We start from the raw sequence: 142246 nt of genomic DNA on the forward strand, positions 1-142246 counted from the left end.
TAATCCCTAGTTACATTATAAGGTGAAGTCATGAAAATATCCTGAAACTAAAGTGTGGTGGCCGACTGAAATACTTCAAAGTGCCTGTGAACCGTGAGTTTTAAAACAACCCATTTACTGCCCTGTGCATGATATCTTAAAAAAAAAAAAAAAAAAAAACTCAACGATCCAACGTGCTTTCTAAGGTGCAGAATTGCCACCAGATAGTCTTTACTGTGCTCCCAACGTGCAGCTTCTAGATTTTTAGAACATAACTCTGGGGTGGTTAAAATCAAACTGATAAAGGCGCTTGCAGCCAACCCTGACCCTCTGAGTTTGAAACCCCCGGATGGTGGAGAGACCCGACTCCTGTAAATTGTGCTATGACCGCTACATGCTCGCGCTCGCACGCATGCACACAGAGACCCGACTCCGACTAAGGAATTCCATGGCACCTGACATACCACAGCCGACTCTAAGCATTGAACTCTCGAACGTTGGTAAAGATGTCTCACGAAGTTTGGAAGTTCAATCGTTTCCAACACTCCGGGAGTAACACCTACGTTCTGTCGCGCCACACAAGCTGCCCTGACCACATACTCAAGCCTCCGCCTACACCTGAAGCTACACTAAAGCCCTCGAAAGCTGAAGGCTCGCCCTAGAGCTACCAGCCCTTTTCGAAACATCCGGCTACCGCCCCGCCTCCAACTCCGCCCACGGTCCCCGCCCCTAGTCCGCCAATCAGAAGAGCGGCTGCCGGAACTCGCTGTTGGAGGTTTGTAGGTGAGCGTTGTGTCCGGGCCTTGCATCGCCTCAAGACCCGCCCTCTCCACTAGCAACTCGCCAATCGGAAGCGCAGCCGCCGGAAGTGGCGGTTGGAGTTGTGGGTGGGCATTACAGCAGGCCCGAGGTGAGCTCTGAGGCTGGAGGTGGTGTGCGGCGTAAGTGGGTGGGTGGGCCGGCTGATGGGTGGAGGTCACGTGTGAGGGAGCGGCGGGGATCCGAGGTGACCCGACAGTGGTCGCTCTGTGCCCCTGAGAGCCTGGTTTTGGGGGCGGGCACGGCGGCGGCCATTCTGCGTGAACGCCCCTCTGCACTTCGCGGGCCCTGTCCGCCGGCGATTTAGTAATAGCTTGTCCTTTGGGCTCCGCTAAGGTATTTCTGAAATGTCGCTGCGGGGGTTGGCAGAACACCTCTACCAGGCGGGGTCGTGGGTGACAATTGCATAAAGGCGGTTGCTTCTCTGTGGAGTTAGCGTTCTGAGGTTAAAGTGTGAATTACAAAAAAAAAAAAAAAAAAAAAAAAAAAAATCTGCAGTTGAGACCCAGGTTCACCAGGGAAAGAAACCTGCATAGCTGTGTCTACCCTGCAAGCCATCTTTTATCGCCACCAGAGTCCCTAGTTAGGACTCCCAAGTGCGAGAGTGATGAGCAGAGACTTGTTAAATTGAGTACAGGGTCCTACGATTGGTATAAACTTAACCTCAAAATTAAGAAAACATATGGGAGTGTTCTCATCAAGTCAGTTCGTAATACTTTTCTTTAAAAAAAAAGAAAAAAGAAAAGAAGCCATGGAGGCAGGTGTGCGTGGGCCGAAGTGTGGAATAGTAGAACTTCAGATTTACAAATTGAGAAGGGACAGAAAGCCTGCGTAGGTCTGTGATATTGAGAGAGTCGCCTGCATTGAGTTCACTGTACAGAGACATTGATTATGTTTATAATAGTTGTCGGTTCTCCCGTGTGTGTGTGTGTGTGTGTGTGTGTGTGTGTGTGTGTGCGCGTGCACAGAATGTAAGAGATAACACGAAGTTATATATTCGTTTTTCTGTACAATTAAATAGTTTAAAAAATTTAGTAATTTTCTAATTTAGTAAAAAGTAATTGAAGTTTCCGTTGCTACATTGTATTTGTAAGTCCATAGTATAGTTTCATATTTAGAGTTAGTGGTCAAAATTTTTTCACCTAAATTCAGTTTATACTTCTCTAGGTTCGAACACAAGATTAATGTCACTTAAAAAAAAAAAAAGATACATTTAGGCTTTTAAATTTTTCTTTAGCCTGTACTTGCTTAAGCTTTGGGATCCTTCTCTCTGAAAAGGAGTTTTGCATAGGAAATCTTGTTTTCTGTCGCTAGAATTTGCACATTCATGGTGTACAGTCTATGTGGCAGCAAGTGCAAATCGATAGGTGAGGAATTGTAGTAAAACAGCTTTCATTGTCTTGAGAGCACAGTCGTGGTCTGGTAGGCAGGAAGGGTTAGAGCAGTGAGCTTCCTCTGTGGTCTCTCCTTTCTGGACCCCTACCTTATGCCAGACTCTCTTCAGAGTCCAGAGAATGGGTTGTGGGCATCTGTCGTAAGTGAGTAGGCTACTTGGTGTTGCTTTGTTTTGTTTTTTCCTCGAGGCAGGGTTTCTCTCCATAGTCCTGCTTAGGCTCCTTGGTTTTTAAGTTAGAATGAGAACCCATATATTAAAGGAACGGTTTTTCACTGTTGTTTCTCCTTAAAGAAAAGGGTTAGAGCTGTGTGGGAATTGTAGCCTTGGGGCATTTGAGGGAATAGGTTTTCTTTGTTTTGTTTTGCCATTGGGTGTGATTGAAAAACTGCATTTTAAAGTGACCCACAAGCTGTCAAAGCCAGCGGGCAGGTGGTAGGATCTGCTGGGAAGGAGAGTGGTGTAGTGATGGTTGAAGACACGTTTTAGAAGATAGTATTTTCTTTTCAGTGTGTTACTTTTGGGTGGTGGGAGGTAAAGACTTGAATTCTCAGACTCTTTTTTGCCTTGCTTGGTAGGAGCTGCTTTTCATCAGTGTGTGGGTAGGTTTAATACATTCTCCTGTAGAAGTTTGTTTTAAAGATGTGCTGGAAATATATGTACCTTGAATAACTTTCCTGATAATGACCATCTTTCTTTTGCAGCTTTTTGCTCGCGGTTCGGATTTGGTTTTGTTTTCTGAAGTATCTAAGAAGACATGGTTTCCACCCCACTTCCACAGCACGTCTAAATTTTATCTTCCTTTTGGATTTGTATTTTATGTCACAATGGTAAGTTGTGACATAGCATGCTAAAATTTGTATTCTATGGTATTCTCTTCCTTTAGCTCAGTAGAATGTAATAGTGTATAGAAACACTCAAATAACTTAGTCATGTCAAAAATTTTCTCTGTAAAAAAAACACCTGGCTGGTGTGTTGCCAGTTCAGTGGTAGGGTTACCACATCTAAATTACACAGATAATCCATGTGTTGAAACTTAGTTCTGCTTTGCCGGTTTTCTGAATCTTTGGCAAGGAGGTTGATATAAATGCAAAGTATTTTTGGGGGGAAGGTTGGGCTCCTCATGTTTTAAGTTTCCGCTTCCACCTTTATGTGTTCACATGTTCTGTGGATGTGGGTATATATGTTCGGTAAAGAAATAATAACAATTTCACTGCTCCTCCTCCACTTCTGTCCACCTTTTATTTTGCTTGCTTCTGTGGGTTCTGGAGGTTGAGCTCAGTTCATGATTGTGTGGCAGGCACTTTGAACTATTTCAGCAAACTCCTTCAGTTGAATGCTTTAAAATTAATAAATGCAGGCAGAGTTTGTCACACCTGTAACTGCAGTACTTAGGACACTCAGGTCACAGGATCCCTGTGAGTTGAAGGCCAATCAGGGCTAGAAAGAAAGCTCCAGTCAGCATAAGCTCCAGGGGTACAGCCCTGCTGGTCTCCTCCCACCCTCGCAAATAACTTCAGTGATGGGCAGGGTCTTCCTGCCTGCTTATTTCTGCCTCATTAGAAATCACGGGAGGTGTCACTATGGGATCCTTACCTTTTATGTGTACATACAAAATGATACACCCAAGTACTTGACAGGCATAGCGAGTACATGGTATAAGCAGTCACTCTCCGAGATACTGACTGCACATGCCATTTTAGCATTAAAAAAAAAGATTGATTGATTGATTTCATATACAGTATTCTGTCTACATGTATGCCTGCACACCAGAAGAGGGCACCAGATCTCATTATAGATGGTTGTGAGCCATCATGTGGTTGCTGGGAATTGAACTCAGGACCTCTGGAAGAGCAGACAGTGCTCTTAACCGCTGAGCCATCTCTCCAGCCTTTTTTTTTTTTTTTTTTTTTTTTTTTTTAGCATTTTTATGTATTTATGATCAACAGTCCTTAAAAAAAATCTTAGTGATGCATTGGAGCAGAGGCAGGTGAATTGCTGTGAGTTCGAGGCTAGCCTGGTCTACAAAGTGAGTACAGGACAGCTAAGGATACACAGAGAAACCCTGTCTTGAAAAACCAAAAAAAAAAAAAAAAAGAAAAAGAAAAAGAAAAAAAAGAAAGAAACAAGCACTTAATGAAGGATGTCAAATATTAAAAAACAAAACAAAACCCAAAAAACTAATAATGACAAATATGCTATTTGCTTTTTACAGCAGCAAGCTCTAGAACAAGCTTTGGATCGTGCAGAGGTGAGACCTGGCTGATTAAATGTGGAATTAGTGATGTTTGTAACTGATGGAAATCCCATAATAGGACATTTTGATAATTTTTAAGAGAATATAGTATTTTAGGCTAAGTGTGCTAATAATTTTCCTATGTGTGTATAAAACTGGATGACCTATAGGTATTAGTCATGTGAAATTTTATTAGGCTATGGAATAAAAATTATTTAAACAAGACCATAGAATTTCTAGTTTTTTTCTATCCTGACAAGTTTCTCTAAAATACCTTAATATGATCATTGTACTCAGATGTGCAATTTAAAAATAAATTTAGCTATAAAAATAAAACTTAGAATATATTTGTCCTGTAGAATTGTAATTTATTATACTGAAATGCTGAGTTGACTTTTACTGGAATTTAAACTTCATTTGTTTATGGCATATGTACAGGATGTAAGTTCAGGCGTGTCAAAGCCAAGCTGACAAAATGAGCTTTTTAACCTGTCCTGCTGCGGATGTGCAGCCCACCTACAGTTGCTTATATAAAAGCTGAATACAAGCTGTTTGACTAACTTTTCTGTTTCAGTATATTGTTGAAAGTGCTCGGCAGAGACCTCCTAAAAGGAAATATCTGTCTAGTGGAAGGTATGACTGTTTAATCGGTAATTTTTAATCTTTGAGTCTGTGAAATAAGATAACTGCCATTTGCTGTAGGCATTTCAAATGCTGTCGGTTCTTTGTATGGACAGGCTGAGCATCCCTGATCTGGAAATGTGAGAAATTCCACAATCACAATATGGAACTTACAAATCTTGATGGAATGGCACAAATGGATGTTTTCACACCCAACTTACTTGACAGGTTACAGTTAAAATGCTGGCATAGTAACAAGTGTATAAGTTGTCTTCCATGTCTTTCTGTAAATGTGCATGACCCTACACTTCAGCTTCATAATTCAGAAGCTAAAGAAGTCCAAAACACTACAGATATCAAGCATTTTAAAATAGTCCAGAGATGCTCAGCCTTCATTATGAGTTCGTAATGTGAGCTGGGGAATGTAATACCATGTTGAATTGGCACTGTACAGAAATTGGCAGACGTATTAATGTAGAGACATTGAAGTTAATGTCTTGTTATGTGCACAGGGGCAATGTACTGTATCGATTAAAGTCTTACATAGAAGATCTGGTTAGAGAAAAAAAAGATTTGGTTACAGAATTGAAACAATTAAAATAGTGAAAAGCAAACAAAATCATTTCATGATGAATATTTGTTAATTTTTTTCTAGAAAGTCAATATTCCAAAAACTTTATGACTTATATGTTGAAGAATGTGAAAAAGAACCCGAAGTTAAGGTAAATATAAATTCTTTATAGTATTAGGCTTTGGAGTTGTGGTGGAATGGGGACGTTAGAACGTTAGGTTTGAAGCAGCTTGCGATTTATATCTTCATGGCTGAGCATCCTTTCAGCCAGACTCCAGGCAGTTCTTTGGCTGACCATTGCATTCCCTGGGTAATCTGAGTTAGTGGTGAAGAACACTGTACACTGACTGAGTCCTGGGACATCATAAACAAAGCCAGTGTCTTCTGTTGACTTCCTTTGAGACCTGGCTCAGCCGACTTGAACTGATATCTCAGTAACCCACTTCTTAAGATTTAGCTGCACATTTGGGAGGGATTCAAGTATGCTAATAAAACATAAATTTGATCAAAGAATAAACTCAGGACCAGTTTAATTCATTTTTATTCAGCATAACAGTGTATTAAAATTATAATCAGTAGAAATTGACATTTTTAAAGCAAAGTTGTAGTTTATTAAGAAGTTTTCTTGTGCCAGGTGTGGTAGCACAAGCCTTTAATCCCAGCACTCGGGAGGCAGAGGCAGGTGGATCGCTATGAGTTTGAGGCTAGCCTGGTCTACAAAGTGAGTCCAGGACAGCCAAGGCTACACAGAGAAACCCTGGAGGGCCGAGAGGGAGTGAAAAGAAATTTTCTTGTGTGTGGTTTGTTTGAGATGCAGGTTTTACTACGCTGGCATGGAGAGTCCCCTGCCTCTAAGAGTGATGGAGAGTGATGGGATTGTGTGTACCATCACACACAGCTTTAAGAAAACAAAAATTAATACAGATTTAAACACAGGCATTGAGCAAGTCACAATTCACCCCAAAACTTAGCTTCATGAAATGTTTTAAACTCTCAGGATGAAAGTGTCTTAAGGGCTTTGTGAGCTTCTGTTTTATTTTTTAATTTAAACATAAATGACATCTGAACATTTAGCCATAAATAAATAAATTAATTAATTAATTAATTAATTCCAATAATGTCTGATGTTTAAAGTCTCTACCTTAGGGGAACAAACCCTTAAACTCATAAATATTGTAGCATACTTTCCATATGTTTCATTCAAATATGACCTAACAAATTACATGTTTAAAGCATGTATTTTTTTAAATTTTGAATAAACTATGTACTCAGCATAACAATTTACATAATTCCTATATTCATCATTTTAGAAACTAGAGCTAAGATAAGAGAGACATCATAAAGAATCTAGTGGAGTCAACAAGCTCAGCTTGATGAATATATTGGCTGCCTGCTTTTATGACACAGGCAGAACTGAGCGGTCGCTGTACCCTGGAGCCTAAGATGCTATCTAGCCATTTAAGAAAGGCATTCCCAGCCAGTAGTTTGTTTTTGCTCTTGCTGCTAATTGTTTCTGGGTTTTTTGTTGTTGTTTTGTTTTGTTTTTCAGGTTGCATAGTGTTTTCATTCTGTTTTGATGTTAGATAAAAGTTTATGACTTCTGGGACCAGTTCACCAGATAAAAGTACTTGCTATGGAGCCTATGAGAGGATTCTGGGGATCTAGATGGTGGAAGGAGAGAACTGACTTCCACAGATTGTTCTCTGACCTCCACAAGAAGCCTTTGGCATGTGTATGCCCCATCTCACACACAATTATAATTATATGTTTATAATATTTTATATACTATAATTATATACTTAATATATGGTACTCAAAACAGGTTTGTGTTTTTAAATACTGAAAAGATAAATATTTTCACTCTGTCTTTCCTAAGATAGAATGAAATGCATTTAGTCTTTAAGTTGGTTTCATGTAAAGCCATATATGTATAAACTTGTAGATTTTAATATGTATGCATGTTTCCAGATATATGTTAAAAAGCAGTTAAGGTGCTTCTTAAGCTTGTGTTGAATTGATAGAAAGCTGTTTAAACTATTTCCTTTGACCAGCTAGCTCTTTTTAGGCTCAACATTTCAGCTAATTAGACTTGCTGAAGACTTCTTCACATCTGAGTAGATTATAAGTTTTGAAGAATTAGGCATTATCACTGTGCAATCAGTAAGGTCCCCAGCTTTTCATGCATACACTTGTATTAAGTGTTTCTATTATAGAGGTTCCATCCTCCTCCTCCCCGCCACCTCACTAGACCTCAGCTGGCCATGAAGTACGATGATAATTCTTTTGCCTCAGCCTGCCATGTGCTGGGCCTATCGACATAAGCTATCTTGCTTTTGTTGTTGTTGTTTGTTTAAACAGTGGTTCTCATCCTTCCTGATGCTGCAACTTCCTAATACAGTTCCTTATGGTACAGTGATCTCCAACCATAAAATTATTTTTTGTTTCTACTTCATAACTGAATCATAACATAATTTACTTTATAACTGAATCATAATGTAACTATCTGTTTTCTGCTGGTCTTAGGTGACCTCTGTGAAAGGGTCATGTGACCCCCCCAAAGGCGTTGTGACCCACAGATTGAGAACTACTGGTTTAAAAGCTAGTATTGTTGGGGGCTGGAGAGATGGCTCAGCGGTTAAGAGCACTGTCTGCTCTTCCAGAGGTCATGAGTTCAATTCCCAGCAACCACATGGTGGCTCACAGCCATCTATAATGCAATCTGATGCATATTGTTTACATAATAAATAAATCTTTAAAAAAAAAAAAAAAGCTAGTATTGTTATATAATACAGTCCAGGCTGGCCTGGAACTCAGTCTTTTTGTTTTGTCCTCTTTTAAGTGCTGAGATTACAGGTGCATATCCATGCAAAGCCAGTTTATGGTTTGAGTTAACTTGCATAAAGCATGCTAGTGGGTAACAATTTAATTGACTGTACTGTCCTGTGAATTGTGATGTTCCCAGGTATTTGGCATTGTAGTGTGGAAGGGTCACCAATAGATACATACTGTTTTCATGAACCTTTCCTCTTTTTAAAGCAGAAATTAAGAAGAAATGTGAACTTATTAGAGAAGCTTGTTATGCAAGAGACTTTGTCGTGTTTAGTAGTCAATCTGTACCCTGGAAATGAGGGGTATTCGCTGATGCTCAGGGGAAAAAATGGATCAGGTAAGGCCTTCCAAAGGATGCCTGCCACAAAATACCTCGGCTTTAAAAAAAAGTTAGCTGTTACACCTTTAATTAGAGATTGTCCTGATTAAAAGACAAATTTTTTTATTTTTTTTTAAAGACAGGGCTTCTCTGTGTAGCCCTGGCTATCCTAGAACTCACTCAGTAGATCAGGCTGGCCTTGAACTCAGAGATTGGCCTGCATGTACCTCCCAGGTGATGGGATTAAAAGAGTACACTACCACTGCCTGGCTTAAAAGACAAAATTCTTTTGGTTTTGGTTTGTTTGTTTGTTTGTTTGTTTGTTTTTCCAGACAGAGTTTCTCTGTATAGCCTTAGCTCACTCTGGACTCACTCTGTAGACCAGGCTGGCATTGAACTCACAGAAATCTGCCTGCTTCTACCTCCCCAAATGCTGGTATTGCAGGTGTATGCCACTAAAAGACCAATTCTTATTCTATATTTTTTCTCCTCTTGACTTTTGCTAGAATGTTTGGCATTGTTGTAGTGTGTAGATTATCTTTTCTGAACTTGCATTTGAAAATTATTATAATTGATTATATCTTTAAATTTTTTTAGATTTTTTTATGTGTATGAATATTTTGTATGTCTATATATATCTGTACCACATGCATGCCTGGTACCTTCAGAGTCTAGAGGAAGAGGTTGGGTACCCTGAAGTGGAGTTGCAGATGGTTCTGAGCCACCATGTGGGTGCAGAAAATCGAACCCCGATTCTCTAGAAGAGCAGCCTGAGCTTTAACTCCGCACCACCTCTCTAGTCCCTATCCCTTCTTCTTATAATTTATTTTATTTAGTTGGGGGATGGGGGGAGAACCATGGCACTTAGGTCGTGGTTCTAGTGATAGAGCTCAGGTTTTCAAGCTTAGCTCCAAGTGCTTTAACCACTGAACCATCCTGCCAGCCTGATTATGGTTTATAATTAATAGAACAGGTGATTTTTAATAATTATGTATTTTTATTACCATATATTTTAATACCGTATATTTTACGGTAACAAGGTATCATAACTGCATTTTATATACTGAGTATAAAAGTTTGGAAATTAAGCATTCATTGCCTTTTGACTAATTTTTATTGAGACATCAGAAAATAGGAAACACTCAAAATATTTCTAAGAAGATATCTAGTGTTGTGGATGTGAAGAACATTAAAACATATTCTTAGATTTCATTTAAAGAGGCATCTTAGACTTTAATAATATGAGCACCACAAGGAACTTAGCTAGTGAAGAATTCCATTTATGGGGATAGGAATATAGCTTTGGTAGAATACTTGCCTAGCATGCACAGAGCTTAGAGTTCAGTCCAGGGCACCACATAACCCTGATGTGGTGTCCCTGGCCTGTAATCCTCTCAGCATACAGAGGCAGAAGGAGGTTCAGTTGTAGTGAAATTTTTCAGTAATGTAATGTGATTGGCTTCTAAGACTTAGCCTTTGAGCTTTATTTTTAAGATTTATTTTTATTATTTTTAATTATGTATATGTGTTTATGTGTTTGTATAGGTATGGACATTGAGTACAGGCGCCCACAGAGGTGACAGTACTAGTTAGTTTTGAGCTGCCATGTGGGTGCTAGGTACAAAAGGGCAAGTGGTCTTAACCATTGAGCTAATTCTTTAGCCCTGTGTATCTTATTATTTAAAAGTCATTTAAATTACAATTCTAAGCCGGGCGTGGTGGCGCACACCTTTAATCCCAGCACTCGGGAGGCAGAGGCGGGCGGATCGCTGTGAGTTCGAGGCCAGCCTGGTCTACAAAGTGAGTCCAGGACAGCCAAGGCTAACACAGAGAGACCCTGTCTCGAAAAACCAAAAAAAAAAAAAAAAAAAAAAAAAAAAAAAAATTAAAAAAAAAAAAAAATTACAATTCTAACTTTTTTCCGAATCTGTTTCGTAAATTTTGTGTTAAAATTAAGATTCTGAGACCATCCGATTGCCTTATGAAGAAGGGGAACTGCTTGAATACTTAGATGCAGAAGAATTACCTCCAATTTTGGTTGATCTCCTTGAAAAATCACAGGTAATAAAAACAAGACAAAATATGTTTTTAAAAATAACCTGTATATAGTAGCATGTGCCACCCTATCTACTTAGAAGGCTGAAACAGAAACATCCCAAACTTTGAGGCCAGCCTGGGCAACACTGCAGTGCTCCATTCCTAAAGTGTGTGTGTATTCACACGCACACACACGCACATATATATACACGTACAAATGAATACACATACACCTATGAACACACACACACAAAAGAAATGTCTTTTTTATCCCTTCTTTGTGGCAGTAGATAGTGAACTAAGGTCTCATACATGTTAGGCTGCCAGCTTACAACAAACTATACTCGGTCCCCAGAAAAAATGTTTTGTGTAGTGTATATCATGTGCATGCATGTAACATATCCTTTGTGTTGTGGTTTTGTTTTGTTTTTTGAGACATGAGCTTACTTGTAGCCTGGCTGGCTCAGTTAGAACTGGTGGTTTTATCACCTCAGACCCTTGAATGCTACAGGGGTAGGCATGCGCTGCCACACACACCAATGTTATGAGTAGTGTTTAAGGCAGAAAGTGAGACACTGCAGCAGTGCTGTTTAAAAATGGCTTATTGTGGCTTACTTGTTTGCTACACTGTTTTGTGCAGATTGAGTACTTCTAAAATTGCTATAATTCATTCTGGAAATTTCCCAAGGTTACAATGAATAAATTATGAAAGAATCTATTTTCACTATTTACGAAGCTTACTTGCCGATCACAGGGTACTGTAGAGAGTAGCCTGGAGGTAGCTCCTTGTCTTGCTCTTCTTGCTCCCTGAACTGGCTCCATCCCTTCCTGTGTTAGTGGCACCAGTCGACCAGCTACCAGGATTCCTGCATTTTTCTCCACACTTTTTCTTTAGTTTCCTTTTAGCATGGGTAAATTCCATTCCTAAGGTGTGATCCCCATTTTTCTTTCTAAATCTTACCCTTTTCTGTGGCTTACAAACCATAATTTTCCACTAGATACAGAATACAAACGTGCTGTGTTCTCAACTTGAAAACCTCTCCTGACCTCATTGTTTTTTCAGCTGTTGCTTTAAGAGTTCTCTTTATCACTTTAAAAACAGTTACATAGGTGTGGTTGCTAACGGAATATTTATTGGATGGATGAAGATACTTCCAGTAGCCAGATGTTTAATTGAATTGATTAAAAAGGGGTTGCTTTCATTAATCCCAACTAGAGACTCCTTAGGTTGCAAATCGTGTGGTATGCAGCTGTAAGGGCAGTAGTGATTAGTATAATTAGGAGGCTATAGGTATTGGTATACTAAACTCTCAATTGTTAACAACAAAGTGATAGAAGGTACAGCTTTGGCTAAACATAACATTTGAAATATTTATTGTCAAGGTTGTGATTAATAGATCCTGAGCATAAATAGTAGTGTTAAGAAAAGTATGAACTTAGGGAAGGAAGCTAAGTTGGGTTCATAATTCCTAGATTAACTATTAGTATTGGGCCTGGTTGACTTAAGATAATGACTACTATGGTGTGTGTGTGTGTGTGTGTGTATTGATTTATATTTGAGCATAAATAGTTGTAATGGTGTAAAGTGCCCAAACATACTGTGAGAGATGGATAGCAGGTGAGTTGTAAATTGAGTGCTAAGTTTTCTTAAGCTTGTAATACAACATAATTATGAGTTAAATTTATAATTAGCTCCCTCTTGTTAATATAGTCTAAAAGTCTAGACATTTTAGGAAAGCAATTTATGTGGTTATATCTAGACATTTTAGGAAAGCAGTTTATGTGGCTATATCTAGAAGCTGGAACTCTGGCTCAGCTGATTGATTGTGTATAGCAATGACAAACTGCACAACAGCCATGAAGCTAGTGAAGTGAACTAATGAGCCCGGGCTTCAGAAGAGCTACAGCCCCGAGAAACTCCTGCCACGCCCCTCCTGCATGAGTGCCAAAGTCATCCTGGCACTCTGTTAACAGTTTTTGTTTTTGTTTTCAAGACAAGGGTTCCTCTGTGTAGTCCTGGCTGTCCTGGAACTCTCTTTGTAGATCAGACTGGCCTCGAACTCAAAGAGATCCACCTGTCTCTGCCTCTTGAGTACTGGGACTAAAGGCATGTGCCACCATACCCGGCTTGTTAACAGTTTTACATTGCTTTTTATAAAAATGAACATGAAAATACATGTCATCCTCTTTAGTAGTTTATAGAGTAGTGTATCCACTTAATATATTTAATGGGGGTATAAAATTTAAAGAATGTGAAACATTCAGTATAAGCTCACTTATGTTGGCTTTTGAAAAGTTACATTTAGCTGCATGTGTGGCACATGCCTTTAATCTCAGCACTTGGAAGGCAGAGGCAGGTGGATCTCTGTGAGTTTAAGGCCAGCCTGGTGTACAGAGTGAGTTCCAGGTCAGCCAGGGCTACACTGAGAAGCCCTGTGTTGAAAAACCAAAATAATAATGATGATAATGATGATGATGATGATGAAAAGTTTTATTTACCTGAGCCTTTTTAAAAAAATTATTTTACTTAAAACAGGTTAATATTTTTCACTGTGGATGTGTGATAGCAGAAATACGTGACTATAGGCAGTCCAGTAATATGAAGTCTCCTGGTTACCAAAGTAGGCACATTCTCTTACGTCCAACAATGCAGGTATGGAATGTTTAATTAGAAAAGTACTGTTTTTTGTTTTAGTTGGATTTATTTATTAAATGTCCATATATTTCTATGAACATGTTTTTAAAAATATTTTGTTTCTTCTAGACTTTAGTCTGTGATGTCCATTCTATAACAAGTGAGAACCATAAATGGACCCAGGTTAGTTTCCTCTCTAATCCCAAGTAGGCCACACACACTGACATTAGATTGGCATGTTAGGTTGGACACTTGAACAAAACCAAAATTGCCTTATGAGCTTTAAGATTGTAAAATCTCCCTACATTTAGAAATCCCTCAAGGAACTTTATATAATCTAGTCCCAATTGCTTCCAATCTTGCAGATAAACTAGAGTAAAGTTAACCGATGAAGCCTAATGTGAAAATTGTTTGTTTTTTTACCCTCTAAAACAAAAGCTTTATTCTTACTATTGAATACAAATAGATTGTGGTTTTCCTTTCACCTAGGGTTCTATAATTCTGCAGGAAGCTTAGTTTTTCTCCTCTTTCTCTCCCTCTCTTTCTCCCTTCCTTTTCTTTTTCTTCTTGAGGTAAGATCTCTAGCCCAGGCTGGCTTGAGATCCTGCTGCCTTAGCCTTCTGAGCTCTGAGAGTTGAAGACTTCCATCCCCACACCTGGCCGAACAGGCTTCTTAGCAATGACAACAGCTACTGGTCCTCTAGTTCTAGCTCTTGTTTACGTGTTGCTGTGGGGAGAAAGTGTCGGTGATGAAGTCACCCTCTATGAGATGTGCTTGTGACCTAAGATTCAGTTTATCCATAACTAGTAAGTAGTGAGGTTTAATCTGGGCTGTTCCTTTCCTATCTATAGAATGTTGAATGGACAAGCTTGCAGTCAGTACTGGAGAGAGTAAGGCATTGCTTTCTTAAATTGGCTGGTAACCAAAGGAGAGAATATAACTATTCCTAATTCTTCCAGCGTTCCTGAATAGATGATATTTTAAGTAACCAAACAAATATCCACTGTTTGAATTTGACTGTTTTTTACAACATGCAAATAACTCAGTTTCCATTAGAAGTTTCCTTATCTTGTCAGGTTTACACATTAATGTTTAAACCTCAGTTACTACATTTACTTTAGTCTTTAGCAAACTTCCTGGCAATATTTCTGAGTTAAATGATGTATGTTTATCAAAAATGTATCTGAGGCTGACATACGCTCTTGTGTATTTCAGGAAGACAAACTTTTGCTTGAGAGCCAGCTGATTCTAGCTACGGCAGAACCACTGTGTCTTGACCCATCTGTGGCAGTAGCATGTACTGCAAATAGGCTGCTCTATAACCGGCAAAAGATGAACACTCGCCCCATGAAACGGTAATCACCAGCACTTGTGTGACGCAGGCTCTTAAGTGTTGCTAGCCCAAGTGCCCTTTCCCGCAGCATGTGAGTGCTGGATTTTTACATTTGAAAATAGGATTTTTAATGGCCTTGTGTTATGGTTTTGTGTGATATTTTTCTTTAGTATTCTCTGCATTATTGTACAGGGATTTTTTTTTCCCCTGCAGGCTTTTAAAGAAGGAACTTATATAAGATTATGGTCTGTTTACCAAAAAGGCGGTGAGGCTGAGAAAAGGCCAGATAGGAGCAGGAGGATAGTTGCTTCATTACTTCTCCACACCACTTGGAAGCAGTTAACAAGGAAACAGAGTGTAACTTAGAGTTTTGAGAAAAAGAATCACAGTTTTAGAGATTAATTTATAATGGTTATTTCTGGATTTGAATCAGGATGGCCACATGGTCATGAGTATTTTGCTTGGTTTTTTCTGTTGTTGTTGTTTGTTTGTTTGTTTTCCACCTGTGCCTAAAGCTTGCAGGCATGAAAGTATTATTTACATGTACAACACTTTTGTGTATGTATATAATATATAGAGATTGTAGATAGGTGCTTGTGATTTAATTTGTAATCAATGCATGCTACTTCTTTTCCATGTATGAGTTGTCCCTTTATTGAATTCCAATATATTTTAGGTGTTTGAAGAGGTACTCCAGGTCTTCCCTGAACCGGCAGCAGGACCTGTCTCATTGCCCTCCTCCTCCTCAGCTGAGGTTACTTGATTTCTTACAAAAACGGAAGGAAAGGAAAGCAGGTCAACATTATGACCTCAAAATTTCTAAAGCAGGAAATGTAAGTATTGTTAAGGAGCTCACTGTACTGATAGGCTAGCCTTGCTCTAAGTTGTCTGTGTAATTGTTCTGCTTTTAACTTTGCAGTGTGTAGACATGTGGAAGCGGAGCCCCTGTAACTTGGCTGTGCCTTCTGAAGTAGATGTAAGTTCATGCATGCTGCTCTCTAGCACAGGGCCAGAGTCATCATTAGGAAGCTAGTTCCGTGACAGAATGAGGAAAACAACAACAACTTGTTTTTTAAGAAAACAAGTTCTCATTTTAAGAAGCCGTGTGTTTATATCAGTCATGTAGTTTGTTGTTTTGTCCTTTGAGTCTGGCTTTGGTTGTATAGCCGAGGATGTCCTCAAACATGGGGTAATCCTCCTATCTCAGTCAGTCTCCCAAGTCCAGAGATTATGGACTCGGTTACACAGGGGCATGATGTTTGAGTAGAGTTTTGTGTTAGGAGCAGGGATAATGGTAAGGTTTCAGAATATGCAAAAAGTGTGGCATATTTTACATAATGACAGGAAATGTCCTTGTGTCTTTCTCTAGTGTTTCTTCATAATTAACTCACAGTGTTATGTACTCAAACTGGTGAAATGTAAAGATATTAGTAATATTAGAGCTATGGCCCAAATTAGGAACTCCCAGCAGTATTCTTTACTATTAATCTCTATGACACATGAACTCTAAGTGATCATAAGGGTGTTATGAAACATTATTTTGTATTTCATTTCCTATTTCTTTTAGAGCCCATTTTTGTTATTTTTTCAGTTATTTATATACATGTTTGTTTTTATATTGTATACGCATGTGCATGCCGTAACACATGTGGAAGATCAAAGGACAACTTTTGGGAGTTGATTCTTTGCTTCTGCCACATTGCTCCTGGGCAGCAAACTCATATGTTCAAGCTAAGCCATCTTGCCAGTTCTTACTCATTTCTTTATGATTGTCATTCCAAAATTATTCATTATTTCAATAATGCTTTTTGTATTATTGTTATAACAGTTAAAACACAAAGCCAAAGGCATCTATAGACTATGCATATATATGTGGCCTCCAGGCAGCCAGTGCTCTTAACCACTAAACCATCTGCAGCCTCACATGCCAAACTTCTCATTAAATGCATCAGAAGGGTTTTCAACTCCTAAATACAAGTGCTTGTTGACACTGCTGGTTGAAACCCTTGTTCCCAGTTGTTTCTGTTGAATTGTCTTTGTTCCAATACGATTCCATTTGATTCAATGTCTTCATTGTTTAGGTGGAGAAATATGCTAAAGTAGAAAAATCCATCAAATCTGATGACTCACAACCAACAGTCTGGCCAGCTCATGTAAGTAATTAGTACCAGTCTCTTTCATTGATGATGCATTTTGCCTATGTATGGTTTGTCTTGAGATAGTGTCTCTTGTAGCCCAAACTGGCCTCAGACTTGCAATGTAGTTAAGGCTGACCCTGGAACATCGATCATCTTGCTTTTACTGTCCTAATTCCAGATGTGCCCCTACCATATTTGGCTTAAAATGCTTATAAATTGGGCTCTGAATTTATTAAACAGAAAATTACTTTTTTGGGTTTTTTGTTTTTGTTTTTCGAGACAGGGATTCTCTGTATAATAGCCCTGGCTGACCTAGACTCACTTTGTAGACTAGGCTGGCCTCGAACTCACAGAGATCCACCTGCCTCTGTCTCCTGAGTGCTAGGATTACAGGCGTGCACCACCATTCCCGGCTTAGAAAATTACTTTTAATATATAACTTTTTAAAAGTGTAATTTGAGCTCTTGTGGGCATCAAGGAAAAATAATTAGCCCTGAGTATGTTTTTCATTTTACAGAGCAGTTTTAATGTAACATTTTTATGTAGGGTATGGTAGCCTATGCCTATAATATCAGCTCTTGGAGGCAGAGGCTGGAGGCTCCCAAATTGAAAGCCAGTCTGGACTATATAGGGAGCTACTCAAAACACCAAAATAAGAGTCAAGTCTAACGGTACATTACTGCAAGCCCAGACTAGGGAAACTGCTGCTAGGAAAGGGTGTTTTGACAATATCCTGAGCTACTATATATATCATATAGTATATACGTATACTACATAGTATAATTTCTATACTCTTATAGAAAACAAACACATTTTTATTGTTGTTTTGGCTGTATATTGGTGGTTCTCACTTGCCTTTGTTTAAAATTAGCATATTCTTTTAAAGATGTCTTTGAGACATGATTTTCTGTGTGACCTCGGCTTGCCTGGAATTTTGCTGTATTTACCAGCTGGTCTTGGACTTGTTATCATTCTGCTGCCTCTGCCTTCTGAATGCTGATGTAACAGGCATATACCACATGCCTGGCTTAAAGCTAGCTCTGAATGGAACAGATCTGATTTTCTCATTGTAATAATTTCTTATTATTTTTGATGGCCTCTAGGGGCAAATTAATAAGATTTATGAACATCTTAAAGGTGTTTTATATGGATGGCTGATGACAAAAACATTCTGCTTTCAAACTTTATTTTCAGACTGTTAAATATTGCAGTGTATGTATAGTTTATGAAGCTCTGTGCATGTCTCTCCGGCTTGCTGAGGTGCAGCATTGGAACACTTAGTATAAAGGACTGTGAAGAGAGAGTCCTAAGCAATAGTTCTCCATGGGAGTTTGGGCTGTTAAATCCCTTTACATGTAGTTGTTTGTTTCTGTTTGTGAGATGGGGTCTTACTGTATAGTCCTAGCTGGCCTGGAACTCACTGTCTAGACCAAGCTGGTCTTGAGCTCAAAGAAATCTGCCTCCCAAGTACTAGAGTTAGGACACTTGCCACCACCTTGACCAGTTCATTTACTTGTAATGTGGAAATAGCTATGCCAGTGATGGCAATATTCAGTAAATGTTTGTTATAATTTTCATTATATGTGTAGAAATATATATCAATTTCTTAATGTACGACTCAGTATCATATATAATCATCCTGAGCTTTATGGTTTTATGCTGCCTTAAACATTTCTTTAGTCCCCTGTATATACCAGACATAAGTCAGTTTTTATTGTTATTTTGTTGTTGATGATTTTTGCTGCTTGAGAAGAAATTATTTGGGATTCTCTGTCCTTTCAGGATGTAAAAGACGATTATGTATTTGAATGTGAAGGTGGTAATCAGTATCAGAAAACAAAGCTGACCATCTTACAGTCTCTCGGTGATCCACTTTACTATGGTAAAATACAGCCCTGGAAAGCAGATGAAGACAACGACAGCCAAATGTCTCCATCTCAGTGAGTTCTGATGAGTAGATATAGTAGACAGAGGCCATCCAGAACCTATTTACAACTACCAAGGAGCTGCCAACTACGGAATACAGTTTTCCTCTAGGGATTTGGTATTTAATATATACCAATGTATATATTATATATACACATATATATATTTTGACAAAGGATGTGAGTATAGTTGAAATTGAGTTATTTATAATCATCTATTTTTAAAGTACAGATAATTATTTTTGTGGTAGCTTTGGGATTTTGCTTTTATTATGTTTATATTGTTGGCACTTTATGTAGTTGATTTTCTGAATGATACATTATTAGTACAGGATACTAATACTTAGTTTTGATTTTGGGGGTTGGGGAGCTTGGCCAAGGTCCGTGTAGCCCTAGCTGGCGTGGAACATGCTATGGAGACTAGGCTGGTCTCAAACTCACTGAGATTGGCCTGCTTTTGCCTCTGCCTCCTTAGTGCTGGGATAAATTTTGATTATATGGCATGTAAATTTGATATATGTATTATTACTTTGTTTTTTAAAATCACATTCATACTGTTTTAAAAGATGGGAAAGAGCTCATGAAAATGAAAAAAAAAAAAGAGTAGAGTTCAGTTGTATCTCAGATTATCATTAAAACCTTTACTAAAATTGATTTGAAATTTATGAAGAATGATGGATTTTAGAGTTCCTTTACTCATACCTAGGCAAAAACAAGAAGAACTGGCAGGAATGCCTCAGTTTACAGCTATCAACTGTTTTGAATATGCATATTTCTGAAATTCTTCTCCCAAAGACACATTCACCATTGTAAATGGACCTGCTTCTGTATAGCGTAGGACACAGGACCTATTCGTTTGTGAAAGTTCAGTCCCTGTGGCCATGGGGCAGCGTCTGCCATTCTTCTGCAGCATCTGTGCTCTTCCACACCCTTCCATCTTCAGAGCCTAGGAGCTGGGAGGTTTAAGTTTGGCCTTCCTTAACTGTTTTTCTTCTACATTTTATATTTCAGCTCCTCCGCAGAGGACCATTCAAATTGGTAATTAAAAAATAAGACTCACTTGTTTTAATATGTTAAGTTACAATGTCAAACTTGAACAAAAACCTTAGAAAAGATTTTTGTTTGAGTTGGCAGTAAGCTTTCATTCTTGTCTACAATAATTTTAAGACTTCCAGAATCAAATGAATGGAAAGCCACAGCAGTTCAGTAGTCACTGTAGCTCAGTGGTTTTACTTAAGGGACAATGTTTATAAACTGTATAGTGGTAATTGGTAGTTTTATTCAAGATTGTGCAAGTTATAAATATTAAATAAAATTTTCCTAAGGCAAATCAGTCAAATTGATTATTTCATTGATGAGTGTAAAACTTGAGCATTATTTCTCAAGTTTAATTAATTTTTTAATGTAATGATACATTGGTAGATTTAAAATGAATTTATAATATATTGCTCTGACTAAAAGAAATACTTTAAGAATTAACCCAAGATGTCTTAAGACCCTCTTACCTAACACTTCTCTTTCTTGGTAACATTTTAGGTTCATTATTGGCTCAAAGACTGATGCGGAGAGGTAAACTGCATTTGTTTCTTTATTTTTGATCAGACTGGATATGAGTCTGCATTTTTGTAGGGTAGAGTGTTTTCTGAGTCACAGATGTTGATTTTATTTCACATTTAACTAGACAGTACATAATTTACTGTCTTGAATTAAATCACTTAATAATAAAATCTCTGAGATGTATTTTCTTGATATTTTAATGAATATTTAAAAAATTAAAGATTTTATTTAATATACACTTTATTTTAGTTAAGAAAACTTAGGTATCTGAGAAAGACGATTTTTAAGGTAGAAGTTTATAATCTAAGGGAAAGGAAATGAGAAATTGTGTTGTTTACTCATTGGTTTAATTGTATTATAATGAAGGATGACCTTATAATTTCTATATTAGAAATAAGATTTTAAAAATACACCTTTAGATAAATTTATCATGATTAGCAGAAAAGATTTGAACATTACTTTGTCATTGGAAAGATTAGAGTATGCCTCTTTTTGTTACGTTTATTTGGTGTGTGTGCGTGTGTTGTCACCCCAAAGTCCGGTGGCGTGTGGGAGTTGGCTCTCCTTCCACCATGTGGGTTGTTAGGCTTGAAGGCAAACACCTTTATTCATCTCCACAGCCCAGGATACCCTTTTTTTAGACAGGTTTTTCTTGTGAAGGTCAGTCTAGCCTTGGACTCTTGATCAATCTCTCTGCCTTTCTGCTATGGAACATTATGAGCCTAATGAGAATTCACTTTGAGGCCCTAATTGCTTGTGGTTGGCACTTAGAGGGCACTTGTAACATTTTGATTATTTTGTTAAATCTGATGGGACTTAGTGCTTTTGCATTATTTATTTCCTATATGATTTGTCTTTAAGACAATTTGATCAATTCTTTCCTATTTTTTTCCTGAAATTTCAGAGTAATTAATCAGTACCAGGAGTTGGTCCAGAATGAAGCCAAATGCCCAGTGAAGATGTCACACAGCTCTAGTGGTTCAGCCAATCTCAATCCAGGGGAGGAGACAGAAGTATGTTCACACTGTTGCTGCTTTATACATCGTTGTTTCTCAGGAAGTCTCAGAAATATGAAAGGCACAGCAGTTTTAGCTTTGCTTTTACTTTTAACTTTGTAAGCTTTTTTATTCACCTTTATGGTAGAAAGTTTCAAAAGTACTCAATGATAGGTACAAGTTGCTATTCCTGTTAAAGGTTGCTTGTGAAAGGTGCCAGGTTTTCCTTTACTTTCTGCCCTTCCCTGGGACCCACCTCACCTCATCACGTATGTCATAGTCTATGGGTATCATGGAAATTTTGTTCCTTTGTGAGAGCTCTGATGTTGAGAACTTTTCAGTTAGAAATTTCATGTAGGAATTGTAACGATACTAATTTTAATTTTAACAGCTGTGTTTATTGTCCCTCCTCAGCAGTCCGATACTGTGTCCATTCAGTCCTCAGTTTTGGGAAAAGGAGTAAAACATCGGCCCCCACCCATTAAGCTCCCCTCAAGCTCAGGAAACAGCTCCTCAGGTATTGGAGAAATCAACTTACTCATTTTTACCATGATAAGTCACAGAATTTTAAATTACAAATACAGGGAAAAGACTTTTATGTATTTGTATGCGTGTGTGCCCGTGTGCATACCTGGGGGGGTGGCTACCTCCTAGAGGTAGCTAGTTTGGGTGGGTGGTGGGACCTGAACTCTGGTCTTTATGATTGCTCAGCAAGTGCTCTTGTAACTGTCGAACTGTCTCTCCAGCCCAGGAAATAACTTGTGTTCTCCCAGGTAACTACTTTACAGCACAACAGGCCAGCAGCTTCTTGAAATCGCCAACTCCTCCTCCATCATCTAAGCCAAGTCTTTCTCGGAAATCATCTGTGGATCTCAGTCAAGTCAGCATGCTTTCTCCTGCCGCCCTGTCACCTGCCAGCTCATCACAGAGTGAGTCATGATTTAAACTCTTATTCAAATTTCCATACGTCTTTGCATTGATGTTTCTTGAGGCAGCTTTCATTCAATCTATGAACAGTGAAATTTGAATGTACTGTGTACCCAAAATGTGTGAATTGCATGAAACTCCAGGTAGAGTTCTTGGTTTTTGTTGGCTCTATGTACTTTGTGTTTACTGAAATTGTATTTGCCTCTTTATATCTATGTATGCACTTCGTGTATACCTTTCTTTTAGGGTTGTTGCCTATACATCTTCTTTAAAAATTGCCTGGCAATAAGATTGCAAACAGTGCACCTTAGGATCTTTTTTCTTACTATGTAAACTGTGGCTGATACTAAAAAGAAAATGTGAGAATGAATTATTATAGGTACTATCTTTGTATGCACTACGATACCAGCTGGTTCCAAGGTTACATGCAATAAACTGAAAAGTGGTGTTTGAGAACACATCTACACTGTCACATTTAAGCTGTCACTAAAATGTGATAAACTGAACATAAGAAAACAGCATTCTCTCTTCTGGTTACCCTTTTTAATAGCAAGTAGAGGCAATATAGGAATGCGAGTTTTAATTTGAGAGGATTTCTTCAAATGACTATCTGACTGTGTTAGGTACTAATTTGGGGGAGGGTTCCAGTTTTTTAGCTTTTTTTTTCTTGGTAGCTAGTGTGTGCTGTCAGTGTACTGCACAGTGCTAGGGTGGTCCTAGATATTAACGTCTGCATCCCGATAGCTCAAAAGGTGTCATTTTTCTGCCTTCTTGTTTTGCACAAAGAAAAATAAATAAATTTTCGAAAGTCTTGTTGACACTTGTCATGTTGTGGGTGTGGACTGTGGTGATGTGCTGCACACAGCTGCTGTGTTGAGTCAGGGTGGAGTGACGGCCTCTGGACATTCACATCTCTCTCCTTTCTTTCTGCAGGACATGAAAGCTAAAAAGGAAACACCTCGAGAGCTTTTGCTTTATTTTTTGGTTTCATTTTTGTTTTTATTTTTTTAAGTTGATAAAACTGTGCATACTTCATTCACAACAGATTTTCTATACATTCTACATTTACAGAAGTACACAGTTACTGTTAAAGATGCAGTATTATCTACAAAGTACTTGCTTTATTCTTTGTAAATGTTTTTGTCAGGGTAAACTTAATATGTTGAGACTTAACATGTATATCTTGGTGCCAAAATATAATGAGAGCCTTGTGTAGCTTACTAAATATTGTCAATTTACCTCAGACAGTTAAGCCAACGAAGCAGTATTTTTCTTTAAAGAAGTCTTGAATTAGTGAAATCACAAATAACAAAAATTAACTTAAGTTCATTTTCAACTTGGTAGGCAAAAGACAGCATGTAGGAGACTAACTTTTCAGTGGGTGTTGTGGTAGAGTGTAAGTTGTATTTCTACTGTTTCTGTGATAGCATCTGGAGTGGGGCTTTTAGGTGATATACTGCATCCTTAATTGTAATTGAGTGTAGCAACACTCATGGATTGTGTAAGGAGTTGACACTTGCAGTTAACTGCTTTTTAAAACTTGGAACAAATTTGTCAGTGCTAAGTAAGATTCCATTAACCTTATTTTAAAAGGACCGGCCATTTATAACAAACTAGCAATTTTTATTTTTCTCAATGAGCAGGATCTGGAACTCCTAAGCCATCTTCTCCTACACCAACCCCTTCATCGGCCCCACACCCTCCTGATGCTCAGAACTCAACTCCTAGTACCCCTTCAGCCACCCCATCTCCCCAAGATTCAGGCTTCACCCCTCAGCCCACTTTGTTAACTCAGTTTGCTCAGCAGCAAAGGGCTCTGAGCCAGGCAATGCCTGTGACAACCATTCCTCTTTCTACCATGGTAACATCTATAACAGCAGGAAGCACGGTCTCCCCGGTCATGGCAGACTCTGCTGGGCTTAACTCCATCAGTGTAGTGAGCTCTGTTGGGTAAGTTAACAATGTTAAAGACATTTTTATTTGTGAGATTGAGGCAAATTGCATGTTATACTGAAAGATGGTGTTTTGATATAGTCAGGAGTTGCTTTGGGTGGGTGATAGAATTTTAGTAACAAGTCTTAGCACCGATACAAAGATGTATTCATAGTTGCCCAGATTTTGTCATTTGCCTGTTACTGTCTTTGAATCAGTTGGGCAGGACTTTGCTTCTCTGTATTCTGAAGTATTTAGGGATGTGCTCGATACCTGAGCCAGCCTTGTGACACTTAAGCACTAAAGTGAAACCTGGCCTAGAAAGTGCTATTTAAAAAAATTATTACACTTATTTGGGGATGTATGTGCCAAGTGCACATGTAGAGGTGAGAGGGTAACTTGCATGTTTTGGTTTTTTTCCTTCCACCATCTACATTTTCAGGCTCAGTGGCAAGTGCCTGCTGAGCCATCTCACCTGCGCTAGAGGAATTAATTTTTAAAACAGAAATGATAGAACTTGTCTTACAGTTTTTTACCCTGAAGAATTATGAGGCTGGTGTTTGCTTTCACAGTGTGTAATGCTCTGTCCCTTATCCTGCAGTGGAGCCCAGGCTCTGAAGAGTGGCTCAAACTCCATACTGGGCTGTGACACTGGTGCTATAACTCCTGCAGGGAAAAACCTGTGCAGCGGCCTTCTCCCATCAGGAGGTCTCTTAACAAGTGCACTGCCCAGTGCCATGCAGGCAACTCCTCAAGCAGGTTAGAATAAAGTACACGTGCAAGTCTTTTATTTATCCAGTTGTTCTGTTTTGTTTTGATGTATTTTTAAAGACAGGATCTCATGTAGCTGGTGTCACCTTTGTGCTGAAGGTGACCCTCAGCTGCTCCTCCTGTTTCCACCTTGCAGAGCTGGGATGGCTGCTGTCTTCCGCCATACCCAGCCATACAAAGCATTATTTTAAGCACATTGCTAAAAGCACTAAATGTATTTTCCACAAAGTTTTATGTCTTAGATACTTGAAAATGCCTTGTTTTAGTTCTAATATCAAATAACTACCTAGCAAACAGCTACTGTTAAATCTGTAACTCTGTGCATGTTATGTCCTTCTGCTTTGGAAAAGTAAATAGTGAAAAGCTTTCTTAGTTGTGGAAAAAAACCCAGAAGTATAATATAAAAATATTGTTATTTTCCAATTCTAGTTGTGCTTATTTTAATAAGAAGGAGCCGTGGAAATTAAAGTCACAAATTGAATTTTAGATGCTTAGAGTTACATGTAAGAAACTTCCAGGGAGCCAGGTTTACATGGCTTCAGTGCTGTTCTTAGAGAAGCCACTTAATTCTGCCCCAGTCTCAATCTCATCGGCATGGCTTTACCTGGTGCTTAGAGGAAAGAGGCAGTCTCCTAGTGCCTTTGATAAGCTGGGAAGCCACATGCAGAAGACATGCTCCTTTGTAAGCTCTGCCACAGTGAGATACTAAGTGGATGCCAGGACCTGGTACACATTTCCACAGCAGTGACTATCTCAGAAGTCTCCCCCAGGGTGAATGGGACGCACCTGAGACTTTCTCAGTTTCTCGTACAAGCCTTTGATGACATCACATACAAATTCTCTACATCTTTTTCTGAAATAACATTTGATAGAGGACTACATATGTATTTTGGTTATGAAATCTTACCACTTCTCCCATCTTGGGATTATAGGCACAAACAACTGTACCTGGACTAGATAATTTTTAAAATCTGTATTCAGATTGATATGAACAATGAACAAAATCTGCACTTTTTTTTTAGGAAGCTGGGTAGGGGGTTTTGAGACAAGGTCTCACTTTTAGTTCTCGCTGTCTTAGAACTCACTATGTAGATCAGGCTGGACTTGAGCTCCTCTGCCTTCTGAGTGCTGGGATGAAAGGCATACACCAGCATGCTGGTTAATTTGCATATACTTTTAGACCAAGGTCAACGAACCGTAGCTACACAGCCTGCCAATAATGATTTTTGTATCTGTATGTGTGAGTACATGTTGGCTTAAGTCTGGAGTCAGGTCAGCCTGGAAGCATCTCTTCTGTCCTTCACCATATGGGCTCTGGGGTTGGACTTAGGTCACCAGGACTTGGTGGCAAGTGCTGTTACCTGCTGAGCCATCTTGCTAGTATTTTATTTTGCTTTTATTTAAATTCAGAATTAATAAGCCATTATATCCTAACTTTAGTTCTTATCTTTACAGTGGTTTTTTTTTTTTTTTAACATTTTGGTGATTGGTACTTTGTATACAAAATTTAGTATTTAATATATGTAACTAAGGAATGTGAACAAATGGCAGTTAAAATGTGCTTACACAATGGTGGTAGTTTTGTTATCTTCATGGTGTATACATAATTCTAGATGACTTTCTTCAACAGTAAGAGAAATGAAGAAAAATGCAGAAGTAAAATGCCAATATTGACAAATAATAAAATGGTTCTTTTTGTTGTTAAAGTGTTTGAAAATTATGTGTAAATTAGTCATTTGGAGAAAGGACAATAATGTATTTTCACGTGTTGAAGTATAAATTTTCATCTGTAGTACTATCAGTTCCATTATAACCATGAGTTTTATTTTATAGGTGTCCCATTTGGTTTAAAAAGTACTTCAAGTCTCAGGCCTTTAAATCTTCTCCAGGTAAACATGAAACAGTGCTTTTTTACTTAAATTTTTATATTTGTATGTCAGTATCTGAAATTTTGAAGTTTATCCAGAATTTTCTAAGGATATGTATAGTGCTGCCTTTGTGTAGTTAAGTATAAAAATGAATGAATGAGTAAGATAAATGGATATTCTGTAGATGTGCTTTCATTGGCTTTGCTTCCTTCCCAGTCAAGAGCTTGCTGCCCCAATGGGGAGTTTCTGAAAAGGCACATGCCTACAACAATGGCAGTTGGAATACTTGCAGACATATGTGTGCTATAGGCTCACCATGGGGTTTGTTCTTGGAGGTTTCAAAGCTTGGGATGCATTATTTTCCCCAAGGAAGATTATGCTTTCTACTCATTTTGTAACTGTTTGTTAGGCCTAATGTGTACCTAATGATGAGGCCTTAACTTTTTTACATTACTATGTCACCGTACCCATAAAGTGATAGAAAATTGAGTATTAGAGCACCTGTTTTGTATGGGCAAGGCCTTGGGTTGAAAACCTAGCAATGCATGAGAGAGAAGAGAGCTAAGGAATAGAACACTCAGGGTCGCATGTTAGCCCCTTTACTTGCTGGTCTATCCTTCTGCTCCTAATTACTTACCCTATTCCATCTCTTGTTCCACTTGCCATTTTTTATGTGAAATTCCTTTTAGTTATTAAAATAATGGGTCTCAATACAGTGTTTTAACCCGTGTCCTTTTCCTTACTCACCATCGTCCTAACCTGCTTCTTCAATACTGGTTCACTTTCTTCCTCCACGTAGTGCCCTCTTTACTTTATGAGTGTGTGCTCGCCTGTTTAAAATTTGGACTCTACATGCTATTAGATGTTGCTATTTCTTTTGAATTTTTCTGCCATTACCCTCAACTTGGTTTACCCTCTTCCCCAAAGTCCTTTAAGAATCAGATATTAAGCTAGTAGTTTGGAAACTGGATAGTTGTCTACAGAGATCATAAAGGTAGACCTGAAGATAAAGACCTGATGATAATGCAGTGCTGTGGATTATTGGAGAATAGCAATGCCCAAGAGATCAGCTAACCTCATATGCAGTCATAACTGACTGGGAAGTCTGCTACAAACTCAAACTCTGTACATGGTTGAAATATGCCGTCAATATATGCAGACCAGTTGCAGAGCCACACACTGGTAATGTGGGCGCAACTAGAGAGCACGTTGCTTTAATTAGAATTACGTTCTTTCATAATGTGTTAACTTGTACCTTAAGTATTTTATGACAGAGACAAAAAGGAATGAGGACACAGCCACCTTGTCTATTAGTGAAGAAGGAATACTGCTGCACCCACACTATGTCAGATTTAGTGGATTTAGTTTTCTTAGCGAAAGGATTGCCATTTTTAAGTTGAATTTGGATTCAGGATAAGAGCAGCTTACAGTCTCCACAGTAAAGGCACTTTATCAGCCTTAGAATTCCTTGCCCTGTTGTATTAAAATGGTAATTTTTAGGGATATTGGCAAGACTAGAACAAATTTGGGGCATGGGTTGTCTTACATTTCTGAATCATAACTTTGATTTTTGAGGTAGCGACAGCTTGTAAAGCTCAGCTTGGCTTTGAACCTTCCCTTCTGCCTCAGCCCGCCCAGTACTAGGAGTATAGGCACTCAGGGTGTCCCTGTGCTCAGTCAGTCAGCGCATAATGCGTGCAGTGGTCTTTTGTGCTGATCCATAAGAAATGATAAATGTTTAATAAACAGTAACCTTGGATAGCTAACTATTAACTTGAAGGTGGAAGATTTATATTTGAAAACATTAATATTTGGGAGGGCTATAAAAGCAGTAGGACTTAAAAAGTTTCTGGGTATACTCTGATTAAGGGCAGGCAATTCATGAAGTGTGTGTGGAGGGGCTGGAGCTGACCCAGCAGCTGCTGAGTTCCACCTCGGCTCCTTCTCTTGCTCTGTCTCCATGTTTTCTCAGAGCCTAGAAGAGTGCCTGACTCTTAGTAAATTATCCATGAATATTTATTTGTAAGGACATTTAAATACTTCACAGAAAACAATGAAAAGGTAGCTAATTCTTATTTAAATTCTAAATAGCTTCCCGGTGGCTCACTCATTTTTAACACTCAGCAGCAACAGCAGCAGCCACAGCTTTCTCACTTCGTACAACCTCAGCAGCCTACCACTTCAAGTCCCCAACAGCCAGAGGAGCAGGTATGGGATAGTGTGTGTGTGTGTGTGTGTGTGTGTGTGTGTGTGTGTGTGTGTGTGTGTGTGTGTGTGTGTGTGTGTGTGTGTGTGTGTGTGTTTTTACTGTAGAATTTGAGGACATGTTTTTTATATTTCCATGGTTTGATTTTGTTGGAAGAAATAGTCCCTGTGTTGTTCTCTGTCAAAAAGAGCAGGTGATGCTACCTCACAATGTCTTTTCTGACGAGACTCTTGTTTGTAGAAATGTATCACTTTTGTTGGGAAGTATTGGGCAGTGGGAACACAGATTAAAAACAGACACTGCACACTGTAGTTAAATAAGAACAGCAGTAAATTGAAGTCTGAAGAGAAAGGGGAAAGTGTGCCAGGACTTTGGCTAGTCTGTAGAATCACTTGTGAAACTAAACATAGTTATTCCTGGATTCCACCTTGAGTGCCTCAGCTGATGCTGAGAATACCCCATCCCCCTGTTGCCCAGCACTCACTCCTTTAGGTCTCTGGATGAAACACATCCTCTGGTAGGTTTCTCGGAGAGGACACACTGAAAACTTTTCTGTATTCGTAGCACATTAAGGGTTTGCTTCACTGATGTCTAATTTTCGGGTTTTTTTTACTTCTTAAAAACAAATTTTATTTTCTTTGTGTGCGTGTGCGTGGGCAATGGTGCCCCTGAGGTTAGAGGACTGGTGAGAACAGGGTCTGTGCTTCTCCTGCTCTTGAGCTCTGAGATCCGCCTTGGAGACAGTGTCTTCACTGGGTTTACTTTTGGAGCTTTCTGTTAATATTGCTTTTTCTTACTCTGTATTACAGCTAGCTAGGAACTCAGCAGCCATTCTGCTGGGGTAATAATAGCATAGAGCTAATTCACACTATTTCACAAAGAATTTTTCATCTTGCAAAACTGAAACTTTTTTTTTTTTTCTGGTCTTTTTGAGACAGGTCACTCTGCAGACCAGGCTGGCCTCGAACTCCCAGAGATCCACTTGCATCTGCTTCCTAAGTGCTGGGATTAAAGGCGTGTGCCACCGCTGCCCAGCTAAATTGAAACTTTATAAACAGCTAATAACTTCCTCAGCCCAAACATTGGCAGCCACCATTGTGCTGTGTTCCTGATCTTAACCATCCTGAGTGCCTCCTGCAGGGAGGTGGGATCATAGTCCACGTGGCCTTCCGTGTTTCTTACTGTCACACCAGACAGATCATTCCTTTGATATGTGACCAGAACACAGTGGGTGTTACAGAAATTCTTACTTTCCTGAGGCAGTACACTGTTTTCCACTGTACTGCTTTCTTGTTTTACATTCCCACCAGCAGTGTGGGTCACTGTCCAAATCCTCACTGATGGCTTGCTAACTTCTGCTCTTGGGGCTTGGTTTGTTTGTTTTGTTGTTTTAGGTTTTGTTGTTTGTATTGCTCAGTTTCTTGTAATACAGATCAAACTCAGGGCCTCTTACAGGCTAGGCTGTGCAATCTAACGCTGCACTTCCTGCTTGAGCCACTTTTGTTTTGCGTAGCAGCAATCCATGTGAGTATGAGGTGAGAGTCTCCCTGTCTGGTGATGTGGGACAGCTTTTCTGAATTTCTTTGTTTCTATATCTCTGAAGAACAGTCTATCCAGATCCTTGGCCTATTTTTTGATGAGATTGTTTATTTCACTGTTGAGTTGAAGACATTGTATATACATTTTTCATAAAAAAAAAAAAAAAAAATACATCTGAGAAATCCCCAGTAACTCCTACTGAGTTGGGTTGCCTTCTGGCTCTAGTCATGGCCTGTGTGGTCCTGATACTGTGCTGTCCATGTTTACTTTCTCTGCTGTACTTTTGGCTTCATGTTGAAGGGATGTTTGGCAAGTGAAAGTGACACAAAGCCTTTCTCCTATATGCTTCCCTTCAGAGTTCTGTGGTTTTGTCTTTCTTACAGTTTATTAAGATGCTCTCTCTCTCTTTGACTATATATGATTTGAGAGGCCTGACAGGAATCTGTCTTATTAAGATGTTATTTTTAAGAGTATGGGTGTTTTGCTTGCATGTATGTCTATGGTACATGTGGAGGCCAGAAGAGGATGTTGGATCCCCTGGAACTGGATGACAAACAGTTGGGAGTCTCCATGTGGGTGCTGGGAATCAAACACTGGTCCTATGGAAGAGCAGCCAGTGCTCTTAACCACTGAACCATCTCACCAACCTGAATTGTTTTAACTTTTATAATTGTATGTTTTTAGTTCCTTTGCCTAAGGCCCTGAAGTTTTAACACCTATTTTTATAGTGTGTGTATGCCTGTGTGTGTGTAGTGTGTTTTGCAAAAGATCCTTACTCTGTAGCCTAGGGTAGCTTTGTACTGCATTAGCTCCAAGCACTGGGATTGTAGTATGAGCCAGAGGCACAATAATTTCTAGATTATTAAATTGAGTAATCCCAATTCATTTTTTTGCATTTTTAGTTTGTTTTACAGTAGCACTGTTCAGGAAGTGATATGAGGTTTTTTTATTTTAACATTTTTTGTGTATTGTTCATTCCAAGGACTGTGTTCCATATTCAATACTACTAAGTGTGTTTAGTTTATATGCATATGAATTGTTTGTTAATGCTGTTTATTCTTTCTCATACATGAAAGAAAAGTTGTTTTTTCATGGGATCATAAAAAGTTTTGCCCTTTTTGCACAAGTCACTTGCTATTTATTTTTCTTTTTACTCAGGGTTCTGAACAAGGTTTAACTGCTCAAGAGCAGGCCTTAACTGCTCAGCAGGCTGCTGTTATTAACCTTACTGGAGTAGGCGGCTTTACCCAGTCGCAGGCAGCCAGTAAGTATCACCTTGACTTCCTATTGGGATCTCATTGAGTAAATTGTTTCCCTTTCCTCTTTGCAAGCAGTAATCAGAAAAAACTGAAGTAATCTGTGAACTGTTAGATTAACCAACTGGCCAAGAACTTTTTCTTTAAGACTTACTTTGACAGTTGATTACAAAAACTCTTAACTCACATACATGTATGTTCTCTTTACAATGGTTAACTGGCAAACTTCTACATATTTTTCTGAGTTTCTAGAAAACTGTCAAACCAGTTTTCAGTGCTTGTACTGCATGTAGATAATTCTGTTTTCTTAATTACCCAAGACCACGTTTTCCTAGATCGCATACATTTTCTGTTTGTAGTTGCATGACTTAAATCTTCTAATTAGCAAAACTTCTGTGAGCTACTTGTTTATGAAAATGATTCTTGGGCTGGAGAGATGGCTCAGTGGTTAAGAGTGCCACCTGCTCTTCCAAAGGTCTTGAGTTCAATTCCCACAACCACATGGTGGTTTACAACCATCTGTAATGTGATCTGATGCCCTCTTCTGGCCTACAGGTGTAAATGCAGGCAGAGCACTGTATACATAATAAATAAATCTTTAAAAAAAAGAAAAAAAGAAAGAAAATGACTCTTAACTTGAATGTTCCCATTTCCAGTAAGAAATAGTAAACCAAAAATAGTATTGTATTGAAATCTGACTTCATATTTGAATAAGCCCTGATAGACTTTTAAAAATTTCAACAAAGCTATAATGGAATTTGAAATTTAGTCAGTGAATTGTTCCTATGTGCTGACTTTGCCTTTAGATTTTTGTAGGTTTGTTTCCAAATTTATATGTCCCTTAGTAGGAGTTATCAACATCTGTTTTAAAAGTATTCCTTACATAGAGTTGTAATTTTAAGCTAGTAAACTTCAAAATGCAGACTTGCAAGTAATGTACCTTTGCCATGCAAGTTACGATTTTTCTAAATAGCAATAGTATAATTTGTGAAAATAATTGTAGAGAGATCATGAGAATTTGTGTGGTTTCAGACAGACTGCAGTCACTGAGGCCAGGTCTTCATCCTTCCACCTACATCTGAGGATGTGGACTGACTGGGATGGCCACAGCAGCTACTTCTGGACCAAGTCCAGTATCAACTTCTATGGGAATGAAGGAAGACACCGTGGAGGAAGGCAGGGTATAGCTGAGGTGCTAGAGTGCTTCAGCATGGGATACAAGGAAGAAAGAACATCACAACTTCATGGTTAACTTTTTCTACAGACTGAGTTTGAGACCAGCCTGGGATAAGACTGTGTTAACAACAACAACAAAAAAGAGGGAATTCGTTACTTAAGCCTGTGAACTCCCTTCTCTTTGTATGTCTAGCGTGTTCTAGAATCAATGATTCCCTTAACTAGGAGGAAACTAAATGTATTCAGAAATATTTGTGATTTGATACTGAAGGTTAATTAGAATGCTTTTATTTTTTTTCATTTTCTATGTTGTCCTTTTCTAGCTCTGCTCATCTTCACACTTTTTGACTGGCCTGCTTTCCCTTTCTCCCTCTGTAGTGTTGTCTCAGCCTGGCTCTGCCGAGAACAGACCTGAGCAAAGCCTTCCTCAGCAGAGACTCCAGCTCTCCTCTGCCTTGCAGCAGCAGCAGCAGCAGCAGCTACAAGTAATCTAGCAGCTTCACTCTGGTTAATTAAGCCCTGAGCTCCAAAAGTACTGTATACTCCTTTCTGTAGGGCTACTTTCTGTCTGTTAAAGCTGAAGCAATTGGTCAGTAGCTGAGTCAGGTTTATTGAGAAGTCTGACATTTTATAAGCCAGTAGGTTTGGAGCACTGAGTATATATTTTATAACAATCCATACTTTAAATCTATAAGTCTTGGTGGCACATTCTACACATCTCTCTAATGTGCCTTGTATTTTGAAATTTTTAAGTGCCCACCGTTAACTTTATACTTCTGCACTGTGGAAGTACCATTTAGTGTCATACATGTTTAGACAAATGTTCCAATCATTTTGCTATGAATTTATAAATTATCATTGTATAACAAGATGAAAACAGAAGTTGCTGCATTACTACTGCAGTACGGACTGCCAGGGCTAAGTAACAGACAATTATGCCTTCAAGCCCTCAGCAGGCTCCTACACTGTCCTGGTTTGGGGCAGTTGCCTGTTACCCTGTGTTTTCTCCTTCTCGGACTTGTTTTCATCACTCTTGGGGAAGCACCTTGCCACCTTTGTGTTTACTATAATGATCTCTTTTTTTCCCCTCCCTTTTGCAGCAGTTGCGATTCTTGCAGCATCAAATGGCTATGGCAGCAGCAGCCGCACAAACAGCCCAGCTACATCGTCACCGCCATGCAGGCGGCCAGTCAAAGAGTAAAATGAAGAGAGGCATGCCAACCACTCCAAAATTCTGAGCTATTTTTTTTCTTTTTTACAAACACAAGACCATTGAATGAAAAGAATTGTATTTTTACTCATTTTTCCTCCTGTCAGTATTTTGCACTGATAGATGTGCACACTTTATACAGAAGCACATGGAGACACAGTTAACCATCTACAGAAATAATGTAAGAAGTACTACAAATGTCTTTCAAAAGAATGTAATTTGGTATTTATTTAGTATAAAAAGCCTGTGCACTATGTAACAAATACAAATTTTTACAGCTGTTTTGCAATTGTGGTGGCTGTTCATTTGTGTTTCATGCTCTGAATTACTTCATCCAATAGCTTGTTTACTTCTTTGTGTCTTGTAAGTGCTCGACTCATGCAGTCCTGAAGCTTAGCTCCGGTCAGTCCACTCCCACCTAAAAATTACACCAGTGTTCAGTGTTTCCATTATTTCTTGAAAACTGAAAATCATGTCAAATGGTTGTTTTTAAAATCAGAGCTTCTAAATCAAGTGTTGTGGTCTCAAGATCTGCAGGTTAGTTTTATGAAGATCTACAGAAAACAGTTATGTCCTCAGTTTAAGAATAACACACAACACTGAAGTAACAAGCCCGTAACTTTAGATTAGCTACAGTCAAATACCATACATTACACCTGACACCCGCCTACCTATTCCCCACTACAAATTTAAAGCTGCAGTAGAAAGCGCATACCTGGCTTGTGAAGACAACACAGCTTGCCTGCCTCGTCCGTTACTATCGTGATGGTTCCTGTTGACAGGTGTTCCTCTTCTCCAGTAGGGTCAACTATCAGCAAAGTGCTACGTGGAAAAAAAAAACAGTGTATGTGTGTGTGGGGGGGGGGGGTTGATGTGAATTTGATGAACAGACTAATTTCAAAGACCTGCCTGCTTCAGCCTGGGTATGGAAGAGCTACTCCAGGACTGGAGCAGCAGCACCCTGCAGTCCAGGACTTATAAACACCTTGCTCCTCAGCTTGGGAACATCAGCAGATACTGAAGATGGTTTCAGAAGATTATACAGTAGTGAGGCTCGGAGCATAGCTCAGCAATGGAGTTCTTGCCTAGTATGGACAGGCCCCATAGATTCTTCCTTATCAGCCAGGAAAAGGGCACAACCCTAGGGGCAAGTGACGTGAGCACAGAACTGGTCCTGTGCGAGTGGAAGGTCTGAAAAGGAACTGCAGGGCAGGGCTCAAATGCCCCTGCAGATTAGGGTTGTAGCTGCCTGCTGGACATTTCTTACAAAGCAGGTAAGTAACAAGCTATTGACTTAGAACCTAGAATGTTATATGTAGTTAACTTACTCATCAAACACGGCAAAGGAAGTTGCAACTGGGTTTGTTCTGACATTCAAGTAACTTTTCTTCTTTAAATTAACTTCTGCTAAAGCAGTTTCTTCATTTATAGTAACTTCGGGCAACTGCACTAGAAAAAGGCAAGTAAACATGTAAAGTGAGTAGGGTATGCAGCTTGGTTTCTATGCTTTCTTAACTTTTACCCCCACTTAACTTCTCCATAACCGTTATTGGTTGATTTGACAGGATCTCACTATGCAGCCCATCTGGCTTGGAATTCACTCTGGGATAGGAGTTGTGTGCTACTCACTTAATGTCAGCATAATTTTATTTAAGTATCTCATAACAATTGAGGTTAATATGGGAGAGGAAAACTGCTTCTCAGAACATCTGGTGTTCTGCGCAAGATGATTTTTGTTGTTTTGTTTTCCCCTTTCCCCGAGACAGTGTTTCTCTGTGTAGCCCAGGCTGTCCTGGAATTTGCTCTGTAGACCAAGCTGGTTTGTAACCCAAGATTCACCTGCCTTTGCCCCCTGAGTGCTGGGATTAAAGATGTGCACCACCACCACAAGCTTGAAGCTTCTATTTTACATCCACACTCCTACAGTAAGTGCTGTTTCTTGGCACCATTGACTGCAAAGGAAGCAAGCAGGCTGGATTGCTATTTTAACTAAGACTACACTAATATCAGTATTAACCCGGTTTTATAGTCTAACTGGTCTCAAACTGCCATCCTCCTCACCTGTGTGTTGATTACAGGCATGCACAACCATGCCTGGCTTAGTTTTACTATGTTTAGCAATGTAGAATGACCTGGAATACACACAAGTGAAATTTTAAGACATTATCAAGCTAAACTGGGCCCTTTTTAGAAAGCATCACTATCAGAGGTGATATTTATGGTCTGTCTGCATGAGCCACCTACATTACACGTGAGAATCCTCTATCCACGTCAGTGGATTCTAGGAAGGACTGCTGCCCTAATGACTACAAGTGGAGAGAATCCAGGCAGTTCTAAAGGCTACTGAGCTAAAGAATAGAAAACTAGGAAGTATATTTTAGAAAACTCTGTAAAGTTGACTAATTCTAGGAGCACAGCCTGGGCAAGGTAGTTCATACTTACAGTATTACCAGCATTTGGGAGGGTGAGGCAGAAGGGTCAGTCAGGAGTTCAAGGCCAGCCTGGGCTATGGGATACTTTGTCTCACAAAACAAAAATTATGTGAATGATATATCCAGAAAGCTTTTAATTTAAAAGGTTTTGACCAGCTGGATTATGATCATATTAACAGGAAAATTATCTTTATTAAGGTTGCTTACCATTCTTTAAAGCTGCTAACAAAGCAAACGTGCAGGCATCCAAAATGTTTCCATCGTAGTCTAGGCAAATAAGGTCACAGTATAGAACCCAAGCAAGCTAAAATAGTAAAGAAATTAGGCCTGATGAAGCATATTGCTGTTCCCTTGGGCCTACGTATTATACAACCATTGGTTAGACAAAGCAAGATAGACTTGAAAGCCTAAAATCTTTTTTTTTTTTTTTAAACCTTTATACAGTAGAAAGTCGAAGTGGGAAAGTTAGGAAAGCTGGGCTGACTAGCAAACTGACAAGTGATAAACTTGTCTATTTCCCTAAATAAAGCTATAAGTGCAAAGGGAAGTTTTATTCTTGCTGTTAGGTTTGCAAATGAAAGGACCAGCTGCAACCTGTGTCCTCATAATGTGCAATGTAGATTTCACTGTGCTAGTTGGCACTATAAATTAGCAAGGGAAGCTAGTGTAGGAAAACACTATGCTCACAATAAACAACAGCCCAAGCAAAACCTGATCAGCTATAAGGGATAAAAGCTTTTTCTTTTTTCTTTTTTTAATTGAAAAGGGGTGTGTGTGTAACATTAGCTTAAAAGTTAAGCTTTAGCTGGGGTTGGTGGCACATACTCAGAGAGGCAGAGGCAGACGAATCTTTGAGTTCGAAGCCAGCCTGGTCTACAAAGTGAGTCCAGGACAACCAAGGCTACACAGAGAAACCCTGTCTGGGGTGGGGTTGTGGTGTTAGGCTCTAAAAGTTAAGTGTGATGTGTATAACTTTAGCTTAAAAATTAGCCAGACAGGTAGTGTAGTGCGTTATTTGTTAACTGGGCATGATGGCACACACCTATAATCCCGGCATTTTGGAAGCTGGGGAAGGAGGATCATCAGGCAAAGACCAGCCTAAACTAAACACAACCCAGTCAGAAAGGATTTATGAAGCAGTCATTTCTACAAATATGGGATAAAATTAACCTTTACAGAAGTCCTTCTGAATTCTAGCCTCAGGGCTCAGGGTTGTTGATTAACCACCACTCCCACATTAGACCACACAGCATGCAAGCTCAGTCTGCTCTTACCTTGCCTGGAGAGATGCATAAGTCCTCTTTCTTAATTATCTGTGAGCTTGATTTAATGATAAAGAATACAATTAATGTGAAGGCAAAACACCTGACAATGAATGATGGTAAAACTTTATCTTAATAGTCTTACTTTTCAATGACATCTGCAATGAACTGGCTGGTGACTTGAGCCTCTTCCCCAGGAGGTCCAGTCCGAAACCTCGATGAACACAGCGGTGGTAGATCCACATTAGGGACTGAAAGAAACACTGCAGCTGTGAACCAAAGTGCACCCTGGCTGCTGGGGCCATTAGTAAAGGGACTGTCCACACTACATACGCCTGGCCATGGGGGAACTCTTCAGGGGGATTCTTCTCGGATTGCCAGGCTCAGAGAAAAATTTACACTTTTCTAATGTTTTTCCACAGTGCTTAAGAAGTCTATTATGCTTCAACCACAGTTCATTACTGTTTTTCTGGATTCTTCTCCCAAGTACCTCAGTCTGTAGCAGGACAGTCCTCTGCTCAAACCCAGCCATTAAAGTTTTAAATGTTGGTTTCTACCATAAAGATGATACAAAACCAAAAATAATGCCCAGTATTTTCAATAGAGTGCAAACAGGATTTCAATCTGCAATGATTGCCTCTACCCACAATGACCCAGTGGACAAGGACAACTGAGTATGTAAACAAAGACTGTCAAGTTAAGCTCATGTCATGTACCTCGCCTTGCTGTAACCTTCTGATAAGCAGAAAGCTTTTTGTGTGGTGCGGCGGCAGCGGTGGTGCTGGTTCTATTCCTCAACACTGGGAATTACTATCTCCCTCAATTACCAGGACTTCCCTACAATAGTTAACTTTAAACTTACTCAAGTATTCATTAAAATTATAAGACCATTTAACTCACCAACATATCCTCTATCGGGGGCATCGACTTGTGGTGCTGCAAATTCCTACAAAGGCAAATAAATGTATTCCAGTAAAAGAAGCCACTCAAACACTACGAAGACATTCTAGCCATTCACAGAGGCCATACAAAAGACCACGCCAGCCACTTAGCCTATGTTTAGCATCTACAGTGCTTGGGGAATTATGGCAGGGGCCCTAAGGATTGCGGCACTGCCTTACCAGTGGCTCCCAAGGAGGTTAAAGGGCAGTGTAATCAGACTACGCTACTCATCAGCAAGCATCAGTGGCATTCTGCCTACCCTCTGTGCACTTGTGTGGTAGCCAAGAAGCTGAATTTAATCCCCAAGTGACACTGACACAGCCAGACTTGGGAGCTATTAGTGGTCAAAAGTATGTTAACTAGCAATAACCAGCCCAACCCAGCTGTAGCCCCACACCTACTAGAGATTTGGGGCAAGCTAATTGATCTTTCCAGATAAACAGAACCTGCCTACTCCCCGGGGGCTATTCCCAAGGCCCTAATGAGACAGTACCATTAAGGTCCCAGCATAAACTTGGCAAGGAGTGTGTGTTCTGACAGGTACCACTCCAGCCTGACCACAGACCTAAACAAGGAAAGCTGCTCAGTGTAGCATCAGGAAGCACAAGCTTATCATCACGCCTGCCTGCCTTCTGCTCAGAGGCGGAAACTGGTGATCCTGCAAAGTACCTTTTTAAAAAGGTGCTCCAAGTGCAACCGGTCAGCAGATGGCTACTATTCCCATGTGACTGGCATAAGCTATCAATGGCTAAAAGAAATCACAGTTCAAAGACCACATTGCCAAAACCTTGGAAGTGCAACTCTCAGTTTGCCTTATAAAACATTAGTGACATGTTTCAAAACAGAGAGCACGCACACATACACGCAGAACTTGGGGAATTATAATTCTAAATACTGACCCCTGGTTAATTACAACCTCACAAGCATGAAACTAATTTGGAATTCAGCCATCAAAAGACATACAGTAAACTTACCGCTTTAACCCCACAAACGACTGTGGTGTTGCCCAGCTTCACTAGAGCTGACCCGTCTGCCGTACTGATTGAACCTGATAAACACAGTATTTATGAAAAATAAGAAAAGTTTCCTACAAAGTAGTTTAAATGCTTTAGTTTGTATGGTTATCTTCCTAGACTTTTCTTCAGTTGCCTCTGGTTTAGGTCAGTGACTTGAAAATGGTATTACTACTTAATGTCTTTTTTTTTTTTTTTTTTTCCTTCTGTCTCCCAATTTGAACAAATTATGTTTAGATCAACTACAAGGTTGGTGTAATGATAAAAATCTCTTTAATGTCAGCAAATGCCTTAGATATAGTACAGTTAACTGGAAATTGACTTTAGGTTGCACAAAAGATAAAGGGGGGGGGGGGAGTACTGTCCCACCCAGCCATTTCACCTATGTTGACAGTTGTAGTTCTGAATTCACCAAGTTCTCTTCCATCAGGGCGGCAGTTTTCTTTCTAAATGTTTATAAGGAAATAAGATTATATACGTAGTATTTCGCTTATGCAGTAGTAAACACATTAAGCCCCATTAATGTAAATGAACTAAAGCATGACATTTTTACTCACAGATCTAAGGTACAAAATCACCTTTACTCACCAAAAACCTCCTGTAATACTCTAGCGGTTCCACAGTTCTGAAACATGTTTAAAATGTAAGTTAGTGCACCTCAGAGGATAAACTCAGAAATTAATAAGTGTTGAGGCATCAAGCTCCACTCGCTTAGGCTTCTGAAACGGCGTTAACCGTATTTATAAAAGCCTTACAGTAGCCACCGGTTTTCATCAGTGATCTTGGCTGCGCCCTAGTCATCCAAGGCCCTTGGCACATGGATGTCAAATAACATCAGAAGCAGGAGACTTAGCGTCTAACTTAACGCAGTAAGCCGCAGTTGCGGTACCTGTAACTTTAACGGCCACGGAAGAGTGTATTTTTACCGTTTGGGGAGGTACGTTGGGCCTCATCAACTAACCAAAAGTTACGACACCAGTTTGCAAGTTACACGCGTGGGCGGCTTTGGGTTTAACCAGAGCGCCCTTAAAGGTTTCATGGTCCCTTCCGGAGGCACCACTGCCTGGAAAGCGGCGTGACTCTCAGTCGGAACCGTCCTGGGTGCTCTGTCCCTCAGCGCCTGCACGGGTAGAGCCCTCTGCGGCTCCAGGAGGACTCGGGGCGCCCCTGCCCGCCGCCATGCGCCACACCCGCACCGGGCCTTCTTTTGCGCGCGCTACCACTCACTTGAAACCGGCCGCCATCTTCCTGCCCGCACTGCGCCTGCGCAGCCCTCCGCGCCTGCGCCCTTCCCTCACCAGGCGTGCGTCCTGCCCGGGAGACTTTAAGGCATCCTGGGTTAGAGAAGCGCCTCCTTTCGCAGGGGGGGGGGGGGGGGGGGGAGTGCTGTGTTCCCGGACACGACGGAGGATGAACACCAGCTCTGGCTGGCCCGAGCGTCCCGCGAGCACCTGGTTAGGACCAGGCCAATGGGGGAAGCGCCGGGGTCCGTACTGCTCACAACGGGCCGCTACGCCAGCCCCCGAGGTCCCACGCCCCGGTCCCCACGGGCCGGCGCGCACGTGCACATTCATACACACGCGCGAGACTAAAAGGGCTGACTCCAAAACAGTCCTTAGATGGCTGCACTGCACGGCGTGTGGGTGAGGGTGGAAGCGCCGTCAGTTCGCAGATGTCCAGGGGTTTTACTCGCTGAACTCGGGGACCGGCCCTGCAGTCCTCGTGGGAGCCACGCGGGGTCGCTGCGGGCGGCGGCCGCAGGCCAGTGCGCCTCTCCTGCGGGGCGGGGCGGGGCGGAACGCCGAGCGGCGCTTCCGCGAGTGTGGCGCTACGGGATGGCTACGCTGCTACTGCAGCTGGTGTGGTTCGGCGTGGCGCTGGCGGTGGCCGCGCTCATTCTGGTGAGACTATGGTGAAGTCCCGTGCTCCGGGTGTCCCCCTCCGCCCCTCCCTCTCGTGCACGGGCCCCTTGCACCCAGATACCCTGAAATCCTTGGCCTTTTGTCTCCCTATTGGAACCTCTGTCCGAGTGCCCACCTAGCTTCCCTGGACCCCTGTCCCTGGACAGCCACGCACCCGCCCAGCCTGTCACTCCCCCCAGCCTTCCTCCTCTGCCTCCTGTGTGCCGTGTGCTGCAGCTGGGGAGAGAGCAGTGGACCCAGAAGACTAGGGGCGATGGGTGAGCGAGAGACAGGCCCAGACCTCTTTCTGTTCCTATTGGGCCAGGGGTCGTTTTTGCACAAGAATGAGGCACCCTAGCATTTTCTTTGCTATTCTTATAGAAACATTGCAGACGTCCGATGATAATGTAGAAGAGGACAGATTTGCCAACTGAGCTCTGCCATATAGTTTGAAAGGAGCCCATCACTCAGTCAGTCAGAAAATGGAGATTTTTAAAATAAGCTTTCTTGATAGTAAGACTAGATGGCTGGACAGCTGGCCAGGAAGGCCTGTGCCGCCTTGCCATATTAGTTCCATGGACAGTCTAGGGGTGGTGTAGCCAGATGACTTTGCTGCTGGGTGTCTTGTTGAGCCAGGCTCCCTCTCTTACTAAAATGCCTTCTTTAAAGGCTTGGAACAAATCTGAGTTTTGTTGGCACAGTTCTGGGTTGTGGCCGCCTTGCTTTGAATCTGTTGTACAGATGAGTGCGTGCACGATCGTGTGTGGACTGTATACTAGGCCCCACTGGCTTGCATTGGCATAGGTACCCTTTATCTTACTGCATGCATATTGCACTTGGTGTACTGTGTGTTGCATCTGGAAACTCGCCTTATTTTCCATCCACCCGCTGGCATTCTTTCTACCGTGTCCCACTTTTTAAGAAAAAAAAATTTTAAATTCCAAATAACATTTCATCTCTAACTCACCTGCATTTATTTCTATAAAGACCCTCTTCTAGAAGCTTTAATAAGGTAATTCCAGCTGTCTTTAAAACCTGCTATTCCTGTGTTTCAAGCTGCCCTGTGAATTTATACTCCTGGGCTTGCCAGTACGTATTTCATGGATTGCCTTCCTGTGTATCCTTAACTTTGCCCTTTAGATTTCTTGTACGATTTGGAGATTTAATTAAATGTATGTGTGACTCTTTGGTGGGTTTAGGTTTTTTGGGGGGTTTTGGTTTTGGTTTGGGTTTTTGAATGAAAAGCCCTCAGGTACCCAATCACCTGAAAGGCCTTTACATAGGGGAAGCACACGTTTTTAAGATGATGAGCTGTTTGATAGCCAGCTTTTATTTTTGCATTGCTACAGCCTTAAGTTTTTCTACGTTGCCACTCACTGCAGTGACTATTCTTCTCATGCTGTGAGTCCTTCCTCAGGGGCCTGAGAAGCATCTTCAAGTGACCCCCCCACCTGTCCCCTTCCATGCAGCTCTCATGGTTACAGATAGATTTTGCTTTCTGTGGGACATGCTGTGTTGACATACACCTTCTCACCCCAGATCTGAGTTAATTGTTTTCTCAGGAGCATTGATTGCTCTCCATGGAAAACTGAATTCAGAAGTCACAATCTGGACAGTAGAGTGCATCGCCAGGCTATTTATTTATTTATTTATTTATTTATTTATTTATTGGCTCTTTATTTTTTATTCTATGTTTTTTTTTTGTTTTTGTTTTTGTTTTTGTTTTTGTTTTTTTTAAGTGTGTACTCATGAGTGCAGAAGCCAGAGACTTTGGTCCCCCGGAGCTTGTACTTTCAATCAATCAGTTATGAGCGACCATGTGGGTGCTGAGAACTGAACTGGGTCCTTTTCAAGAAGAGCCAGTGTTCTCAACCCCTGAGCCCTCATAGGAGGACTCTTAACTATTGCTGTGGCTGCAGTCCCTGTGCCCACACCAGTACACACATAGTAGGGGACTAGAGATGGCCATCAAAGTACAGTAGAACAGAATTTCAGACGTGTGCAGCTTGTTTTGAAACAAAGTTCACTGATGAAAACAGTGACACAATTTATGACTCGTTACCAAGGCCAGCTTCCCAAGTAAATGTAAAGAGCACCCATGAGTTTGGTTATTAATATTTATTTTTTATTTTGTGTGTGTGAGTACCTTGCTTGAATATATGTATGTGCAGTGTGTGCATGCCTCGTGTCCTCAGGGGCCAGAAAAGGGTGCCAGACCCCTGGGAACTAGAGTTATGGATGGTTGTAAGTAGCCACATGGATACTGGAGATCAAACCTGGGTTCCTTGCAAGAACAGCTAGTGCTCTTAACTGCTGAACCATCGCTCCAGCCCCAGGAGCCTACAAGTCTTATACGTTACTCCAGAAAATGCTGCGTTCTCAATTCAAGTCAGGGATAGGCAGCAGAATATGTTCTTAAGCATTATGGTCCCTGCTGTGGGCTCCAAGGAAACCTGTCCTCCATAGGCTGAGCCCGTTTGGCCCTTCCATATTACAGCTGTCATATGGATTTGCCCTCTCGCATACATGCTCCTGAAATGGTACCTCGCTGACCATTTGTAAGAGTAGGCTGGACTTCCCATATGCTCTTGGATAAGGGCATAGCAGGGGTCCGGGGAATGAAGGTAGAAACAAGGCCTCCTAAAGCATTTAGCACATTACTAATGGGGACAAAGACGGTTGTCAGTCCCTAAGGGGCTATTTAGGGCGCTGGCTGCCATACAACATCAGAATCACCCTAGAACCCTGCTAAAGAGTCAAACTTGAGACTACATATTATTTCCTCCCATGCCCCCCAAAAAAGTTCAACTGATAATGTCTTAGAACAACAAATGTTAAAAGAGATCAGTGTAACCTGTTTTTTCATGTCTGCCTTTAGGTTTCCATTGTTGCGTTTATAACTGCTACAAAGATACCACCGTGTTACCAACACGAGGAAGAGAAATTCTTCCTCAATGCCAAAGGCAGGAAGGAACCTTTACCCAGCGTCTGGGACTCACCTACGATACAGCTGTCTGTTGTAGTGCCTTCCTACAATGAGGAAAAACGGTGTAAGGTCTATTTGAGTTTGTTTGCTAATGGGCCATGTGGGAAGAAATGGGAGCGTGCAGTGTTTGCTCTCGCTGCACGCAGTTCTGCTGTGTAGTTGGAGCTGTGATTGGGAGGAGGGGACAGTGAGATGGCAGGGGACATTCCGAGTGAGAACGGAGCGTGCTGGGGCGAGCTAACTCATTGTCAAAAGCAATCTGTAAAATGTGTTTTTCCCTTTAGTACCTGTGATGATGGATGAAGCCCTGAACTACTTAGAGAAGAGACAGGTATCAGTCTTTTTTCAGTATCACGTTTCCTGTTAAAACTAAAGCTGGTGACCAATAGATCGTAGACCCCAAGCTAGGCGAGTCATGAGGGGGCAGCACTCATCTCTGGCCACTCGTGGCTCAACCTGCTGCTGGCTGTCAGCGAGCAGGCCCAGTGTGCAGCACGCTACCTCCAGCAGCAGACAAACCAGGAAGCTGGCATTTCTCTCATGTATACCCTCCCCACCTTCTAACTCTCTCTTGCTTGGTGATGTGTTATAGATTACATGCCAGTGAGTGTGTGCAGACTCATTTCTGTGATATCTTTGAAAAGAGGTGTGTCTGTGTGTGTGTGTGTGTGTGTGTGTGTGTGTGTGTGTGTGTGTGGTGTGTGTGTGTGTGTGGTCATGTAGAGAGATCCATTGGAGTTTTCATAGCATATTCTGGTGAGCATTGTTTCTCAAATGAATTCACATTAAGCAATATAAAATTACAGTCTTAAAAAATTTAAAACCATAAACCAGTTATACAAAGATAAAGTACTTTAGTACAGCCTCATTGGGTTTATTTACACTTAAGCATACATGCTAGGTGGACACACTGCAGGGGTTGCATAGTCAGCCCTGAAACATGTATATATACATCTTGTTTTGTTTGTGGTTTTTTTTTTTTTTTTTTTTTTTTTTTTTTTTGAGACAGGGTTTCTCTGTGTAGCTCTGGCTGTCCTGGACTCGCTTTGTAGACCACGCTGGCCTCGAACTCACAGCAATCCATCTGCCTCTGCCTCCTGAGTGCTGGGATTAAAGGTGTGCGCCACCACGCCCAGCTCATCTTTTTTTTTTTTTTTTTTTTTTTTAATTTTAAATGCTTGCACTTTTTATATTCAGAATCATAGTCATTCACATCTCTCTTTGGAGATGTCTAGGGACAGTTAAAGATAAGTAGACTTCATAGCTTGGTCTTTTTTTTTTGTCTCTCTGTCTAGAAAATCCCTTATTTTGATTTATATTGCTTTGGGTTTTAAGGCCTAAAGGGATAATAATAGACTCAGAACTTAAGTGTGAAGTGAGTCAGAAGTGAATTGGGCTTCTCCTACAAAGCTGTGGAGTGATGCAGCCAAGTCGAATCTTCCTCTGACCTCTGACCTTTGACCTCATACATGTCTCCTTCCCACCCTGCCTTAGTGTCCCAAGTGCGTGCTTTCTCCACGTGTGTGGTATGGGGTAGGTGAGGGCACTGCACATAGAGCTGTTAGTGTCAGTGTGGTCCCAGCTTCTGTTGTACCCATCATCTGTCCTGCTCCTCCTGAGCCCTTTTAGTTCATGTGGTTTGTGTACTACTGTTTGTATTTGTCCCTAGCAACACTAGAACACCTATTGCTTAAATTACAACTTTGTTAGGGCTAGCAAGGTGCCTCAGTGGGTAAAGGAGCTTGCTATGCAAGCCCAATGACCTGCATTTAATTTCTGAGAACCCACAGTAGAGGGAGAGAACCAATATGCATGTGCACACACACACAGGCACACTAATAATAATAATTTTAAATTATAGTTTTACAGATTGGCAAGGTAACTCACTGGGTAAGGGCCCCTGCTGCCAAGCCTGACCACTTGAGTTGATCCCTGTGACCCACACTGTAGAAGTTGGTGCACATATGGAGATCAGAGGACAACGTTTTTTCAAAAACAATCCTCCACAAGTTGGCATCTGACCTCCATATGTGCACCATGGTTGTGCCCACACACACACACTATACATGCATGCATGCACATACAAATATAAATGAAAATTAAAAGCCACTTAAAACTTTACTATTCTCTATCATAATTTAACCAAATTATGATTTATAATTTTTGCTTCTTGCAGAAACATGACCCCACGTTCACCTATGAGGTGATAGTAGTTGATGATGGCAGTGAAGACCAGACTTCAAAGGTAAATATATGTGCTCTTAGAATGGCTGGTTGATAGAAAACTTGGAGTCATTTAGTGTGTGTGGCGTGTACGTCCACTTGCGGGAGGAACCCAAAGCTGTGCTCATAACTCTCTGTCCTGTTTTTACTTCTGTTGCTAGTAAGATGCCCTGACTGAGAAAGCAGCTTTGGGGAGAGGGGTTTGTTTGGCTCACAGGTTCCAGTTCATCATGCTGGGATGTCAGGGGCAGAAGTCAGCTGGTCACACCACATCCACAATCAAGGGCAGAGAAAGGCAAATGCACCCACAATACCGGCCAGCTTGCTTGTCACACAGCTCTCCGGGCCTGGCCGAGGGAATGGTGCCACCCACAGTGGGCTATGTCTTCCGGTGTCAGTTAGCAGACAATCCTCCATGGATATGCCAGCGACAAGCCTGACCTACATAGGTCCCTTTGGGACTCTGGTCACAAGAAGGGTGAGCTGAAGTGGTATCTGGGAGTCTGAGTTATGGGCACCTTTCTGTGTATACTGATTATGTGCATCTTAACTGACAGCAATTGCACGTGTTTAGGGGGCACAGTGTGTGGCATTTAGTATGTGCATATAACATGTTCTGATCACATCACGGTAACTCATATCTTTGACATCAGTCCTCCAAGCTAACTGTATTCTGACTTTTATGTCACCGACAGGTCGCTTTGAAATACTGCCAGAAATATGGAAGTGACAAAGTACGAGTGATAACACTGGTGCAGAACCGAGGGAAAGGTGGTGCTGTTAGGATGGTAATAATTCACATTTTTGTTTAAAATATAAAAGTATTGTAGTAACCTTTTTCAGCTTATAATGCCACATATCAAATATCAGTATTTTAAGTTATCAATAACTGTAATAACTATAATTTTGACTTGCCAAAGTCTAAGCATCATGCTCTGTAGATGACTCAGAAGACGTTTGTGTTGAATTTCCTGCTGTCTTTGCTATGGCTAGAGCGGCTTTGCTTACAGTGGAGCAGCGTGCTCTCGTGTGTTGAGCTCTCCCATGGGAAGGAACCGCAGAGCCTGGTGGCATGGAGGTGGATCCTGGCGTGGCTGATGTGGCAGGGAAGACAGGCACCTGCAGGAGTGGAGTGTAGGAGGGGAGACTGGGCAGGGGCTCAGGCGAGGCGCCTGCAAGGCCTAAGCCAGAGTAGTTGTTTTCAGCCAAGGCCTGTCAGACAGAAACCAAGCTAAACTGACAAAAGGGCCAAAGAACCCAATGCATGAAAAGAAAATCCAGATAACATTCCTTTAGTGACGACTTAGTGGCTTGTCTTTTCCCTGAAAGAGAACCCTAGAGGCAAGCAGTAGGGCTGTTTAGCTCTCTTGTCAGCAGAGGCCCTGGCACTCACCTTTCTCCTCTTCCCTGTGAACACAAAGTGACTCTTAAGAGCATTTCCCGTCACTTCTGCAATCCATGCAGACGGGGGGAATAAAATACTTTCTCCAAACTCCACCTGGTAACTCGGTCACATGGCAGGGGCCAGGAAAGTGTCACAGCTGTCCGGGTTCCTAGGGAGAAGGAGGATTGTTTTCCGTATTTCTGGTTTGTCTCTTTTCTTTCCTGTTTTGTTGTGGTAGTTGTTTAGATAGTGTCTTCTTCAACCCAGGTTGGCCTTGAACTCGGAGCAATCCTTCTGCCTCAGCCTCCCAAGACCTGAGATTACAAGTTTGTGTCACCATGGCCTGCTGATACTTTTTGTTTTTACATTTTCATTCTTGACAAATCATTGTTCCTTTTGAAAGGAGGAAGTCTTGAGATGTGGTGTGAGGCTTGCTTGGGCCTGGCAACCAGCAGTGTCGGCCACAGGAGGGCTGCGAGGGCACGTGAGCTCAGATCAGAGCTTTGGGCCAAGGAGCATTTGTCTGTTTGTTTGCTTATGTCTGACTGAGCTAGCTGGGCTTATAAATAATACATGTAAATTTAAAAACAATATGTCTAAATAAAACATTTACCCTGGAAAGATGGCCCAGCCCTTAAGAGCACTGACTGTTCTTGCAGAAGACCCAGGTTTGGTTCCCAGCACCCACATGGCACCTCACAACCATCTGTAACTCCAGTTTCAGGGGATCCAGTGCCCTCTTCTGGCCTCTTCTGGCCTCTACATATGGTGCATGTACGCATATGTAGTCAAAGCACTCATACGCATAAGATTAAATCTTTTTAAAAATTGATAGCATATGTTGTAGAAAAGTATGTGTTTCATTTTACATTTTCATACAAGGAGATAATGTAAACTAATCACCCCCCCCACCCCCCCACCCCCCCACTGCCACTCTTGCCCTCCTCACAGAGTTCCCTCAGTGCCTTAGACTTAACCAAGAGTAAGACTTGAGAAAAAGTCATCGGCCATCACCCAGTGTAGTATTTTATGAGGTTTAGTTTATTTGCACTGTGGTGGTGACAAGGCATAAAGGGGCCAATGCACAGGGACTGCCGTGAGTCGGGCGAGGCATGCTGAGGAGGAGGCTGGCTTCAGCAGAGGCTCAGTGGTCAAAAGTTCTGTGCATGTGTCCATGAATGTGCGGTCAGGGCTGATGCGGTCAGGGCAGCTGTGTCGCTCATGGGCACAACCCAGAAATGAGGAGTTTGTAAGCGGCTAATTTCCCTGTGCAACAGGCACATGGTTTGCACTATTGGCCAGAGCTGATTTTACCAAGTGTCAGATGCCGTGACAAGCAGTAAGAAGTGTAGGACGTGAAGTCCATGCCACCGCCTTTGCCCATAATGAGGAAAACTAACTTCTCAGCCTGCACTACTAAGAACGTGAGGCTTCAGACTGGAGATCCTCCTGCTTCTGCCTCCTGCCGTGGGGGTTACAGATGCGCAGAGCCTCGCCCAGGTCGTGTGTGCTGTTTCTGTTCAGAAACTGTCACGGACAGGTTCTCTTATGTGTTGCTCAAGAGTCACACGAGCACCTACGCTAATGTGGGACACATAGAACAATGGTGTGATGGGTGTCTGGCTTAGGAGGCGTGGAAAACATGTTTCAACAAAGAAATGGACAGTAGATATGTGTGGGGACGTTAGAGTCTCCTCACAATGAACTTTGGCCTCCTTCTGCCATCTTGAGTATTTAGAATGAACTGAGAAGACCCTGAGTTTGAGCATAATTCTAAACAACCTTCTTTCTCCGGGAATGTTTGCACGCAGGGTGTCCTTAGCTCTCGAGGAGAGAAGATCCTCATGGCAGATGCTGATGGCGCCACGAAGTTTCCAGATGTTGAGAAATTAGAAAAGGGGTTGAGTGATCTACAGCCATGGCCTGTGAGTTCAAGGGCATGCTGGAGGGGAGCCAGGAGCATGGAGCTCAGACGCAAAGTGTCAGAGCTTACCTAAAGTTTAACTTCCTTTTGTGTAGAGGCCTCACTACATAGAGCAGGCTGGCCTCGAACTCACAGAAACCCACCTGCCTCTACCTGCCAAGTGCTGGGGCTAATGGTGTGCGCCGCCACACCCAGCAGTGTCCTCTTAGTAAGTGTGACTTAAATATTAAGGAGAAAACGGTGTTCCTTTCCCCTCAGGAACAAATGGCCATCGCTTGTGGTTCTCGAGCTCATCTGGAGAAAGAATCAATTGCTCAGGTGAGGCTTTCCTGAGCTGCCATGCATAGTACTGTATTGACCTTGAACCCCTTTTTACTTACACATACATGCCTGACAAGAAATGGGTTCCTATGTTTTCTCTAAAAACTGAGCTTCCCTTCAACTTCATTGGAGTTTATGAACAATTAGCACATTTTAAATCAGTTGGTTTCTTTAAGTATGCACAATGGGTAGAGACTTTACCTCAGGATGTAAGAACTCTTAGAGGGGTTTATAAGACACAGAGTATCATTCAATAAAGCAGGCTTTTCTTAAATATATATTTTTTTCTATAGTGTGTGAGTCTCCTCTCCTAAATCAAAAAACAACAACAACAAAAAAAATGGAACAAGCTCTGAAACATCCCTAGTCCTGAGCTTTTTTGATAAGTTCTATTCAGAGAATATTTTGAGTTTTGCTCAGAAAAACACTTCGCTGAAGATTGTCCCTTTTAGAAAGATACAAATTACCTAAGACCCAGGGTGGAGGCTCCTCTTCTGTGGGTCACACTAAAAAGCCAGAGCAGCCTGAAGGGTAAAGCAGTTTGGTGAGGAGCTGTCTGTGTGTGTTGAAGATGCAGTCAGGGCTTTTCACTGAGGCGCTGAGTGTCAAGGCCAGGCTCACAGAGGTTCACCAGCAGGAGTACAGCCAGTGTTGCTGGTGTGTGGCCAGGGTTAATGCGGAATTGTACGCTAGTCCATCTGTCTGACTCAGACTCCAGGATGAGACCAGTGTCCTGGGTGAGCAACAGGTCCCAGGCACTTGTGTGTACCCCTCCGTGGTTCTGAAATGGGGTAAACTGTAGAGACACTGACAGTGAAGGCACAAACCCCTCACAAGAATTGAAGCCACACTCTTTTGTTGAAAGACAAGCAGGCAGAGTTCACGGGGAATCAAGGAGAGTGCTCCTGCAGCTGAGAGAGCACTCAGGCAGAGGTCCCCTCGACCAGTGTCTCAGCCTTCCTCGTGCTGCAGAGGTCCCAACCGTAACTTTGCTACAGTTATGAGTCATGATGTAAATATCTGATATGCGGCCCTATGAAATGGCCTTTTGGTCTTCAAAGGGGTCAGAACCCATAGGTTGAGAACTGTTGCCCTATATGCTCCATTTCTCAGAAATAAACTTTTTATATATATAATATTTTTCTTTTATGTCTGTGAATGTTCTGCCTGCATGTGTGTCTGTGCACTGTACTCATGACTGGCTCTTGCAGAAGAGGTCACGGGATCCCTGGAGCTGGAGATACAGATGTTTGTGGGTGCTGGGAACCAACCCAGACCTCTGCAAGAACAGCCAGTGCTCTTCACCCCTGAGCCATCTCTCCAGCTCCAAAATAAACAATCTACTTAGTATCCTGTATTCCATGCAGTTCTCATTAGTGTTTAAGAAGGTTAACCTGCTAACCATGGGACTGTCACTATTCTAGACATTTAATATAGAAAGCTGAGAAACGGGCAAGTCTGACATCACTGTTCTATATACATGAGAGAAAGAGGAAAAAGTGTGTACCCAAGAGGCTTAGGAGTTGCTGAATTCGTGATGGGAAATGTAACTGAGCCCCAGCTAGTAGCCTGACAATGCAGACTGCTGTGGGGTATGTATGTAAAGTATTTATTATGTTGTATAACAGGAGGATGTTGTGAACACAGCATAATTATCTCTTTAAAAGAACAGAATTTGCTTTGCAAATGAAAATAGGCTGACATTGATTGAAAGAATTTGTGGGTAAACTTTTTTTCTTTTTAAAAATATGAAGCCCCAACACCCAGGAGGCAGAGGCAGGTGGATCTCTTGTGAGTTCGAGGCCAGCCTGGTCTACAAAGTGAATCCAGGACAGCCAGAGTTGTACACAGAGAAACCTTGCCTTGGAAAACCAAAAAAACAAAAACAAATAAAAATATGAAGCATGGGGCTGGAGAGATGGCTAGGTGGGTACAAGTGCTGGCAGATCTTGCAGAGGATCTAGGTTCGGTTCCTGTCTCCCACTTGGTAGTTGAAGTCATCCATAACCCCAGGTCCAGGAGATCAGTGCCTTCTCTGGAATTGCATGCATGTGGTGCATATACGGACATGCAGGCAAAGCACTCACATACATAAAATTAAAATTTGTTTAAATTATTTAATTTTAAGGACTGTGGGGCAGTGCTAATCTGTTTGGTGAAAGGGAAATGAGGAATGGGGAACCATTGGAGTCATCCAGCCGGAGAGAGGCGGCCTCTGCGTGCTGGTGGTGCCTATATGGTTTGGCCCTTGGTCATCCTGCAGTGCTGAGGCTTGAAGCCAGAGGCCTGTGTGCTCCAGGCCAGTGCTCCACCACTGAGCTGCATCCTCAGCCATTTGGTTTTATTTTTAATGCTTTTAAGTTCTCTTTACTTGGAACTTCCATTAGCTGGGCACAGTGAAGCTCCCAGCACTCTGGAGGTTGAGACATTGTCAGGACTCTGCCAGGTCTACATATTTATAATGTGTCTTGTTCCGTGTCCATTTCTTCACCTCCTAACCTAGTGCTTAATTTGGGGCTTCTGACCACCCGTACAAAGGATGGGCTGATCTGCTTCCTGGCAAGTAGGACTTGCCTACTGCATTGCTGCTTGTAGCTGTCACCCAGTGGGAGTATTGTCTAGACCATTATGATCCTATACCTGCCTTATGGAAAGCTGTCTCCAGGAGGCACACGGCATCTAGTTAAGGAGTGAGGCCACAGCCTGCCATTTCTCTTCAGACGCTGCACATAACATAAACCATGGGGCCCAGTCTGAGGACAGTGAAAAAAAGCCAAAGAATTAAGGTCTTAAACAGCAGGTGGAGTAGCAAACAGAATAGGAGTAGTGGTGTTAAACAGCAGGTGGAGTAGCAAACAGAGTAGGAGTAGCGTGCAGAATCGTACATGGGATGCATCTTTTCTGAGAGTTCACTGTGTCCCCAGTATCAGCCCCTCTGCTGCTGCTCTCCAGGACAGGCGAGGTACTTCACATACATGAAGTACCTGTGGAGGCCAGAAGAGGGTATCAGATGCCCTGGAACTGGAGTTACAGATGGCTGTGAACCACCATGTGGGTGCTGGGAACTGAAGCGAGGGCCTCTGCAAGAGCAGCCAGTTTTCTAGCCGCTGAGCCACCTCTCCAGCCCCTGTTACACATTTCTATGTGTTAGAAATCAAATACATTAAGCTTGACTTGTGGACACCGCACCTTTTTAATAAACACCTGGGTTCTAAAAGAAGGCATAGTGTTATCACATAGCAAGAGTAGCCGTCAGTGTGCTTCCCTGTGCCCTTGTACATCACAGCTCGCAGGTCCTGTTTTTTACCTTTAGTTTTCATTTTCCTGCCTTTCAGTTTCTGTTTGTCTCTTTCCTCAGATTAATTGCTTTTTTGGGAGTATAAACCGCCCCCCCCCCCCATGTTTATTACAAGTATTTTATGGGGAAAGCAGATGTGCGCTTCCCAGAGTGTCCTGAGATGAGCCGTCCCACCCCCACCTGCCATCAGAGTGTTATTAGGATTGCCGGCGGGAGAGGAGGAGGCTCTGATCTCCCTGCCTGCATGTTCCCGGTGGATCTGCGGTGAGAATAAAGCCTCAGCCTTCCTTATAAAACTCAGAGTTCCGGTTACTCTCTGCCAAGCGCATGGTTTACAGCTTTGGCATAATTCTGTTACTCTTCTAAGGACTCTGAAGGGTAGATGCCTTTCCCCTCTGCAGCTCAGGAGACAGCTGCTGTAGTTTACTCAAGGCTGTCTTGCTCATCAGCCAGGACTCAAGTCTGCTCTCTGGGCACCTTTCTTTGTCTTTATTGTCATTCTGTTTGGTGATGATTTAAAAACAAAAGCAGCCAGGTGAATGCTGAATGCTGTGCCTGCCCAGATCCTGTGCTTGTGCTATCAGACTCAGGCCCCAGGAATCAGTAGCTTCTCCTTACTGCCCTGCCCTTGAAGCAGCATCCTGCTCAGAGTGCCTGCGGCCCCATGCCATCCAAACAGGAGGTGTACTGAGTCAGCCGCGTGTCTAAGTGCTGTCCCCAGTCTCTCCCAGAAGGAAAAATCATTTCTCTTTTGCCTTTGTCTTAGCGTTCTTACTTCCGTACTTTTCTTATGTACGGCTTCCATTTCCTGGTGTGGTTCCTTTGTGTCAAAGGAATCAGGGACACGCAGTGCGGATTCAAATTGCTGACCCGAGAAGCAGCAGCCCGGGCCTTCTCATCTCTGCACATTGAACGATGGTAAGTCTCTGAGTGGATGTACTGTGCCGTGCTACCCAGCAGGCATCCAGACAGTGGGAGCCAGACTGACACGTATGCTATCTGTTCACGTAAACATAGGCAACATCAGCCGTGCGGCCAGAATACACCATGTCCCCTTAAGCTTCTTTTCCCCTTTCTCACACACCTTTCCAGAGTTAGGTCTCTCTCCTCTGCCTGGTCATTTGAAAGCTGAGCTCTCTCTCTCTCTCTCTGTCTCGCCATCTTCAAACCTGGCCATTTGCATCTCTTTTCTCTGGTGCATTCCTCCTTTTCTTCTTGCCTTTCTTCAAACCCTGCCTTTGTCCTTCAGGTCCAGCCCTGGCTGCTCCCTCCACAGTAGCCCTGTGGCTACTGGCTTCATCTTTCCCCGACTTGTCCCTCTGACCTCAGGGACTTGTCATTCCTGCCTCCTGACACTGACTCGGCTCCAGCATGTGTCCAGCAGTGGCCACAGCCTGTTAGTTTCTGCCCATCTCCACCAGCACCATGCAGCCCCAGGGATCTTTGAAATCACATTCGCCCTCTGCTTCAAACCCTGCAGTGGCTGCCCATGACCTCTAGAGATGACTGTAGGGTTCCGCCTGCCTGCGTCTCTCTCTTCCCCAGCCATGCACGCCATCACACCTGCAGTCCTCTCTCCTTTGCGTCATTACATAAGCCTGATCTCTCTCCTTCAAGCATACACTCTTGAAAGAATGTCCCTGGGAATGACATCTGGGAATGTCACTTAGTTGGAAGAATCCTTGTATGCATGTGGCCCTGGGCTTCATCGGTACCTTTGTAAGGGTGAGGACGGAGCAGCAAGAGGACGGAGGAGCAGTCCCTCCTGACTTGACTTATGAACCTACTCTACCACAGATGGTGCTTGGCACATAGTCAGTGCCTGGGGAGTAATGCTGAAAGGGTCCTCGTGAGAGCTAGTCACAAGCTCTGTGTGACCTGTCCCTCATGGTAGTCGGCACAACTACATAATAAGCCCTGGTTGTGGATCTGTGGTTTAAGGTCTGTCATCTTTTCTAGAAATAGGTTTCATATAAACTACAAGAAGTATTCTCTTAAACTATAGCTTCAAAATTGTGTGTGTGTGTGTGTGTGTGTGTGTGTGTGTGTGTGTGTGTGTGTGTGTGTGTGTTTTATTTCCTAGATTGAAACAGGTGAAGTATAAAGGAGCTGGCCTTAGGTACAAGTGTCTGCTTTTCTTCTGTCATCCTTCAGCATCCTGTACTAGTCATTCTCTGCAGTTCCCGGAAAGCTTACCCAGAATTCCCAGTCCCTGCCCCTGGCTGCGGCCACAGTTCATTGGCTCTTGCTGCCTGGTTTTGCTTTCAGATGAAAATGGTGGAACTGCAGATCTAGTTCTGTGTGAAAGGAGGGATCCAAGTAGGTGTGGCTGCAACCGTGTGTGTTGGGACAGAGTAACCTCTGTGGGTGTTCTGTCACAGCCAGAGCTTTCCAGACTAGGCTTCAGTGACTGGCTGCCAGGGCCCACCTGTCCAAGACAGCACAGGGAAAGGACAGGGACCCTGAATCAGGGACAAAAGCAGGGTCCCTGGCTGCGAGGACAAAGTGGAGAAGCAGCTGCCAGAGACCAGAGAGTCCTTTTCGGAACCTGGCAGTTCTGTGTCGTGAGGTGGGCGAGGCTGAGATCAAAAGTGTCTGTTTTAAGCACACAGGCCGATTTCATCTGAGGGTTTCTGAGCTGTGCCTGAGGTTCAGCATCTCACACTTAAATGTCACATGACCATACTGAATATCTTGTTCTGGTCCACTCAGTGTCAGTCATTTGACACTCTGTGGCTTTCTGTTTCACATAGAAGCTTTGCATCTGCCCGTAAGTGTCAACACCTGCCCTGGTAGATATCTGATTGGTGCCCACGCTTGCCTTTTTAAGATAAGCATCAATATATTTTCTCTTTCAGGGCATTTGACGTAGAACTGCTGTACATTGCACAGTTTCTTCAAATCCCAATAGCAGAAGTTGCTGTCAACTGGACAGAAATTGAGGGTGAGTGCACTGTTTATTTACAGCTGGTCCTTAGCCTGGCAATACAGTTGTCTGAGTCTGCTGGCTCTCGTCACCCCCTCTCCTTCTTTGGGCACCCGCTAGCTCTCCACAGAGCCCACTGTGTTCCATCAGATTTCCTCCTGCTATTTTTGCAGACTCTTCTCTGAGTCTTCAGTGGGCCTCTTCCGGGGGCTCCACTGTTGCTAGATGAGTACTAAAAACCACTGTGTAGAGCTGAGCCACCCAGATCCCTGTGCCCTTGCCTTTGAGGTGTTGGTCTCAGTGTGTTGCCTAGGCTTGCCTTGAACCCACAGACTCCGCCGGTCCCCATCTCAGCCTCCAGAGGGTTGCCTGTGCCTGCACATAGATGCTGACATGTAAAGGCCTCTAACAGCCTCAGCCCCGTGACATCCACAGAAACATGTGAAGCGCCTTTCCAACACTATGGCGGTGTGCAGTGAGCTCTCTATTTCTCCAGCATTTATTTACCTTGGAAACAAACCCGAAGAGTTCACTCTGTAGGGCTGGTGTCCTGACCAGCTGCAGACCTTTGCAAAGCTTCCTCTCCCCTGTGCATTTGGCCTCCTGCCCCTCTCTGGGAGACCTACTGCAGTAGCAGGTGAGACACCTAAATTCAGATGTCTCTGGGGTATACAGACTACATCGTGTTTATAGAAATGTAAATCCACACCATTAGTTACGAACCAAAGGCGGAAAACCCTGTGGGTAGTTGAAGGGGGGGGGGATCAAAAATCATTTCCAGGTGTGCGCCATGGCGCGTCTCCATCTCAGAGGTCACTGTGTTAACTATAGTTCTCCCTAGTTTGTCTCTGATTAACAGCTGAGAATGTCTCCAAGATGCTTCAGTGGTCAAGTTCCCAGAAGAAAGCTCTTTATACTCAGGGAGTTAAGAAGGGTCTGCTTTGAAGGTGGAGTTTCATTAGACATGAGTGCTGAGCCTTCCTCCTGGGAGGTGCTCCTTGCCCGGTTAGACACCTCATCAGTGACCTTGGGGACCAGACATCCAGTTAGGCTGCTGTTCCCATGTAGCCGGGGGCAGAACTACAGGCAGCTGCCATGTGGACACACAGGCATCACTGGTCACTGTTGAGGCTGCTCATTGCTGGGTGGGGCTATGCACACCTGTGACCCCAGGCCTCAAGAGTTGAGGCAATATGGATCACAAGTTCAGAGCCAGGTTGGGCTACTATTGAGTTCAAGGCTTGCCTAGGCTCTGATCCTGTCAGGAGGAGAAGAGAAGAGAGTGGTTCATTTCTGGGCTTTCTCTGTGTCTGTTTATTGCACCCTATGGAATTATTACGTTATTTTCTTTTTTAAAGATGTATTTATTTGTTATTTATACAGTATTCTGTCCACATGTAATGCCTGCCCTCCAGAAGAGGGCACCAGATCTCATTATAGATGGTTGTGAGCCACCCTGTGGTTTCTGGATATTGAACTCAGGACCTCTAGAAGAGCAGCCACCAGTGCTAGTGCTCTTAACCTCTGAGCCATCTCTCCAGATCTAGTATTACTACTCTTCATGAGCTGCCGCTCAGTCCCTAGTGTATGCTCTATGCACAAACCCTTTTCCCCATGGTCTCTGAAACTTTCATACTTGATAGTCAACTGAGTTTCCTCACACTGACAGGCTGGGGGGTGGGTGTGTGTGTGCGTGTGTGTGCGTGCATGCATGCGCGCGCACGCCCAGGTTGAACCTTAGCCCTATCCTGACTTTTAGGTTATAATTTTAAGCTGCTGTATATTTTTCCCAATTTAATTTAATTTATTTTTAATTGCAGGTTCTAAGTTAGTTCCATTTTGGAGCTGGCTGCAAATGGGCAAAGACCTGCTTTTTATCCGACTTCGGTATCTAACAGGTGCGTGGAGGCTTGAGCGGACAAGGAAAATGAGTTAGCTTTCCGGCAGAACTGGACTGCATTTTTACCTGCAGTGTCGTGCAACATCACTTGAAATCAGGATTTTCAATAAAGCTTCGATGGACTTGTTCTCACTACCTGACTTTGTATGTTCTTAAGAATAAACTGTCCTGAGGAAACCATGTGATGTCCTTTTAAAATATGTGTCATAAGGCCGGGTGTGGTGGAGCACAGCTTTAATCCCAGCACTTGGGAGGCAGAGGCAGGCAGATCTTTGTAAGTTCTAGACCAGCCTGGTCTACAAGTGAGTCCAGGACAGCCAAGGTTACACAGAGAAACCCGGTCTCAAAAAAATCAACAACAACAACAAAAATGTGTCATAAGTTAGATTTTCTTTTATTTAGCAGTCTGTATTTTGGCGCCTGTCACTAAGGTTCTGAGAGGAACACTTTAGACTGAAGATAAGAGCCAATTTCTTAAAGGTGCCTGCACAATTTTAACAATCACAATTAAATCACAACCTTGTACTGGTCATTTAATGATGAAGTTGGCTCTGAATTTGACAGAGGCTTACCTGTCGTCAGAAAGACGTTGTTTCTGACTGGGCTTGCTAGGAAACAGTAATAAAGGCGTGGATGTCTCTCTGTGCTGAAGGTGTCTGCCTCCTTTTTGTTCGCCCCTCTCCGAACTTTGCCTGTGTATGCTGTGCCATCTTACCCTACAACCTTCCCCTTTAGGATTTATGTTATATGTAAATTCTGTTTGCTTTTCATCTCTTTTCCTTTATTTTTCATTGCTGGCGTCAAACATTGTTGGCAATCCAGGCAAGTCCATTCCTAAGCTGTATGTCAACTGTGAGAAATCCTTTATCAAAAAAAGTAGTTTTTAAGGAATGATAAGTGTACTTACTTGATACCAGAATTTGAGTTACTGTAAGGACCAATACAACTAAAAATAATAAAGCAATTAAATTATTTCTGACATAGAGAAACTAAGAATAATGATAGCTGAGAAAGTTCTGATTTGAAATGCATGCTGAAGGCTGATGGGCTTTGTCCACCAATCTGACTGTTTGAACTAATGGAATCTTTAGGAGGTGGCACTTAGGACAAGTTAGGGCACTGGGGGTGTGCCCTTGACAGGAATAATGAGAGCAGTGTGTGTGTGTCCATTTTTCCTCTATACATACAGAATCACCCAGGCTAAGTGGTTTTGTGAGAAAAGGGCAATTCATAATGAGATGCAATAACCTTGTCTCACAGCAAGGTGGAAAGGCGAGGTCACCTGATACTGTCCATGTGAGCCCAGCTGTGGTGGCGTCAATAAGAACAGCCCCCACAGACTCTTGGGTTTGGATGCTTGGCCCATAGGGAGTGGCACTATTAGGAGGTGAAGCCTTGCTGGAGGAAGTGTGTCACTGTGGGGGCGGGCCTTGAGGTGTCCTATGCTCAAGCTCCGCCCAGTGTGGAACACAGTCTCCTACTACCTGGGAATCTAGATGTAGCACTATCCCAACTCCTTCCGCAGCACCACGTCGGCCTATGTGCCACCATGAAGATAATGGTCTAAACCTCTGAACCGCTGTAGCCCAACTCCAGTGAATAGCTTTCCTTTATAAGAGTTGCCATGGTCATGGTTTCTCTTCACAGCACTAAAACCCTAACTAAGACACCACCCAACCTCCAGACATGAAAAGCAGCAAGTCTTACTCTGTGGGTTTTCTCTGGCATTGCCCTGGTAGGGCCACGGCCTCATGGGGTCACACATGGCTCCCTCCACCTTCTATCTGACCCTTAGGGCTGGGGCTTTGTATATGGCATGAATGATTGAGGGCAGACACAGCTCACATCCAGAGGTTAGAGGACAACCAAGGAGTGGGTTCTAGAAATGGAACTGAGGCATCGACTCTGCAGCAAGGGCCCAGCTGCGCCTTCCTTCCATACAACCTAGATGCTAACTCTTGCAAACATAATCCCCATTCTTATGGCTGTCACCTCCAGCTCCCCGTGCAAGGGACAGCGAGTTCATGTTACCCTTATACCACAGATGAGCAAGGGAGGACATAGCTGCCTCCCCTGCCTGGTCTCATAACACCTGGTGACACATTTTGTTCACACACTTTACAGTTCCATGTGATTCTGGAAGGGCCATGCAGTGCGCTATTTCTTGCCTGAGGTCCGAGCTCAGGCTGATTGGAGTTTCAACTATGTGTCAGCTGTTTTAGGTCTCTGGATCTTCAGCTATAAAACAGAAATAATAATCTCACCTTGTGAGGCATGAGGGTGGAAGCAGAGGGTGCCTGTGCAGCACTCACCAAATCCTGGGGCAGGGAACTGTCACGGTAGACCCTCCCTCATCTACCCGATTGCTAAATCAAGACCATCTACCCATTCTACCCGTTCCTCACCTCAGTTCCTGTTTCTCAGAGGTGAGCTCCCATACAGCAGTCTTTATCTTACATACACAACTAGTTTGACAGGTGAGGTTTCTAGTCTCAAAACCTCAGCTGGTTCTACATAGAGTATGCATTCTGGGCAGTCTTTCTGGCCTGTATCACAATGCCTGAAAGGGGCACATTTTGTCACCAGGCCTGCCCCTACAGTGCTGTAACCATGGAGACAGGGTGGGAGCAGGAGCCCAGGATGCAGGTATTCATGCTCACTTCTCAAGGTTGCTGGGGTTTCATCTCTGGCACATCCTCTGGCGCCTCCCATGCCTTCTCCCTGCTGTGATGTCTGTGTTTGTGTGCTGGTCTTGAAGGATGTGCACTTCTCCTATTATAGAGGTGGCTTACTAGAAGCCAGTACTCTGTGTCCACATAGTCTAGGGGCCAGGTGCTCAGGGAAGTCAGCAATACTGGTTATGTACCAAATGAAGACTTTGAAGTAAAGTTCTGGGGAAGGCAGGAAAAGCATAGAGTTACAGATGAAATGCAGGAAGGAGTCTGCTCTGGTTTACCTATGAAATGTCTCCACAGCCTTGTCCTCAAACACCTACTCTCTAGCGGTTGCCCCAGTTTTTGGGTGGTATTGATCAGGATTTTGTCAATTTGACACACACTAGGATGATCTGGGAAGAGAGAACCTCAGTTGAGAAAATGCTTCTATTAGGTTGACCTGCAGGCATTTTCTGTGGCATTTTCTTAATTTATGACTTATGTGGGAGAACCCAGACCAATGTGGGTGGTGCCACCTCTGGGCAGGTGGTCCTGGGTTGTAGAGAAAGCAGGCTGAGCCAGTAAGCAGCCTTCCTCTGTGGCCTCTGCTTCAGCTTCTGCCTCCAGGTTCCTCCCTGACAGCCCTTCAGGATGGGTGTGAGCTGTGAGATGAAATAAACCCTTTCCTCCCCAGGCTGGGCTCTGTGCTTTAGCATAGCAACAGAAAGTACCTAGAGCAGGAGGCTTGACTTTTTTTTTTTTTTTTTTTTCTTTTCTGAAATGGGATGTAGTTGTCGGATGTACCAGAAAGGGCCTGAGTGTTCTAGGCCATTCATCCTCCTGCTGGGTGGGTGAAACCAGCTGCCTCCGGCTCCAGCTGCACAGCTCCAAACTGCTTCCAGCACAGTGCCCTTCCACCACAGCGGATGGCGCCCTCTCAGATCAAGACTGGAAATAAATTTTTCCTCCCTGACATCACTGCTCTTAGGTGTTTTTGGTCACAGTGTATAAAAGTGATGCAGAGAAGTGGAGGGACGGGTGGGCAGGTACAGTTACAGCTGTGAGCAGATCCACTCCGAAGCTGGACCATAGACAAAGAAAGCCGAGGGTAGGTATGTGCAGATGACCGTGCTGAGTGTAAGGCAGCTTGCCAGCACTCACAGAATGCCTCTGCCAGCTGAAGCTGTGGAAAGGTAAGCCTTGGCCTCGTGGTTCCTGACGATTGAGCATGTGGCACAGGAGGACTGTTCACATCATGACCATCCGGAGAAGGAACCAGGGTGCATATATCCTCTTTGGTTTAATGTTGCCAATAAGCTAAGCTTCCGTAACAAATCACTTCCCAAACAGTGCCACATATCGGAGGCCAGGTCTTTCATATGTGGTTTTGGGGGACTGCCTCAGAGCTCAGCTATAGCACAGTGCACGTAACAGATGTAGGCAGAGGAGCTCACAGCCTTGCCAGTGGATATTCCCTCCCACAAAAGGAAGATCTTAGCTGTGGTTTTCAGGTCCCTAACCAGAATTATAAGGGAATTGATGCCAGATCACAACTGCTGACAGTCTGGTGTCCTGTGCATTTCCATAACATAATGCTTTGGTGGAAGAGAAGTAAGATTCTATTAAACGATCAAAAAATGACAGAGGGTAGGATTGGACATGAGAATTCTCACAGGCAGGGCAGTCAAAAGAGTCAGCCATCAAGCTGAGCGGTGGTGACGCACGCCTTTAATCCCAGCACTCGGGAGGCAGAGGCAGGCAGATTGTTGTAAGTTCAAGGCCAGCCTGGTCCACAAAGCTAGCCTAGAACAGCCAAGGCTACACAGAGGGAAAAAAAAAAAAAAAAAAGAGTCAGCCATCATGAGTGCTCTTCCCTAGGGCTGATATTCACTCTTTCTTGAACCCCACCAAGCCTTACTGTTTTTATCTCCCCAACCTTTAGGGAGTAAAGTCCAGAAAAGGCCGAGTACCCACACTCAAAGGCCTGCCCAACCCCTACACCCCAAGAGAATTCTGTGAATTCATAACCTCCTCCATGGCAGAAGGACCAGCCTGCCCAGTAGAGGCCTTCCAGGGCTTTCTGTTCCATTAAAGGAGGGAACTGATTAGACAATTTCTTTCTATAATATCATTTCTGGGACCGGGGGTGGGGGGTGGGGGGGGAACCAACCCTGAGCCACAAGGTATCAATTCAGAGAACCTAATTAGTTTTCTTGCCTCAAAGTGCACACGATGCACAGTCCTCATCCGGTCCATGCCTTTCAGTGGTTATCACCAGCATTTGGCAGTATCTCTTCTGTCCCAGGTCAATTGCAAACCTTACACCTTGCCTGCAGCGAGATATATGAGCCAGGCGTAGAAAGACGCTTTCAATTTGAAGTTGACGTGGCATTTAACCTTCTGCAATGTGTTTTAAGCTTTAAGGCCCTCCTCGGCTACCCATGGATGATGATACAAAAATACCATGTTCCAGAAAGTGGTGGGTTTAGGATTAGGAAAAGAAGTTCAACTGAGGGGCTTTCGTTTACATTTCAAAGGTGCCCTAGCCTCTTGGAGGATGTGTGCACACTGGGGCTGATTGAGGTGGCCCAATGCCATCCTCTACCTCCTTGAAGACCTGTAAGGTTTGATGGCTAATCAAAAGCCTTGGGCACAGCAGTGCCACTTTCCCAAATGGCCTTTCAAAGGCAGGCAACCTCGGAGACAACCAGGCCGCTGGGCAGGAAGATTCCTTGTGCTCCTGAGGTATATCTTGAGTAGATAATGTGTATTATACACTGGATAAGTAATCGCAAAACCTACATTAATACAGGACTAGTTTGAAACTCCCCTCGCCACTTAACATGGTCAGATTTTCTTGGGCTGGTGCCAGGGCAAGTCATGCCTCAGAGAAACAGCCAGCCAGTAAATGTGGCCTCCAGGGAGCAGGACTAGGCAGTTCTGGAGACATGCGTGGTTGGTGGTCCTGTCTGCCTCCTCGGGGGACGGCCTCCTCCCTCCGCTGCCTGCGGTCAGGTTGAATGGACACGTCTGGGGATGACCTGGAGACCTCGCTGGCCCCGAAAGCCATCTGCAGGCGTTATGCGCTGGGCGGGAGGGTGCGCCCGCTCGGGGCAGGGCGGGGAGCGCTGGCGCGGCCAGGGCGCTTGGCCCCTCCTGGCTGGGGCTGCGCGCACGGCCGCCTGGCGCCCTTCCAGCGCGGCGCACTCACGCGGGCGGCCGAGGAGGAGGCTCCAGCCTGACTGACGCCTCTGGAGCCGCTGTCTCGGTCCCGCCGTCGCCCGGCCGGCCCCTGCAGCTACCACGCAGCCGGAGTGCGCGGGGGGCACGCGTGGCACCGCGCGGACAGGTAAGCGCTGTCATACTGCGCTCAGGGGTGGCCCCTGAGGTCTTCGGGCGTGGGACTTGGCTCTCCGTGGAGCCTGGGTGGCGTGTGTAGTGTGCTAGGGCTCCAAGGCAGCCTGGTACCTGGACCCAACGCGCGACGCGTGGCCCGGGGCGTGGGCAGGGATGTGGGATGCGGGTGGGCAGACTGCAGAGGGATGCACACTGTCCTGGACCCAGGGACAGGCGCTCTGGAGCACAGCTCCGGGAAGTAGCTCTTTGCTGGGGAGAGACGACAGTAGAGAGGCTAGTGTGAGTGTGTGTAAGGTAGGCGTTGTGCCTCTGGGGCAGATTTTAAAACTCCAGGACACCCTTAACCACTAACGCTTATTTCATATTCCTGTAATCTTTTTTCTTCTCTGCTTACCTTTGAGGCTCACACAGTAAAACAGGGGAAAAAGTTAGGAATGTTAATTGTCTGTAGCTAGCGCTGGGGTTATGTTTGTCTTCTCCTGGGCCTACCATTGGGTGCTAGGGCTGCGCAAGAGGGAGGGGGCGAGGTGGGGACAGATGCTGGCGACTGACTGACGCCGGCCATGTGATGGGGAGGAGGAGCGCAGAGCATGGGGAACCTTCTTATGGGTGGCTAATCGCCACACGTCTTCTTAGTCCCCCTCCTCCCTTCCTCCCTCCCTCCTGCCCTCGAGCAAGGCAACTGAAAATGATACTTTTGAGGTCCTCAGTTGGTGTATTTCTGGGCTGGAATTGGTACTCCTGAGAAATAACCTACAAATGATATGGGTCTCCTTTTGGAAGCAAATTGTATGTAATTCGGTCGAATGCACGCCCACAGGGCACTAGGAATCACTTTTAGTGGACCCAGTTGACGATGATGACCGTTTGGTGGCTTGCTGGGTTTATGTCAAAATGTAGTTAGCAAGGAGAGTGGAGAATAACGGTAGAGTCTTGGGCCCTTTAATGATGGCCTTTCCTAGGCTGCTCCTCGGGAATATTTGTGGTTGTGAAGTGTGTAAGCATGCCTGTCAATGAGAGGGAATGCCTTTGGATGCTTACACTTAAAAACTATTCATCTATATTTAAGAAGGAAGTAAAAACACAGCCCGTGTGTAATCTACAGCAAATGACCAGGATCCAGCGCTGACTTCTTGTAGGAAGTCAGGAACATGATTTTGGATCACTTTCAAGTCTGTGGTTGGTTATCCAAGGACATCGCAGTTAAGAAACCGGTGTGGTAGTTTCTAAACAAGGAACATTTAAAATCTGATAAGATTACCAAAGCGTCAAATAATATTTCTGGAAAAATAACTTGTAGTGGTAGGGCTCCTTGCTGGCAAGGCAGCTCCCTGCAAGCTGGCTGTTTGCTGGGTCTGTCCTGAGGACACTGCAGGCCCCCACTTTTGTGCCTGAGTGCCTGCCTTTGTTAGGGTGCCTCCACCACCGGGTTTAAGCTATACTTAGGAGAATGCTTACATAGTCTGGATCCAGGCAGCTCATTTACCAGTAGTGTTTTCTAAAAATCAAAGACAAATTAAAGTTAAGCACTCGTCAAGTTTCTTAACCTCAGCATGAGACACTTGGTGTTTTCTTTATCAGGTTTTTTTTTTTTTTTTTTCTTTTACTGACACATTCTCCTAATGAGCAAATCAGTAAACATTCACCAGTATCAGCTACTATGTCTCTGGTAACCTATGATGTAGGAAGAAGAAGAAACATTTCCATCCTGTTTTATAGGAAACTTCACCACAGATAGCTAAGCATTGAATGAATGGCAAATCTGTGTATCCTTTCTGATCATGTGGTCAAATTGAAGGAGAAAAAAAAAAAAAAAGAATTTATCCTTTCACATAAATAAAAGAATTCAATGTCAGTTTTGCAAATAATTGAATTCCGATGAATGAGAGAGCACAGTGTGCTTTGCCAAGTTGGAGAGAGGTGGTCGCTGTATCATCAAGGCAGCTCCTATGTCTGACCTTCCTCCCAACTATGAGAACACAGTTTCATCATCACGGTCTGTTTTAATATGCTCAAAATCATACTTGTCCAGGGCTGTGCTCCAGGGGTGGGAAGGTCACGGTTAGGTTATAAATGTTCTTGGCTTTTATTTTTTGAAACATGCCACTAAACCCTGAGGTTTTAACAGAGCTTAGTGCAGAATTCTGTTTATTCTTGTGTGTACCGAGGAATTCAGAAACGGGTGTGTGTAGAATAAACCAGTAAGCTGGGTGCATGTTGAAAGCACGGATCTCCTCAAATTGTTGTCATTCTGGACTGCTGGGTTTTTATTCCCTCTATTGCTGTTGCTGGTGAGTTGGAAAGCTGCCTAAATTTTGTTTTGATAGTGTGAGCAGGCAGTAGTGTTGCTGTGTTAACCTGGTAAATGTTTGTTTAAGAATAGGGACATAGTAAAAAATAAACAATTATTCCCTGGCAGTGAACTAACCCTTAAAAGCAAATGTTCCTGTAAATTACAACTGTTGTACGGAAAGTCACTAGGATTTTAAGATAATTGCCAGCATTAAATGTTATCAGGACCATGAAAACTGGGTGTTCATTTTGATGTTTCTTTGCCCTGGTAGCAATTGGACCCCAGATCCCCTTGTCTGCCTCACACATGCTGTCCTCTGCCAGACTTATTTTCTCATGTGTCCCGTTGTAATTATAAGAGTGAGTTACAGCTTCCCACACACATCCAGGCTTTCCTCTTATCTGCCTATGTCCTTGAACTCAGGCTCAGGCCCAGGATGCCTTTTCCTCTGTCCTTACCTCCCATCAGATCCCTGTGTTTGCTGGACAACGCCTCATTTTGTCGGCTCTGCCCCAAGTGCTACCTTCATGGAATTATCTCAGATATCCTTAGTGGTGGGTATGTCCTTCTAGGAGCCCTTTCCACCTCCTGTGTGGTTTGGCATATTTTTTGAGAAGACTGATTTCTTCCCCTCAGGGCATCCTTACATGATCAGGAGGGGTTGAATTTCATCTATGCTTTTTATTCCTTTCCTGTTGACTGCAGTGCCTGGCTCAGGACTCAGTCGATGAGGATTAATTAAATGAGAAACTGTCTTTATTGAACCTGGGTCCCTTCTGAAATAAAATCTATAAAAGCATTTCACCCATAGACTACGTCTTAAAAGTCCATCTTTCAAGAAGCCAGCATGGAAGTGAGCTGAGAACTTTGTGCAGAAGTGATGAGCATCAGCCCAGGGGGGGAAGGCATCCTGAGGTCAACCCACCCCAGGTGGGCCTCCCCGTGAGAATACTGGGGGGGGGGCAGTAGTCAAGAAGGCTCAGTGGCAACTGTTAATTGCCTTGGAAATTTTCCATATCGGATTCACGATATACGTAATGGAAGCTTTTTAGAAAAACTCGGATCTTATACAACATAGCCACCATGATAAAGCTCTCATATGGTTTTAACAAAAACTGCTATTGTAATCCACTGGTTTCCCCCCAAAGAGACCAAGCAGGCTTTTAGTGTGTGTGTGGTCAAACTCCTGATTTGAGCTTTCGCTTTGCTCAAGGCAGACGCTAAAGGATCTTAATACGCACCAAGGTCTGCTCACCGACCTGAAATGGAGTTAATGTAGGGCAGTGTGCAAACCAGAATCTGTGTAAATGTCAGGCTAGGAGATAGGTTTTGATTTTCAGTTGTGATTGGGAAGCACTCATTAACTCCCAACCAACTTCATAAGAATCAGAGAAGCTGTATTTAAACATTTAAACCTAGTTTGGTTTAAAACAAAGTGCATGAGTCCTAAGAGATGGGTTGTAAATGTACACAGGGCAAGAGAGCAGCCCTTCTGAGACCATCGTACGGAAGGATGTCTGGCTTTCTGCCCCTTTTCTGAAGCCCTTTTCGAAGTTAAAGGGAGCAAGGGTAGCCCATGAAATAAACATCAAGGAGATTTACATAGCCCTGTTGCTTTCGATAATCAATGTCTGAGTTGCCTTTCTTTTCTTTTCTTTTCTTTTTTTTTTAAATTTTGAGTTTCCCTTTTTAAAAAATACTAAATATGAAATGCTCTCTCTGCCTCTGTTTGTCTCTGCTCCCCTCACTATCCAATTCCTTTCTTTTTTTCCTTTTGCCTGTTCTCTCTATGCCTCATTCTCTGCCTTTCTCTCTTTTTCCTCTTTTCTGCCACTCTGTCTTTTAGTCTCCACCTCCCGCCCTCTCAGTTATTTGAGAATTTTATACATGTGATTTGACCATACTCACCTGGCCTCCAACTCCTCTCAGATCCACACTCATATCTCTACCCACCCAACTTTGTGCGCGCTCTCTCTCTCTCTCTCTCTCTGTCTCTCTCTTTCTCTATCCTCTCTCTCCCCCCTCACCTCTCCATTATATTCACTTCGTGCTGCCCATATGTGCTCTGGGGAGTGTGGCCTTCCACCAGTGTGCGTTGGCCTATGGAAAGCCACACCTTTACAGACAGTTGACTGGCCCTCCCCCCAGAAGCTATATCAACTGCTCTCTCTCACTAGCTCCTCAGCTGGGTTGTGACATCACGCCCACCTCTCCTCTCCATGCTGGGATTATTTTACCTTATTTTAAGGTAGGATCTTGCTATGTATCCCAGGCTAGCCTCACATTTACAATGAACCTTTTGCCTCAACCTCTCAAGTGTGGGCTATAGCCATGCGCCACCAAGTACAGCTGAAGTGTGGTTAACACTTGACCACTTCTGAGAGTAGAGTGATTGCTTACAGAGGGTTGGAGAGGGTGGGCATGTGGACCGGAACGACAGCTTAAACTCAGGGGTTTCAGGGAGGCCCTCTAGTGCACATCTTCTGCCTTCACACACCTAGTGCTTTTCACTTTAACCCCTCCGAACCCTGTTTGAGGCGAGTGTGAGTATGTGTTTTCAGGCTCTACGGAAAGCACAGAGTGAGCATGCAGGTCTTTCTTAAAGGCCTGCTTGGTGTGTGATGAATGCTCAACTGAAGTATTGTTTTTTAAACGTTTGGAGCTAGCGCTGTCTGCTTGGCAGTACCGTCTTTCAGGAAATAGTGACAACCCAGGAAAGGAGTCAGAGACTCTACCTATCTTCTGCTTTGTGGTTGAATGTTTTGACCTCTCTCGCCATTCATGCTTCATTATAAATTAATGGGTTCATCTCTTTGTTTTCTGAGAACCAGAGAAGAAAGAGTCGGCACTCGGCACTCGGGAGGAGCAGGGAACTGGGCAGGAGCAGGTAATTTTAAAGCTAGGGCATTAGTGCAGTTGGGGCAGCGTGAGGCTTAAGAGGGTCGGCAGGTAAGTGTTGTAAACAGTGGATTGGCCCCAGGAGGCAGCATCTATTTGGCCTGGGATCAGCAGAGCATAAGGTCCCTAAGTCACAGGAGGGTGTTAGCAGACTGTTTGAGGAAATCCCTTAAGAACCATCTTGTCTGTGGGCAAAGTGAATTTTTATTTGCAAATGAGTCACAGAACATAAGTGTAAAGCAAGGCCACCAGTAACTGGTGACTACTAGGAGAAATGATTGACAATGGCAGGAGATGCTGCCAAAAGCAGTGGCAGTGAACAAGGACAGTGAGAAAATCTGCCCTGTGGAAAAGATTTTAGGCCCCACGAGCCTTTCTCTTGATTTTTTTTTTTTAATTGACCTTCCCTGTTTTCTAGCAGCAGTTGAGGTTCCTTCTCAGGAGTGTGAGTTGGGTCAGAAGTTGGCCATATAGAAAGCTTTGTGTACATGAATGCCTCCCTGTGGCGTATTGACTACTTATGAGTTTTTACAAATTGTCCCTTAGGTGCTGGCTGTGTTTACAAACAATGACAGCTGATGCCCTGATGTTGTTTCAGAGATGTGGCATTCTCTTTGCTTTCCCTTGCAATTATATCTAAACCACTGGTACAATATTCTGTGTAAACAGTTTCTGGTTTTTCATCACGTTGTGTTCATTTTTAAATGTGAGGATATTGTAGATGCAACTTCAGAATGTAACTATCAGGGGTGGGGGATGGTATTTATTCTTTGTGCTTTTTTTTTTTTTTTTTTTTTAAACCCTGTAACTACTGCATCTGAATTGCTTATTAGGGTGCAAACCAGGCTGGGGAGGCAGGTACCCCACAAAATAAGAAACAACATAAAGAATAAAATTCTGGACTTTATAGACAGTTCTCAGAGAGAGCAAAGTAGACCAAAAAAGGCAGATAACAAGATTGCATCCGAGGGAAGCTGTGGGTCCAGGGTAGGGACCTGGGCTCTTCTGAGAGATTGTTGGCTCAGCTCTGAGCAAACATCTGTATTTAATCCCCTACCCTACCCCAACACAGCTCTGGGCATATCACAGAAAGGATGTAAGATCGTAGGCTAGGGCTGAGTGCTATGAAAGACTTGTTTTCTGGGCATGACACGGCTATGGGACTCAAGCTCACAGCCCCTGGGGTTATGTGCACAAGGTCAAGCCCACTGAGATTCCAGCACAGATGTGGTAGATGATCTCTGAGCCCCACCCGTTATTACAGAGGTGTGGGCAGGGCAGTGGATCATTCCTGGAGGATAGAAAAGCATTTACTTTGGAGAACATGGCTACTGCTGGGATTCCCAAGTTCCAGTGGGTGGCCCTACACCTGTGCAAATGAGGGCAGTACTAACAGGGTTAAGTGGGTTATTAAAGACAAGAAGGCATGAAATTAGAAAGGGGATATATCAGAAGGCTATAAGGGGGCTGGAGGGGGAAATGGAGGGGTATGTGATCATATTCCTTTGTCTATATGTATGAAATTGTCAAGAATAAAGAAAAAATTAATTTAAATTGGTTGGAGAGTCAACTCAGTGCCTAAGAGCTCTTGAAGAGGCACTAGGTTCAATTCCCAGCACCAACCTGGCAGCTCACAGCTGGCCATAACTCCCCTTTCAGGGGATATGATGCCCTCTTCTGGTTTCAGTGGGCAGTGCATGCATGTAGTGAGCAGATATACATGCAGGCAAACACTCATACACAGAAAGTAAAACAAACATTTAAAAAATATTAGCTGGGCATGATGGCGCACTCAGGAGGCAGAGGAAGGCATGGCTCTGAGAGTTCGAGGCCAGCCTGGTCTACAGAGTGAGTTCCAGGACACACAGACAAACCCTGTCTTGAAAAACCCAGTGGTGTCTTCTGATTTGTGAAAAGTCGCAGAGACTAGGACTTGCTCTCATCTTGAGCCGCTCAACCCTATCACAGGCCCAGGTCATCCTTGACTGTCCGTATTTAGCCTCGGCCTGTCACCTGTTCTTCTCTTCCTTAGTTGCTGGGGGTGGTGTGTGGGGTGCTGTGGGGGGTACTGTGTGGGGTGGTGTGTGGGGTGCTGTGGGGGTCCTGTGTGGGGTGCTGTGGGGGGTGTTGTGGGGTGCTGTGGGGGGTGCTGTGGGGGGTGCTGTGTGGGGTGCTGTGGGGGGTGCTGTGTGGGGTACTGTGGGGGGGTGCTGTGGGGGGTGCTGTGGGGGGTACTGTGGGCTGCGATAAAGAGAAGGGTACAGGGATTCAGGGTTAAGGAATAGACAAAGAAGAACTATTTAGTTTTAACCTGTGGCCAAACGAGAACTTTCGAAGGGTTGGAAAAAGAAGGTTTTGTAGAAAAGGGGAGAAGAAAGCCAGTCTGAGATGCAGTCACGTTCTAATGGCCACACTGATACCCAGCAGGTCAGGTGCGGTGCTTCTGAGCTTCCCTGGACAGCACCCAAAACAGGATTGATTAGCAAGTTACTTGTTGGTCTGAGACAGCGTGTCACTATGATGCCAGGCTGGCCTTGAGTTACCATCCTCCTGTTTCAGCCTCTTACGTGCTAGAATTCTAGGCACGTGAGTTACTCACGGTTCCTCCACCCCTCAGGCAGCCAGGAACGCAGCCATCTCAACACACACACACACACACACACACACACACACACACACACACACCCCTGTTTAACATTAAAATCTCATTGATAGTCATGGACCTTTACAGGGATTCACAGTCAAGTTAGTAGGACTCTGTATAATACCATCTAAAGCAGAAAAGCTATTAAATGCCTACAAGTAGCTGAATGCATTGTGTAAATCTGATTTTTAAGGAAATATACGCTATGCAGCCAGCGAGAGTTGAGTTTTAGAGTGGGTGTCACATTGACTGCAGGAGACTTAACAAAGCAGTGGTTTGTGTCATTGATAAGTCCGGACTTGGCCCTTCACTTGCTCTTCTTCCTCTGTTGACGCTAATGATGGCACGGTAATGGCTTCGAGGACACTCTCAGCGTTTAACAAATACAGGGGTAAAGACGCCTGCTTGGTGCAGAGGGAGCCCAGTGCACAGGAGAGATGCTAACTGCTGCTGCCTGCAAGCCACTGGGGACGGTTTCCAGGAAGTAGGCTTCCTAAATGAGGAAGCCATGAGGCTGGAAATACAGGTTAGGAGGTCAGGAGGTGAAGAGCTTGGGGAGCTAAAAACTTCAGTGCGCACGCGTGCGCACCCACCCACCACGACACTGTGTCACATGAGGAAAAAAAACACAACTACATGGTTCAGAGTAAAAATTGAGTGGCGGCGATCAGTGTAAATGTTTCATTCTTACTCCCAACCTACAGGAACAGTGGTGAGCCCATTGGGTTGGGTTGCAAGACACAGCAGAGTGTCACGTGGGCCGTCACTGGGTCTGCTGTAAAGTAGGATCCAAACAGGAGGAGAAGGAAGAAGCAGTTGCTGGGGACTTCAGGATTAGGTGCCCCCGCCCCACCCCAATGTGGGGTCGAGGAAATGAAGACAACGTGGTTTTCCCGCGAGTGGCCGGGAGTGGAGCTGGCTCCAAGCTTTCCGGTTGAGCCCCTGGTAGTAGCAGCCAAGCCCTGGCAGCAGCTCAGCCGCTGGTGTCTGCGAGGGAGTCTCCTCTTCCTCTCCCAGTCTGCTACTCAAACAACTGGGACATCACCAGACAACTTGCTTAGGCTGAGCGTTAAAATAATTGCTATCTCTATAGAAACATCTATTTTATTAACCTTTCATGTTTCATCCCTAATGTATTTCTGAGGTGGATTTCTATATAAATATTACTATTTATATTGTGATATATATTATTACTATATAATTATTACTTTATTATATATATACGTATATATGTGTGTGTGTGTGTATATATATATATATTACTACTACACTGAAGCAAGCTAACTCGTCTCAGGGGACCCAGTGTCTTCTTCTGGCCTCTGATGGCACTGGATGCATGTGGTACATACGCATGCATGCAGGCAAAACCCCCATACACGTGAAAACAGAAATAAAAATCTTAAAGTATATCTTTAAATGAACTTCAACTATCCTTGCATTTAATTGCATAGTATGATGTAAATTTGGTTGAACCCATAATATTCTCAGGTGGGCAGCTCTGTTGAACTCCTGTTTCAGGAGGGACCATATAGTCAGTTTATGAAAGAATGAAGTTCAGACTGTGGATCTTCCCATCTGATGTCTTAGAGGTTCTAAAGTAGTGGCAACTGTAAACATCACACTGTCTGCTTTTTTCTCTCAGAATACATATAGTTGTCTTAGGAATGTTTGCAATGTGTTGTTTTCGCTGGAGAATGTTTTAAAAAGACTTACCTGTTGCCTGCATGTATGTCTGTGCACCAAATTCTTGCAGTACCTGTGGAGGCCAGAAGAGGGCATTGGCTCCTCTGGAACCGGAGTTACGGAGGGTTTGAGCTGCTCTGTGGATGCTGGGAATCGAACCTAAGTCCTCTGTTAGAGTTCTCTCCCTCTCCCCTCCCCCTCTCTGCAACCTTGAAGAACTTTTAGAGTTTACATCATAAGACAAACAGACAGAAAGTAAATCTGAGCAGTATTGATTAAGGCTGCATAAAGTTGCTGTCACTGGTTCTGAGGTAGAAAACAGGGCTCATTAAAAAATGAATCTCTCTGGAGTTTAGTCCATAACTCCCATTTCCCTCAGTGTTGAAGCAGATGTTATTTTTTAAATGGCACTTTGCTCTAAACCCCAAACCACCGCCATCAGAGGAAATTGATATGTTTACATGAATCTGCATTTAGTGGGAGGAAGGGATCTGAAGGGCGGGCAGAGGGCCAGGGATCACGGGCCGGGGTGCCCTTCACCAGGCAGCTTTGAAAGGGATTAGCCCACAGGACTGGCTATCCAGAAGAGTCCCCAGCTTTTTACTTCAGCAGCCATTTAGATTTCCATGTAACCACGATATGTTATTTTAGAAGAATTAATATTTATTTAAAAAACATTGCTAATTCTGGCAGAGAGAGGAAGAAAAATCTCTTGAAGGCTAACACACCATTTGACAGTTGGAATGAAATCTTTCTTTATCATGTCAAAAATGTGTTTACCATGTTAACCATTTTTTTTTTTTTTTTTTTTTTTTGAGTTTAAACTTGAGGGCATTAAGCACGTTCAGGCAGTGCACCCATCACCGATGTTCATCTTTAGAACGTCTCCTCTTCTCAAATTAAAATTCGATGCCTTTTGAGCAGCGGTTCCTGTTTCCCCTTCCTGAGCATTCTGCTCACCTCAATTCTGTGCACTCTCTTTATGACTCTCCAGCTGTCGCACAGCATGAAGCGTCATCAGCAGTCCTTTGTGTCTGCTCTACACCACTAAGCGAGATTCGTGCCACCTGTGTTCATCCACTGTCTGTGGCTGGATGGGCATTCAGGTGGTTCCTACCTCTCAGCCATGAACACTGAGCACTTGCTTTTATTTTGGGGTGCACACCTAGGATTGTTTGGTAAACCATAACTCTGTGAACAGCTATGAAACCTGTTCATGGTAGCCAAGCCATTTTCCATTTCCACCACAGTGGAAGCCCCTGAGTCCACTTCAGGTGTTCTGTTTTGCTGGTGGTGGCCCCTCTGACAGGGAGAAGTCACACCTCTTTGTGTTTTGATCTGTGTCATCCCAGTGATGTTGGCGTTGTCATGTTCGTATCTTCCCTGAAGAAATGTGTATTTAAAGCTAGGTGCAATGAGAATGGGGACTTGCCAAGTTCCTGTTCCCTGAGAGGCTGATGGGTCTTTTAAATCTATGAGTTTAAGACCAGCCTGGTCAACAAACAAGGCTCTAACTCAGAAAAAGAAAGAAAGAAAGAGAGAGAGAAAGGGAGGGAGGGAAGGAGGAAAAAAGAAGGGAAGGGAAAGGAGAGAAATAAATGTCTAAATGAGTGCTTTCTCCACTTTGTTTTTGTTTGTTTGTTATCTTTCTTTTTTCCTTTTCTTTTTTTTTTTTTTTTTTTTTTTTTTTTTTGCAACTAGGTCACACTATGTAGTCTCACAGAGTTTGCGTTCCAAGTGCTGGGATTAAAGGCATGCGACACTACTCCCAGCTCCTAATTTTTTTTAGAAAAATGAGACAAGGTCTTCTATGTAGTTCAAACTGATGGAAATCCTACTGCCTCATTTTCCCAAATACCAGACTCATAGGAGGGAGGTAACATGATTTATGCTTTCCTCACTTTGCGATGGGGTTGTTGCTGTTGGTGTTGAGTTTAGGACTTTATTCCTGATGGTGGCTCAGTAGCAGATATATAATCGTACAGAATATGGCACGTTCTAAACAAATCTCATATACTCCCCCACTCGTGTATTGCATATATTATATGTGTAATATACATCCTTAGTTAAGAGTATTGCTTCTGCAGAATTTAATAACAAATGACATATAAATGAAAAATTCAAACTTTGAAAAAAAAAGTTCCTGCTTCTAACTCTGAACAGTCTTTGTGCAGATTGTAGCCAGATTAGGATGCATGAACACCACATGACAGTGGCAGTCGCTGTGGCTCAACACTGCTGATATGGTGCCTACTCTTGAGATGGCGATGGTGAGAGCCATTGGCTTTCACAGTCATGGGAACTTTTACCAGTGAGGACAGAGAGCTGTCATCTTCAGGGTCATTGCCTTTCCCCATAGTGTTCCCCTTCATTTAAAACGACCTTAAAGGTTCAAAAAGCATTTTAAAGCAGGCCAGTTAGTAGCAAGAAATTTTTAAACCTGGTCTTATTTCTGTTTTGAAATATTGATGTCCTGGGTAGTTTTTCTGAAAGTCCAACTGTAAACACCCAAAATTCAAAAACAGTAAAAATAAATAAATAAATAAATAAATAAATAAATAAATAAAATATAAGACATATTAGGTAGGAGGACCATTAGCAGTGACAGAGATTTTTAAGAGGAGTGAGTGAGTGAGTTAGAATGTGGTGGTGGTGGTGGTGGTGGGGGGATAACAGGGATGAGGCTGAGCTGACCGGTGTTGAGGAAAAAGACTATGAGGCTTCCTTAAGCCTATTGGCAGTTAGATCTGGATCATTCAGATTTAGAGGCTGCCCCGTACATCATAGGGCATTTAATGCCCTGCCTTCTAACAAGGAGATCCCAATGACATCTCCTCCCCTAGTTGTGACAGCCACGATGTTGGCACATGTTGCCTACTGTCCCCTTGGAGGTAAAAAACTAACCTTGTCTTTCCTCATTAGGAACCAAGATACGTGTGGTAAGAGGACCTGTGTTCTCAGAGCAGGTGGCAACAAAGGCATTAAACCAAAGGGCTCCTTGGTGAAGGATACGGTGGAATTGGCAGCTAATATTTTTAAGCATCTGTTGTGTTCAGTTGGTGCCATCATCACATCAATGATAATATACATTGGGTGAATGATACAGAAGTGGGTAAGAGGACTGCTGTCCATAAAAGCTTTGCCTTTTAATGAGGAAGAGGCGATGCTAAAGTATGGACCAGATACGCAGTATGTGGGGATGCTGCAGAGGGTCGTGACATCTGAGCTGCCTTTGAAGGGCACCCCTTGGAGAGGGCTTTGCAGACACTCACTGATGCTGAGTTGTTGAGTGGAAAAATCAAGCTTGAAGCAAAACTCTCTAGGCTGTCATCTCTGCACAGGGGACTCAGTCCCCAGCGGTGCTCAAAGCTTCGCTGATTTCATAGGACATTTCCCTGAGGCTTAAGTAGAGCAATTAGTGCCTGGTAATCCCAGAACAATGCCCTTTTAGGACTGTTTGTATCCTTCACATAAGGTTTGAAATCGTCACCAGGGCCATGAGGTGCAGAGCAAATCCCCATCATCATCAGCCTTCCATCAGTTCATACTGATAGCACACTGTTGATTAGGAAAGTTATACAGTGAAAGGCACATTTGCACCTTCTGGTTAGCAATCCCTTTACTGACTCAGTTCTGAAGTAGCCTTTACTGAAGTAGCTCTGCCATAGTGGAACCTAGACACAGATGGGACCAAATGGCTCAATTTGTGGCCTGGCAATAGATTGCTTAATGTCACAGCAGCAATATTTGCAGTTATTTAAAAAAAAAGGTACAATTATTCAGTAGCAGTTAACATAAAATACATGGACAGTAATGACATGTCATACTGGCAAAAATGTTAACATTTGAAATATTCTGCACTGAAAAGCAGATGCATATAAATTGCAAATGAATGTTGTGCAGTGTGGCCACAGGCAGCCGTAGCCATTTCCTAACTGGAGTCTGTCCCCTTGAGCAGCAGTGGTGCTCAGTCTGGTTATTTAGTTCAGCTAAAACTGATCAAAGTGTTTACTGAGATTTTGTTCAGGATCTCTTTTTCCATGTGTCACGATAGTGCTTGTGTGTTTTCCGACGTTTCTGCCCAAGCCTATTCACTTGTCAAGGGGTTATGCATAAACACTAAAAACAATGGCCCCTCTCAAAGATTAGAAGCAAGCTGGCATTTCTCAGCTTAGGCAAAACAATTAACTGCTCTTTATTCTGCTGCACTGTATTGTTTTATTTTATTTTATTTTTTTAATCATGCAGATATGTGTGTCCCTGTGTGTAGGAATGTGCAGGTGAGCGCAGGTGCTCAAAAAGGCCAGGAGTGTCAGATCCCTTGGAACTGAAGTTACAGGTCGTTGTGACCCAGCCGTTGTGAGGGGAACAGACTCTGGTCATCTGGAACAACAATGCTTGCTCTTGCCTGCTGAGAGCCTCTCCAGCCCCTGTTGTACCATATTTGATCTTCATGGTGACAGGACAGTTGGGGACTTAGTTGCTATGGGAAGAGCGGCTGTGGGTTTCTTCTACTACCATGTCATTTTGAAAGTGCTCCCCGGCCCTGGAGCCCAAAGCCTCGACTAACTGGGCCCGCCTGCCAGTAGAACACCCTCCCAGCAGGACTTTGTTCAATCAGAATATTTTCTCCTATGCTTCTTATAGTTTCACCCTCACCTTTATCTCAGCTGTAGTTGAATTACATTTCCAGAGCCCGTTCAATAAACAAAAGTCTAGGTGATGTTAACCACCTAGATGCCAAGGTACAAAAGTGTCAAAAATCCATGTCCTAATTGAGTTTGTACCATGATAGGAAAAATACAGTAAACAAAACACAACAACAACAAAAAACAACAAACAAACAAAAAACAAAACAAAAAAGAAAAAAGAATATAACGCAACCTTGGAAACTAGCACAGAACACTCACAATATTTTAATTTTAAAACCTAATGTGAATTTCCAGTAATCAACATAATGTGTTGTTGGCCTAAGAACTGACAGAGTTAAAAGAAATGCAATTGAAAGTTGAAATTCTAAGCTAAATATTTATTGTCAATTGTTGTTTTGTAAGAATGGCAAGACTATGTAGAGGAGAAGGAATAATTCTTTAAAAATATATTAATAGGACAACTAGATAGCCATAACAAAAAGATGAAGTTGGACCCCCTCACTTACATATATCTATAGATATAGAGAGAGATATTTTATCTCAATGGTCTGTGACATAAGTATAAAAGCCAAAGCAATACAACTTTTAGAAGGCAACATAAGGGTAGTTTTTCATTCTTTCTTTGGTTCTTTCTTTCTTTTGAGACAGGATTTCTCTGTGTAGCCTTGGCTGTCTGGGACTCACTTTGTACACCAGGCTGGCCTCAAACTCAGAAGGATCTGCCTGCCTCTTGTCTCCATGAATGCTAGGATTACAGGTGTGCACCACTGCACCCAGCTGAAGGGTAATTTTTTGTGGCCTTGAATTTGGTAATGAATTCTCACATGTTATATCAAAGGTGTAAATAACAAAATAAAAGATAAATAGACATTACTAAAATTAAAAATATTTCTGAGCTGGTAGTGGTGGGGCATGCATTTAGTCCCAGCACTCAGAAGGCAGAGGCAGGCAGATCTCTGTGAGTTGAAGCCAGTCTGAACACTGAGAGCTACATAGAAAAACGCTGTTTCAAAAAGAAAAAATTTGTGTTTTTTTCCTCATTGAAGAATTTTATCATGAAACTAAAAAGGCAACATTTGGGATGATATCTGCAAATTTTACACACACACACACACACACACACAGAAAGAGAGAGAGAGAGAGAGAGAGAGAGAGAGAGAGAGAGAGAGAGAGAGAGAGATCTACATAGTCAAATGCTACAAGGAGCTTTTACAATCTAGCAACAAAAATAGCCCACCAGGTATGGTAGACTGCACCTCCTCTCACCCCAACACTTAGGAAGTGAGGAAGGACGATTGTGAAGGCAAGGCCAGCCAACCTCAGCTACCTACCCACACTCCGTCTCAAAACCAAAGCAAAACAAAGCCAGCAATTTAAAACACTTTGGCTTGCTACAGAAAACAAATGGGCAACTTCTAATAAAGTCAAACACAAACTCTGTATCGCACATCTGCTCCACACCTAGGTCTGTGCCCCAAAGAATTAGTCACCCATCACTCAAGCGTACCTCTGCACCCACACATTCCTAGCACCTCTGTTCATATCGCCTGAAGCAGTAGCAGCCTGCGTGCCTGTCAGCGGCTGAATGAACGAACGGACTGGTATTTATGTATCTATGTTTATGTACACATATGTGCACTTGTAAATGTCTCTCTATGGATCTCATTAGCTGTAGAAGGGTGCAGCCCACAGAATGCTTATTGTGGGAGAGACTGCAGAAGAAACTGCCAAGTCAGGACTGTGTTTTAACTTTGTGGGACAAGGTGAGTTTACGAACTGGCAGGAGGTGGTGACTGTATAGCATTGTGAATGTACTAAATTTGCTTGAATTGTTCTAAAAACGGAGTAACTCCACATTGGTATGATTTTCGCAAAAAATAAGGTAAAATATGTAGTGTGTTAGTGGTATGTCCTTTGGTGAAAGCAAGTATGTGGGTGTGGTGGTCTGATCGAGACCATCCTCCATTGGTGAATATTTGAAGACTTGGTCCCCAGTTGATGGCACCAAATGGGGAGGTTTGGGAGGTTGGGCTAGCTGGAGGAAGTATGTCACTGTGGGCAGGCTTTGAGGACATAAGCCCTCACCTCACTTCCAGTTTGCTCACTTCTTGTGCTCTCAGCTTCCTGCCCCAGCCACCATTCCTCCCCTCTGCTGTCATCACGGACTCTCACCCTCTGGACATAAGCCCAAATAAACTCTGTTCTGTGATAGCAGCTTCAAAGTCATTAATGTAGCAGGTAGGACAGGCAATGGTAGTAGACCAAGCTGGTAATGGAGTGTTCCTCCATGGTTTCTGTTCCAAACTCTTACCCTGACTTTCCTGGATAGACCATAACCTGTGAGCCAAAGACCTTTTCCTCCCAAGTTGCATTTGGTCAGAGTGGTCCTAGATCATCCTACAACCAAAGCAGATGATGCTTTCAGGGATGGGGGTCTAAACTGTTCACCTCTGTTGGGCAACACTTGCAGTAAGCCGCGGGGAACCAACAATCTGTAGGGAAGTGGCCCACCTGGGATTCTGGGTTTTCACTTGATAACGGATGCTTCTGGGCAGCATAAGGATCCATGTAGGAAACTGCTGTTTGCACTTAAATTTTAAAAATTCTTTATTTTTTAGTGTGTGTGTGTGTGGGGGGGGTGTGGGTGTGACTGGTTTGCCTGGATGTATATCTGTGCAGCATCTATGTTCCTGATGCTCGAAGAAGAAGACAGAAGAGGGCATTGGATCACTTGGAACTGGAGTTACAGACAGGTGTGAGCTGCCATGTCGGTGCTGGGAAGTGAAGGAACCCAGGTCCTCTGCAACAGTAGCCAGCGTTCCTAACTGCTAAGCTGTCTCTCCAGCTCCAGACTTCAAAAGTTAAAAAAAAATTTTTTTTAATTGGCTTAGCTATTATGAGTGTTCGTTGTGTTTTATTCATGCATCCTTAGTTTTAGTTGGCCCTCTCTCCATTCCTCTTGTCCATCTCCACTTCAACCTCCCCCGTCCCCACCCCAGCATTATTTTCAACCTTGAGAGTATCTTGCCTGGTACTTTCTGTGTGCCGCCACGTCTCCTCCTAACTTTTGCTGTCCTTTTGACACCTTAACATGTAAAACTCTAGAGTTCATTTGGTGACAGATCAACATAGGAAGGACTGTCCTTTCTGCATGTGGGCTAACTTCCTCGATGTCCTGGATTCATGAATGTCCTCCTGTTAAAGGGGTCATGGGTCAGTCATGACTTATTTTGAAAGGTAATTGCCCTGCCTTGCACTGGATGTTTCCAAGAAGAGTTAAAACCCTTCAAGTCTGTGGTACCCTCAAGCCTCATTGTGTGTGTATGTATAGACATATATATATATGTATATATACATATCCATACACACACACATATATAATATATAAATAAGCTACATATGCAATTTCAACACTACTGCCATCATCCTTATCAACAGAAACGTTCCCAGCCTGCTTTGCATCCTGTCCTCTTCAGTGTGCTCCTCTTGCCTGACCATGTACTGAACTCACTTAATACAGTACAAATTCACTGCTGTCTTTTTAATTTCTGGAATTCTTTACCAAAGGAGAGAGTGCCAAGAAGCGGTTGTTTGTGTGGCAGGATTGTGGTGGGCAAAGGGAAAAGCAGGCAAGGATGAAGTTACCAGGCAGAAGCGTTAGGATGAGAGTCGGTGCCATTTTAGCCACACACCGCCACCTCCAGAGAGATCCACTTGGAAGAAACTGGCAGCATGGAGGTGCTCACGCTCACACTCACACTCACATTCACGCTCACACTCACACTGTAGGGCCCCAGCTTGGGGCTGGGGAGTCAGGAAGACTGTCCTCTGGGTGCCAGTTATAGACTGTGGGTCTCCACAGGCTGGGAACAGTAAGGAAAAGACATTGCTGTGGATCAGAGTTAGCCAGACTCTGCTCGCAATGACCTAACACCTGACAGACCTGTGAAAAAGGAATGGCTGGGCAGCTGCTGTCTGAGGTTCCTGTCTGTTGAAGCAGAAAGAACATGGCACATCACAGCTGCTCATGTCATGGCTCCCAGAGTGCAGAGAGAGAGAGAGGCAGTGCCTTGGCTAGAGAGCCCTTCTTTTCTCTTCTTTTATTCTATCTATGCCCCAGCATGGAGCAGTGCCACCCACTCAGGGGGAGTGTCCCTTGCTTTGCCAATTCTCTCTGAAAACACCCTCAGAGACATGCCAAGACACACGCTTGACTGATCTCCTAAGCACCTTCCAGTTCATTCAAGTTGAGAATTAGTATTAGTCATCTCAGACTCTCTTCATTGCCACGTATATTAAAAAAAAAAAAAAAGGAGAAGAAGAAGGTTAAGTCAAACATGTCCCATCTCTACCAGCAAACCAGTAAACGAAGTCAGGAGTGGACCCTAGTGTCTTGCATTACGTTTGTAAGACTTAGTATTTGAAGCAAGTTGGTGGCTTCAGAGTTCACTGCTTAGAAGGTGAAGAAGACATGGTACTTAGTGCTTAGTGGGGTCACTCAGGGGTTACTGTGATTGAGTCAAAGAATGCAGTGCAGGGAGATACTTTAAAAGGCTTCAGAGACTGTTTTAGTGGAGCTTAAGAAATAATGGTCTTTCTTTTCTTTCTTTCTTTCTTTCTTTCTTTCTTTCTTTCTTTCTTTCTTTCTTTCTTTCTTTTTCTTTCTTTCTTCTTTCTTTCTTCTTTTTTCTTTCTTCTTTCTTCTTTTTTCTTCTTTCTTCTTTCTTTCTTCTTTTTTTCTTTCTTTTCTTTCTTTTCTTTCTTTTTTCTTTTCTTTCTTCTTTCTCTTTCTTTCTTTCTTTCTTTCTTTCTTTCTTTCTTTCTTTCTTTCTTTCTTTCTTTCTTTCTTTTTTTGCTTTTAAAGAATATTATGTGTATGAGCATGTGTAATGTGTGCATGCAGTGCTCACTGAGGCCAGAAGAGGGCATCAGATCCAATGGAACTGGAGCTGCAGATGGCTGTAAGCCGATTTGTGGGTCCTCTGCAAGAGCAGCCAGTGCGCTGAATTGCTGAGCCACCTCTTCAGTCCTAGTTAAGAAGTTTTTGATGGCACCAGTACCAGACAAAACAGCCATTCGGTTTTTTTTTGGGGGTGGGCACTTATGTTTCTCACTGGGAAAGACCAAAGTGGGAAAGAAATATGACGTATGTTTTGATAGAAAAAAGAAAAAGGTCCTGAATAAAAAAACAGGTTGGTTGGTTTGTTTGTTTGTTGTTTTGTTATTTTTTAAGTCTCTGTCCTCTGTATTGTGGGACCATTGCCTGTTTGGGGGCTGAAGCACAGAGAAAAAAGTGGAGGGTGAGGAGAAAAAGACCAAACGTGTGTGTGTGTGTGTGCTTTGCAGTGGAGCTCTTTTGTCCCTAAACATTAATTGATGTTGAGAAAGAGAATCCAAGCTGTCTGGACAGCCTGCAGTGAGGGGAAAGCGGAGTTGCCTATAAAACCAGCCTTAATATCTACTAAGGGAGAGTGAGGCGTCTGGAGTTGCAAATGGCTGTGAGCTGTTTTCACATTTGAGCTAAGATACTGTACACGGGTATTGTCTGATATTTAGAATAATACAGTTTGTCTTGTTTCTGAAGGCTGTACTGGCAACATTTTTTTTTCAAGAGGCTTGTTGACTTTAGCAATGAAATAACCCTGGCTGCTTAGACAAAAGCTGGCACAGTTGTCAAATTCTGAAAGTTTCAAGATCGGTGGTGTGTTTTGATGGGCAGAGAATTTATAATATAAAGTGTCCTCCACACTAATTTGATTTGTTCTGCAATTTGCTGACAATGGTCTTTCAAGGCCCAATGATGATATCCAGGCTGATAAGACGGACACTGTGTACTTTTAAGGTGAAAAGTATATTTTGGAAGTAAAATGAGAGGTCTTCTTTCTGCTGACAGGCCTGCATTGCCACCAACCAAAAAACTATCTTTAGCAGTTAAATGTAGGAATTCTAGTGCTAAATGGCAATACAGCCTGAGTAAGCATTTGCTGGATGGAGGGATGTTTATCTCTCTAAGAGCTGACCCTGAGCCATGTTTTGGGAGATGGAATTATAGTTTTATATGCATTATGACTCACTTGGTAAGATAAATAATCTTTGCCACGTTTATATTTGTGGTAAGCCCAGATTTTCTTGGGTTAGATTTTGCTTGGAGTCAAGACACCTTCTGTTGTATAAGATCTGGTTTATTCTTTTCGGAGTTGCTAAGGTCCAGGCTATTTTTTTTTTTTTTTTAGGACAATAGTTATTCACTAGTTTATAAACAATGCAGTAAAAATAGATTTCTAAGGACCTCAGATTTGCAATTCATCGATCATTCGTGTAGAAATACTGCCCTTAAGAATGTGGAGTGTTTTGTAAACATGTTAAGAGTTATGGATATGCTAGCGGAGACAAAGGCCTGCATTGTGTGGAATGTGAAGATATAAATTCACGTGCATGTGGAATTCCATCAACACACCCTAGTGTAAATCAAGAAGCACTTTTGAATCAGGTCTGAGTTAAAAGGCCCTATCTAGGAATTAAAGGCATTATATTATTTTTCTGTTGAGTTTGGGCTATTTCATCAAAAATTATTCTCTCTCTCTCTACATACATACATACGTACACACACACACATCTATCTGTCTGTCTGTCTATCCATCTATCTATCTATCTATTTATCTATCTATTCCATGTGGAAGTCAGAAGTCTAATTTAATGTGCACCTTATTTTATTTTATTTTTTTTTACATTTTATATGTATAAGTGTTCTGCCTTCATGTATATAAATGCTCTTGTGAGTGACTAGTGCCTGTGGAGGCCAAAAGCCAAAAGAGGGCATCATCTCTCCTGGAGCTGCAATTGCAGATGGCACGAGACGGTCAGCTGTCTCTATGTACAAGATGGTTACTACCCATTTGGGGCTCCACAGGTCTCATCTTCGGAAGGAAATAATCACAAAGTCACATTTCAAGAAGGTAGCATCAAAAAAATTATGAGAAATCTCATCTTACAGGTTTTCTTTTTGGTGTACGCCTATATGTTCATGTATGTGTGTGTGTACATGTGCTGGGGAGTGTGTGCATACATGTGTGTTCGTACAAGCTACAGATGGACATCAGGTATCTTCTTGACTGGCTTTTTGGGATAGGTTTCTCAGTTATTCTGGAAATCACAGACAGGGCAGTGGGCTCCAAGAGGCCTCTTGTCTCTTCTCCCCCAGCACTGGGGCCCCAGGTACATGCCACCCTTCTAGGTTTTATATGGCTGGTGGGGATTGGTCCAAGGTAGTCAACATCCTTGCATGTCGAGCACTCTCTGCTCCCCACTCCTCTTAAAGCTAGCTAGCTCACTGTTCTACCTGTTCTGGTGAGCTAAGCCCTACTCTTCTCTGTAGTCTTAACTAGAGCTGGATTGAGATCTGTGAGCTCCTCAGAGCGACTAATCAGATGCCCACCCCTTCAGGAAGTGCGGGGGAGGGGAAGGGAAGGGGCAAGATTCAGCATTGATTAATAAAAAGCCTATTCGGGAAGAGGTCCAAGGGTGGATTTCCTTCGGAAGCTCAATTGGTGCTTTGAAAAACCAAGGTCAAATGCACTCCTCAACTTTCTGCTCACCTCAGCTTCTACTTGGGTTCTTCTGAGTTGGGGGAGATTTCCCAGCTTACAGAAAATGCAGGTATAAAGCCTGCTGCCCCTCTCTGCAGCCTCCTTCCCCACCCCCCAGCTGTCCTATTGACTGCTCTGTTGCCCTTCCTGGCTTCTTTAGTGTACTTAATGTACACATGCTGAGTTGCAGGCTCATTACAAAAAAATACTCGAGTTGTTTTTGTTTTTTCTTTTCTTTTCTGCCTGCTTGAGGAGGAAGTGGCTGGTTTATACTTTGATAGTCGACTGCAAGATGTTTTTGAGGCCCCTAAATGTTGAGCACCTGCTTGACCAAGGTGCTTCCTTATAGCCCTAGTCTCCACCCACCCCAGCTTCCCCAGCCCCCTTACCAGCCTGCCTTGCCTTCCCAGCTCCCAGCAGCCTCCTTAGTCTTGCCCCCAGGCTCTCCCAATCAGCCTGTCCAGCCACAGGGGACCCAGATTTGGGACTAGGCAATCTAAAATAAGATCTTTTTTTTTCTTTTTTCTGAGAGTTTTTTTTTTTGGGGGGTGTGGTGGCAGCGGCGGCTTCATGTGTCCTCAGCTATATGGATGAGGGGGCCCCGGCAGGAGTCTATCGCCAGAATACACTCTGCTCTTCCTACATTCCTACTTCCCACCTTTTCCATTAAAATTTCTCCCCCCCTCCCAGTCTCGCTGGCCTCATTGTGACTTTACAGTCTTCCTGTGACCAGGTGCTGTCTTAGTTTGGGTTTCTATTGCTGTGAAGATGAAACACCATGAGCAGGAGTGACTTTGGGGAGGAAAGGGTTTATTTCGTTCACAGTCCCAAATAATAGTTTATTGTCAAAAGCAGCAGCGGGGGGGGGGGGGGGAGCAGGAACTCACACAGAGCAGGAACCTGGTCACAGGAGCTCATGCAGAGGCCACAAAGGGTGCTGCTCACTGGCTTGCTTCCCATGGCTTGCTCAGTCTGCTTTCTTGTAGAACTGAAGGACCACCTGCCCAGAGGTGGCGCCACCCACAATGGGCTTGGGCCCTCCCAGATTGATTGAAAAAAAAAATTGCCTTCCAGCTGGATCTCATGGAGGCGTTTCCCCCCCACCCCCCTTGGTTGAGGCTCCCTCGTCTCTGATAAATAACTTTTCTCTGATGACTCTAGTTTGTGTCAAGTTGACATAAAACCAGCCAGTACACATGCCCACATCTGTTCCCGTTCTTTTCTTTTCTTCTCTCCCTCTCTTCACTTTTTACAAAATAAATGGCTCTATTTGTTTTTTGAGAACAGGCTCCTCTCATATAGCCAAGACTGGTTTTAACCTTGCTATGTACCCAGGGATGACCTTGAATGCTTGAGTTACCTGCCTGCGTCTACTAGACAAGGCTGGTAATACATAAACCACACCTAGTTTCATGAAGCGCTCCTTTCTATTGTCCTTCCTCCGTGTTTGTATGATGTCCCTATGAGTCCCTTCCTGAAGAAAAGCAAGGCACACTGCATGGGTCCTGCCTGGCAGCTGCTGCCGTCCTGCTGAACCAATCTTCAGCTGCAGCTGTGCTGGTCCCTTTCTTTTCTATCACATCCTATCCATCTTCACATCGGCATCCATTGGGACCACTCAAACTTAAGTCAGGACGCGTATCCCCTTTGCTTTTTAAGCCTGCTCAGCACTTCTTCCTACTTAGAGTAAGCCTATTTTCTACAAGTTGCCTTCATGCCCCAGCCTGGGATGTCTCCAGCAACTCTCTTGCCCACCCTCCAGGTGTTCCTTCATCTACAAAATGGAGCAAGCCCTCACACCCCTGTGCCATGTTCTTGGCAATTTTTCAGTGCTTCTCCTCTTGGTTTGTTTGCTGTCAGCCTGGTCATCAGCAGGGGCCTTGGACCTTTCTCAACACCACTGTGCTCTTCTGCACAATCCTTCATGGTTTGGCGGTATTATTCAACAATCGACCAAAGATCTAAGCTCCGGAAGGCCAAGGGCCATGTCTGCTAAGCATTCAGTAGACTTTCAAGAATGGAGGATGTGTCGAAACAAACGAATGGCTGAATGGGGGTTCACAAATAGCTTGCTGCCTCTGGTTCGCTACTTCTTTTGAGCCTATCCTGTTGTGTCCAACGTCCCCTTCGAATCACAGCTGGTGAGGACTGAGTTGTCCAAGGGCTTTGTCTTTCCTTTCTTCAGCCAGATCCTTTCTCCTTCATCTTCTGCTTCAGCGTAGCTCAGGCCCAGCATTCTCAGGAGATAAGTCCTTTGTTCTCTGCATCCCTTCACCTTTGGGAGAAGAAATCCATTGCTGGAGTCAAAGCCCGGGTCCCGTGGCGGGGATCCACAGGCGATGAAGGATTGCCCAGGACAGTGCTCCATGTGGGGTCTTATGACTGTCTCACACCTCCTTTGTTCTTGCCCTGCTTGCCCACACGTGCTACCATGCCTGGCCTGAAAGCACTTCTTATTGCTGTGTTAATCAGCGCTGTATAAGATGCGCGGTGAAGTGGCCAGAACAGCTCTTGCGGCAAATGTGTTTAAGCTCTAAATGTGGTCAGCAAACTGTTCGGAGAGGGTTTACTGACACGTGCTTGGCACTGGCCATAGCTAAAGAATGAACACTTGGCGTGTTTAAGCTTCCTTTGAGATGAGACAGTCATGCTCTGGAGTGGCACCGTGTCCTTTGAGAAGGATTTCTCAAGGGTTCCCCTCACCTGGTACTTTGGGAGGACCTGGAGCAGCCGTCTGACAGATCTGTCTCAGGATTTTCAAATCTTATACCTACAGAATTAAAAGTCAGACTCTTCCAAGGGGTCCCGGTTAGTGGAAATAAAAGTCAGTAATTGGCTAGGCATGGTGGTTGCTCACTTTTAATGCCAGCACTCAGGAAGCAGAATTCGATGCCAGCCTAGTCTACATAGCAAGTTCCAGAGCAGCCATTGATGGCTCCCGAAAAGGGTCCTGCAACAAGCCTGAAAGGTGTTTCATTTGTTTGCTGTGTTGTTCTTTGCACTTTGTAAAGATCAACTATAAGCAACATCGCTTACCATTCCACCTATTCTTAGTTTGTATAAAGGAACCCAGGGGGATGCTCTATTCAGTTGAGTGGCAGACTGACACCGGTGCCATCAGGATGTCAGGTAGGCTGGAGGCCATGGTCAGGGGATATTTAGATTCTCCATGAGCTGCGGCAAGTCATACAGGCAGAGGGCACTGCCCGGTGGGTGCTCCTGTGATGGCCAGCTCCAGATGAACAAGGGACCCTTAGTTCCTCCCATGTCTGAAATGCCCTAGGAAAGGGAATGAGGTCACTTAGCAGATCCCACGCTCTCCATCTGGGCAAATACGAACTATTAGAGTAGAGCCTTAGCTTTGATAAAATTCTAAGTTTGATTAAGTTTTTTTAAAACACATTTCCCAGAAGCAAGACACCAGGCATACAGACAAGCAGAGAAGGTGACGTTTGAACGTCTTCATGCCCTTCAATCAGCCTGATTTAAAATGTAACTTTCATGTCATTTCTATTTTTTTTTTCTTTTTCTCAATACGGAGGTCACATTCATGAATCTGGTGTTTATCACTGCGAGATCCTATATTTCATACTTCAGGGTCTCTCTCAATGCTTATTGGGCTAAAAACTGAATTTCAGCCTTAAGCTTTTGCTTGGGGGCCACTGTGAGGCCTGTGTGATGATTGAAAGTGCACAGTGAGGTCAGACTTAAAGATTTTCACACACCCCCATTCATCAACGAAGGATGATTGTCCCCGAGAGTCACTCCAGGTAAGCTTCAGCAAATCTGGGGAAGCATGGCTTAGGAGGAATGCTTTTCAAGCTGTTTGATTGTAAAGCCTAATTTTAAAAAATATGAAGTTTATATTGCTAACACTCCAGCTCCCAGACACATACCTAAGAATGAGGGGTTTTAAATCATTTTATTATTCACTCAATAGAGCTTACTTTTTCTGTATTATGTGTCTTAACAATATGGTCTATTCTCTTTTTTGGGTTTCATACAAGTTATTTTGTTCCAATAAACTGGTTTCATTAGGTAGGAGCCCACAGATAAAAGCCAAATGCCAAACCAACCCCATGGAAGGGAACTGTCGTTTGTCCCTCAGAGCAGAGGGTTGAGTTTCTGTTGTTTTAAGTGTACTTAGCCGAATTCTGCTCAACATTTTCATGAAAAGCTTTTTTTAAACCACTGAACTAAGAGTAAAGATTTATACCATAACTTAGTAACAACAAATCCCACATAAAACTAAGCAGAATCCTAGGAGCCCCTCTGTCATGCTCCATCCACCCCCCGCCCCCCGGCCCAAAGCTTCCGACTGTCGCTGAGCCCGTCTAGACTGAGTAAACACAACTCATACATGGTGACTGATGGAGACTGAATTATATGTTATAAATTCACAACTGTTAAGCCACAAAAATCAACCCTTCAAAAAAGAAAACGGAGAGTAAGTCAAACTGCCAAGTGAAAAAGGAACAGCTTTGGAGCCTTTCACAGGCCTCTTCAGCACAGTTTGCCCCGCCCCCCCCCCCCCCCCCCCGGTCATCCTGATAAGGTCCTCATGAGGACCGTGTAAGCAATGCGTTCCACGCATGGGATGTCACCTGGGTTGCCTAACCAGGCTGCCTTAATGCTCTTCGGAGGGGCAAGAGCTGATCCTGGCTACTGAGGGTGGGGGTGGGGTCAAAGAGAACCTTTGTTGCAAAGAAGTTCAAGGTCTAGAATGCAACTCAGTAGTGGAATTCTAGGCTAGCACATACTGGCCTTGCACTGCAAATAAAAACATACACACACACACACACATATGTATGTATATATAATACACACACACACACACACACACACACACACACACGGACTCAGAAACGAGTACCCTTCCCTCAGGGAAGCAGAAGAGAAAATGACAGTTAAGACATGTTAAACAAGCAAGTGTAGGAGAGTTTTGACCGATGCTGAGTCAGCTTGTTCACAGTGATGTGACCAGCAGCCTCATCGCACATCACGGAGGTAGCGGGTTTCTTGAATCTGGAAGGAGAAAGTGTTGGTTAGGCCACCGCTATTTCTAGGCAGAGCAAATGCAGTTGTAGCTCAGGAAATTTAAACGTGTCTGTTGAGTACCACAGAAGGAATGTATCCTTTAGGTAAGAGCACCCAGGGAGAGCTGACTTGGGGGCAGAATAGCAAATATGACCATGGGGTCAATTGGTGTTCACAGTTACCTGCGAGGTGCTCTGACTGGTAGAAGAGCTGTTCTCAAACTTTTTGGTCCATGGTGCCTTTCCACCTAAAAATCATTAAGAAGCTTAATAAGTTTTTGTATGGGTTACATCTGTGTGGGTTACATTCTTCCATTTTGGTAATTAAAACAGTTTTTTCAAAGTTATTGATACACGGACCACAAGATGGTGCAGTGGGAAAAAACACTTACCACAAAGTCTGAAGACCTGAGTTCGATCCAGATCCACATGGTGGAAGGAGAGATGTGACTCAAAAATTGCTCTCTGACCTCTACAGGCATGCCACGGCATGAACACACATACACACACACATACACACACACACACACACACACACACACACACACACACACCACACCACACACCCCCAAAATGTAATTTTAAAGTTATTGATTTATTAAAATAAATATATATTTTATGAAGATAGTCTTTTTTTCCCCATTTTTTATTTGTGTGTCTGTGGTATTTTGCCTGTGTCTCACATGTGTGTAATGCCCAAGATGGCCAGAAGAGGGCAACAGATCCCCTGATATTATATGGTGCCTGTGAGCTGCTGGGAATCAAGCCCAGGTCTTCTTCAAAAGCAGCAAGTGCTCTTAATGACTGAACCATCTTTCTAGCTTCAAGGCGAACATTTAAAAATTAAAACCCGGGCTGGAGAGATGGCTCAGAGGTTAAGAGCACTGCCTGTTAAATGTCCTGAGTTCAATTCCCAGCAACCACATTATGGCTCACAACTATCTACAATGAAATCTGGTGCCCTCTTCTGGCCTGCAGGTGTTACATCCAGGCAGAACATTGTATACATAATAAATAAATAGTTTGCTTTTAATTTTATAATAAATTTATTTTTAATTAAAAATAACAAAATAATATAAAAATGAGTAAGACCTTTGATAATCTCACCAGGACATTAATTCGAGATGAGGTGTGATTTGTTTTATTTTTTATTTAATTTTTTATTTATTAATTTATTCAGATTACATCTCAATTGTTATCCCTTCACTTGTATCCTCCCGTTCTGCCCTCCCTCCTTCTTTCACCCTATTTCCCTCTCCTAGGTCTGTGGCAGAAGGGGACCTCCTTCCCCACCATATGGTCATAGGCTATCAAGTCTCATCTTGGTAGCCTGCTTATCCTTTCTCTGAGTGCCACCAGGCCTCCCCACCAAGGGGAAATGGTCAAATATGGGGCACCAAAGTTCATGTCAGAGTCAGTCCCCACTCTCCACACAACTGTGGAGAATGTCCTGTCCATTGGCTAGATAAATAAATAAATCTTAAAAACAAAAAAAAAAAAAAACCACGTTTAAAAAAAATTGGTGAAATGAGCATTGCATATCTTTGCAAATCCTCCTGTTTGCTGGTGTAATGGATGACACCTATGTTCCCATTTCCATCTCTCCTTCCGTACAGCCTGTTACAACCTGTTGTTCTGGCTGATGTGCGGGAAGAGCATTCAGTTCAAAGGGGCGAGTATTCAGACGAGAGGAGCGTCACAGCCCGGAAGGGGCCTCAGGGACCACAGTGGTTCCCAGAAACAGACTGTGAGCACTGCAGTTCTGAAACACGCCACGGTGATGTCTGAGCAGCTGGCTGTTGGAGGTCTCCGTGTCTCCCTTTTTGCTTGTATACATTTTCTACACCGTGGTTGGATTATTTGTGCAACCAGGAAATAAAGAAAGAGCGTAATAGGGGGAAGGTTGGGAGACCCTGGAAACTCAGGTAGAGCCTGCATTTAGTTACCGAGGGAGCCACGCCATTTCTTACACAGGAAAATGACTTGATGAAAATTGGGTTTGGGAGGCAAGAGATTGGCGTGGAAGAGTGTGTAAAGGCGAGACGCCACATTAGAGCGGGCTGTACTCAGTGCAGGCGGAAATGGAGGGAAGAGAGAAGCTGTGATTAGCGATTTGGAAGGTGGAGACCAAGATCTGACTTGGGGAAGACAGGGGAGAGCGAGGTCGACCATGACTTGGGAGTTTTCAACTTAAAGCACTGGGAAGGTATTTTGTCCCTCCTGTCCTTCCTTACCTAGTCCGAAAACGACCCAGATGGCCCACGGAGGCTTGTCTTATCTTTCAGAGTTAGCCAACTGGACCGGAGCATCCAAGAGCTTTGGAGGAAGTCATCCATGTCCAGATTTGAATCAAGTCTCCACTGCTAACAGCAGGAAAGGCAAGCTTTTTCCTATGACATCCGTGGATAGGTACTTGCCGCTGACCGGCCCAGGGCCCTGCAAGCCTTGAAAAGGCCTCACCCTCTTTCCCCGTGCAGGAGCCTGAGGTCCGCATCCTATGCACCCCAGCACCCCCATCAGCTCCCTTTTCTCCTTCACCAGCCCCGCAGTGAAGAGGCTGCTGGGTTGGAAGCAGGGAGATGAAGAGGAGAAGTGGGCAGAGAAGGCCGTGGACTCTTTGGTGAAGAAATTAAAGAAGAAGAAAGGAGCCATGGATGAGCTGGAGAGAGCACTGAGCTGCCCGGGCCAGCCTAGCAAGTGCGTCACCATCCCCCGCTCCCTGGATGGTCGCCTACAGGTGTCCCACCGCAAGGGGCTGCCCCATGTCATCTACTGCCGCGTGTGGCGCTGGCCAGACCTGCAGTCCCATCATGAGTTGAAGCCTTTGGAGTGCTGCGAGTTCCCGTTTGGCTCCAAGCAGAAGGAGGTCTGCATCAACCCATACCATTACCGGCGCGTGGAGACGCCAGGTGGGTGCTTCCGGGAGTCAAGACTACTGGGCTTTCTGGTGATGGCGCGTCCACAGGAAGTGACCTCTGTATAGGGGGTGGATGGGGGCGGGGATTTTCACTGAAATCATGCAGTTGGAAAAAAAAATTATGATTCTCTTATACTAAAAGGCTTGTAAGCTTGGTAGGGGTCTGAAAAAAAATTGTCGTTTTATTTAGGAGTGGATTTAGGAAAACTAAGCCCTTCCTAGTTCTTAAGAGATTGTGTGCCTTGATAATAATTAACTGTTAAAAAAAAAAAAAAAAAAAAAAAAAGAAGAGGAAGACACGCTTCCTGCCCCCACTAGGTGCAGACAGAAACCAATGACCTTCAGAGTTTTAGACTGAAAACTGGGTGTGGGCTTCATTTTGCTAAGCGTCTCATCTCCATCCTGTCTCCATCTGAAACAGCCAAGGGGTATTGCTGAAGGAGTCCAAGGCTTAAACAAACGGTTGGGGAAGATAGGCCATTGTTCCTAAATATGAAGTTTTTGTTTGTTATTTTCTGGGATTGCATCCGGGCCTTCATACACGCAAGATAGTGCCCTTTTACCGCACAGCATCTCCGTTCCCTTCTCCCCTTTGGCTGGGAGTTAAACCCAGGCCTTGCACATCATGGGAGCCTTCTGCCACTGACCTGTACTCGCAGTCCTTAAAAATGCTTACGATTTTGTGATTGAAAATTACTTTTTGTCAACTCTTCGCACACCCACGCGAGCATGCATGCATGTGTGTCCGTCCATATATCTCTGAATTTTGGAAGAAGTCCACTCTACTTTCACTGGCTGTAGCAGTTTTAGTGGCAATCTTTTTTGGGTGGGGTGTCCCTGTGGCCTTCCAGGGGGAAGCAGTTTTTTTTTTTAATACATTTGTTTATTTATTATGTATACAGTGTTCTGCCTGCATGTACATCTGCAGGCCAGACAAGGGCATCAGATCATATTATAGATGGTTGTGAGCCACCATGTGGTTGCTGGGAATTGAACTCAGGACCTCTGGGAAAGCAGTCAGTGCTCTTAACCACTGAGCCATCTCTCCAGCCCTGGATATCTTCTCTCTTTGGTTGGCTTTCTGGCTAGTTCCAGGGACTTGGGAGATGAGTTCCACTGGGCTGTCTGGATGACAGCCCAAATACTCTCCTGCGGTGTTGTGTTCACTACCCCCTCCCCCACCCGCCTCCCCGCTCCCCGCCCCTCCCGCACATCCCACATCAGAGGTTTGTCAACAGGCCACGCTTCAAGTTCCGCAAACTTGCCATCTTGCCGTCCAGAGCATCATTTCCCTGTGTGGGGCTCACTTCCTTTAACAGGGATTGGGATAGGGGCGCGGGGAAGGGGGGCTGGGGAGACAAGGGCGGGCGGGCGGGCTAGCTTCCAGGGATTGGGATCCTGTCTGGGAAGGTGACTGAAGGCCCCAGCAAACCTTATGAGTTCGCTCTGAATCCTATCTTGCCTTCTTCCCTCTTTCTTTCTGGACTCTCTTTACATGTCAGGAATCTAAATGCACACATGGCTTGAATGCCCCCATGTGAGAACAGCCATAGCCACATAACATAATTCTGAACTAAACAAAACCCCATTAATAATATCTGAGTTTATATTAAAAATAGCTTGAAGGTTTGGCTTATACTAGACCTCTGCAGTACACATTAAAATGGAAGACTGATCATTAAGGAATTCTTTCTGGGACTAGAAAGATGACTCAGCTGGTAAGAACACAGTTTGGTTCCCAGCACCAATATTGGCCATAACTCCAGCTCCTGGGGAATCCAGCTCCTTCTGTGATCATTTGCATGCACCCACCTCACCACATGCATAATTAGAAAATAAATTTTTTCAAAAGTACTTTCTGGGTAGCAATCCTAAAATGTAATTGCTAATTTGAAACGTTGTGTAATGCACTTTGTTTTCTTTTTAGGTACTCAAAAGCCCATTTTTGAAGAATTTTCTTTTTTTTTAAATTTCAGTTTAGGTTTCTCTTAAGATGACAGCCTGAATATTTTACATATGTAGATAGCTTTTGTGTAATTAGTTTTAGGTTTAAATTTCTAAAAAGATAGGCCAAGATTATGCTAATTTAAAATCATACATAATATTAATTTTAATAACATTTAAGTTACAGGGTTTAGTTTTGTTTGGGTTGTTCACTTCTAACACATTTTTAATAGAATGAGGTGATATTCCTTGCGGGAACAGAACGGAGACTGGCCTGGAATCCTCCTTCCTGAGGGCTGGTTCTCAGTATCTGAAGGAGCTACGCTAGCTTCTAAGGGAGAAAAGTCGTCCTACCCAGCTGTAAAGCTATGGACCGTGAGCAGTGTGGCGAGATAGCCTCGGGGGCGCAATAGTGGCACTTTCATCTTAGGGGGGATAACCAGTAGCTGCCTAATCTGACGACAGCCCTCTAGAACCTCAAGCTGTTGTTATGGTCAGAGCTCTGCCCTCATCACATTTTCAGGGTCCAATCTGGTTTTTTTTTTCATGTTACAGAAAAACTGGGGTCCCTCTTTTGGGACCTTAGTCTCATTAATCAAATAATTTAGGCTCATGCCTTTCATCCCAGCTCTCAGAAGGCAGAGGTAGGTGGATTTCTGAGTTCAAGGCCAGCCTGGTCTACAGTTCTCTTAGACTAAGCTTGAGTGACAGGCAGCCGAGAAGGTAGTCAGTCTGTTTTGGAAGCTGCCCAGAGGAGGGAGATGAAGAGCAGCAAGAGAGAAAGCCACGCTCTTCAAGTCAGGAAAGGAGACAGAAAAGTTATCCTTTTCTGAGGAATTCAGAAAGGCAGGCAGGCTGCCTGGCAGACTCCATAAGTAGTTGCCTCTCATGTTTGTTTTAATGAGCGTGAACCCAGCTGGCACAGGCCTGTAACCCCATCTACTCAAAGGCTGAGACAGCAGGATGCAAGCTCAATGCTTGCCTGGCTTATACACTAGGTGGAAGGCCAGCTTGCCTGGGTAACTTAGTGAGACCGTATCTTAGAGTGAAAAGGGGGCTGGGTGTGGCTCGGTGGTAGGGCACTTGTCTAGCATGTGTGAGGCCTGTGGGTTCCACCTCTAGTGCTGGGGAGGTGGAGGGGGGCAGGAGGGACCCACTAACTTGAATAAATTGAATTGATAGCTTTTCATGTTGCCTCTGACCTTGTGCTTTGTCTCTTCACTTAACACTTGAATTTCACTTGACAGCTTTTGGCCTCTTGCTTTTAGATTATTGTGAAAAGGACATCGAATATTTCAGCAGCAGTAAAGAGTCTGAAATTGAGGCTCATCATCTAAATAATTCAAGGTGGTGTCTAATGGAAAATATTCTGGTCCTCACCTGGGGTTCTGTTGCATTTGGAACCAACTATGCCTCGTTTAGAAAGGACTTTATTGGCAGAGCTGAAGATGCAAACAGATGGGTACCAAGGTGGGAGTGAATGGGAGCCTCCTGAACTTGGTCACTGTGATGGTTTGCTTAAGATGCAGGTGGTAAGAATCTGGGCTGGTAAGTGAGCATAGCCCAAAGGCTCTTCATGAGTAGAGATGAAATCTTTGTGTAGCGTTTTCCATGAACACGATATATGGAGAGGGGGCTGGTGGAGGAAGAACAGTCTTCCCGCAAATGGCCAAGGGAAAAAAACATCCTCAGCCCCATTCCATCTTAATGAGCCAAACCTTCCCTCTTTCTCTTTTGTTCCTAGTTCTGCCTCCAGTGCTTGTACCGAGACACAGCGAGTACAACCCCCAGCTCAGCCTCTTGGCCAAGTTCCGAAGTGCCTCCCTGCACAGCGAACCCCTCATGCCGCACAACGCCACCTACCCAGACTCTTTCCAGCAGTCTGTCTGTCCTGCGCCTCCCTCCTCACCAGGTCACGTGTTCCCGCAGTCTCCATGCCCCACCAGCTACCCACACTCCCCAGGAAGTCCTTCCGAGTCAGACAGTCCATATCAACACTCAGGTCAGTCTGTGGGAAGTGGGGACCACCTGTAACTGTCGCGCTTTGCAGGTCTATGGTGCCTTTTGGTTTACAGAACCGTCTGTGGGCCTAGGCTGTCTCTCACTCACCACCTTCCAGGATGACCAAGTTTGAATCTGTTTTGGAGTCAAACTGCAGATGCGGACTTTCGGAAACTAAGAAGAACTTAACACCTTCCCTGGGCATTTACAAAACATGTGATGGTTCGTTTGTTTGTTTTGAAACATGGTCCTGCCTTTTATACGGGCTGGTCTTGAACCCACCGTTTTCTTGTGTCAGTTTCTCCAGCTCTGGCGTTACAGGCTTATGCCACTTTTGCTGAGTGTAGAAGTAAGATGAACATACAATTGTATAACAACTAAAAAAAATTAGAAATGTAAATACTAAAAGAAAAGGCTAGCTTTGTTGCTCAGGAGATGAAGGTACTTGCTACTTAAGTCTACCAACCTGAGTTACATCCATAGAGCTACGTAAAGGTGGGAGGAGAAAATGGACTCCACAAAGTTGTCCTCTGACCTCCACACAAACACCATGCACACACAAAAACTAACTAACTGACTAACTAAATGAGATTTGGTCTACTCTCAGGCCACAAGGAGGACCCCTGGTGGGGGGTCACATATCAGATATCCTGCATATCAGATATTTGCATTATGATTCATAACAGCAGCAAAGTTATGAAGTAGCTACAAAATAATTTCATCGTTGGGGGTCACCACAACTTGGGGAACTGTATTAAAGGGCCTAGCATCAGGAAGGCTGAGAAGCACTGCTCGAGGGCGTCTCCGTGAGGTATGTGCTATGGTATCTGTGAAGCTGGTCACAGAAAAGACATGAAGAAGATATTTATAGGAGCCTCTTTCTGCAGGGTGAGATTAATAGTCACTGGAGATAAAAAGTGCCCAAAGGTCTGCATGCATACAGCTGGCGCCCACAGTTAAAATGTGAGGCCTGCACACATACAGCTGGCGCTCACAGTTAAATGTGAGGCCTGCACACATACAGCTGGCGCTCACAGTTAAATGTGAGGCCTGCACACATACAGCTGGCGCTCACAGTTAAAATGTGAGGCCTGCACACATACAGCTGGCGCTCACAGTTAAAATGTGAGGCCTGCACACATACAGCTGGCGCTCACAGTTAAATGTGAGGCCTGCACACATACAGCTGGCGCCCACAGTTAAAACGTGAGGCCTGCACACATACAGCTGGCACCCACAGTTAAAACGTGAGGCCTGCACACATACACCTGGCGCCCACAGTTAAAACGTGAGGCCTGCACACATACACCTGGCGCCCACAGTTAAAATGTGAGGCCTGTGTACATACAGCTGGCGCCCACAGTTAAAACGTGAGGCCTGCACACATACAGCTGGTGCCCACAGTTAAAATGTGAGGCCTGCACACGTACACCTGGCGCCCACAGTTAAAATGTGAGGCCTGTGTACATACAGCTGGCGCCCACAGTTAAAATGCGAGGCCTGCACACATACAGTTGGCGCCCACAGTTACAGTTTACCTCACTCTTTTATTTGTAAATCCTCTTACGTAATGGTTATTCATAAACTCTCACTATATACAAGCCTTGCCCAAGGTTGCTGAGAAAGAATTAAGAGATTTAGACAAATCTTCCTTACTCTCAAAGAACTTATAAAATGAAGCATCTTTACTGCTGTCCCTTAACAAGATTCTAGACACCCTTGTCCACATGTCCCACCTCGTGTTCTGTCACTCTCCTCGCCTCTGTGCTCAGATTGCCCGCAATGCCTGCTCATCCATTACTTATTGCATGAAGAACTTCCCTGCATGTGCTTGAAACATAGAAACATAGTGGTGTCAGGACAGGGTAACTATACTGTGAGTTACAGATTCGCACAATACACACACGTTCCTTTAAAAGATTGCCTGTATCGGCTGGATCCTGCTGGCTCACACCAGCAGGGTGATGTTCTTTGTCCTCCTTCCATCTGTGGACAGACCTATCAAAGTTGAGAAGCCAGCTCTCCTTAAAATACACCTATGCTGACATTTACATAGATATCTGTGTGTTCCATAGAGAATGTGGCCCTCTATAGGTTTTCTTTTTCTTAAATAAAGGTTTTTGTTTTCTTTTCTTTTGTTTTTTTTTTTTGAGACAGGGTTTCTCTGTGTAGCCTTGGCTGTCCTGGACTCACTTTATAAAGCAGGATGGCCTCAAACTCAACAGCAATTCACCTGTCTCTGCCTCCGGAGTGCTGGGATTAAAGGCAGGTGTTACCACCGCCCAGCATTAAATAAAATTTATTCAGTGCTTTTGATTTGGTTTGTTATCATATTCAACTATTGGGTGTTTTTTTTTTGTTTTTGTTTTTGTTTTTTTTAATCATTGCTTTGTTGCAGAATTACACCTTTTGACATGGGGGGTGTGCAGAATTACACCTTTTGACATGGGGGGTTCAGCTCAGTTCCATAACAACAGGATGCTGCTGTCTTTCTGTGGTAAAGAGGAGGTGACCTGCCACCTGGCTTTTACCTGCTTGCTTTGGGTCTGGCAACGTTTTGCATCAATCTGTCCATGCTGTCTTTTTCCTGGCCCCTCCTTACAATCATCTGTAAACAGAAATGTTTTCAGACTCTCTCTAGCTGTAGAAAATTAACAAGGACCGTGGCCTTAGACTCATGGACGCAATAAACAAGTGAGCTAGCCCAAGACAGCTTCCGTCGAACACGCACGGATTGTAAAGGAACCTGGTCCTATAGCTAGCAGTCTGGTTTAAAGCCTTTCATCTCTGTTTTGCGTTGGGATCTTGAGCTCGGAGCCCAGAGGCGACAGTGATGCCGTACCTTCTCTCTTGTTTCCTTTCAGACTTTCGGCCAGTTTGCTATGAGGAGCCCCAGCACTGGTGCTCTGTTGCGTACTACGAACTAAACAACCGCGTCGGAGAGACTTTCCAGGCGTCCTCGCGAAGCGTGCTGGTAGACGGCTTCACTGACCCGTCCAATAACAGGAATCGGTTCTGCCTTGGGCTGCTTTCAAATGTAAACAGGAACTCAACAATAGAAAACACCAGGAGGCACATTGGAAAGGGTGAGAACCCACATAGCTTTTGGCTACACTGCGGCTTCTGAGCTAACGGAAACCAGCGGCTAGACATCGGTCATGTAGCCCATGGGAAGACCCCCCTCCCCCCAGGCAGAGTGTCACCCCTGGAGAGGGATATGGACTCTTGGGGTCTCTTTGCCTCTAAAGTCAGTAGACTCTCTTTCAGGGGTGGCCTGGGATGAGTGCTGTGAAGACATGACATCGGGCCAAATGTGGAGGCGTAGGTCTTTAATCCCAGAACTGGGAGGGTAGAGACAGGAGGCTAGACAGCCTGGGCTACATAAGGTCCTAGCTACAAAAACCAACAAATAAAACCCACAATAAATATGAAGGCAGGATGAGGTTATTCACTAGAAGTACGTATTGTTAGTATTATATTGTTATTATATATGCACATTTTAAGATTTATTTATTTTATTTGTGTATATGTATTTACATATATGTATTTGCACTATGTTCATGTCTGGTGCCCACAGAAACCAGAGGAAGATGTCAGATCCTCCTGAACCTAGAGTTACAGATGGTTGTGAGCCACTGTGTGGGTGCTGGGAACTGGCCCCAGGTTCCCTGTAAGAGCAGCCAGTGCTCTTAACTGTGAGCCATCTCTCCAGCCCCTTGTAAAGCATCTTTTCTTTTTATCTTTCTTCTTTTATGTTTTTTTGTTTTTGTTTGTTGCTTGTTTTGGTTTTTCGAGACAGGGTTTCTCTGTGTAGCCTTCCTTGGCTGTCCTGGACTCACTTCGTAGACCAGGCTGGCCTCAAACTCAGAGATCCACCTGCCTCTGCCTCCAAGAGTGCTGGGATTACAAGCATGTGCCACCACCATACCTGGCTGGCATCTTTTCTTTATAAAAGATAATCCTAAAAACTATCAGCATAGGATGTTATCCTGTGGCAGCCATTGAGTTTGACACACTGCAGAACATGCCATATCCTGAGGAAATATTCACAATATATTACTAAATGAGAAAGGCCTTAAAACATCTTGCAGAATATATTTTCATTTTGATTTTTGTTTTTCAGATTTCTTTTTAAAAACTGCCTCTATAGGGGGCTGGAGAGACGGCAGCCTAAGAGCACTGGCTGCTCTTCCAGAGGTCCTGAGTTCAATTCTCAGCAACCACACAATGGCTCATAACCATCTATAATGGGATCTGGTGCCCTCTTCTGTCATGCAGGCACATATGCAAGTAGAGCGCTCATATGTATGAATAAATAAATATTTTTTTATAATATTGAAAAAAATTCAATGGCCTTTAAAGTCAGGCTTAGTGGTACATGCCTGTAATCCTTACACGTGGGCAGGAGCCACCAGAGCATTGGAAGTTCAAGAGTTCAAGGTCATCCTCATCTACAGAGAAAACTTGGGGCTAGCATGAGCTACACGCAGCAAAGACTAAATAAACACAAAATAAATAAACAAGACTTAAGGACATATAGCAGAGGCTACCCGTGATTATTCTTGGATAGTGGTTTTCTGGTTAACTTCTGTTTTCCATGTCTTTTGTTTTTTTGTTTTTGTTTTTTGGCTTTTCAAGACAGGGTCTCTCTGTTAGCCTTGGCTGTCCTGGACTCACTTTGTAGACCAGGTTGGCCTCTAACTCACAGTGATCCGCCTGCTGCTGCCTCCAAGAGTGCTGGGATTAAAGGTGTGTGCCACCACGCCTGGCTCTATTTTCCATGTTTTTTAAAATTACTATTCTTTTACTCAGGGCCTCATGCCTGCTGGGCCATCAGGGTGCTAGGCAGCCTGTCTGGATCAGATAAGTTTCATCTAGTGGGCTTCTTGCTCATGGGAGGATGGTGTCGGACCCAGGCTGTGCAGGGCTTTGGATGCTTTGGAAGCAGGATTGAAAGAAGCGGCTGAGGAGGAGGGGCCCATTGTGTGAGTGACAGCGATGGGACAAGGCTGGTCATCAGGGTCCAGAGCGCCAGGCAATCTTAACAATTAGCCAGCTTTTGAAAAGCTCTGCAGAGGAGAAGGCAGCCAAGGCCAGAGCAACGCCAAGTGCCAGCTCCAGGGAGGGGTGCGCTGTGTCAGTGGGTTGAGGATTTACTGAAGGACAGTGGGGAGGCAGCAAGGCTCTCTGAGCTGCGGTGGCATCTCGGGCCTTTCACGGTGGCACCTCTGTGTGTGTTCCCTGCACGTGAGAGTAGTGGGAGACAATGCCCGTGAGAGTAGTGGGAGACAATGCCCGTCCCTGCCTGTCAGTGGTTCCTCGTCAGTGTGTGCTAGCTGCCATCGCAGAGAAGGACCAGAGAGACCTGCTTACGCGTTGCCCCTAACCCCCAGACTTGAAAGCTGGTGGTAAGAACCAGAGAGGGCAACTGCAGGTTTAGTGGGTTTTTGAATTAAATGGCCTTCAAGTATATAACCCTCCCAGAACCTATTTTATACCATAGCTAAGATTTTGTCAACTGACCCTGGTCTGGGTGTGATTAGGGGGTAGTTTTCATCCAGTGAAAGCCTTATCTACAAACCCAGCACAAGTTGGCAAAGGATCGAGAGGGAAGGTGGGTCCCTAGGAGAAGAAGCAGAGCCCAGGCGAGCATGTGAGCCAGCTCTGAATCTGAGGTGAGGGCAGAACCCAGTCCACAGGCTGGCCTCCGGCTAGAGACAGCAGTATCTCCAGGAGTCACGGAGTCACGTGATTTCATTTGGCTCAGCAGATAGGCCAATGCAGTGGCCCTGACCCTGTGTCAGTGTCACGATCACCTGGGGCAGATCTGTTCTCAAGGTTGAGCTCGCCTTGGAGTCTGTTAGTGGAGTGGTGGGGCATTCAACAGCCTGTTCACTCAGCCACTGCCTAAACGGTGAGCAAGGATAGCAATTTGCATTTCAGTACAAGTTAGTGCTGCTCTGTGGCTTCCTCTAGGAAGCCCACAAGGGAAGGAGCTATGTGGAGCGGAGCCCAGGATTAGATGGGGTGATTGGGTTTTTTTTTGTTTGTTTGTTTGTTGTTGTTGTTATGGTTGTTTTTCAAGACAGAGTTTTTCTGTGTATACTTGGTTGTCCTGGACTCACTTTGTAGACCAGGCTGGCCTCGAACTCACAGCGATCCTCCTACCTCTGCCTCCCACATAGGACATTGGACAACATTTTATGTAATTCATTGACCTGTTTCTTTCTTGGATAGTGGCACACAGCCTCCTGAATCTGTAACTGTCAGGATTTCAGCTCAGTGGGGATCCATTCGTCCTTGTGACATGTGGCATTCCTTCATACTAGTTCTTTATGAAATGCTGAAAAGGGACATCGTGTCTTTTCTCGTTGCCATAAAAATGTCATTGACCCCTTGATATCATTAACATGTTGACCAAAAATTGAGAAGCTTTGATAAAGCAGAGGAAACAAATATACTGTTAAAATCCCGAACCTGTTCTCACACCGAGCAATAAGGATTAATGTCCTCAAAGAAAGTACCAGTGTGGAGGGCTGGGGATGAGGCTCCAGTGAGAGAGCATCTGATGACCATGAGCCAGTTCCCAGACTCAATCCCCAGCCTCTGTGTCTCTGTGTCTATCTCTTTCTGTCTCTGTCTGTCTGTCTGTCTGTCTGTCTGTCTGTCTGTCTGTCTCTCTCTCTCTCTCTCTCTCTCTCTCTCTCTCTCTCTCTCTCTCTCTCTCTCTCTCTCACACACACACACACACACACACAAACACACTGGCCAGGGTAGCACATATCCACATTCCCTGGAGACTGAAGCAGGAGTATCTATCTTCAGTCTGGGCTACACAGCAAAACCTTATCTCCAAAAAACAAGCACAAAAGAGAAAGATGCACTCAAGATCCCAGAGAATCCAGGCAATGTGGTCCTTAGGCTGGACCTGCCTGGACCTCAGCTTACGCTTTTGCTGAGGCTATGTCCTTTATTCAAGCTTTCTGAGCCTGGTGTCTTCAGCCAAGGCCAGAGGTACTGTGGGTGTGACGTAGGTCAGAGGGGCAGCATGCAAGTGGGTCTCTCTCGTCCTCCTCTGCAATGGCAGCTAGCACACACTGATAAGGAACTGCTGACAGGCAGAGAAAGGCTTCACCTCCCACTGCTCTCACGTGCAGGGAACGCACATGGAGGTGCCACCATGAAGGGCAGAGCCAACGATGCCACTGCAGCTCAGAGAGCCTTGCTGCCTCCCCACTATCCTTCAGTAAATCCTCAACCCACTGACACAGCGCACCCCTCCCTGGAGCTGGCACTTGGCGTTGCTCTGGCCTTGGCTGCCTTCTCCTCTGCAGAGCTTTTCAAAAGCTGGCTAATTGTTAAGATTGCCTGGAGCTCTGGACCCTGATGAACAGGCTGCTTGGTGCTCAACTACACAACTGAATGTCCCATCACTCTCAACCACCCCACCCCCATTGTGCACAAGCACAGCCAGGGGAGGCAGCACTGGCTTTGCTTGGTGAGGGTCCAGCAGAGGCACTGTGTTCCAGCCAATCAGAGACATTCCTTCCAGTTCCTCAGGGTCACCAGTGCCTAAGCTGGGGGTGTCAGGCCTGAATCCCAGCATGGAAGAAAACAGAGAAGAAAGCTGAGGGCAATTAAGAGGAGAGGAGGAGAAAGGAGGAGGAGAGGGCATGGAGGGTAGTGGGGAGGGGGAGGGGAGACGTGGGGTTTTGTTTGAGTCTGGCCTATTTCTAGCGATCTCCAGTTCCCTCCACTTAGGCTTTTTAACAGCTGAGTAAAATTTTCTGTGTGTGTGCAAGCACCACACCTTATTTATTCAGCATGTCCCTTTTGAAATGTAATCCCAAGGATGTAAGGTAAACTGATAAAAGCTATAAATTGCTTGTAGTTTTACATGACTGTGTGTGGAAGTGAGGTGAGAGGGTCCCGGTTCTCAGGGGCACATGTGTGATTTATAGAGGTAAATGACATGCCTCTGAAATTAAATAAATTAAATTCAACTAAATTTTAGTTTGGAGTCAGGGTCTCACTGTGCAGCCCTGGCTGGCCTGAACACTATGGAAGCCAGGCTAGAATCAAACTCACCTGCCTCTGCCCTCCTAGTGCTGGCATGAAGGTGTGAGCCAAAGAAATAGATTTATAACTTGTTCAATTCTTCAAGCCCTGGAGTAGGTATAGTGTGTGGATTTCAGTCACATTTACCTGATATTAGCTGGACCTCCTACTATAACTTTTTTTTTACATGTGGGTGTGAAGGACTTTGTAAGGTTTTGCTTTGCATGTTTTTTTTGTTTGTTTGTTTTTGTTTTTTCGAGACAGGGTTTCTCTGTGCAGCCTTGACTGTCCTGTACTCACTTTGTAGACCAGGCTGGCCCTGAACTCACAGCGATCCGCCTGCCTCACCTCCTGAGTGCTGGGATTAAAGGCGTGGGTCACCATGCTCGGCTTCATGTTTTTTTTTTTAACCTAGTATCAGGGAAGCTAATTTTGAAGTGAATGAGATCAAAAGTGATGGAGACCACTTACTCATTTTTGAGAATGGCCATTCATGTGGGTTGGGTTTAATTTGTTTTTCTTTATTTTATGTGTATGGATGGTGTGCAACATGCATATGCAATGCCCAAAAGGGCCAGAAGAGGGCGACAGATCCTATTAAATAGAAATCACAGATGGCTGTGAGCTGCAATTGGGGTGCTGAAAACGGAGCCATCTCTCCAGTCCTTAGAGTATGTTTCTTTTCTTTTCTTTTCTCTTTTCTTTTCTTTTCTTTTCTTTCTTTCTTTCTTTTCTTTCTTTTTCTTTCTTTCTTTCTTTTTTCTTTCTTTCTTTCTTTCTTTCTTTCTTTCTTTCTCTCTCTCTCTTTCCTTCCTTCCTTCCTTCCTTCCTTCCTTCCTTCCTTCCTTCCTTTCTTTCTTTCTTTTTTTTACGCATCTGTAGGAAAAGCCAAAGAAGAAAAGTGGGTATTTGGGGCACATGCACCTTCACTTATATGACCAGTGATGACAGAGGAGTTAACCTGTGTGTAGAGGGTCCTCATCGCACTTTACTTGAGGTGCTTGAGTCACCGAAAAGGAAGCAGAAGAGGAAGAGCGTGGTTTTTGTGTCCACAGGTGTGCATTTGTACTACGTTGGGGGCGAGGTATATGCAGAGTGTGTGAGTGACAGCAGCATCTTCGTCCAGAGCCGGAACTGCAACTATCAGCACGGCTTTCACCCAGCCACTGTCTGCAAGATCCCCAGTGGCTGTAGCCTCAAGGTCTTCAACAACCAGCTCTTCGCCCAGCTGCTCGCCCAGTCAGTGCACCACGGCTTTGAAGTTGTGTATGAGCTGACTAAAATGTGCACGATTCGGATGAGCTTTGTGAAGGTAAGGGCGTGGACTTTGGCTTATAGAGTGGAAAATGGCAAGAAAGCACAAATTCAGGATAACAGCTTTGTATTTTCTTTCTATTCTTTCATGTACTGATTCTTGTCCTTTTTTAAAAAAATTATCTAGTCAAACTTCCACTGCCCATATATTCCTGCGTATAGGACCACCCAAGGGAACTAGTGTGGTTGAGGTCAACCTACCAGGGGCCATGCTCTTGAAAACTGACTCTCCCTAAAAGCTGTCAACTGTCTTCATTAGGACTGGGGGACTCATGAACCTCCCTTGATGGTTCTCTAATGCACCTCCCCCTTTCTCTCTCTAATATATATAGTAAGCTCCTATCTCACTATATGGCTTCCCTGAAACTCACTCACTCACCAGGCTAACTAGAAACTCACAGATGCCTGTCTTCTGGGATTAAAAGTGTGTGTCACACAGCCAGCTTCAGCAGCAACAACCCTCTGGAGGAAACATTATCAACAGTTTATAGGAAGGTATAAGTATGTGCCGACTTATTTAACAATTATATGAAAAATTTGCCTTTTGCCTTAGGAGGAAAGCCCAATTAAGTGGCAGTGTGACTCAGCTGCACATGAAGATGCAGGGATGATAATGATGGACAGGCCCGAAGGCTGCAGAGACTTCCCATCTCTCAGCTAGCTAGGCGTTGCTGTCACCAGACATGAATTAGACCTTCCTGTCAGTAGAGAAAGCTGCCAGGCAAATGTAGGAAATACATTTATAGATAAAACATGAAAGAGAACCGTCTCTAACTAAAACAGCACTAATCAGTGCTGGCACAGACAGCTTGCAGGATAGGAACACTGAGGCAGATGTGAACAAGTCAGGGAAATCAATCTGATATTTAAAAATCTGGACTTGCTTACCAAACTCTGTGGTGTGTGGTTTTCACAGTGGCACAAACCCCACCGAGGGAAGGAGCATGGCTTTCTCAAAAGCTCTTACATTTTCTTTTAAATTTGTTTTGTGTGTATGGGTGTTTTGTCTGCACGTATGTCTGTGTACCGCATGCATGCAGTGCCCCAAAAGGCCAGGAGATGGCATCAGATCCCCTGCAGCTGGAGTTACAGATGGTGGTGAGCTGCCAAGTGGGTGCTGGGAATTGAACACAGGTCCTCCGCAAGAGCAGCCAGTGCTCTTAACGGCGGAGCCATCTCTCCAGGTCTTGTTTTCCATTTTAAAAGCAGTGCTGGGCATGAAACCCAGGGCTTCCTGAAGTGAGTCAGATAAGTGCCCTCCCCTGAGCTACATTCACATCCCCCTGCAGTGGGGGCTGCTTGCCAGGCCATCGCGGAAGAGGATGCCATCAGCCCTGATTTGACTTGAGGTGCTAGGGTGGGTCAGGGGAAGGGGGAGGGAGGAGAAGGAGGAAGGGAGGCCTGGAAGAAGGGGGAAGTTACTATCTAAAGTGAATAAATAAGTTAAATATATATGAAAAAATAAATACTTATTGATCATTAAAAAAAGTTAGTTACCATGCACAGTGGTGCATTCGTATAATCCCATCGCTTGGGAAGGCAGAGTCAGGCGGGTGCCTGTGAGTTCGAGGCCAGCCTGGTCCACAAAGCTAGTACAGGACAGCCAAGACTACACAAAGAAAGCTTGTCTCAAAAAATAAAAATTAAAATAAACAACAACAACAAAAAACCCCAAAACACAACAGGTATAGTTTTCAATTAAAATGTCTTCATTTTTAACATTTAGAAATGTAAACTTTAATAAGTATATAGGTCAGCTTGTGGAAAAGCTGACTAAGAAAGATAAAGTAGGAGATACAAGTGTCTATACTTCATTCTTTTTGCAGAATATTTATCAAGGTTGTTTAATATACATTTTTCATCGGACATTTTGGAAGCAATTGATTGTAAAGATAAACATTTTGTCTGTTAACAAAATGTCTTCTTAAAGACACCTCTCTCGTAAGGACAAAACTGCTTTATTCTATCTTTGACATTCAAAGTAGAAAGGAAACCCTGGAAATTTTCCAGGTGCAGTGCCTCCGTGGGGCCAGCAGGGGACACTAACCTGCCGCTAGAGAACTGCCCTTTCACTGGGACAGTTACTTTCCGCAGGTCTGTTTTTTAATGAGGATGAGCTGTGGCTATCTCATAGGTCATTATTGTAATACACGCATGCGTAGAAGTGTTATCACTTCCCAACATCAACTAGATGTTTCTTAGATACACAACAAATGTATAGAGCTTCAAACTTTAAGTCACTGAAAACAGACTGCCACTGCTGTACTGAGCTCCCCGCAGCCCTCTTCCTACCACTCCTCCCTGTCAGGAGAAGGAAGGAACTCAGGAGCATGCGCAGACTGGGCACAGACTTGCGCGCCAAGATCCACTGCCAGTCCTGCAAGGACTTAAAATAAAAACTGCCAATGATTACATTTTTTTTTTTTTTTTTTTTTAAAGATGACTAGACACTGGTGGTGACCATAGTAAGTGAAAGACTAGATCATCTTTAAGGTCTTTGTCGGCTCAGATTTTGCTGGCCATCGGACAACTATTCATTGAGCAGATGCCCGTGGCGGGCCAGGAGCTGCTGTGGGTGGTGACATGAATTGCTGGTTATACACAGGCCTCTGCCTTCTGAGGGGACCAGTGAACTGGTAGAGAGGCAGGCAGTAAGCAACAACTGAGTGGAATGAATGGAGCAGAGGGAAAGAGAAAGGTTATAAGCAGAGGAGGCATCACAGAAGCAGCGTGTGCGAGCAGAGGCCTGGAGGTCCCGCGTCCTCTGTGTAGAAAGCAGTAGCGGAGCTGCGTGACAGAGCCTTGTGTTGGGGCTAATGAGATGGGACCATTCCTGAGAGCCGAGCAGAGTTCAGCACCTTGTGATGCTGAGAAAAGGCTCTGAGAAGAGGAGTTTCGCGGTTCAACTTAGTTTTGTTTGCTTGTTTGTTTGTGGACAGGGTCATTTTGTGTAACCCAATCTGGCTTTGGACTCTGCACCTTCCTGCTCCGTTCTCTCTCCTGCTGGGGTTACAGGCATACTCCACCACACCTAGCTTCGTTCCGCTTTAAAAGGGTCATTCTGGGTGCTAAGCGGAGAAAAGGTATGTGGCAGGTGAGGTAGGAGGGAAGGAGCTGGTACGAAACTATTGCCCAGGACCTGGGTTCAAATTCCCAGCATCCATGTGGTGGCTCGCAGCCACCTGAAACTCCAGTTCCAGGGGATCTGACGCCCTCTTCAGGCCTCCACAGGAAACGTACACACATAGTGCAAGCAAAACACTCATGGATGTAAAACAGTGGAGAATGAGGGGGCTTCAACCAGGGGAGCGTCAGCAGGGCTGTGCAGAGCGGAGGACTCTCAGTTAGAAGGCTGGTTTGATGTGGAGGTGAGAGACGAGAGCTAGAGACAACATGGACTGCATTCCACCAGGATGGGAAAGATACAGGTGGGTGAGATATGCAAATAAGGCCGAGCGTTCCGTGTAAGTTACAGCGGCTGTCGGTGGCCATCGGTCACATTTACAGGATGTCTTTTGGATAGAGTGGCCAGAGATGGAGGTGTAAGTTGGGAGTGGTCCTTATTCGGATGGTATTTAGCTCCATGTGTTTGGATGGGACCACAGGTCTGAATTTAAACACAGAGGGCTGTGATCCTTAGAACTGGGCTGCAGACTCAGCACTGAGGGAAGAGAGAAGTAGCCGCCATGCGAGCTGGAGAGAGGCCTGTGTGTGTCCTGTGAGCGCAGGTGCCCTTGGAGGTCAGAAGGGCTCTCTGAATTCCCCTGGAACCGGAGTTGTGGAAACCTGTGAGCTGCCGTGTAGGTGCTGGGAACCAAACTCTGGTTCTCTGCAAGAGCAGTGCTCTAACACCTCAGGATTTTCTCCAGCCGCTGTGTGCTAAAGCTTTTAAACAACTCTGGAGAACCACGGGTGTCAATAACGTAGTCAGAAATACCCTCTGCTTTAAAGCGTAAATAGCTTTCCATTGGTGAATAACATATTAGAAATAAATTTGAACATATGCCATCTATGTTATATTATCTATCTATCTATCTGTCTATCTATCATCTATCTATAATTATCATTTATCTAACTATCATCTATCTCATTTATCTATCAGTCATCTAGCTCTACATATCAATTATCTATCTAATCTATCTGTAATCTATTTATCTATCATCATTTTCGTAACTGTCTCTCCTATCAATGGAGATAAATGGGAAACTTATGAGTGAGCCTGAAGAAGAGAAATAAGCTCTAAGCTCTGACTTTCCACCCCCCTGCAAAATCAAGAGTTACTCATCTTTGCAACCTTCCCACCTGATCCCTGGTCTTTAGTGAGTAGCAGTTTTGTGCAGACACAGGCTTCTGCATGAAGACGAGAGCCCCTTTCCTTGTAATGGGGAGATGGTTGCCAGCCTCTCCCATGTGATGTGGAGAGCCCCAGACCACTGCTAAATAGGTATAAATGAGCCAACAGGAAAACCCTGACTCACCTGGTCCCATCTGAGGTATCTGTTCCATGGAGGCATCCCTTCCCACAGGAAGCCCACGGGCCCTACATCCCCCTGGTGACCTCTAGCAAGGAGGCATCATTCAATCTGCACTCTTTTCTTCCTTTGCAGGGCTGGGGAGCAGAATATCATCGCCAGGATGTCACAAGCACACCCTGCTGGATTGAGATTCACCTTCATGGGCCACTGCAGTGGCTGGACAAGGTTCTAACTCAGATGGGTTCCCCACACAACCCTATTTCTTCAGTGTCCTAACAGTCATGTCGTCAGCTACACTTCCACAGACTAGATGCAGGCACAGCGGCTACTGTCAGTGCAACCTGCAGCTAATGGAAGTTTCTGGATGCAGCTGTAAATACGTATAATGTATATTATTCACATTTTTTTTTAAAAAAAAAAATCACCATTTGTTTTGTGCTGCCTAGTTAACCTGGGGCTAGTGCTGTGTGGTTGAAAAAAAGCATGTTTCCCAGGCCAATGCTATAATTAGAAGCCATGTCTTTTGTGAAAAGGGAAACAGTTATGTGAAGGGCATTGGCAGAATGCGAGGCCACTTCAGTCGGCTTGTCACTCTACAGAATGTTGCGCCCCCTAATGGAAACACAAAGCTGGTAGAGCACTAGAGCAAAACCCAACCCACAAGTTTAAGAGCGCTCACTTGCAATGCGAGAGATAAGCCCCTGAGATTTTTCTCTTTCGAGTTGGAATATGCATAGCCGGGTACTGCACACGATGTCAGGTACGTTTAAACAGATGTAAACTGTGATTGGAAAGGGAGAAACTGTGAAGCTTAGAGTCATGTTGCCTCCATCTACCACTGTTTAGGAGGGAAAGAAAATGAGGTTGATGGGCAAAAACAGCTGGAGATGAGCCATAGTCCTAAGTGACAGGGTTTGTGCAGAGTTCAGTCTCAGGAGCACAGGAGCTCCTGCTTCCACTGGACACCAGGCTCCAGTCTTTGGTTTCCTCCTGTCTGTCCCGTGTACCCTGTGTGCAAGCCTTGTGCAGAGATGACGCTGTAGGCTAGAGGGTCGGGAAAGACATCGTGTGGCTACCTACCTGCCCTCTCGAACAGGTCCCTACTGGAGCCTACAAGGCAGGCACCCATTACCACGTCTTTCCTCCGGGTGACAGATATCAATTAATTACAGATGATTAAAACAGCAGCAAAGCCTTGGGGGGGAAATCTGGAGGCAGCGCTGGGTCACATTATGTGTTGCTTAGCCTGGCACCTGTGCTGATGAAGCTGCTAGCTGCTTGCACCTGCAGCCTCCTGTACAGCTATGGAATACCTGGTACAGCTTCCCAAGCCAAGTGGGAACGTCTCACATGCCCTACATTTTCGAGGAAACAGTGGTAGTGGATAATAAAGCATCTTTAAAACGATCTTATGTATATATACATGCATATATCAGTGTGCATGTATTATTAATGCTTGTTACTTCCTCCTTTGGATTATAAAGGGAAATTTACTCTAGACTTCAAGGTACATGTCACTTATTAGTCGCCCCATTGCTTGTAAGTTTACTTCATGTCCTTTGAGAAGCAGCACATTAGTTAAGATGGCACTTATACTTTAAAGGACGGTGTTTCCAGAATCCGAGGTTCCTTCATTTAATTGATTCTGCATAGCATCAATGCACAGGCGTTTGTTGTTTCCCATTCAATTATATTTAAGATAGAAATGATCATGTGAAAAGTCTCACTCACAATGTCTGCTGTATCTATAAAGTCTATCATATATAATCATATATACATACCAGAAAACTCATTACACCTCTCACTCAAACCTGGGAGCCCACTTAGAGTGTAGACAAACCCAAGCTCGGCGACTCATTAAGTCTGTCTGGTGCACTTGTGTGTACCAGGTACGATGTCAGGTGCTGTGGAATCAAATGTACACTAGAGGCAGTCCCTACCTCCATGGAGCTGTAATTCTAACAGTAAACCACTTACACAGACCGTGGCTCTCAGAACCCTTAAAACCCACACGTGAATTTTCTTTGGTTTGAAAAATAATGTAATTGAGTTTTTAATCATCACTATATTGAAGTTCTCCACAGAACTAGGCAAATTATCTTTGCGTAAGTACTACTTTTATTCTTAGCCACTCCACCTCCTTGCATCCCTATTTTTTTCTGACAATTCTCCCAGCTTCTTCCTTGGAAAGTCACTCAAATGACATATCTTCCCTGAGTACCCACCCAAGGACACAAAGCATTTGGCCCAGATTTCTACCAACCCTTTTGATCTCCTCACAAGAGGCCAAACATCCTCTGGCTGCATGTAGCTTCATGGGACTATTCAGCAGTAGAAGTTCCAGGTGTGGTGGTGCATACATTTAACTCAGCACAGGGGAGGCAGAGGTAGGGGGACTTCTGTGAATTAAGGCTGGCTTGGCCTACATAATGTGTTTCAGGCCAGTCAGGGTTAAACATTGAGACTTTGTCTCAAAACAAAACAAAACAAAAAAGTAGAAGCCTGAAAAACATAACAACTTGGATTTCCTTGCAGTGTTAAGAAATAAGACAAAGTATCAAAGTGTGCCTGAAATCTTTGAGAAAGGAATCATGACGTAGGCTCATACATATCACCAGAGAACTTAGCATTGAAGAGACGTAAGCCTTCTTCTGCTCATGCGACGAAATCACATTTGAATCAGTTTTTACCCCCTTGGCAGTTAAGAGATGGAACAAAATTATAATGAAACACTTGACTTCAGATTCCCCTGGCCATGTGGCAATCACTCGATGAAACACACAAGCAAAAATATGCTGCACAGTGTTGTTTTACAGGATGAAGAGGAAAGTGGGCAGGCCACACAGCGTGGCTCGAGTTGCCCTCGGCAGGGTCATATAACAGAGGACTGCACCAGCGTGGCCTGCCCACAAGACCCAGGATGTTCGCCGCCACATACAAATCAGTATTTGTGTGAGTCTTAACAGAAACCAGGCACAGTCAGCTCATTTCAGCTAGATGATGTTAACAGCTCCTGCAGAATTAGGCCGTCACCATTTAACGTACACGCTTCAGTGCTTTGTTGTACGGGCAGCCAAGGTAGCCAACTGCCTAGCATTTAGAACACTCTTTCACTCTTCTCAGGACTGAGTTGTGCCTATAAGGGCATCAGAAACAACAGGAGTGAATGCATTTTATAAATACTGCCTGTGAGACTTCAAGCTCCTGCTTAACTCTGAATATGCTCCAGGAACCTCCTGTATATGCTGAATACTGTAAAAAAAAAAAAATACCCTGCATTCCACATTGTCTTATCTGCTGGGATTCAACAGCTGAACTGTACAAGGGTATGTGACCCTCACCTATGTTAAGGAGAAATTTAAATGAATGTACAACAGACAACCAAGAGAAGCCTAGCCTAGCTTTCTGTCCTGGAAATGCTATATGCTTTTAATTCATTAAAAGTGAATTAATACGATAGATAATGAATCACCTTTTGATATTTCTTTCAAACTCTAGGAAATAATTCTGTGTATGATCTGTAGCTCCCTAAGATGCTTAATTATAAACTGTCCTACTTAGAAAATGGGAGTTTTAGAATTCTTTATGCTGTAAAAACTTCGGTGGCACTTTGTTTTTGAGACAGGGTTTCTCTGTGTAGCCTTGGTTGTCCTGGACTCCCTGAGTGTTGGGATTACAGGTGTGTGCCACTGTGCCCTGCTGGCACTTAAAAAAAAAAAAAGGTATTTTTGAAATAATTGGCATTACATGTGTAATTTTAAGGATACCTTGCAGACATTTTAGAGGTGGTCGACTGCTGCTCCCCAGCTGAGCAATAGGTCACAACTCAATAAACCTTTTGTATGGTGAATTTAATACGTATCTTCATTTGAGCAGCCTACCTTAGCAACTCACAACCTTGTCAGTCAAGGAGCATGTATATATGAGGCTGTTTAGCATGTGATGCTTAAAATACCTGGATATTTAAGGAAACTTTCACTAAAAATCATTTATTTTTCATATGCCATGAAATGTTTCATTGATTAAAATGTTTTCTAAGAGAAGCTTGTGAAACTGCAGATGACTATGAAGTATTTGCAAGGTCCTGTTTGTTTCCCCTGCCCCAGGTGGTCCCACTGATTCTTAGCCTTATAGCTACAAGGCTACAAGACGGCTGGGGTTCAGAAAGCCTGGGTGAGAGGCAGAGGCTGTACACAATGTGCAGTCAGATCTAGAATACTGGGGGGAGGGGGGAAAACTTTAACCTGAGTAATCCATCCACTTACAGTTAACTGTATTTTAGCTTGTAACCACAGGCTGATATTCTATTAGAAAACAAAACAACACAAGCATTCCTAGGCAGGCTGTACATGGAGCCTAATCAGTTGAGCACCCTCCCACCTTGAAAAAAATATACCATAAGACAATATTGTTCCAGAGTTCTGAAAGCTACAAGTCTGAGATTACTCTCCCTATGCTAATGTCAAGGTCCTAGAGGAAAATAATTCTCTTTTTCTAGATCATGGAGGCTGGGTGCATTTTCCTTTTCTTGAAGTCTCCAGCATCCTGCCCATCCACAATCACATCTGCTTCTTGCAGAATAAGAGCTTATTATGTATTGTCTTCACTGTCTTCTCTGATTGAGTTCACCAATTTTAAAATTTGCCATCTAGTGCAAATAACCTTAACCACTAAGTGTAGCAGTTACTCACTGAAACATAGACTAGACCTCCTCAAGCTCTGTAGCCTTACATCCAAAGCCTTTAGTAACAGGTTTCCCATTGGCAGAGCTACAGGGTGGTTTTACACATCTAAGTGAGCCTTAGCTGGGCTAGGCTGGCATCAAACTTACCTCCCAGGGGAAGGATAGTTTATGTTACAGCCTCATTAACATGTCAGGCTATCATATGGTACATCAGAAATCAGGCCTTTGATTTACCTCTGATTTACTGTGCAGGCTAGGCTGGGCTTGTTACCATGGTAACTGGTAGGAGTCTAAAAAAAAAAATGTTTCAATGTCCAAAACCTTCAGAGGTTGGGTTAAGGCTGGCACACCATTATTCCTTCTGCTGGTCAAAACAAGTCCCATGTCAATTAATCCTGAATTAAGGAATAGGTAAATAAAAACCTACGGGTGGAAGGAGCCACAGTTGCTGCCAAAAGCCATCAGCATATAGAATGGGGAAGTGTGGACAAACTAAAATACACCTACTCTAAAGCAAAAACCTTTACTGACAGGTTTTAAGGGGACAAGAATTTCCAGTGTGACAGGCAATAATGAAGCTGTATTGGAAACTATGCTAATTCCTATCTAAATTCATGAATGGGTATCTACTTCATTCTTAATACCCTAGAGAAAGACTCTGAGCCCCTCAGCGACCTACTCTCGGGCTTAACAAGTATTTAAGCCATCTACAAGTTCTTAAAACATAAATCTAATCCCTTTCATTTATGTCTATTTTTGTCACACTTTCCTACTTTATATCTGAAGCTGTATAAGCTGGGCTACAAAAGTTAACAAGTTCTGAGGCCAGGCATGGTGGCATACGCCTTTAATCCCAGCACTTGGGAGGCAGAAGCTGGTGGATCGATGTGAGTTCGAGGCCAGCCTGGTCTACAAGGTGAGTGCAGGACACAGAGAGACCCTGTTTTGAAACCGCCCCCCCAAAGTTAACAAGTTCTGACAGGGATGTCTAACATGACTGCTATGTGACACTGTCACTACAAACATGCTGGGCAAGTTCACGTGTGGCTCATGGGCTACAGAGTAGACAGGCATGCAAGTCTAGAGAAACAGTGAAGCTCCGAATACTGTAAGCACAGCACCAAGTAGTAAGTACATTGCTCTGTAGCCAGTGGGGGGCATCGAAGGAAGCAAGCACAACAGACAACGCAAAGGTCAACAGCTGGACTTTTAACAAATAATTTTGGCAAAAGGGTCTTTTTCAGATACACTAAGTATAGAACACAAAATGAAACAACAAAACAAAAACAAACCACTCTTTTTCCTTTTTTTTTTGCCCCCCTTTTGTCATGGTGGTGAGGCTGGGAAGTGAGCTGAGGACCTTGCACATGCTACGCAGGTGCTCTAAGGCTAAACTGCATCACAGCCCTGTGAGTACTTCTAACATCATATACATTTCATGGCTTAGGAATCAACCCACCGACACGTTTCTGCAGAGGTTGCCATGACAATTTATTAAGTTACTCCTGGATATACTCTCCTGACGTGGGATTCAGCATCTTATAGTATTTTTGCCTTTCTAAAGTTTTCCTAGGAGAAAGTACAAAAGAGTACCCAGATAAATCCATTACCCTTTTAACAGTACCTAGGAATAAGTGTTCCATTTTGAAACACTCTGACAAAATGCTGAGTGTCACTCTATCTTCAGGATCTCCTTTATGAAGAACATTAAGAAAGACCTCAGTGGGCTGAATATATGCAAACTATTCACAAATTCAGCTGGGGAGATGACCTGATTTAAAGGTGACAGTGACAATGGGGCACCATCTTTAATGCATCTCTCTAGTTGACATGAAGAGATCAGTGACCACTTTCTTCACAGGTATAAACATGCTTAGCTTTCACAGCTCCAGCTTAACTATAAAGAAAAATTACTACAAGGACCTGACTTTGTGTTAACCTCAGGTTATCAGCACAGCTGAGGCACATTAATGGCAGGGTGACATTCAGCTGGTGGAATACCACAGAACGTTAAGATTCTTGGCCCCTCACCACAGTCTAGCTATGTTCAAAGTCACTATGACAACCCAAAACACACCATTCCTTTCCAGATGTGTCCTGATGAGAATGATGGTGCTAGATGATTTGAGATTACTACTAACTTTATGACTTCCACAGAAAGTAACTGCCTCATTAGCTTAAGTAAGCACGACTGAAGAAAAACAGTAAAAATTGTAAAGGTGGTATTTTTTCAAACTCATAGTAATTTGAAAGGATTAAATGCAAAAATGCAATACTTATTTATCCTTAGATGCACACGCATATTTATGGGAAAGTTTTTTCTCTACCAGATTTTCTCTGTCTCATTTTTGAGAAAGGAACTTGCTATGTAGGGCAGGTTGGCGTTGAACTTGGGATCCTCTTGGCTCGGTCTTCCATGTGCAGGGATTCCACCAGGTGTGCACCAGCATGCCTGATTATCAGGACATCGCCTTTAGTATAAGACATGTCCACCCATCACAGTAAAGTAAAGTGCAGCAGTCTGTAAGTCCTCACACTGGTCCTCCTGGAAACTGCTGCTGTCTTTGCTCCAAAACTTGTTGATTCAGTAGCTGCTGCTGCTTCTGTAAAAACTGGACAACTTCTGGACTTCTTAGCAATGACTTAAAGAGAAGGAAGAAAAAGGATTATTAATAGAATTATCCATTTTCTGTTTGTTTGAAAGCAGGTGTCACACGATGGCTTTGAACTCACTGCAACGTTCCTGGCCTGACTCTTTCAAGTGTTGGGATATTTTTATAGCAAAGCATCAAACATGCTGGCTAGTCTTTTATATTTCATGTACTTATTAATTTTCAGCCCTGTCTTTGTCTGCATTTTTATATTGCCAAGTTTAAAATCTTTTGTGATTCTTTAATATTATAAAACCTCATTGTAGAAATTTGAGAGAAATCTAAATTCACTTTTTAAAAAATTCTACCAAATATTCTATCAAAAACCTTACATAGAAAGTTTATCATGAGTTAAAGTATGTTTCTCTTTCAAATTACTACCTAAATATTCCAGTATGTATCAAACAATTGCCCCTTTCCCGATTGACTTCTGGTAATTTCTATCAGCTTTATATCAGAGATCTCTATTACATATTAGTAATTATAACTCAATACCATTACAGTTATTCCGTATACTCAAAGTCTGTTTTAAAATCTCATCTTGCTCAAAGGTTAGTCAGTGAAGAAATGGGGCTCAAGGTGTTCCCTCGCTGTAGTTCTGGGCCCCAGGGCGTCCAGCGGCCAGACACGGCGCAGTTCTGATGGCCAGTGAACTGCTTTTAAAGTCTTACAAAGGAAAAGCAGTTTGGCTGAAAACAAGCAGTTTTTGCTAAGAGATCTGCAACTATTTCAAAAGACAGCACTTACCAGTCTTTTCTGATTTAACACTTGCTCTAAAAGAGTAGGCCTTGCAGGGCGATCCCCAAAAGATCCTGTTCGTTGTTTGACAATGGAGAGTATGTTGTCTGTGCTTTCCTGGGATCAATGACAGAACACGGAATACAGTATTGTAATCCACAGCAGCAGGTAGTTCAGTGATAAAGCACACGTCTTTGCTTTTTTCCCCTTTTGTTCAGTTTCTGTGAAGCTTTAGGAAAGCCTCTTGGTAAGCCTCAGGCAGAGTGCTGCAACTAATTCTAAGTAAATGCCTCCTCCCTTCAGGCTTCCCACCTGGGCTCCTTAGTCTCTGGCAAGGTCTCAAACTGAAGCCACTGGGCAGAGGGGAAGGTCCGTGCAAACTGCTTTCAGGGTTACAAAAGAATGCCCAGCAACACCCAAATCTCTTCACACAGAACAATCTAAGCCAATGCAGTCAGCCGGCTTTTGGACAATATAAATCAACTCAGAGGCAATCTGCTGCGAATGAGGTACTGGATTAATACCTGACTTACACCCCTAAGAGGAGAGGGCAGTGTAATCCTGCTAAGGGAAGCAGACAGCTTTCAGAGTAAACTGGCTAGAAGGGGCTAGAAATCACAGGTATGAAATCACCAACACAGTGCAAGCAGGCAAGTTCTGCAAAAGCAACCACTCCCCGAGACATCAAATCCCATTACAAATTAGCAGTGCTCACTCCCAAATGTCAAGAATCTAAGTATTTACCCTTTACTCACATAAAAGAATGTTGCTGAAGTTAAGTCGAACACTCTGCCCCTAATAAAACTGCAATATGACAATGAAAACTGGCAGAGATCTGGCTAAGGGTAGAATCGAGGGCCTTGCACATGCAAAGAACGTGTTGTACTTAAACAAAATGCTTTATGATGAGGCCATGCCTTACATGAATTTAGTGGTTTAATTTTTTTTTTTTTTGTCTTGGCCTTTTATCTACTGGCTTCTGAGTTGTCTATTAAAATATCACTGCCCCCATTTATTGTGAGATATTTAGCAAACTTTTGTTATAAAAATGTTCCTTTCAAACATATTTTATTTAGGTCTCAAATATTAAAAGCTATAAAAGAGGATTCTAATCTCACAAAAGCAAGAGTCTTCCAAGTCTCCCCAGAGTAAGCCTTATTGACAGGACTCTTTGGTTTATGTGCATATTTCATGGAATGCTAGAACTGACTTGACTGTAGAGAACTCACAACCTCAGGCTTTATACTATGTAGGGGGAAAAAAGGAGCTTGTAGTAGAAATAATTTTGAGTAATGTAGGACAAACTTCTACAAATGTTAGAATTCCCCTTCCAAAAGGAACCTTTTTTTTTTTCCCCAGACAGGGTTTCTCTGTGTAGCCTTGGCTGTCCTAGACTGTGTTTGTAGACCAGGCTGGCCTCGAACTCACAGCGCTACGCCTGCCTCTGCCTCTCGAGTGCTGGGATAAAAGGCGTGGGCCACCACCGCACGGCCCAAAGGGAACTTTTGTGGTGATGAGTTTCCGTACTTTTTACGGATTCTTTTCGCTTTTAAACAGTCTAACATTTAGGTGTCTTTTGTTGGTTTGGGGCTGAAATGCACACCAATAATAATTTTCATCTAACCAAAATAATTCTGAAGGAACACTAATCGGGCATTGTTTTAAGGCCAAGAGACAAGGGAGCCGAGACATAAGGGAGGTGTATAGCGGGGCCCAGGTCCACACAGCTAGAGGCAGAGTCCTAATTGCACATCACTGGCTTTTATCCTCCCATGTGATTTGGACCAAGCAACCCCAAAGTGCTCTCTGTGAGTTACCATCCTACTACCAATTCAAATAGTCTCGGGGGAGGGGGTCCTAAGGGAAAAAGGGGGGGGGCACTAAAGTTATGGAAAACCAAGAATAGGGTATGTAAACGGGCAGGATGTCACTGGGTAGAGACACTAGGAAGTTACTGACAAGAGCAGATCACCTCTAAAGTGCCAATGTCAGCTGGGCTCTCGCTATGCGCTCACTCATCACCGAGGTGGAGGATGAACCCAGCCCCCTTGGGAACAGACGGGAAGACCCTGCGTTTGTGCAGAGATGGGGGTCGCACGCACGTGTCCTGGCCCCGGGACCCCTGAGGAGCGTTACCTCCAGTTTGACGTTGCTTGCGCTGGCCGCCGGGGCGCCGCCCGAGCTCAGGGCCTGGTCACTCTTCTTCTTCTTGTACTTGTCCTTGTACATCTTGTTGCGGTGCTTCTTGCACATCCAGGGCTTGCGCTGCTTGGCCACCTGGCTGGTGGTCTCGCGGCAGCCCTCGTAGGTGCAGGTCTTGGCGTCCGGGCCGCGCTCCCCGCTGCCGCCCTCGGCACCTTCGTCCTCCAGCTCCTCGGGGCTGGCCGCACTCTCGCCGCCGCCCGCGGGGTCCGACGTGTCCAGCAGGTCGGCATCGTCGTCCCCGGTTTCATCCTCGGGGTCCGCCGCCGGCTCGCACGCCGCGGGGCCCGGCCTCAGAGCGCCGTCCGCCGCGGCCTTGTCCTGCCTCATCACCAGCACCGTCACCGGAGGGGCCGTCCCGGGGCTAGCGGCGCCCGGCCCCGAGCCCTCGGACACAGCCTGCGCCTCCGTGCTGCCGTCGGAGGCCCGGGTCCGCCGCCGCGGCCCGTCAGCACCTGAGGAGCACAACCGTTCCTCACAAGCTGCCCGCCTTTAGCTTAGGAGCCGGAGCCGCCGGCACCGCACTACGCCTGCGCGGCGGCGGACCGCGAGCCAAAGCTTGGAGCTCCGGGGGGCGGAGCCGAACAGGGGCAAGACAACACCGACTGCGCCTGCGCGGCGGCCAAGGCTGGCTTTAAAGCGGACTGAGCGGTCGACAGGAGCACCTACTGCGCCTGCGCAGCTGTCGTACACTACGAAGCGGTAAGCGGGATGGAAAGCCAGGCATCTCTACGATGACTGGGCCTGCGCAGCTGCCCTCTGCTCTCTTGAGGGCTTTGCACTCACGGTTTCCGAGGGCAAAAGGCTGAGGAGGCTCTCCCTGGTTTAATGATTAAAAATAAGATGCCTGGCAACAGATATTAGATGGAGAAGTTTATTAAATGAGCATGGCGGGTTGGGAGAGGGAGAAGGAAAGGAGGGAGAGAGGTAACTCAGAAACAGAGACAGAGAGAGGGAGAGGAGAGGAGAGAGAGAGAGAGAGAGAGAGAGAGAGAGAGAGAGAGAGAGAGAGAGAGAGAGAGAGAGACAGACAGACAGACAGACAGACAGACAGACAGACAAGAGAGAGGGGCAAGGTGGGTCTGTCCTTTTATAAAAGCCCTACCTGGCTAGGGCCACGCCCAATGGCAGGTAGGCAAATGACATCACAGGCAGGCTGACTAGGGCAGAATCCTAACTCCCATCCAAGTAGGGTCAGGGGACACTTTCTGCCTGAAACACACCCCCCTCCATCCCTCAAAAGAGTTCAAAACACTTTTCTCCTGGAACATCTTTGGGTATATTAAGAAGGTTCCTGAGACACCCGGTTTATCTGGCTCATGCATCCCAGTCAAGCCCCATCCTGGAAGGAAGTCAGTCTAAGGGATGATAGCTTGTGTGCTGCTCAGGCTTTCGTTGAGCAACTTTCCTATCCAGTCCTAACCCTCCTGCCTTCTCTGATATCCCAGTAGTGGAATTGCTGGAGCATATGACGGTTCTGTTTTTATTTTCCCCACAAGCTCCACACTGACTTCCACAGTAAGTACACATGTTGGCGTTCACACTAGCAACGCACAAGGGGTCCCTTTTCCACACCCCACCGGTGCTTGCTATTTTGTCTCTAATAAGAACCGTCCCAACTGGGATGGGATAACACTGGTTTTGATTCGCACTTCCTCAGGATTAGTGATGTGTACTTTTACATACACCTGCTGGCCTTTGTATGCTTTCCTTTATGAACTAATTGCATCGCCCATTTCAATTGGATTATTAGGTTTTTTGTTTAATATTATTTTTGTTACATTAATTTAAATTCCTTAAATGTTCTGGATGTTAACCATTCATCAGATGTAGTTTACAAATATTTTCTCCCATCCTAGAGATTGCCTATTCTCGTGTCATTTACTTTTTAGTTTGGTACGCATCAATTTGTCTTTTTTCCCTTCCACTTCCTATGTTTTGTGAGTGTCTTATCCAAATAGATCTTTGCTCATTCCAATGTCTGGAAACACTTGCTCTATTTTTTTTTTTTTCTAGTGGCTCACAGTTTTAGGTCTTTATCTCAAGCTTTACTTAATTTTTGTGTTGATTTTTGTAAATAGTGAGGGGTTTAGTTTGTCTTTTATTATTAATATCTACAGTGAACTTACTTTATTCAAGAATGAGCACAATGTACAAAAATATGCTTTATGTTATAAAAATATGTTTATTTGGTTTAAGTCTTTTGCGTGCAGCTATCCAATTTCCCCAGGTTTACTTATTGAATTGTGTCCTTTTCCAATGTATGTTCTTAGCATCTTTGTTGAAGATTTGTTCTGCATAGGTTTACTTCTTGGTTCTCTATCCTCTCCCGCTGATCTATGTACCTGTTTTCATGCCAATAAAATGTATTCATTAGTCCATCCTCACCCCTCTCTGCAGAGTGTCTCTATGTAGCCTTGTGTAGTCCTGGAACTCTCAGTGTAGATCATGCTGGCTTCAAACTCACAGAGATCTGCTTGCCTCTGCTTCTAGAGTGATGGGATTGAAGACACAAAGCATGTGTCATCAATCCTGGTGATACAATAGGCTTTTTTGATTACTACAGCTTTGTAGTATATTCTGAAGTTAGTTAGTGTAATGCTTTCTGCTTTGTTCTTTTAGCTCATAGTGGTCTTTATTATTTAGATGAGTTTTTTTGAGGTGTCATAAATTTTAGGATTTTTTTTTTCATTCAGCAAATTACTGTTTCTAGGATTTTGGTAAAGACGGTACTGAATCTACAGTTTGTTTTGGGCAGTGTGAACATTTAAACACTATTGATTTTTGTGGATGACTTCGTGTGTGTGTGTCCTCTTAAATTTATTTCAGGTGTATTTATAGTTTTCACTGAACAAATTTCTCATGACTTTACATAAATTTTGTTCTATTATAGCTATTATAAATTGTTTTCTTTTCTTTTCTTTTTGTTTTTGTTTTGGTTTTCGGTTTTTCAAGACAGGGTTTCTCTGTGTAGCCTTGGCTGTCCTAGACTCACTTTGTAGATCAGGCTGGCCTCAAACTCACAGCAATCCGCCCGCCTCTGTGTCTCGACTGCTGGGATTAAAGGCATGCACCATCATACCTGACTTATTTTTCAGATATTTTATTACTGGCATATAGCAACTCTACTGAGTTTAAACATTGTATTTTGAAATTTGGCTGAATTTGTATCTTTAATAGTTTGGGGATACTTTCTCTATATAAGATCATACCACCTGCAAATTGTGACTGTTGGCGTTCCTTCTGTCTAGTTTTATACTCTTTATTATTTTTCTCCTTCTTGATGACCTGTTTAGGATTTTCAGTGCAGTGTTAGGACACGATGGGTAAAAGTGGGCATCTTTGTTGTGTTTTCAATCTTAGCTTTTGGCTTTCACCCTACTAAATATGTTAGCTGCTTATTTGCCAGGATCTTTATTATGCTGAGGTATGTTCATAGTATATAGTTGAGTTAAAATTTTTACCATGAAGGGAGAGTGAATTTTATCAAATGCCTTTTCTGCATTTATTGGTATAAACTATACTTATTCCTTATTTGGACTTGTGATGTATCATATTTGTTGATTTACATATGATGAAGTATATTTCTATCCCTGGGGACAATCATAGTAGGTTTTTTTTTTTTTTTTTTTTTTTACAGTTCTTAGGTAACTCAATCTGGCTTTGAATTCACTATGTAATAGGGACCGGCACTGAACCTCTAGCCCTCCCACTTTTTCCTCTAAATTGTTGTAATTGTCGGCATGTGCTACCACTGTTTTCTTATGTGTTACTAGGTTCAGTTTGTTAGTATTCTGTTGAGTTTTTGTGTATGTATGTGTGTTTGTGTGTGTGCAGGTCCATATGTCTGAGTGTGAGTGTATATGCATGTGTATACACAAGGATGTGCAGGCAAGAGAACAGCCTGAACTGTTGTTCCTTAGGTGACATCCACTATTTGTTTGTTTATTTTTGTTCTAGTACAGAGTTTCTTACTATGCTACAACTTGCCAAGTACCTATGCTGGATAGCCAATGAACTCCACCAGTCAACCTGTATTTGCCTTTCCTACATTGGGATTAACCGTGCTTTGTTAAGCCATATATGTGTGTGTGTGTGTGTGTTATAGCATATGTGTGATTCTGTATGTGCATATGTGGAGGCCAGGGGTCAGTCTGCTGTCTTATATTACTGCTTTCCACTTTATCTTTTTGAGAGAGGGTCTCTCACTGATTGGCAACCTCTGCAAATCCTACTGGTGAACCTGCCCCATTCCATGCATGACCGTGCCGGGCTTCCAAATGGGTGCTGAGGATGGAGGTCAGGTCCTCATCCTTGCAAGGCAGTGCTTTACCTAAGCTTTCTCTCCTGTTCTCAGGCTTTTTTTTTTTTTTAAATAAATGAGGTCTTGGGGATCAAATTCTGGTCATCATGCTTGCAAAGTAAGCTCTTGACCAAATAAGTCAGTTGTCAAAGATTTTTGCAAAACTGTTTAGTCTATCGTACTGACCTTCACGCACCTACTTTGCAAGCTTAGCTTTGTTCTCATATTATTTCCTTGTTGGTACCATTTTCATCTGGCTTTGATATCAGGGTAATTCTAGTCTATGCCATTTAATTTTTAAGTATAATAGGTATGTCTTATTCCACTAGTGGGTAGGACTCAGCAGTGAAGCCACTGATGCTGGGTTTTACTTTGGGGGATTTTTGTTGTAAGGATCAATCTCATCACTTCTTATTAATCTATAGGTTTCTCATTTCTTGATTCAATCTTTTTTGTTTGTTTGTTTTGTTTTTGTTTTTCTTTTTTTCAAGACAGGATTTCTCTGTGTTACCTTGCCTCCCCTGGACTCGCTTTGTAGATCAGGCTGGCCTCGAGCTCATGGTGATCCACCTGCCTCTGCCTCCCAAGGGCTGGGACTAAAGGCGAGCGCCACCACCGCCTGTCTTGATTCAATCTTTTGTTTGTTTGTTTTTGTTGTTTGATACAGGGCTTCTCTGTATAGCCTTGACTGTATTGGACTTGCTTTGTAGGCCAGGTTGACCTCAACTTTACAGACATCTGTCTGCCTCTGCCTCCTTGAGTGCTGGGATTACAGGCGTGTGCCACTGTGCTCAGTTTGTGATTCAATCTTCATAAAATATATATGTGTAGAAATTTGTCCATTTGTTATCTTCTAGGTTACCATCCTGTTGATACTTAGTTATTTATAATATTCTATAATAATCATTTGTAATTCTTGGATGCCATTTCTAATGCTTCTTCTATCATCTCTGATTTTAAGTTTTTGTATTTTTTTTAAAACTTAACCTTAGTTGCCAATTTTGTTTAGAGCTGTTGTTTTTTAGAGTTTCATTTCCAGAGCCATAAAGTTCCTGTATTGTGAATGTGCACTGTGAAGAATCACTATACTTATAGAGGTACACTGCAACTGTATAAGACACTTTTTCCTTTGGTGCTCCATACTGGAGATCCAGTCGGGGCTTTGTGAGTGCTAGGCAAGAGCTAAACCCCTCACCCTAAACATTCTGCCACCATGATATAGTTTTCTTTCTCTTCCCAAGAAATTCCTGCTCCAACTTCCAGCCCCAGGAAGCCACTCTCCTCTTCCCAGTCTCTGCAAAGTTGCCTTTTGTGGACCTTTTTATTGATGGAGCAGGCAAGAGCCAGGATTCTGAGCTTTTGTTTCTTACTAGTGATAAAGTTGGCATAAATTGTCCCTAAGCTTTTTTTCCCTACAGTTTGGATATAAGAGACTGTGCCAAACTCACAGTGGATTGCCTTAAGGTTTTAAAAATTTGTAATAGTACAAAGATAAAAATTGTTCAAGAAAATATTATCCTTTAGGTCTTTGAAGTATTATTTCTGAAGTTTCCTATGTCAAACACAGCTTACACTCTTTAAATTTGTTCATCTGTGCTTTGTTATAGAGGTGCTAGCCCTGGACTTTGTAATAGAGAAAAAATACATTTTAGAAGAATGTTAAGATTTTGGTTAATTATGACCCAGTGCTCTGTTAAGAGGAACTTAGAGCTGGGCCAGGTGGTACATGCCTGTGACTTTAGCATGTGTATGTGTGTGTGGCGGGGGTCGGGGGTCGGGTTGTAATTTTAGGGCCACCCTAAGCCCGTGACTCAGGAATCTAGAATTGGCTAGGTAGTATATGCCTGCCTGTGATCTCAGCATGGGTGTGTGTGTGGCTGGTGGCAGCGTGAGGGGTGCGGGGGGGAGTTGTAAGTTCAAAGCCCTTGATAATTTACAAAAATACATTATAATGAATAGTTCTTCCAAAACAACAAAAAGAATATCTGAAGTTATATTCCCTCCTAAAAATTCCATAATTAATTGATTCACACAGATTTCTAGAACTTAAATGCACATGAAGACTATTTTTGCATAAATAACATCAAATGAATAGATTGGGGAAAGATGTAGGTAAGAGGTTATGGGGAGAATAAGTCAGAGCTCTACAGACTGTGAATGGCACAGTTAAATAGAAAAAAATAAGCCACCCAAAACTACACATACAGTTTGAAAACAAAATTTCATAATAAATGTTTTCTATAACACATACATTGAAATAAAGGCTACTTGAAGTTCAGTAAGATGTCTGTTTCTGTGTTGGTGACTTAATATTCTGCTAGCAGGACTTTTAAAGTTAGTTTAAAAGCTCCCTGCCACGTTTGTACCTAAGGTGCTTCGTGACTTTGGCAGTAGATACACCAAATCCATTCCTATCCATCTGTATTAGGAGATGGTAGCATGTAGCTCCTTTTCAAACAAGTGGGTGGGAAAAGCTTAGCTGGATCTCAGATCTTCTTAATTAAACTGATTAATCTTTCTTTGCCCTCAAAGTTCTTTCCAAGATTAGTTAGCGTTTTTAGACTTAATTAACTTCTGTTGAAAATGCTGGCAAGGACATCTCACATTTGTTTAAAACCGTTTAGTCTGTTAGTGTCAAGTGTTCACCATAGCCTCCAAATGGGGGCAGTATTTTTCTGCATTAGTTTTGCTCAGTCTATTCTTATGTTAGATGCTAGCTAGGTTATCCTGCAAAGCTGAAAGACCTGCAGCATATTCCTCTACAGCTCACAACATTCTTAAAGTGACAGTATTGAGAGGTGGGCCTATGGCGGGGTGACTGAGTGATAAAGGCAGAGTTCTCATGGTCACTAATAAAGATTATTTCAGGGCCTGAGGAGATGGCTCAGTTGATGAAGGCTTTGCAATTCTAGCCTAAGGGCCTGAGCTCATATCCTCAGCACTCCTGTTAAAAGGGGGATTTGACATGTGTTTGTCACCTCAGTGCTGGGGTGCAGAGACAGAAGGATCCATGGGGTTCAATGAGAGACCTTTGTCCAACACACACATATGCACACATGTGAGTGCACACACACAGACACACACAGACACACACAGACACACACAGACACACACACACAAACACACACACACATACACACACACACACACACACAGAGAGAGAGAGAAAGAGAGAGAGAGAGAGAGAGAGAGAGAGAGAGAGAGAGAGAGAGAGAGAGAGAGAGAGAGAGAGAGATTGACTGATTCAGACACATTCCTTGCTCCTTCTGCTTTTTCTGGGTCTAGCAGGAAGGCAGCCTGTTGGACTATGGTCTGGTGCTTTGTGTTTGTTAATTGCTTTCCTCCCAAGATTCTTACTGCAGACTGTCATGTACCCCAAGTATTGCTATTTAACCTTGCCTCTCTGTTTACTAATAAAGAAAGCTGATACCTGGGCAGGGCCAGAGGAAGGTAGGAGTGGCAAAGATTCTTGGGCTTTTCGGACAGAGATTTTTGGGGAAGAGAGAGACAGATACCAGAGGAGGAAGAAGAGGAGGATCACCATGGGATAGAAATGAGCCATGTGGGCCCAGAGGAAGCACTCTGAAGTTTCATATGGGAAAAAAAACGATGAACAGATGTACAACCTTAGTGAAAATTTGGGATTATGGATGGGAGGTAACCCAGACAGAAATTATTAGGACAGAGGGCGTGACATAAAGGATGAGTGGCACTGGAAGGCAGTTTAGAGGGTTACTATCTGCCAAGCCTCAGGTACAACGAGGCTTAGTCTAAAATGTATCAGGTGTCTGTGTCGCTTTTGATTGTGAAAGTGGGTAAATAGCTCCTGTGTAATAATGATAAGCCTAATAATAAACATTATTTAGGCCGTATAGATAAGCTAACAGCACTGGCAGAAGACAGGTCACCGGAAGCTTGGTCTGAGACTTCCCAGGCTCCAGTGCCATGAGGAACACATGGGCATTGTTTACTTATGAATCATCTCTAGGGTAGTCTTCTCTCACAGCAGGCTGAACTAGCTAATAATGTTACTTTGAAAACATCCCATTTGTTGATAAATCCATGAGGTTTCCTTTTACTATAATAAGATTGATCCCCTTAAAGTGCAAACAGAGTAAACATACCTTCACACCGGAGAGTTGGGCCGTCACCTCCTCACTCCAGCCTTAGCAGGAGGAAAGACCGCAGACTCTGACTGCGAAATGCGAACTTGTACAGAGTGGGGGCATTTTACATGATGCTTGCCAAAAATGTGCAGCATGAATTTGATTAAGTCTATAGAACTCATTTCCTGTTTACAAGGACACAAGAGAGGAAAATATTAGACCAGAGGATGTGGAAGTGATTAGAGAAATCCCAAATGAGGATTCTAAAAGACAGCTTGAGATAGCTATCCTGAACTTTCAAATGTACGTTAATCCCAGTTGGTTATAGAAGAACTTGCCCTTCAGTTTATAAGGCTGACACTTAACAATGTGAGGGTGGAGGGGACTGGTATGATGGATGACTGCATTTGACTGAGTTGATATAGTGCCCCCCCCCACATCAAACAGTTACGGTAAAAAATAGACAAATAGAAATCTCAGCATATCAGTACTCATTGGTTTGTTCTTAAAAACATTTTTATGCCTTTGAAAATGTATGTATTAATAAAAGCGCAAATTAAAACAATTACTACTATATAAAGGAGGACATCGTCAATTATTCTTGAAAGACACATTTATCACCTTTAAATTTTTAAAATTTGACTTTTTTCATTGACCATATTTTAAAAAATCATTTAAGTTCATAGTGCTAACCACATTTCTTTTTATTTTTTGTTTTTTTATTATTTATTTATTTATTTGGTTTTTCGAGACACGGTTTCTCTGTGTAGCCTTGGCTGTCCTAGACTCGCTTTGTAGACCAGACTGGCCTCGAACTCACAGCGATCTGCCTGCCTCTGCCTCCCGAGTGCTGGGATTAAAGGCATATGCCACCACGCCCAGCTCCATTTCTTTTTATTTTAAGGTTCTTTTTTATTTTTTAACTTTTTTAACTTTATGCATATGAATGTTTGCCTGAATGTATGTCAAATGGACCATATACATGTGTTATGGATACAATGTAACTTAGATACAACATACCTCAAACAGCAGGACAGTGCAGATGACAAAAATTTATAATGTTCAAGGTACTACTGATCCACCAGGACTACAGAACAGACTCAGGAGCTGAACTGCAACCTTGAAGGGACATTGCACAGTATATTTAAAGGATGAAACCATAAATCAAGGCGGGCAGTGGGGTGGGCTGTAGCATTGTCCAATTGTATTTTGACGTAAGGGGTTGAGTAGGAGAGTTTTCACCAATCAGGATATGGGTAGGTCCCTGGGCCTGGGAACATGAACTTAGTTTGACCATGTCAGCAAGATGGAAAAGTTATCCTTGAGTTGGCTGAACTCAGACACCTGTCTCCTTACAAGTTGTCCCTGAAATGTCTGAACTCAGTCAACTATCTCCTTACAACAGAAGCTGTTCAGTTACTGGGGAGCCCCCAGTTCCTCTAGGGCCTGGAACCTTGAACTTAGTTTTTCATTATGATTAAATGGCATCTGAAAACAAAATGGCAGTACTTAGAGCAATTTTTTTTCTTGTTTCTAGCATTCCCCCTTGTCTTATTCAAAAATTTGATTATCTGTTCCTAAGGACAGGGGATTGCATTGGATTCTTAGGAGCATGAGCATAATTGACTTGATTCATGACTGAATAATTTTAACTAAAACCATTGAGAATGCAAGGCCTTATGGGGAGCAGGAGGAACAGGAGAATCAGTGGTCCTGCTAAAGCGGTGAGCAAGGTGGTCAGCCAAGGGAACCAATCAGAGAGTCTGGCACCAGTTATTGGCCTGTCTCCCTTGTTTCTCCCTATCTAAACAGGTTTTGTTTTATTTTTGCTAAAGTATTTCAGACTATTCTCAAATGGATGGCATAAAAACAACTAGTTTTTCCCAAAGGGAGTTTATTTTAGCATTTAAGCCTGTTAAAAAGGGGGGTGGGGCAGGATGATGTACTCTTTTATGTACCCACTTCCAGAAAAAGCAAGGCTTGATTTTTACATATGGACGAATGAGGTAGCTGTAGCCTTGGGGAAAGGAGTTGATTGCCTGCTGCCGCCGCCAAGCTGACAAACCTACAGTTAGCCGTCAATGCCATCAGAGATCTGGGTTGGATAAATTATAGCAGGAAGTATCAATTAAAATGACAGAGACTTACACATTACCTAGGCTCCTGTGTTGTTGATGGCTTAGTTGGTGACATAGGTCTCAGGGCAGCATCAGTCTTCAGCTGCCAGGCCCAGCAAATCTGAGAGGTGGTTGAGGAGGAACATGGGAGAGAGTGACCTTATTTTGTCTAGGCAAAGTGGGGCAGAGATTCTCCGGTGTCCTACTTGTCCATAGTTCAGGCTGGACCCAAGCAGCAGGTGAGGCCTTGGGGCAGTGTTTCCCAGTGGTTAGCGTTACCATACTTCAGGTGGAGTGCTTTGTTGCTGTGTCATTATCTTCTTGGGGACCTTGGGGTCTTGAGACCTTGAGAGTCTCTGTCTGTCATGGTTAAGTTTAAACATCTTAAATGCCATGTTCAGCAGATCTCTGACAGGTTTGAGGGCTCGTATCTACCAAGCATATCTGAGCCAAACAACCCTTCTCTGATTTGAGTTATTTGCTTCTAAACATAAAACATAAAACAGAAGGCTAAATAAGGCTTATTCCTGTAATTATTGACATTAGCATTTAACATGACTATAAATATAGTTATGAACATCTTAAAGAATTTGATCATGTATTGATGTATTTTTTAAATCTTTAACAGTTTACAATAAAAGGGAAAATTTCTGAATTAAAACTCTTTCAGTGTTAACAATAGACTTGAAGCATAGAGAGGGGGAAATTTCTTGGTCACTATACGGTTTACTATTATAGGATGTAGCAGTTCCTTGTATGACCCAGTTTACAAAAAATCGCAACATCTTAATAACGCTAGTGAAAACAAGGAGGTTAGACATATGTCTTGAAATCTCTGTCTCTGTTAGCCTGAATAGACCTTATGTAAGGAGAGACATATTTTTAAGCCATCGATTTTCAATTTTTCAATATTTAGAATACTATCACCTATTTATATAGTTTTTTTTAATGTTGTGGTGACACAATTCATAAAATAAACATCTGATTTACAGGAAATCCTAGGTCATCCCCATAAAAAGGCCTTTTGAGCTCAAAAGGGTTGTGACCCATAGGTTGAGAAACTGTTCCAAAGTCTTTGTTAGACTTTCCAAGTTCACTGTCTTAGAACATCATAGGACAGGAACTCTTTAGTTTCTGTTCTTTAGCTGTGGCCCCAGTTTTTAATCTTTTTTATCTAACTATTCATCAAAATCATATACTTACTGGCAAAGACATTATAATAAAAAACCTGATAAACTTTAAGATGCCTCATAGCCTTATATATTTAAACATTTTATAAGTATATCCAGTTTTTAATTTTCTATAAAACTTCAAAACTTTTTTTAAAAGAAGTTTTAAAAATCTGTCAATTATATGTTTTTGCAATATCAAAATAAAGTACCTTTTTTTTTTTTTTAATGAGTAAAGACGCAGAACATAGCCATAATTTTTGGAAGACAAAACCAAGTTTTAGCAATGTAAGAAAATTAGTGTTTCTAAAATCAATGGCAAGCAGATTACTTTGATAGTATAAAATCTGGCTGACAGTAAGACATGCTCTTGTGTACAAATGCATGGAAGTGCAGCTTTCATACCTTTACCACACAAGCATTGTTTAAAACCCTGTCTTTTATAAGCCTGGTGCTTTAAAAAAAATACAGGACAGTAATTATATAAACATCTTATTCCAATTTAAAAGTAACTTTGGAGACTTGGTTCTTTGGTTGGCACATGCCATTTGTTGCTGTCCAGAATGTTTTCAACCCTGAGTTACATGTTTTAAGCTACCTCTTTGTTATAAATCTTACAGATTTTTAACCAGACTCAATAATTTATAAACCAATAATCTATAGCCAAGATATACAGAACATAGTAAATGTATATATTTAAGACCAGTCAGAAAGAAGCAGGTAGTGGTGGTGCTAGCCTCTTAGCCAAGGGTGCAGCTTTCCAAGGCCAGTGCCAGTTTATCAGTTTTGTGGTCCCAATTCAGCCGCATTTTTTTTTTCAAATCCTTGAAATGAGCTAAAACTAAGTCAAGTGGTGAACAGCTGGCAGACGAAGTTTAGTCATTTTCTCCAAATACGAAACAGAGCAACAATCAAGCAGCTAAATGAATTACAGACATAAACTTACAGACACAGATAGACTGGTGTGCCAAGGACAACCAATAGAGTTAAGGACCAGATGTCCTCTAGTGGGACCCAGAACCAGAAACAGGTGTTCTCCTGGTGGGAGCCAGGGAGGAAGTGGGATGTTTCTGATCCTAGAAGCAATACTGCATTCAGTTTCTCCTTTCTTGGGTCCCAGACAGATGCCAAACAGAAAACAGAAGACTGCCTTACCTCAAGAGGTTTTTAGAATTCCAAATGAAATTCCTGAATAAGCATGATTACAAACCGAGGACCTGGGTAGAGTGATTGATTCCTGGCCAATGCACCAAGTGTTATGGGGTCTGCTTAGAGCTAACATAACTCAAACACCAGGTCAGCACAGATGACAATTTATTGTACTCAAGCCGATACTGACCAATCAGGGCACAGAATAGACTCGGGAGCTGAGCTGCATACAACCTTGAAGAGACACTGTGTAGCATAGTTAAAGGATAAAATCATAAAGGGAGGGGGAGTGGGGGGGCTGTAGCATTGTCCAATCATATTTGGACATAAGGGGTTGATCAAGGGAGTTTCCACCAATCAGGATAAGAGTTGGTTCCTGGGCCTGGGACTGAGCAAGAACTTAGTTTAACCCTGCCAGCAAGATGAAGAAATTGTATTTGAGATGTCTGGACTCAGTCATCTGTCTCCTTACAAGTTGTCCCTGAGATGGCTGGACTCTGACAACTTTGAGTCTTATACCTTCCAACCTTGTCAAAGGCCAGCTTTGGCACTAGGGTAAACTAAGGCAGAAAGTAGAGCTGGCTAAAGAAGCCAAAAAGCTGGTAGCTCCTGACCATTGGAGGCCAGTACATTTGTAATTGATGAAAAGCTTGAAATTTTATTTAACTCTTTAATGGCCAGAGCTGATAGCTCCTGGCTGTTGTTTCTGCCTGGCCTCTGCCACCAACTCAATTAACATAATCAAGACAACCCCTCTTAATCATATCTAGGTGCGGCTCCTAGGTGATTCTGGATGGTATCACGTTCACACTTGAGATGAACACTCACAGCCTTACCCTTTGTCAACAAGACATCCAAATACATCACTTTAGATCACAGAATTCTGTTCCTTCTTTCCAAGGTGTCACATTCTTACAATATAAAATACAGCCCAATTTCAAAAGTCCTCATGATCCTTAACAATTCCATGTGTCTTGCATGTATGTAGATGTGTGTGTGAGTATGTGGGTTTTATAAAGATATTTTTGATCAGTAAAGGCAAAATCTGTCTGCAAGGGAAAAAAATGCATGTGATTATTCTGAGATGCAAGTCTATTCCATAGCTGTGAGCACCTATGAAATAGAAATCAAGTCCTATACTTCTATCATGAAATGGTTACAGGGTAAACACTTCTACCAAATCCAGTTGGCGAAACACCAAACCCTGTAGCTCTGTGTCCAGCATTGCAGGTGGTAGGTAGCCTTGCTTCCCCAGCTCTGACGCCCCAAGTGTGTGCAGCCTCCGTTTAGGCCAGTTCCACTTCAGGCCTGAAACTTCCCTCTGTAGATGGTCCATAGATCTATTATCTCCAATAGCCTGGGGCTGCCCATTGCAACAGATGAGGCTGCACTTTCACTCCTCCTTGAAGGAACTTCAATCCTAGATACATTCATGGCCTTAGCTGTTCTCTAAAACCGTGGAGCAGGACTCTGGCTCACATTACTCCATCAATTTTACATCTTTGATGCCTACAGAAACAGAACCTTTTGGACAGCACTGGCAAGCTCGGCAGCGAGGTTGATACTGCCTGGCTCACAGTGGTGCCAGGGTCTGTGCATTGACCCTGAGGAAACGCTGGCCTGGGCAGTTGCCTCTGAGAAGCTGGGGGAACCCTTCAGCTTAGTCTTTTTTCCTTCAAATGAATTTGGATCTTCGTAAGATCCAAATAGGTACTGTTTCCCTCAGGACACCTCTCAGCGAGATTACAAACTCTACACAGAAATACTGAGTTTGGGGTATGTGAGTGTGTGTATGTGTGTATGCATGTGTGTATGTGTGTGTACGTGTTACATGTGTGTAAGTGTGTGGGTTTTTGAATAAGGAATCGCCACTATCAGATTTGAGTTATAGAAATGGATGAATAAAAGGATGGAGATGTAGCTTAGTGGCCAAGCACGGGCATCCCTAGACCACACGAGGAAAAAAGGAATCTAGTGTGCAGGATTCAGGATAGAAGGCAAGACGATCCACTGTTTTCCCTGTAGACTCGTGACAATGCCCTGCTTAATATTTTCCTAGATCTTTCTGGAGCATCATTTTAATGTGCTTATCTTTTTCCCATCTGGATTTTGAACAATTGTGAACTAAGTGAATCTCTACATCTGATCTAGTAATAGCTAAACACAAGCCATCTAACACCCCTACTAATGGCAGGTAAAGCATTCTCTTTTCCTTTTATGTCCAGGGGATACCACGTTCTTACTTTCATCTACTTTCCCTTAAATATGTTTCCCAAGATTTAACCTAAGTCCTAAGGAAATCACATTTATCTAGCTTGATTCTGTCTTTTTATTTCCAGTTTTCTTCTGCTTATGTTCTGACATTAGCACTGATGTGAGTTTTAAATGGCTCTGGCGTGTCAATTTTGTGGTATTTTGAGAAAGCACTTTCCCTAGAGACAGTACTTTTAAGTTATCACCTTTAAATATTTTTAAAATTACATTTATTCAGTGTGTGGGGTTGGAGGCATCCTGGGAACCAAATCCGGGTCCTCTGCAAGAACACCAAGTGCTCTTAACCAACCTCTGAGCCAACTCTCCATCCATTTGCCACTTTCTTATCTTCAGAGAGCACCATACCAATCAGGGTCATCTTTAGGTGATAGCTCCTGCCACCATTCCTAGGATAAGTATAAATTGCTACCAAAAGGTCCTCCCAGACTGTAGCTCCCCAAGGGCTTAAGGGCTTAACACAGTCTACACACTTGCCAGAACTGACGTGGTGTGAGGATAGTGGCCGTAGGTGTTGAGAGATGGAAATGCTTTCCACACTGCTGAGCTGGCTCCGCACGCAGAAAGAGAAGAGAGCAGAGGCGCTGCCGCAAATTGTGCAGAAACTAAGTACCTGAGACAACACTGTAGGATTCGAGTTGCATGAATGATTTGAGTGTTGAAAGTCACAGAAATGACCCTCAAGTTGTTCCTTTCTTTCTTTAATCACACTTCCACAGTCTCCTCTTGTGTGGCCTTTGGCATGTGGCTTGCCACAGCCCTCCATGTCTAGTAGCAGAGGTGACACAATTGTAGGCTTGATAGTGCTGGTGAAATCATCTCTTTACACTGTTTGGGAACACATTGCCAGGTTCCGGTGTGAAGGAAACAATAGTTAGTAAAAACACATGGAGGGTGACAGTGTGTTGTATACAGCTAGCTGGGAAGAGAGGCGACCAATCTTGTCTTAATGCAAATCTACATGAGCATGCTGGAAGAGATACACAAGAAAAATAAAATTTCAAACATTTCCCACCTAGTTACTTATCTTCATATCTCTTTTTGAAGGATTCCCTTTAGAAGTTTCTTTATAGAGCAAGTTGGCTTTTTCTCTAAAAACATCATTGTTTCATTTTTATGCCTAACAAATAATTATAGCTCTTTCTTACTACCTGTGCCAGGAGCTAAATATGTGGCCCCTCAGGTGTTGTGGCAGGTACCCTCCTCCCACTCTTTTAATTTAAAAAGGGGTGAAAGACTTCCTCTCCTGTGTTTTTTGCTAATTTCATTTCTATATAAAGGAACTGTTCATTGACAACAATTTTTTACTGTTTGTTTTCTCCCTCTGTTTCTGGATTGCTTAACGGATTTTGCCTTGAGGAAGACAGACGCACTTCTAGCCATCTCCCAGTGCTGGCCTTCTTGTCTTCTTCACAAATTTCAGTGTTTGGTGTTTCTGGTATTGCCATGAAGTCAGATGGAATTCCCTCAGTGCACGAAGGCCTGAGACCATATGGTAGGTCATGGTAACAGCTATGCCTTGGAAATTTTTAGCCTCTTTTTCATTTTGGAGGGATTTTGTAGTTTTCTCTTATTTTCTTAGCACGTAAGCTGTGGATTTAAATAAACAGTGGTTACATTTTAGCTATCGTATCTAACTGTGTGGTATCAGTATTTTCAAATGAAAGTTTAAAAGTCCACATGTTTTTAGAGATATGTGTCTTCATCAAGCCTTTATGTTATCTTTCCTCTGCTTGCTTCTGTGTTCTCTGACAACTGGTCCTGAACTTGCCTTAGTTTCTCCTTCATGCTGATCTCTAACACATTCTTCGATTTGTGGCTTTTCCTTTTCATTTAGATTTGGATAAGCCTTCTTGAGTTGGACTTTTATGAAATTAACTTAGGTTTTTTTTTTTTTTTTTTTTTTGATTCATTTGTCTTAATTCAGTCTGTTGCAGATGGACTGCAGGCTTCTGGGCTCTCCACTGTTCTCTGATCCAGTACTCAGGGAGGATGGGCTGCAGATTGCCGAGAACATTGAGCAAATCTTGAGCTGAGTTTGTATTCTTTCTTACAGAGAACTGTTTCTTGAGGTATCCTCTTGCCTTGAATTTAATTATCTTGGGTACTCGGGATCTAACCCGTATGTTGTGCATGCTAGATTCCACCACAGAGCTAAATCTCCAGCTCCTTAAAAAAGAGAGAGACACAGTCTGTAGCCCAGGCTGGAGCTGTGATCTTCCTGCTTCAGGCATGTGCCAGCAGACTGGCAGTCTTAGAATACTCTTATAGCCTATTTGTTTATGTGTTTATTTCCCCCCTCCCCATTTTGGGTAATACTCAGTTAGTTGGAAACTATTTCTAGGCTTTCCCTTTAGTGTGTGGGTGTGCAATTAAGTGTTGACAGATTCTCAAAATCTCTACCTGGTGTTCAGGCTCACATCTGTGGCTGGTACCTAGCAGCTATTTATCTATGTTGACGTGAAAAACTGCAATGAGCTCTTTTCCTGTGACACCTGCTATGCGCCATATGGAGGACATTCTAGAAATGGCGGTTCTCAGCCTATGGGTTGTGGCCCCACAGGGGTCCCATATCAGATACCTTGCATATCAGATATTCACGCTACGATTCATAATGGAAAAAATTACAATTATGAAGTAGCAACAAAATGATTTTATGGTGGGGGGTCACAACAGCCTGAGGAACTGTATTAAAGGGGCCACCACAGCCCGAGGAACTGTATTAAGGGGGTCACCACAGCCCGAGGAACTGTATTAAGGGGGTCACCACAGCCTGAGGAACTGTATTAAGGGGGTCACCACAGCCTGAGGAACTGTATTAAGGGGGCCACCACAGCCCGAGGAACTGTATTAAGGGGGTCACCACAGCCTGAGGAACTGTATTAAAGGGTCACCACAGCCTGAGGAACTGTATTAAAGGGTCACCACAGCCTGAGGAACTATATTAAAGGGGCCACCACAGCCCGAGGAACTGTATTAAGGGGGTCACCACAGCCTGAGGAACTGTGTTAAAGGGGCCACCACAGCCTGAGGAACTGTATTAAAGGGGTCATCACAGCCTGAGGAACTGTATTAAGGGGGTCACCACAGCCTGAGGAACTGTATTAAGGGGGTCACCACAGCCTGAGGAACTGTATTAAAGAGCCGTCGGGTCAGGAAGGTTGAGACCCGCTGCTCTGGAGGTTTCATTTACATGACGCACGCTCACATTCAGCAATGGTCTCTGAAATGTTATCGCTGTGCCAACAGCAGCTACAGCACCTGGGAATTTGCCAAAACCATGGTCTCTGTAAAACCAACGAATAGTGTCAGGGATGGGACCATGCAGTGTAGGTTTTAATGAGTTCCTAAGGGAACTGCTGCAAAGGCAGGAGCAAGTCTGGGAGCCAGGAATCTGTACCATTGTTCCCCAGGCAGCCCAACTCAGGGTGGGGCCCAGAGAACTTTCCCTGGGCAAGTTAGCCGCTTGCTCCTTAGCTTGGCCACGAGCTAATGAAAGAGGTGCGTTTAGGGCTGAAAGTTTGCTCAGACGTTCTGGGAATGTTTGTCATACATTCTTCTGGTCAGGGATAAACACAGGAGATAACCCAAGATGTTTCCTTGCTGTTCTGTGTCTACCTTTGGTGTTCCTTTGTAGAACACTGGGCGTCTTTAGGAGTTCACTCATGAACTCATTTATTAACAGGGATTGGTATGTATGTAAGCCAAATCAGTATTTTCGTTCAAAGGAATAATACTTGCCAGTAGAAAAGGGTGGATGATCAGAGTGTGAAGTGACCTGATGAGTCACAAATAGCGTGTTAAAGAAAGGATACATAAAAATACATACAGCTGCCTATAAGTTATGCAGAGGATCTCCAAAATACACGCAGTGGATTTCATTTTTGTAAGAGCTGTATGATTTGTGCAGGCACAGTAATTGGACAGCCAAACGGTTCAACTAAAAGAGCATCTCTTATTTTCAACTCAACAGAACTTATTTGGATTATATGGGGAAAATGAAGTTAAAAATAATAGTTTTTTTTTTTTTTTACAGGAAGCAATTGGTATCATAAAATAATGTTTCATGTTGCTTAGAAGAAATGATTACTATGGAATAAAAAATTTGAAGGTATTGATTAAAAAATCAGGGCACCTAGGGAGATGGCTCAATAATTAAGAGCACTGGCTGCTCTTACAGAAGACCTGGATTCAATTTCTAGCACCTACGTGGTGGTTGGCAACTGTCTGTAACTTCAGTCCCAAGTTACTGGGTCGCAGAAGAGAGACCCAGTGCCCCCTTCTGGCCGTTTTGGGTACTGCACACATGTGGTACTCATGAATACATTTATTTTTGAGATGACACATTTTCTCATGCAGAGCAATCCACACTGATCATTCTGGTCTTCTGATGCTGTGACAGGATCTTCATTTTTTCTTTAAGATATTTTTCTTTTTGCTATTCTCAGCTTGTATGTGGGTAAGAGATCTACCCTCAGCAAGCATTTACCCACAAGCCATTCCTTCACTCTGATGACAGGAAGCTGGGTTCTGGGTCTGGAACCATAGTTCGACTAAGG

General features: G+C 43.4%; 5 protein-coding genes across 12 annotated transcripts; 3 read left to right on the top strand and 2 right to left on the bottom strand.

The window, feature by feature from the left end:
• The first annotated feature begins 767 nt into the window (after positions 1–767).
• On the top strand, positions 768–34367 carry Supt20h (SPT20 homolog, SAGA complex component). Of its 8 annotated transcripts, none has more exons than XM_051157143.1 (26): positions 768–928; positions 2896–3021; positions 4407–4442; positions 5002–5060; positions 5704–5770; positions 8656–8785; positions 10725–10828; positions 13341–13457; positions 13569–13622; positions 14656–14795; positions 15450–15606; positions 15693–15749; positions 16855–16926; positions 18694–18851; positions 19848–19874; positions 20373–20405; positions 21298–21406; positions 21803–21905; positions 22162–22317; positions 24196–24265; positions 24849–25006; positions 26852–26907; positions 28978–29094; positions 31790–31895; positions 33442–33548; positions 34164–34367. In XM_051157143.1, the coding sequence occupies exons 2-26, from the start codon at positions 3019–3021 to the stop codon at positions 34299–34301; spliced, it is 2334 nt and encodes a 777-aa protein (XP_051013100.1). In that variant the 5' UTR covers positions 768–928; positions 2896–3018; the 3' UTR covers positions 34302–34367. The 8 variants fall into 8 exon arrangements, with proteins under 8 accessions (XP_051013100.1, XP_051013103.1, XP_051013108.1 ...); XM_051157146.1 differs by having other exon boundaries at positions 21806–21905; XM_051157151.1 differs by having other exon boundaries at positions 8659–8785; positions 23959–24265.
• A 179-nt stretch (positions 34368–34546) lies between these two features.
• On the bottom strand, positions 34547–41166 carry Exosc8 (exosome component 8). Its single transcript, XM_051157170.1, has 11 exons — positions 41150–41166; positions 40511–40547; positions 40305–40368; positions 39884–39957; positions 38868–38913; positions 38113–38218; positions 37980–38025; positions 36913–37009; positions 35602–35722; positions 34989–35095; positions 34547–34691 (listed from the first exon to the last, which is right to left on the bottom strand). The coding sequence occupies exons 1-11, from the start codon at positions 41164–41166 to the stop codon at positions 34576–34578; spliced, it is 831 nt and encodes a 276-aa protein (XP_051013127.1). The 3' UTR covers positions 34547–34575.
• Positions 41167–41719: 553 nt separating this feature from the next.
• Positions 41720–58863, top strand: Alg5 (ALG5 dolichyl-phosphate beta-glucosyltransferase). Its single transcript, XM_051157169.1, has 10 exons — positions 41720–41823; positions 44702–44873; positions 45094–45140; positions 46986–47054; positions 47728–47820; positions 50228–50341; positions 50599–50658; positions 54726–54877; positions 56818–56903; positions 58706–58863. The coding sequence occupies exons 1-10, from the start codon at positions 41758–41760 to the stop codon at positions 58819–58821; spliced, it is 975 nt and encodes a 324-aa protein (XP_051013126.1). The 5' UTR covers positions 41720–41757; the 3' UTR covers positions 58822–58863.
• Positions 58864–93936: 35073 nt separating this feature from the next.
• Smad9 (SMAD family member 9) lies at positions 93937–112701 on the top strand. Its single transcript, XM_051157164.1, has 5 exons — positions 93937–94497; positions 98194–98451; positions 101315–101536; positions 107564–107820; positions 112430–112701. The coding sequence occupies exons 1-5, from the start codon at positions 94086–94088 to the stop codon at positions 112571–112573; spliced, it is 1293 nt and encodes a 430-aa protein (XP_051013121.1). The 5' UTR covers positions 93937–94085; the 3' UTR covers positions 112574–112701.
• Positions 112702–118302: 5601 nt separating this feature from the next.
• On the bottom strand, positions 118303–123105 carry Rfxap (regulatory factor X associated protein). Its single transcript, XM_051157166.1, has 3 exons — positions 122507–123105; positions 120380–120487; positions 118303–119623 (listed from the first exon to the last, which is right to left on the bottom strand). Exons 1-3 carry the CDS (start codon positions 122900–122902, stop codon positions 119513–119515), a joined length of 615 nt encoding a protein of 204 aa, XP_051013123.1. The 5' UTR covers positions 122903–123105; the 3' UTR covers positions 118303–119512.
• Between the last annotated feature and the right edge of the window lie 19141 nt (positions 123106–142246).

The sequence above is a fragment of the Acomys russatus genome, chromosome 15, assembly GCF_903995435.1.
Source record: "Acomys russatus chromosome 15, mAcoRus1.1, whole genome shotgun sequence".
NCBI classification, from domain to species: Eukaryota; Metazoa; Chordata; class Mammalia; order Rodentia; family Muridae; genus Acomys; species Acomys russatus.

What these genes read in the sequence shown, in the direction of transcription:
- Supt20h (XM_051157151.1), top strand. An exon ending in AGTGTAGTGAGCTCTGTTGG is followed by an intron (nt 24,266 to 24,848) that starts GTAAGTTAACAA and finishes CTTATCCTGCAG; the next exon opens with TGGAGCCCAGGCTCTGAAGA. An exon ending in AGCAGCAGCAGCAGCTACAA is followed by an intron (nt 33,549 to 34,163) that starts GTAATCTAGCAG and finishes TCCCTTTTGCAG; the next exon opens with CAGTTGCGATTCTTGCAGCA.
- Exosc8 (XM_051157170.1), bottom strand. An exon ending in CCCCGATAGAGGATATGTTG is followed by an intron (nt 38,219 to 38,867) that starts GTGAGTTAAATG and finishes TGTTTCTTTCAG; the next exon opens with TCCCTAATGTGGATCTACCA. An exon ending in TCCTTTGCCGTGTTTGATGA is followed by an intron (nt 35,096 to 35,601) that starts GTAAGTTAACTA and finishes TTTTCCACGTAG; the next exon opens with CACTTTGCTGATAGTTGACC.
- Alg5 (XM_051157169.1), top strand. Translation starts at nt 41,758, where the DNA reads ATGGCTACGCTGCTACTGCAGCTGGTGTGGTTCGGCGTGGCGCTGGCG. An exon ending in ACTACTTAGAGAAGAGACAG is followed by an intron (nt 45,141 to 46,985) that starts GTATCAGTCTTT and finishes TGCTTCTTGCAG; the next exon opens with AAACATGACCCCACGTTCAC. An exon ending in GTGATCTACAGCCATGGCCT is followed by an intron (nt 50,342 to 50,598) that starts GTGAGTTCAAGG and finishes CTTTCCCCTCAG; the next exon opens with GAACAAATGGCCATCGCTTG.
- Smad9 (XM_051157164.1), top strand. Translation starts at nt 94,086, where the DNA reads ATGCACCCCAGCACCCCCATCAGCTCCCTTTTCTCCTTCACCAGCCCC. An exon ending in CAGGAGGCACATTGGAAAGG is followed by an intron (nt 101,537 to 107,563) that starts GTGAGAACCCAC and finishes TTGTGTCCACAG; the next exon opens with GTGTGCATTTGTACTACGTT. An exon ending in TTCGGATGAGCTTTGTGAAG is followed by an intron (nt 107,821 to 112,429) that starts GTAAGGGCGTGG and finishes CTTCCTTTGCAG; the next exon opens with GGCTGGGGAGCAGAATATCA.
- Rfxap (XM_051157166.1), bottom strand. Translation starts at nt 122,902, where the DNA reads ATGAGGCAGGACAAGGCCGCGGCGGACGGCGCTCTGAGGCCGGGCCCC. An exon ending in CAAGCAACGTCAAACTGGAG is followed by an intron (nt 120,488 to 122,506) that starts GTAACGCTCCTC and finishes CATTGATCCCAG; the next exon opens with GAAAGCACAGACAACATACT. An exon ending in TGTTAAATCAGAAAAGACTG is followed by an intron (nt 119,624 to 120,379) that starts GTAAGTGCTGTC and finishes CTTCTCTTTAAG; the next exon opens with TCATTGCTAAGAAGTCCAGA.